The sequence below is a fragment of the Rhineura floridana genome, chromosome 5 (assembly GCF_030035675.1).
Source record: "Rhineura floridana isolate rRhiFlo1 chromosome 5, rRhiFlo1.hap2, whole genome shotgun sequence".
Classification (NCBI taxonomy): Eukaryota; Metazoa; Chordata; class Lepidosauria; order Squamata; family Rhineuridae; genus Rhineura; species Rhineura floridana.
The window spans coordinates 102,002,385-102,130,511 of NC_084484.1; the positions used below are offsets into that span (position 1 = coordinate 102,002,385).

General features: G+C 42.3%; 2 protein-coding genes across 7 annotated transcripts; one reads left to right on the forward strand and one right to left on the reverse strand.

Moving 5' to 3' along the window:
- Window positions 1–1,740: 1,740 nt before the first annotated feature.
- On the forward strand, window positions 1,741–70,712 carry GART (phosphoribosylglycinamide formyltransferase, phosphoribosylglycinamide synthetase, phosphoribosylaminoimidazole synthetase). Of its 3 annotated transcripts, none has more exons than XM_061627772.1 (22): window positions 1,741–1,836; window positions 20,233–20,381; window positions 31,309–31,404; window positions 32,233–32,407; window positions 32,546–32,657; window positions 34,610–34,678; window positions 35,550–35,675; window positions 36,909–36,996; window positions 38,477–38,562; window positions 40,211–40,379; window positions 42,050–42,281; window positions 45,462–45,556; window positions 46,405–46,514; window positions 48,207–48,405; window positions 49,410–49,661; window positions 50,683–50,835; window positions 58,772–58,975; window positions 60,148–60,276; window positions 64,898–65,028; window positions 66,293–66,434; window positions 68,659–68,774; window positions 69,346–70,712. In XM_061627772.1, exons 2-22 carry the CDS (start codon window positions 20,237–20,239, stop codon window positions 69,541–69,543), a joined length of 3,027 nt encoding a protein of 1,008 aa, XP_061483756.1. In that variant the 5' UTR covers window positions 1,741–1,836; window positions 20,233–20,236; the 3' UTR covers window positions 69,544–70,712. The 3 variants fall into 3 exon arrangements, with proteins under 3 accessions (XP_061483756.1, XP_061483757.1, XP_061483755.1); XM_061627773.1 differs by lacking the exon at window positions 1,741–1,836 and adding an exon at window positions 2,016–2,191; XM_061627771.1 differs by lacking the exon at window positions 1,741–1,836 and adding an exon at window positions 6,991–7,098.
- A 1,710-nt stretch (window positions 70,713–72,422) lies between these two features.
- Window positions 72,423–117,814, reverse strand: LOC133385200 (trifunctional purine biosynthetic protein adenosine-3-like). Of its 4 annotated transcripts, none has more exons than XM_061627753.1 (21): window positions 117,670–117,814; window positions 107,873–107,968; window positions 105,758–105,932; window positions 104,903–105,014; window positions 103,109–103,177; window positions 101,371–101,496; window positions 95,678–95,765; window positions 95,235–95,320; window positions 90,755–90,923; window positions 90,221–90,452; window positions 89,968–90,062; window positions 85,781–85,890; window positions 83,831–84,029; window positions 82,791–83,018; window positions 82,301–82,453; window positions 80,794–80,997; window positions 80,278–80,427; window positions 78,511–78,641; window positions 76,405–76,546; window positions 76,025–76,140; window positions 72,423–75,174 (listed from the first exon to the last, which is right to left on the reverse strand). In XM_061627753.1, the coding sequence occupies exons 1-21, from the start codon at window positions 117,812–117,814 to the stop codon at window positions 74,938–74,940; spliced, it is 3,063 nt and encodes a 1,020-aa protein (XP_061483737.1). In that variant the 3' UTR covers window positions 72,423–74,937. The 4 variants fall into 4 exon arrangements, 3 of the variants coding, with proteins under 3 accessions (XP_061483737.1, XP_061483736.1, XP_061483738.1); XM_061627752.1 differs by having other exon boundaries at window positions 82,767–83,018; XM_061627754.1 differs by lacking the exon at window positions 76,025–76,140 and having other exon boundaries at window positions 75,057–75,174; window positions 82,767–83,018.
- Between the last annotated feature and the right edge of the window lie 10,313 nt (window positions 117,815–128,127).

Consider the following 128,127-nt stretch of genomic DNA (forward strand, 5'->3'; position numbering starts at 1 on the left):
CCTGGAGCTTATGCACACATGTCTATAATACTGCTGAGGGACGGCCCATAGCTCCGTGATAAAAAGTCCTCGCTTTAGGTGCAGAAGGTCCCAGGTTCAATCCCTGAAGCAGACATTACTGTTACAATGACTGAGGTAGATGGAACTAATTCCCTATGTTCCTGTGGAAGTGTCATGCTTTGTTACTTGGAAGGGGTGCAGTCCCGACATATAAAGCTGACAACATCTGAAGGGCTATAGATCCCACATCCCTGTATTAGGGGAAATACACAGGAGTATTCATTCCATAGCACAGGGATTTAGAACCAGAATTTTAAACTTCAGCCTAAATGTTAAAAAAAAATCACGCCTGACTTGGGGGTATATTTGGACCCCAATGAGATTTCCAATGGAAGGATGGGGACACTTTGTACCCCAGAGACACCCCTCCTTTTTGTCACCAGAAGTGTACTAGACATTACCAAAGCCCTTTGAGCCAAAAAAAACACTTATTCAGAGAAGGTAGAATTTTTCTGAGCAGTAACCGCTGACCCCTTTCCCATGCATCTTGAGTAAGCAGGGATATTTTGCTTCCAGCACGAAAATGGTAAGTGATAACTGGCTGAAATTTGGGGACATTGTTTAGGTTAAAATTTGTGACAATGTCCCTGTAGGTCTACTTCTGTGTAAATTACACAGTGAAAGAGCTGAAATAGACCCCACAAGTTAGGATGAAGGTTAAGCACAAAGTACATTGGATTTTTTAATCTGAATTCATTATATGGCTGATTTGTCTATTATACATAATGATCCAGATATTATCTTTTTCTTATGTAATCCATTTAGAAGCATATACCAATTAATCAGTATATAAATCTTGTCAAATAAAATAAATAAATTTGGAGCCTTAACCTTTTTGAAGCCTGAATTTTAATATTGGGATATTTCTCAAAATTGTTTAACTTTCATTGTCTCCCTGAACATGCTGTTTGTCTGATTGTTTATCAGTAAATATTCCCTGGGAGGCTTACAAACAAAACAATATTAAAAACACAATATATGATAATTATAATAAACAAAAAAAAACCCAGCAAAAAAAACTTACAAACAGAAGGAGCACACCATGGTTTACTACCCAGATTTAATGTTTTAACAACCCTGTTCTATGCATGGTTGCTCAGAAATCCTTCTGGGTTCAACATGATTTAATTCAAGGCATATTTGTGCCAAGATTCATAAACTCAACTTCAGAATTTGTTTTCAATGTCAGGGATCAGCCCTGGAATTTATAGTGTAAGGTTACAAGAAAATTTCCCTATGCAGATACACTCATGCTGATAAATTGCAAAAGTGTCCTCATGCATCAAGGACAGAAAGGAAGGTTCCAGATCAGAATGGTTGTTTCTAGACAGAGTTGAGCCTCGGGTTTACAGAACTACAGTCTATAATACACTTTGGACCAAATAAATAAATAAATGCGAGATAAACTGGTTGCTTGTATTATGCAACTCATCCTAAATTTAAGTCGTGGAATTCGATCTACTCTTCTGTAGTTTATTAGTAACGTTGGATGTTTGCTATAATAACCAGGATCCATTTATGCAAATCTACTTGTAAACCCAACATCTACGTTTTTTATTTTCAAAACGCTGTTATACAGATCTGGTCAGATTCTCATGATACTATTTAGCCGTATGTATTAAACGAAATCCCTTCCTGTATAACCAAATCCATTCCTTTTCTTCTTTCCTGCAAGGAGTTAAAGAATGCAGGAACTAAAGCGTTCTGGGAGATGTAGTATTTAGCGTATCTTCTGGGAAACGGCATGCCCATTTTTTAAAAGCTGCCTGTCGAAAAGTAAGTTTTTGCTTTCTCTTTAGGGAAAAGAGAATATCGATTAACAACAAGTGAATGTGATTTGCTTCCTTAGAGTATGTTGTAGAGGTGTTGCCCTGATCTCGCAGCGAGAGGAGTTTATTTTTCAGATTTTAGGGACCACGTGTTTTGCCTTGCTGTTTTTCTGAGTTTTTAAATGGCTTTCTTACATTACCTACAAGAACCGCGTTCGGAATAATATTGTGTTTCTCGCGGGGTGCTTCCATTTCAGCTAGATAACTATAAGGCAAGCAAAGATGCCAACAACAGTGAACTGTAACCCCCAAGAATGTTAACATTTGTATGAATGGAGTTTTGCATACTTTTTAAATGTCTGGTGAGTTTTTTTTAAGATTAATGTATTCTGTATATTGTAAAGTTTGCAACGTAAACTTTTTTTAAAAGTTTAATCAGCATTATTTGTAATGCATGTATTATGTGTTCCTCACAGATAGTGAACGGATCCCTTTTTAAAAAAACAAAATGGGGAAATAGTTTACATTGGGGATCAACCATGCTTCCTTGGACATGGAAAAAGTTCTGAGGTGCTATCAAATAAAAATGAGCAATAATAGGATGTGAGCAGCTTAAGTAAAGATGTAACTTAATTCCTAAGTACAATTTTATGGATGTTTCATGCTTTGCAAGGCTGCTGTTATATCTAGTGGGAGGACTTGGAGTGCCAGAGTTCCGAGGTCATACTGGGGTTTAGGCCTGATTTAACAGTGGAGAAAAGAAAATTCTTACAGAACAATCCTATGCATGTTTGCTCCAGGTTGTAATCAGGTTTGTTTGCTTCAGGACTTGCAGCAGCTAAGAGAAAACTCTACTGTAAATAAGAAGTTCCAAGATGCATCTTATAACGGGAATGCCAACATGTTTGTAAGGGGTTTCCCTTGGGCCCTTTGTTCATCCCTCTTTTACTGAGCTTTTGATGAATGTCTTAACAGCCCTGATCAAGAAGTGCTAAATCAGGTTGTTGCACTACAACTGGATGATATTCATAAATTTCAGACATGTTATCCAAAGATGCGATACTAAAATAAGTTTTCACTAGAAGTATCTTTAATTTGTCACCGACTTATTCTGTTCCTTTTCTGGCAGCATTCTTATAATTTTGTTGCAAAGTTGCCACTCCTATTATTTCTCCCTCACTTTCACAGGGGGAGATATCAGTTCCCCAGCCCTGCAAAGATAGACAAGCATTATAAATCTGTTGACATTTCCAGTGTCTCTAGCCATTTCTTACTAAATATGCAGGTGGAAGAACATGTACATATGGATTTGTGCAAGCTGTGGTTCTGAGTAGGGAAGAAGTCTGTGAATGGTTCTGGCAGAGCAATCCAAACCTCTGCCAACTAGCATCAGAGTGTGACAGAGCAGCACAGCCACCATCACAGCTGCAGCCCCGTTGCCCGCGCTGACCAAGGCAAGGTGGGGTGGAGAGGCAAAAGTCTGTTCAAGGTTGCAACAGCCTGGAGGCCCAAATCAGGCTCGATGCCATCAAGGGACAGCAGTGGGATTGGCTCTGGGCCGGCTCAACCCCGCCCCCAGAATGCCCCATTTCAGGTCTTTCTGCAGACTTCTGGTACTTCATAGTAACTATGGTGTTGGGATCATTTACGTTATCAGACATACTTCAAGTTATTTTAAAGGCTGTGGATTTAGGGTACTTTTCTTGGTTCCACTGCTTTTCAACCATATAATTTGCTTAGTAATCCAAACATCAGTTGCATTTGGAGAGATGCATGCAGTATACTTGTTTCTGAATAGCAGTATTTATTTATTTAAACATTCTAAACTACCCTCATCCAGACATCATAGAGCGGTGTGCAATAATAACACTTCAATAAAATAAAAACAAAACCTAATCCTACCATAAAACAACGGAAGCTAAAAACAACTGCTAAAAGCAAACCAGAAGCAAATATAAAATACCCCGCACAAAGAAGAAAATCTTAACTCGGTGCTGAGAATGTTGTAATGTTGATGCCAGTGAAAAATTTCTCAGAGAATGTGTTCCAGAGTCAGGGCAGCACCACATAAAAGGCCTTCGGTGCAAGCATAACACATTTCAGCAAGTGATGGCACTTGGAGAAAGGCCTGAGCTGAAGATCTTAATATACTATCAGAACAACATAAGAACCTGTATTTGGGTTTGAAGCCTTTCAGGGCTTCAAAATTAAGCTCCAGCACCTTGAATTGGACCCAGAAGCTAATAGGCAGTCAGGGTAAATTCTGTAAAAATTGGTGCAATATGACTTGACCTACCCATACCAGACAGAATTCTTGCAGCCAAATTCTGAGCTATTTGAAGCTTCTGTACCATCTTCAAGGGCACCCCCATGCATAATGCATTACAGTTGTCCACCCAAGAGGTTATCAGAGCATGGAGTACTGTAGGTAAGCTAGCCCTATCCAGGAATGGCTGCAGCTGACAAACCACCTTAGCTGCTTACAGGTACTCTGTGCCACTGAGGTCACAAGCCTTCAGCGACAGAACTCAATTACCTCCAGACTGTGCACCAGTTATTTCAGGGGGAGTGTACCAGAACCGCCTCCCTCCTGTTATTACTTATCCCATGGTAAAACAGGAGTATTACACAATCTGGCAGCAGGTTGTGCTGCTGATGTCAAAGAAAGTTTGGGCCATTTGCAAACATTATATTTTTCTTTTATGACCAAAAGGAGTAGAGGAAACCTTTGTGGTTTCTCCAGTGGTGGAGTGGGCAACCACTCCAGCTGACTTGTCTTCTAATTAGACTTATTTCCTTTTTGTCTTTAACACTGAGGACGAGCTTACATACTAGCTTTGTTCAGATGCCATGACCAAACCATAACTTGCCCTTCATGAATGGGCTTCTTGCTCATGTGCTGAGATTCCTTTCTGCACATCCTAATTTGAGGTAAACATAGTATGCTATGATATCTGAACCAGGCAACTTATATTTCCCACAAGCCATGGCTTGCCTCCAAAGAAGAACTGGAAAGCACAGTTAGAACTGGGTTTCCCATACTGCAGCAGAGGCAAACTAGGATCTGTAGTTATTCACATAACAATAACCTATAGTTAGTGCAAACTAGAAATCGAGGAAAACAATCAGTGTATGGAAGAGAAGGATGCACGTGAGTGTGAAGCCCATTCTGAATGGCCAAGCTGTAGTGGTTGTGACATCTGAACCAGACGGTTGTGTGGTCCTGGCTAGAGAATTCTACGGTGCTTAGTTTCTCTTTCCCCACCCACACACTTTTCCTTCATATTAGGTAATAAGAACATAAGAAGAGCCTGCTGGATCAGGCCAGTGGCCCATCTAATCCAAAACCCTGTTCTCACTGTGACCAACCAGATACCTATGGGACGTCCACAAGCAGGACCCAAGAGCAGCAGTGTTCTTCTGCACCTGAGGTTTTCAGCAACTGGTATTCAGAAGCATACTGCCTATACTGCCTCTGACCATGGAGGCATGGATCATAGCCAGCGGTTCCTGGTACTGTTTAGTGCCTCCTTATGGGCCTAGAATAATTATTTGTCTAGTTAGACAGACTGACCCACTAGACACTGATATATGACTGCGAGGTCAAAACACATTATTACCAACTATCTTTGTACAGCTAGAGGGTTGCAAAAACTTTTGACCTCAACCAAGAGTTATTTAAAATGCTACTGATGGTTGATTGTCTCTTTCCTTACCTCTAAAAGTACATATTGCCAAGTGTTTTTTTTTCATATTGTGTGGTTTCAACCAGGGCTGTGGAGTCGGTACGCCAAACCTTCAACTCCGACTCCTCTATTTTTCTACTGTCCGACTCCACCCAAAATTGCTTCCAACTCTACAGCCCTGGAAAGAGCTGTAAATGTCTTTTTAAATTGGAAGCTCTCATAGGAGCATTTTTATCGCTGCCTGAATATGCACTGATCTTGGCATCGCAGCATTTGTCTTCACCTGGGTCCTGTGTCATACACTGACACACAAAATGTTTTCCATCTTGAGTTATGGTGAAATGCTCAACTACAGCTGACTTCATGGGAGCTTCTTTGACATTTTGAATTTATATTTTAAAAAAATTGTCAATCAAAATTTATTTTGAAGTTGGAGTTGGTACATTTCCTCCGACTCCACCCAAAATTGCTTATGACTCCAACTCCACAGCCCTGGTTTCAACTCTGACCCTTATTTGAAGGATTAAGAAAAAAGGATCTGAGCTTCCTCTTCTTTGTTTCTGGTTTCTTCTTCGATACAAAACTAGTAGATTCTTGGAATGCTTCCCGTATCGAAAGTATACTGACCATATTGTTTCATTTGCAATGCAGTGCATAACGTTGGCACATTTAAGAGCAGGATAAAAGCCCTTTCGACTGCAAAAAGTATTCCATGCACAGAGATCCTAGGATGGGCATAAATCCATTTTGATTAGGTGTCTTTCTAAATCACCAGCTCAGCTGTTCAGTTTTATGTAGATAACTTGTTTTAGTGAGGATATAATATTATGGATACCTTTAGTAATTTTCAATACAAATGTTGTTGTTATGTGTCTTCAAGTCAATTACGACTTATGGCGACCCTATGAATCAGTGACCTCCAACAGTATCTGTCATGAACCATCCTGTTCAGATCTTCTAAGTTCAGGTCTGTGGCTTCCATTATGGAATCAATCCATCTCTTGTTTGGCCTTCCTCTTTTTCTACTCCCTTCTGTTTTTCCCAGCAATATTGTATTTTCTCATGAATCATGTCTTCTCATGATGTGTCCAAAGTATGATAACCTCAGTTTCATCATTTTAGCTTCTAGTGACAGTTCTGGTTTCATTTGCCTAAAACAATTTAAAACTTTTTTAAAAAGACATTTTGGGAGGTATATCCCTGCTTTTCAAAAATTGCTTGCCAAGTGGCATTGGGGGGGCAGTGTTCTTTGAGAGACATAAGCCCAATGGCCTCTTGGACGTGCAGAAGTATTTGCATGTTTCTTTGGATCCCAGTCTTTGTAAGGAAAGGACAGGCAGTTTTTTAAATGTTGGTTTCTTTACTAAAGACCAGGATTTTATCTAGCCTAGAAAATTCATATAAATTAACAGTTGTAACCACCCTCTTTTTCCATGCCAAACAGATCTCTTCTGTTCATTGGTCACTCATATAACCTTGTCAGTAGGGCTTTGATAGGCATACGATTGTAAGCTGCTCTTTCTTTCTTTTTTGCCTGCCTATTAGAAAATCGCTCTGTCCAGATTGCTGCTATCTAGATCACAGTAAGTACATTGGGTGTCATAGTATTAGCCACAAGTTCTAGGGGAGTGACTTCCTTAAAACCAGCCAGTATCTTCTGATACTTTTGCTATTGTATAACAGTCCTAAATGCATTTACCTGGAAATAAATCCCATTGCATTGCTCCAGTGCTAAACATGGATACCAGGATATCTTTTCAACAGAAGTGTCTTGGATTTGGGGCTGAGGATTTAGTGTATATTATTTTGTAGTGATTTTTCATAAATTGTGTTTCAAACATTGGAATGCAAATAATCAATTGAATTTAAATAATCAGTTGTATTATTTATCATATAGAAGTATATAATTTTCACTCTACATCTGCAGATTTCTTATTACATGTTTTAATTGTATACAGTCCACCACCCCCACTCATAAATATCAAACATGTAGCTGTAACTGATATTTAGTACATTTTAGAGTGCATATAGCAAATGCAGCTGGTGTGAACTTTATACAGGCTTCGCTGTATCTCCTAGCTAAAATCTCCATGGGCTTCTGGAGAAAGTGCAGCCTGTGCTATGCTTGTTTGTTCAGAAATAGTACCATCCAGTTCAGTTGGATTTAACTCTTAAGTGTGCATGGACTTGTACACTTAAACACAATCCTTTGCATGTCTACTCAGAAATATGTCCCATGGAGTGCATATAGGGCTGCAGCCTTATATTCTTACTTATCTTACCACACCAGATACCTGATTTTCACTGCCTAATCCATAAACTGGTGTTTTTAAAAAACATCCCTCAAGATTTTTTTATTATTATTATTAATAGCAACTGGAGTGTAGGTATGTTATGAGTAAAAATGGTCAAAGACCCATTTGATGTTTGGAATGCTATGCAGTCTTCCATTTCCTTGGGGGCGGGGGCAGAGCTTGGAAGATTACTTTTAAAAAGTAATAAATTACAGTTACAGCTACGTGGCCCCAAAAGTAGTAATTACTGTTACAATTGCAATTGCTCTGAAAGTAACTGATTACTTTATTTTTCCTTCAAAGTAATCACTACAGTTACATTTCAGTTACTTTAAAAAAACGCCTACAAGGTGCTGGCCTTGGCTGCTGCACATATAAGTAGCCTAAAACAACATTAAAAATAAACAAACACATACAGAGATAGTAGAATAATTATTTTTATTCATAAGATAGCAATGGTGGTCTCTCCACTGGTAAGGGTGGTGGGGAGGGAAGCAGAGGCCACTACTCAGATCTTAGCACATCAAACCAAGTGCAACCCCTCCCACTCAGCCAGCAAGCATAATCTCTCTCACTTAGCCACCTCCCAGACCCTGCCCTGCCACCAACTAAGGGACACTCACTCAAGCAAACATTTTCCCCTGAGATGCAAAAAAGTTAAAATACTGCAAATGCAGCACAGTAGCCAGAGAGGGTGGTGGAGGCCACTTTGTGTGCCAAGTGCAAACACAGTATTCTCTCTCCCTCTCTCTCTCTCACACACACACTCTCACTCACTCACTCATAAGAACATAAGAAGAGCCTGCTGGATCAGGCCAGTGGCCCATCTAGTCCAGCATCCTGTTCTCACAGTGGCCAACCAGGTGCCTGGGGGAAGCCCGCAAGCAGGACCCGAGTGCAGGAACACTCTCCCCTCCTGAGGCTTCCAGCAACTGGTTTTCAGAAGCATGCTGCCTCTGACTAGGGTGGCAGAGCACAGCCATCACAGCTAGTAGCCATTGATAGCCCTGTCCTCCATGAATTTGTCTAATCTTCTTTTAAAGCCATCCAAGCTGGTGGCCATTACTGCATCTTGTGGGAGCAAATTCCATAGTTTAACTATGCGCTGAGTAAAGAAGTACTTCCTTTTGTCTGTCCTGAATCTTCCAACATTCAGTTTCTTTGAATGTCCACGAGTTCTAGTATTATGAGAGAGGGAGAAGAACTTTTCTCTATCCACTTTCTCAATGCCATGCATAATTTTATACACTTCTATCATGTCTCCTCTGACCCGCCTTTTCTCTAAACTAAAAAGCCCCAAATGCTGCAACCTTTCCTCGTAAGGGAGTCGCTCCATCCCCTTGATCATTCTGGTTGCCCTCTTCTGAACCTTTTCCAACTCTATAATATCCTTTTTGAGATGAGGCGACCAGAACTGTACACAGTATTCCAAATGCGGCCGCACCATAGATTTATACAACGGCATTATGATATCGGCTGTTTTATTTTCAATACCTTTCCTAATTATCGCTAGCATGGAATTTGCCTTTTTTACAGCTGCCGCACACTGGGTCGACATTTTCATCGTGCTGTCCACTACAACCCCGAGGTCTCTCTCCTGGTCGGTCACCGCCAGTTCAGACCCCATGAGCGTATATGTGAAATTAAGATTTTTTGCTCCAATATGCATAATTTTACACTTGTTTATATTGAATTGCATTTGCCATTTTTCCGCCCATTCACTCAGTTTGGAGAGGTCTTTTTGGAGCTCTTCGCAATCCCTTTTTGTTTTAACAACCCTGAACAATTTAGTGTCATCAGCAAACTTGGCCACTTCACTGCTCACTCCTAATTCTAGGTCATTAATGAACAAGTTGAAAAGTACAGGTCCCAATACCGATCCTTGAGGGACTCCACTTTCTACAGCCCTCCATTGGGAGAACTGTCTGTTTATTCCTACTCTCTGCTTTCTGCTTCTTAACCAATTTCTTATCCACAAGAGGACCTCTCCTCTTATTCCATGACTGCTAAGCTTCCTCAGAAGCCTTTGGTGAGGTACCTTGTCAAACGCTTTTTGAAAGTCTAAGTACACTATGTCCACTGGATCACCTCTATCTATATGCTTGTTGACACTCTCAAATAATTCTAATAGGTTACTGAGACAGGACTTTCCCTTGCAGAAGCCATGCTGGCTCTGCTTCAGCAAGGCTTGTTCTTCTATGTGCTTAGTTAATCTAGCTTTAATAATACTTTCTACCAGTTTTCCAGGGACAGAAGTTAAGCTAACTGGCCTGTAATTTCTGGGATCCCCTCTGGATCCCTTTTTGAAGATTGGCATTACATTTGCCACTTTCCAGTCCTCAGGCACGGAGGAGGACCCAAGGGACAAGTTACATATTTTAGTTAGCAGATCAGCAATTTCACCTTTGAGTTCTTTGAGAACTCTCGGGTGGATGCCATCCGGGCCCGGTGATTTGTCAGTTTTTATATTGTCCATTAAGCTTAGAACTTCCTCTCTCGTTACCACTATTTGTCTCAGTTCCTCAGAATCCCTTCCTGCAAATGTTAGTTCAGGTTCAGGGATCTCCCCTATCTGTGAAGACAGATGCAAAGAATTCATTTAGCTTCTCTGCAATCTCCTTATCGTTCTTTAGTACACCTTTGACTCCCTTATCATCCAAGGGTCCAATTGTCTCCCTAGATGGTCTCCTGCTTTGAATGTATTTATAGAATTTTTTGTTGTTGGTTTTTATGTTCTTAGCAATGTGCTCCTCAAATTCTTTTTTAGCATCGCTTATTGTCTTCTTGCATTTCTTTTGCCAGAGTTTGTGTTCTTTTTTATTTTCTTCATTCGGACAAGACTTCCATTTTCTGAAGGAAGACTTTTTGCCTCTAAGAGCTTCCTTGACTTTGCTCGTTAACCATGCTGGCATCTTCTTGGCCCTGGCGGTACCTTTTCTGATCTGCGGTATGCACTCCAGTTGAGCTTCAAATATAGTGTTTTTAAACAACTTCCAAGCATTTTCGAGTGATGTGACCCTCTGGACTTTGTTTTTCAGCTTTCTTTTTACCAATCCCCTCATTTTTGTGAAGTTTCCTCTTTTGAAGTCAAATGTGACCGTGTTGGATTGGTCGTCATCTTTCACCTCCACAGTTCTTTATCTCCATTCTGCTGCTGCCTCCTTCTCCTCCTTTATCCATGTTCTTGACCTCTGGATCCTTTTCCCCTCCACTCCATTCTTCACCACCACTAACTGTTTTTGTTTTTTTAAAATTTTCCACTCCACCCCGTCTCACTCTCCGCCTCCTCCCTCATCGCCTCCTACCCACCCACAGAGCATGAGGAAAGAGAGGCACTGCACAGAAGCCCAGTTTGAGGCACATGATTTTCATCCACAAATCAGAGGAGCAGAAGACTTCCCCTGCTCCCCCCCAAGTAATGCCCAAAAGTAATTCTGGAACCATTACAATTACTCCACAAAAGTAGTAAAATTACTCCTAGTTCTATTACAATAAAAATGTAAAGGAATTACCCACTCGTTACTCAAAAAAGTAATGAATTACAAGTAATTCGTTACTTGTAACTAGTTACTTCCAAGCTCTGGGCAGGGGGGAATCAGTTGGCTTTGATTTAAGACGTTTTATTGTAGTCCACGATGTGCAGCTCAATCTTATGTATGCTTAATTGGAAGTAAGTCCTGCTTTGTTCAATGAAACTTCCTACCAAATAAGTATGCACAAGCAGCCTAAAATACTAGAATACTGTTTGACAAGAAAATGTCACCCTCAAGTTTTTTTAAAAAACAGAATCACCATGGAATTTCTTGAAAGACTGTATATAGGGCAGACTTCCTATCTGCTTTATATATTTATATATTTATTATTTTATTTATATCCCGCCCTTCCTCCCAGCAGGAGCCCAGGGCAGCAAACAAAAGCACTAAAAACTTTAAACCATCATAAAAACAAACTTTAAAACACATTAAAACAAAACATATTTAAAAACATTTCTTAAAAAAAGCTTTCAAGACATTTTCTAAGATGAAAAACATTTTAAATAAGGTTTAAGAGCGTATTTCGAATTTACCATTCTTGGGCAAGATCATTGAGCGAGTGGTAGCAAATCAGCTGTCAGCACACTTGGAGGAAACGGATTATTTGGATCCATACCAGTCGGGTTTCAGGACTGGACATGGTACTGAAACAGCCTTGGTCGCTTTGGTTGATGATATGAGGAGGGCTATGGATAGGGGAGAATTCACCTTCCTTGTCCTCCTGGATCTCTCAGCGGCTTTTGATACCGTTGACCACGGTATCCTGTTAGATCGCCTGGGAGGGTTGGGAATAGGAGGCACTGTTGTACAGTGGTTCTGTTCCTTTCTCTCTGACAGGCATCAACAGGTAGCATTGGGGGATGAGATTTCAGACCTTTGGCCTCTCACTTGTGGAGTGCCACAGGGTTCTATTCTCTCTCCCATACTATTTAACATCTATTTAAAACCGCTGGGTGGCATCATCAGGAGATTTGGGCTGCGGTGTCACCAATATGCTGATGACACGCAGCTCTATCTCTCGTTTAAATCTTCACCGGAGTTGGCTGTGGAGACCTTGTCCAAGTGCCTGGAATCCGTGAGTGGATGGATGGGAAGAAACAGGCTGAAGCTCAATCCTGATAAAACCGAGGTACTGCTTGTGGGTGACAGGGGAAAGTTGGGTATTGTTGACCTGGAACTCAATGGGGTAAGATTGCCCCTGAAGGATCAGGTCCGCAGCCTCGGGGTTATTCTTGATTCCAAGCTGTCCATGGAGGCTCAGATTTCGGCAGTGAGCCGGGCAGCTTGGTATCAGCTACACCTGATACGGAGGCTGCAACCCTACCTCCCTGCTCATCAGCTCCCACTGGTAGTGCATGCCCTGGTCACCTCTCGACTGGACTACTGCAATGCGCTCTGCGTGGGGCTACCCTTGAAAACGACCCGGAAACTACAGCTGATACAAAATGCGGCGGCCCGTCTGCTTACAGATAGCCGCCGCCGTGATCACATTACACCGCTGTTAGTTCATCTACACTGGCTTCCAGTTGCTTTCCGGGCCCAATTCAAGGTGTTGGTATTAACCTTTAAAGCCCTATACGGTCTCGGCCCAGTTTACCTGAAGGAGCACCTCCAGTACCACCAACCTAGCCGCCTGACTAGATCAGCCACACAGGGCCTTCTCTCAGTACCACCAACGAAAACAGCTAGGTTGGTGGGAACTAGGGAGAGGGCATTTTCAGTGGCGGCCCCCACTCTCTGGAACTCCCTCCCGTTCGATCTTCGACATGCCCCTTCCCTGGATGCATTTCGCCGAGCATTAAAAACCTGGCTCTTTGGACAGGCCTTCGGGACCTCCGGGGTGGGCTAAGCTTCTTATCACTATTACTGAATGCCCGTTGTTTACATACTGTTTTATGCTGTAATTTAATCCTTTATTGTCGACTGTATTGTATTGCTATGTATTTTAAATTGTATTTTAAATTGTAATTTACTGGAATTTAATTGTGTACGTCACCTAGAGTGGCTTTGGCCAGATAGGCAACACAAAAATTAAATTATTATTATTATTATTATTATTATTATTATTAAAAAGCAATTCCAACACAGATGCAGACTGGGATACTTCTCAACTTAAAAGGCTTGTTGAAAGAGGAAGGTCTTCAATAGGCATCAAAAAGATAACAGAGATGGTGCCTGTCTCCTGATTCAGATGTTATGGAGAAATAGAGCTGGGTATCGTCAGCATACTGCTGACACCTCACCCCAGATCTCCTGATGACCGCTCCCAAGGGCTTCATATAGCTATTAAACAGCATGGGGGACAAGATGGTACCCTTCGGCACCCCACAGCACAACTGCCGGGGGGCCAAAAGACAGTCACCCAATGCTATTCTCTGAGAGCGACCCTAGAGACAGGATTGGAACTTGGAACCAATGTAAAGCAGTGCCTCCAATACCCATCTCACCAAGTCGGCCCAGAAGGATACCATGGTCAATGGTATCAAAAGCTGCTGAGAGATCAAGTAAGAATAACAGGGTCTCACTCCCCCTGCCCTTCTCTTGACCTCTTCTTTTAAAAAGAAGAGTTGGACACACTTTTGTAGAACCTAAAGAGTACCTGAAATAGCTCTTTACGCAAACCAAGCTTGAATACCTGAATGGGGTCTGACTAGTGTGGGCACTTGTACTACTTTACAGAAGACAGTCCTCTGTTGGAAGGGCTGTCAGAGGTCAATCGTCTGCTTGAAGTTGTCATCTGTTTGAAGGGCTGCACAGTTCTAAGTTTGGTCTAAAGATCAGATACCATCTTATCTGGAGGTTCGTTCTGTACAATATAGGAAACGGACCTTTTGTGTGGCAGCACCTACCCTATAGAATTCCCTCCCTTTGAATATTAGGCAGGTGCCATCTCTGCTATCTTTTCAGCGCCTTTTGAAGACTTTTCTTTTTCAACAAGCCTTTTAAGTTGAGAGCTATCCCAGTCTGTGTCTGTGTCAGAATTGCTTAATTTTTTAATAATGTTTTTAACCCTTTTTAAACAGTTTTTTAAATGTTTTTAACGCTGTTTTGTCTTAATGTATTTTAAGATTTGTTTTTATGATGTTTTAAAGTGTTTTTAGTGCCTTGTTTGCCGCCCTGGGCTCCTGCTGGGAGGAAGGGTGGGATACAAATTAAATAAATAATAATAACAATAAATAAAGGGAGGGCAGGAGCCTTGAAGTTGCCCAGCAACAGTTATCATCTGCACAGCAGACTGAGCAAGTAGACAGATCACCTGAGCACAGACTATGGGGACATATATTTCTATTTCAGTTATAATAATTATTTTAAAATTTGTATCTAAATATGTAAATTAGGGTATGTACATTTTATGCAAATCTGTACCCTCTTTAGCCCTCTGTTTTGTTGATGAGTAAGTGCCCACTGACAAGTTGGGAAGTCAGATATGTCTCCACTTGTATGGAAAGTGGATCAGGATTAGAAAATAAACTTTATTGAAGATGAGCCTTGACAACTCTAATGCTATTCACTAATAGGCAAACCCTTCAGTTTAAGAATGTACCCATAGCCAACAGATATTTCTATCAAACTTTAAAAAGCAGGGAAATTGGGCAGCTATAGTGAATGCACCAGGGGAGCAGGAGACCTGACTTTGCAATTTTAGTAAAGTTTCCTATAGGAAATCATTTTCTTTTGTTTCTATTTCTGTGAATATGTGAAGTACAGCAACACTTTGCAAAATTTTCACTACAAAAATAATTGTGGAGTAATGGCACTGACACCTTCTGCAGAACAGTCTCCAGTGGACATGAGGAATGTCTCAGGCTGTGAGCACACTAGTCGCCTACAGCGAAGTGTTTCCATTGGCCACACCTGGAAAGGGATCGGGTTGATCTGTTGATCAGTTGCAAAATCTGTTTGAAGCAAATTTTTAAAAACATACGCAAGATGATCCCACCAGTATTACAATAAAAAGGGGTAGGGTTTGACTAAGGTTATGTGCCCCCATTTTCAGAAAAGAAAGGTGGAGATGCTCTGAAACCAGCAGAACAGTAAGTGTCTCTACCTTCAGTTTGCACAAGTTAAACAGTGGAAGATGAAATATATTCTAGCAAATTTCTAGGTGTGCTCTCGGTTTTTAATTGACCATGCCCACCCTTGGTTTAAGCACAGCAGGCTGAACACATGAATCGGGCAGGCCAAATTTGTTTTTTCCAACAGCTAGATTAATTGCTTAAGTAGCAACCTATTGTAATCAGTTCGACTGTACATCAAAACTGCAGTTTCAGATTAAATTGTTAATAGAATACCTCCAGTGTGAAACACAAAAGACTGTTTTCACCATCATATGACACTGACCAATAAAAAGGCTTTGAGAATAATAAAAATACTTTTGACACAGATTTCAAGGATGAATAATGTGTGAAATATGCTCAGAGGCACATGTTTCCAAATTCTTCCAAGCTACACAGGAAGTGGATTGGACTGTGAAAGACCAACCCAAATTGTTTGCATTTTTACAAATGTGTAGGGCAGTACAATATCTCAGAAAGGAGGTCAGGTTTTCTACTCCACTGGTGCAATCAGTATAGCTGCCAATTTCCCTGCTTTTTAAAGTTTGATAGAAATATCTGTTGGCTATATATACATTCTTGAACTACTAGGGTTTTTTGCCTATTAGTGAATTTTTCTGCTTTTTAATCCAGGAGGTAAGAAATGGGATCCTGTACAAGAGGAATGGTTTTATTATTTCCATTATGGATCAGAATGGTTTCATTATTTCCATGCCTATTGAGTTCAATGGGATTTGCTCCCCTGCATTCATGCTTAGGATAGGTGAAACTGACCAGGGAGGAGGAGGGAAGCAGGGACAGCAGGGGGAAGGAGAGGGAGAAGAGAGGAGGTGGAGAGAAAGGGAGGAGAAGGAGGGGAAGTGGGAGCAGGTGGGGGGAGGAGAGGGGGAAGGCGGGTTTGATTATTTGCATGTTCATTGAATTCAGTGGGATTTACTCCTGTGCAATCATGCTTGGGATAAGTGAAACTGACCTGGGGGGGGGAAGGGGGAGGAAGGAAGGGAGAGGGGAGAGGAGGGGGGAGGAGGGGGGACGAGAGGAGAGGAGTGGGGGAGGTAAGGGAGGAGATTGGGAGGGTGGGCACTGGGCAGAGACAAAGTCCCTTTTCTTTCCAAAGGAAAGCATTGTTAACAGTATTGTTATTTTTCTGGCTTTCCCCCACCTTTTTATTCTACAGCAGACACCTGTAGTCTCCCATGCAAATGTAAACTAAAGCTGACCCTGATTAGCCAAGCTAAACAGCTGTTAGTCTGGTTTTTAGAGCACTGACAGTTTGTCCTTACTAAGCATGCCTGCACATATGTCATCAGTATTGAATGTATGCACATTTTACATTAGCCCTATTCTCATGTTTACCTGGGAGGAGGAGGAGGAGGAGAGAGGGAGGACAAGGGGGAGGAGGAGGTATGGGAGCAGGGGGAAGGGGAGAACTGGTTTGATCATTTGCATGCTTATTGGGTTCAATGGGATTTACTCCTGCACAGTCATGCTTAGGATAGGTGAAACTGGCCTGGGGGAGGGGAGAAAAGGGGGAAGAAGAAAGGGGAGGAGGAGGAGGGGTGGAAGGATGGGGTAGAGAGAGAAGTGGAGAGAAGAGGAGGAGGGAGAAAGGAGTAAGGAGGAGGGGGAGGGAGCGGAGGAAATTGGGTGAGTAGGCACTGGGCAGAGGGAAAGCCCCCACCCAAATTGAAACCAAAGCTGACCCTGCCAGACGGCTGTTAGTCTGCTGTTAAGAACACTCACAGTTGGTTCTTACTGAGCATGCCCACACTATCATAGATTTCAACATTAATTTTCTTAAGTTAATTAAAAATCAGCCATGAATTTTTTAAATGTTTATACTGCAGAAAATGAGGGTCCAAGTCAGTAAAATGGGGTTAAGTCAGTAATAGGATTACAGGTACTCTGTGAACATGGCTGATTTTAAATTAATTTCAACAAAATATGTGACCACGGACAGAAAAAAATCGACAGGTCTGGATTTTTTAATTCTTGTTTTAGACTTTAAACTGTGGATTGTCTCTTGAGTGTTTTGTGCATTGCCATGAAAACCTAGAGGGCTGTTAAATAAGCATTTCTGAATTCAGGACTATATGTTTTGTAAGATTTTATTTTGAAATGAGCTTATGGAAAGCAGCAGAATGGCATGGGGGTATTTTCAATTTAACATGGTGGAATGTGAAAAATCCATGCTGGCTATAGTATACAGCCACTCTTGTGGCTTTATAATTATGCATAACAGTTCTGATTTTTGGGCTTCTCCAGTTGGAATGCACCAGAAGCATTTGGCAGGATTTATTATTTATCTGTGCCTGACATTGGGAGGAATTGTACACATTGACTAGAGTGGGGTTAATGATCAGCCACTCTTAAGGATGACACTGTAGAGGGTTGGGAAAGGGTAAATGCCATGTTTGCAAATATTGCAACAGAGGGACTTCTTGTTTAAGTGAAATTCTTAACTAGTTAGGAAGCTATTCTCCCAGGACCTAGGCAAAGGTTTTCATAGCAAAGACAGTCTATCAACCAGGCATTTAAAAATGTGTGTGTGTATATAGTGCATATTTCAGCAGCAAAAATAACTTCAGCCAACCAACCTATTGTTGTTTGCAAATATTTTTGAATGTAATATGGAGTATATAAAAAGATTTCTCTGTTGTGGCTCCATAAAAATATATTGTTATACAATTCTGTTTTCTCTTTAGGATTGGTTAATACTGCTAGTAGCGCTTGACGTTCCTCTTTAATCCTGCATTAGTGGATGCCTTGATTACCAATGACAATTTATTTGTCATGCTTTTTGGTGCTATCAATAGTTTTTTTATGTCTTGACATTTATTTTGTTGCCTTTTTAAGGTATTTGTGTCCAAAATTATTCAGGTCAGGGGTGTCACTTAAAAGACCCCCCCATCTCTGTTTCTAGCTGCACGTTGTTATTCCTCAGAGTACTCATAGCTCCCAAGAGCACCAGATTTCCTCTGCCAGTACATTTGCACTGTGCCTGTTATGTGGCTTTTGCTGTTAGCCTCCACTTGGGGTCAAAAAATGGGTCAAAAATGAGTGGCAAGAGCCAGTGTGGTGTAGTGGTTAAGCTGTTGGACTATGACCTGGGAGACCAGGGTTCGAATCCCCACATAACCATGAAGTTCACTGGGTCACCTTGGGCCAGTCACTGCCTCTCAGCCTCATCAAAACCCTATTCATAGGGTCGCCATAAGTCAGAATCGACTTGAAGGCAGTATATTTACATTTATTTAGAGTGGTGAACCATAGGAAACAACCCCTGCTTTGACTCTATGTACAGTCTCACATGTGGCCTTGTATTTTATTCCCCCTCCCCTTGACCCACTTGCTAGAGAAGGTATCCAATCCCCTTTCATTCCCTCATTTTATCCAATCCTTTTTCATTCCCTTGTTTTGCCCAATTCCCTTGCATTCTCTCATTTTGCCCCCTTCTCATTGGTCATTTTTTCAATTCCCCTAGACACACTTTTGGATCCTCTACAAGTCTATTTAAGACCAGTTTTAGCCTCTCCTTGCTCTGTCTCTCTGGTGTGCACTCTGGTGGTTCCTCTCCAGATCATTCTCAAGGAACATCTTTAAACTCACCACTGGACTTCAGACTTAAGGCTTGGCAAAGGGTCTATGCCTGACATCCTGCTCTCCTAATAAAGATCTGAAATCACTCCTGAGCTCAACTCCTGGGTCTCAAGCACCTTCATCCCCTAGACACACACACACACACACAGAGATTCAGGAATTTAGCCAGCTCTAGGAGAGGTAACTTTGCAACAATCTCTACTCACTGCCGTTCCCCATTTTAGTGTAGCAACTATTATCTCTCAGTCTAGAAGTGTAGTTTTATTAGAATATTGTTTTATGTGTGCCCAGTACTGTCAATGTATGCTGCTGTGCATTGTTGTTAAAATTATCTTTATCTTTTTATAATGAATTCCATTTTCTATGTGTTCTTGTGGGGCTGCACCTTTTCTAGCTTGGGAGGGTTCAGATACACACACCAGGCCGTGCTCAGTTTTGGACTCCAGCTAAAGATCCCTTTGGGGTATATGTTTTAGGGGTTACAAGGGTGGCGGGTCCACACCAGTGTCCCAATACACATGGCTATCAGACCCTGTGTGTTAATACTCCAACCTCCCTCCCTCCCTCCCCATTCTCCTCTCCCTTCCAGTAGGTAGAAGCAACTCAGCTTTCGAGAGGTCAGGTGGGCATTGCCATCCCACCACACTGTGCACTACTCTCCAACCTCCCCTTACACCAGCTGTGGAGGGCCTCCCACAGGCCACTGCTGACTGAGCCACACAAGCATCACTGCATTGGTCACCTGCCTCCATCACTATCCCCACAGGAAAATAGCACATCACACTGTTAATATTTGTGGCTGTGACCATAGCCTTGCATCACAATTTCTTATTTCAGTATGTGCTTATTCTTACCATATGAAATAAGAATATTCTTATTTCAGTACCTAAAGAATTATGAAAAATGTTATCAGTTGGGGCAACTATATTTTTTGCATTGCCGTGATGTGAGCCACACATATTTTTAAAAATGTGAAATTGTTCTTCCAGAAAAAATTGTGATATTTGCTACATTGATTGCTAGTGGCCTGTGAGGAAAGCCATACCAATATAATTTATGCTTTGGCTCTTTATACCAGCAGTATCAGTTAGCAGAAGGCAAAGAAATAGAAATAAGCAAACCAAGTTTCTTGCAACACCACTGTGACACAGAAAGCAATATGACATGTTATGCTACTATAGGTATTGCTAAGTGTATTATTTGATATTTTGCATGTTCTGCTTCTATCTGCATAGAGTGATGGCTGACCGCGTGCTTGTGATTGGCAGCGGAGGCAGGGAACATGCTCTGGCTTGGAAATTGGCACAGTCTCCACATGTGAAACAGGTACTGGTTGCTCCAGGAAATGCCGGTACAGCTAATGATGGGAAAATCTCTAATTCAGGTAATATAAGAAAATGTGAAATAAGTTGAGATGCATGGCACCGAGGGATTAATCTTTCAGTATTTCCTACAGATAAATTGTGAATTTCCTACCTCTCCAGTCCCATCTTTCAGACTCTTACTGAGTTTACTGGAACAAACAAAAATAAAAATTACTCTCACTGTTTATTCTATTTGGTGTCAGAATCCCTGAAGTTGTCTCCCTGTTTTTTGTGTGTGCATCTCTTACATAATCTCCTTTGTAACTTTACGTTTTTATTTCTCTGTGTTTTAAAGCACATGATTTCATGAATATATTTTAACTATCATATAAATATAGCATTTATTATATTTAATGGGCATAACCATTCTGTTCATATTCATATGGAGGCTACAACATGCCATTATCTTCTGTGCACATCTGATGCTGAATGGGGATACAAATCCCATTGAAAGCAATCCTGTGTGGATGGATGACATCCATATTTGGAAGCAGATTGAAATGTACTTTTCTGATTTATGGTGAGGGGGATATAATTTTTGGCTGGCCACAAGGCAGAAATGTGTGATTGCCTTGACCTATTTTCTCACAGTGGGTTTTCACTCAGATCTTGTGCTTCCCAAATGCAGCATGAGGTTGAGGATAATCCCCAGCTCATCTCACTAGTTCAAAGCCTGGAAAAAAGGCCTATGTCTCCTCTGCAGCTCGGACCTAGATGGGGGACAGACGGACAGGAATCATCCCTGCAGTCGCACTGCATCTCGAAGTCACTTGAAGGGCCTTAGAAGCCCAGCACAATTGTGCCAATGATCTCTGCCGACCCCCTCCGACTCTAATATGGAGAAAAGGGCTTGGGGCTTGTTTTTGCTTTGCACTTCCAAGCATTCCAAGGCTCTTGGAAGAGCAGCAGCTAAACTACCTGCAGGCTTTCCTTCTAATCTTGGAGTTGGGGAGGGGGCCAGGATTATCCCCACAACTGTGCTGCACTTTGGATGCACACTTTGGGTTTTGGATGCCTACTACAAGACCCTCATCCACCCTTTTCCAGCTCTCCGTTGGGAGGAATGCATAGGCTTGTCACAGTTGCTACTGGGCAGCATAACACTGACTGTTGGTGAGCATGGGGAATGACATTGTCAGCCCCTATTTCTGCTTGCTGCTCCCATCCATGGAAGAAGATTCAGATGTGGAAGATGTCCATCTCATAAGCCAAAAGTTAAATCTGCAATTCGGCATATAAAACAAAAAGTGGTCATATATACACCTAGGATCTGGATGCTCCCATATTTCTTTATACTCAAGGTGGCTTACCTGGTTCTTCACCAATCCATTCTATCTTCACAACAACCCTGTAAGGTAGGTTAGGCTAAGAGGCAGTGACAGGCCCAAGGCCACCCAGTGCGGCTCGTGGCTGAGTGGGGATTTGAACCCTGGTCTCCCAGGACATAGTCCAACACTCTAATCACTTTGTCACACTGGCTCTCCTATGTATTAAGATCAGTGGAGGAGGCCCTCCTGGCCCCATGTAACTGACATGGCTTATGCAGTAACAGAGAAAGGGCGTTCTCAGCTATGGTGCCTGGGATATGGAACACTCTCCCTTCTGCAATATTGCTAGGACGTAGGATATGACTCTATGGACTTTCAGCACCAGCTAAAGACTAACTTTTTTGCCCAGGCTTTTGCTGGTTATTAGAATCTGGGTCCGGTACTGTTATGGTGCTATTGATCTTGTTTTCCTCCTGTCTGATGAGTTTTATTATGTTGATGTTTTTAAGCTTTATTGTATCCTACCTCAGGATCAACAAAGGGGAGGCAAAAAATATTTATATAAATATGAACACATAAAATATGTAACTTCAGCCCACAGCTGCTGAGATGCCAAAATTCTTTTTCTCCTTTTAAAAGGTTTGCTATATCAGAAGAACCAATATGCTCTGTTTAGTTATCCTTTTTGTGAAGAGTGAAAGAGATACCCCAGGGCATTCGCATGGCGATCATATGGCCTGCTCAGATCCAGAGCATGAAACAAGTATCTTTGTCTATGTATTTATTGAATTATTTAGTTTCGTTTCCCAGAAACCTTGTCTTTCACATGACAGGACCAATATTATAGTCAAGATTATTGCGTTTTCATTTATATTTAAAAGTGTTACATTTTCCTATTGTTATTTTCAATGAAAACAAAAGTTTTATATGAGAAAAAAGCATGTTAAAATAATAGTATTAAAAAAGAAAGCTCACCTCTTGAATATGTAAAGCTTAGGAGAACATGATCTGTGTACATAACAACCTGATCTGAATATATTGCTTGGAACCAGGTTTTATTGGTGTAAATTTAACTTGCTTGTGCATTGGTGTGTGTCAAATATATTTTTTAAATTACATTTTAAATTTCCTGTATTTATACAGTGGTGGCACATGATTGAAGTTCAAATATAAAGTACATTAATATGTGCTCTTCCAAATTCTGCTCCACCTCATTTTAAGTATGCCACATCTCCAGCAGACAGCTCATAAGTTGTTTCTAAGTAACCATCGGATAATGCACATCTTTACAAGACAGACCTGCTCAATAGGAGCAGCCAAAGACACATTCATATTCTAAGAACTGCAGTTCAGGGTAAATGTAATGTATTGGGTTCATGTAGATGTAACATGAAGCCATGGTAAGGCATTGCAGGAAGAAGGCCCTAGGAGCTTTGAGTTCTCATAATGATTAGTCACGTGAGCCTGGTTTGTAGCAAAACATAGCTTGCCATTTCATTTGAACAGGCTAATAATGGTTGTACTAATTGTAGTGAAAGCGGGGAACCCTTCCCCGTCTGCTCTCACTGTCCCGCGAGTCACTCCCCAGCCTTGGGCAATTGATCCCAGCAAATCCTGGTTTGCCAAGGTTGTGCACGCTCACACCAACCCTGCAAGGTAGTAACTGCCACCACCCCACCCTTCAACTGGTTAGCTACTCTGGGGCGAAGGGAACCCCAGAGCCCAATTTAATACCAGAGCCTCTCAGGGTAAGAGTCTAGCTTTACTCCTTGCCCCTTCTGAAGTCTCAGGTAAAAACGTTTTTCTGTTACACGGTAGTTGTAGTTGAATGGCAAGGAATGAATTTAAGAACTGACCCCTCTCTCTGGAATGAACACACGTTGGTTAAAGTAATTAAAGTTTATTAAAAAGAAAAATAAGAGAAGCATAAAAATATTACAAAGAACAAAGAGGTGGACAAAAGTAAGTTTTAGCAGCAAATTGAATCCTGTTACCGTATGCCCAAATGGGTAAAGTTTGGTAAGAAAAACAGTAAAGTAAGTTTTTGGCACAAATCAAAATAACAAAGCATTCTGGCCTAAGCTATACTTACAGACCATAGGGTCTCTAGCTGGATAGCCTTCTCCCCTCAGGGAATTGCGAGTCAGGATGACAAATGGAGCCACAACAGAGCATCACCAAAGAGACAAGGTGGTGCTCCGAAGTGAGACACTTAACCCAGAGTTCTGAGCCTCTTCTTATGGATGAAATCTCCCTCCCAGCCAGAGACAGTTAACCAATTAACATTTTCATCAAAGGGATGAAAAAACTATGTTCTCACAGCACCTGGCGCCTCCTCTTGGTTTCCCATAACAAAGCAAGGAGTTTTACGGCCTCCAGGCCCCTTCTGCTGATAAGAAGGTGCGAAGCTAACTGTAAGCTGATACAGCTGCATTGTAAAATCACCAAGTCACAGTGATGAAGGGAAATCAAATGTTTAACTGCTTGCTAGCAAGTTAACAAAAAAGATGTCAAGGGGAAAAAATCCCCACAAGGCTTTGGGGTTTAGCCATTTTAAATGCAGGCCAGGGCAAGGCTGGCAAGCTGGCATGACACTAATCAGCAAAACAGAACTCCAAGCCAGAGTTTGATTGTCCTTTTTGACAGAAAAGATCACAATCCTGGTGTATTATATTTGTTTATTTAAAACTTTTCTATACAGCCCTTTATTTCATCTATACAGCCCTTTATTTCAATGTTTCCAAGGTGGTTCACATTAACTATTAAAAACACAATCAAAATGGCAAAAGGCAGAGCTGAAAACAATCACAGCAGGGGAAAATGTACATCATTTTATTTATGTTTTCAGGTAACTAGAAACTATGGTTTTCCTGTTCAGACAAAAAACAAACTATGGTTTGCTGCAGACCAAGGCCAGAAGTTTCTAATTGCTTCAGGGAGGCCTAAGGTTTATTCTTGTAACACCAAACCGCAGTTTGGTGTTCCAGCTGAACAGCCCAACTCTGTGAGCAGTATTGTCATTTTTTTAAAATGGTTAAAGCTCCAAAAGGAGGTTAGCATTGCTTGTGAAGATCCTCTTAGGAGTGCTTTGAACATTATGGTCCTGTTGATCGGGCGGGCAGCATCAAGCATGGAGGCCAAATAAAGACCTCCAGGCCCCTCTCTCAGGTCTCTGGGACTCTCTCCAGGCCACACCCCTTCCCACGACCCCCTTCTTGAGTGCTTTTGCCTGGCTGGAAAGAGTCACATTTGATTTTCTACCCGCTTTTTGCCTCTGGCCACAACCACCACTAGTATGCAGACCCCAGAAGGTTGCCCATGAGGGACTCTTACCCTCATGCTGTGAAGGGTTTCCCACCATGCCAACAGATGTGTGCATTGTAACTTACATTGTGTGCACTGTAACTTGTGCTGGTGATGTAAGATCCAAACTGGTTGGGATCACTCATTTCCCTTCACTGTTACAATACTCACAGCTGCTCTTTCAGATGTTACACTAGAAGTGTGAAAAGACATGTAGGCTGCTAATGCAGTCTGTGTGTCCATTGAACAACTAAAGCTAATCCAATTTTTCTGGAGAAATAGGGATTCACTGAGTGTCTACAAATTTAATTCCAGGAGTAAGTGTCCAACTCCTCTGGTAAACTGGATCCCTAGCAGTGCCTGGCTTCTCTCCCTGAAGTGCTCCCATTGCTGCTGACTTAGGGGCAGAGGAGTAATAACATGAATCTTTCCATTGTTTCTTATCTTCTCCATATCCACCACAGATATGAGAACTTTTCTTCCAAATTCAAAAGTCTCGGGAGGGGCTCGATGGTAACCACAAATAACGCTCTCTGGTAAGCTAGGTTAATGTTGATGGGCCTTAGGTCTTGCTGTGTCTAGTGGTGTGCTGGAGCCGGCTCGTACCGGCTCGCGAGAGCCGATTGTTAAATTTTCAGCAATTTTGCGAGCTGGTTGTTAAACACAGCCAGCCCCGGAGGCAGATGACGGGCCGGCAAGAAGAGCTGCCCCTGCCCCTGTGTGTAGGGTGGTGGTTGCGATCTCTCTTCCTAAGGCGTCTCCCCCATTTTGCTTTGCAGCAGGAGGCGGCAGCGGCAGGGAGGTGCAGGTGAGAGCTTAGCTGAAGCGCGCCGCCTCTTCGCCCGGCCCCCTCGTGGGCAGCCTCGCTTGCAGGGATGGAGAGAGCGGCCCTGCCACCCCCTCACAGAAGCCGTTGCTGCCCCCGGGGGTGTAGAGCGCCTTTTGACAAAGGGGGGCTGTGGAGCATGCCATTCCCCATTGCTTGGCTGCGGTAGTCTGGGTGGGACTTCCATTTGCCTCCCCCCACTTGAGGGCCCACCTGTGGGGGGGGCTTAGGCAATTTCCTGGGTGGGGGTGCCTCCTTTTTCTCCCCTCCCTGGGCAAAATCTGACCGGTGGTGGATAAGAGCTCTGCCCTGCATCACCCCAGGGTCATTGAAGGGCAGTGGGGGGGCTTTCACCAGGGCCCGCTTTCTTTAAGCCTGGGAGAAACGACTGGTGGGTAGAGTGCTTAGGGTTAGGAAGGAAGGAAATGTTGTCAAGTAGATTTCCAAGTTTACTTGCTTTCTTTGCCATACAACTGACAGTGCATCTCAGTGCATGTCTACTCAGAAGTAAGCCCCATTGAGTTCGACGGGACTTACTTCCAGGTAAATGTGTGCAGGACTGCAGCCAGGTAAGAGGGCTAATCCCACCCCAAATATGGGGCCTGTTGAAACTACAATTGTGTGTGTGTATTGCAGAGCAGAACTGTTGTGTTCTAAAAAAAAAAGGCATTCTTAAAGATTTTGCTCAGGCTCATGCGTTAAATCTTGTCTATTTAAAAAGACTTCTCAGTGTCCTTAAGAATATGAGAATGTCTGTAGCTCCTTTCCTCTCCTCTCTAATCCTTCATTTCCCATTGCCTACGTTTTTAGAGTACCTAAGCATTGAAAATAAGCCCGTTATTTTTTCTTTAATTGCATGTTTCCTAAAGCTGCTTGCATACTTTTGCGTTATAATTTTTTTAAAAAGAAATAGATCTCTTCCCCACCTTTTGCTGCAGTTAAAAAACAACACATTTGACTTCTTTTCCCCCCTCCTCAATTTTTCCCCACAGAAGGTAGTCTCTGCCCCCCTGCAGAACTGCAGGTTGCTTTATAAAGTATCACACACCCCTTTTAATTGAAATACACAGCAACTCCATTAGTAGAATTAATTTGAATAGCTGGCACTAAACACGCAAGATGGGGGAGTTGAGAGAGCTGGTAGGTAAGGTTTGACTGGCGCGTGCGCACAAACACACGCACACACCAGCATAAGGAATTGGCCCACAAAATATTTGGGGGGTTGAATGAAACACTGACATCCATAAAAATATAATATAAATATGACATGCATAAAAATGTAAAATGTATCTGCAGTTACCGTGTGGAGGGAGGGGGGAAATAATGTTCCACCCAAAGAAAATGTAAAGGGCCACAGAAGTAAAGTAATAGCTTTGAGAAGACAACTGTTGCCAAGGTAGAAAAGGAAAGGGAGAGACAGAAAGAAGAGTGAGGGGTGGTGACATTCAGGATATTTTAAAACGCCCTTGGATTAACTGGAATGACATTCTAATCCCAGCTGGACTTCAGTAAAGCTGCAATCTTGGTGGGTTATGAAAGGATATTTTCTGTTACCCGCTTTTTTCACTGTCCAACTTTCACACCCATACATAGAGATCGGGAATACCATGGTCTGAATGATCCTGACTTTAGTGTTCAGTGATACATCTTTGCATTTGAGGACCTTTTCTAGTTCTCTCACAGCTGCCCTCCCAAGTCCTAGCCGCCTTCTGCTGTCTTGACTATTGTCTCCATTTTGGTTAATGACTGTGCCAAGGTACTGATAATCCTTGACAAGTTCAAAGTCCTCATTGTCAACTTTAAAGCTACATAAATCTTCTGTTGTCATTTCTTTCTTCTTTTTGACATTCAGCTGTAGTCCTGCTTTTGTGCTTTCCTCTTTCACTTTCATCAGCATTCGTTTCAAATCATTACTGGTTTCTGCTAAGAGTATGGTATCGTCTGCATATCTTAAATTATTGATGTTTGTCCCTCCAATTTTCACACCTCCTTCATCTTGGTCCAATTCTGCTTTCCGTATGATATGTTCTGCGTATAGATTAAATACATAGGGTGATAAAATACACCCCTGTCTCACACCCTTTCCGATGGGGAACCAATCGGTTTCTCCATATTCTGTCCTTACAGTAGCCTCTTGTCCAGAGTATAGGTTGAGCATCAGGACAATCAGATGCTGTGGCACCCCTATTTCTTTTAAAGCATTCCATCATTTTTCATGATCTACACAGTCAAAGGCTTTGCTGTAATCTATAAAGCACAGGGTGATTTTCTTCTGAAATTCCTTGGTCCATTCCATTATCCAATGTATGTTTGCGATATGATCTCTGGTGCCTTTTCCCTTTCTAAATCCAGCTTGGATGTCTGGCATTTCTCGCTCCATATATGGTAAGAGCCTTTGTTGTAGAATCTTGAGCATTCCTTTACTTGCATGGGATATTAAGGCCATAGTTCGATAATAACTGCATTCCATGGGATCCCCTTTCTTTGGAATTGGGATGTATATGGAACGCTTCCAGTCTGTGGGCCATTGTTTAGTTTTCCGTATTTGTTGACAGATTTTTGTCAAAATTTGGACAGATTCAATCTCAGTAGCATGTAGCAACTCTATTGGTATACCATCTGTTCTTGGTGATTTGTTTCTTCCAAGTATTTTAAGAGCAGCTTTCTGGTTCTTCAACATACTGTTCCTCCATGAATGAATCTGTCATCCTGTCATCTCTTTTATAGAGTTCTTCAGTGTATTTCTTCCATCTTCCTTTTATTTCATCTCAGTCAGTGTGTTCCCCTGTTGATTATTCAACATCCCTACTCTTGGTTTAAATTTTCCTTTCATTTCTCTGATCTTTTGGAATAGGGCTCTTGTTCTACCCTTTTTGTTGTCCTCTTCTATTTCTATACAGTAACTATTGTAATAGTTCTCTTTGTCCCTATGTACTAGTCGCTGTATTGTTGCATTTAGGGTTCTGACCACGTTTCTATCTCCTTTTGCTTTAGCTTTCCTTCTCTGTTTAAACACTTTAAGAGTTTCTTCAGTCATCCATTGAGGTCTTTCTCTCTTTTTAACTAGAGGTATTGTCTTTTTGCATTCTTCCCTTCGTAACATCTCTGACTTCATTCCAGAGTTCTTCTGGTTCTCTGTCAACTAAATTTAAAGCCTCAAATCTGTTCCTTATTTGATCTTTATATTCTTCTGGGATGTTATTTAAATTGTATTTTGGCATTATGATTGCTTTGTTGTTCTACTTTAGCTTTACTCTGATTTTCGATACGACCAGTTCATGATCTGTAACGCAGTCTGCTCCTGGTCTTGTTTTCGCAGAAAGTATGAAACTTCTCCATCTTCTGCTATGAATTATATAATAAATTTGATTCCTAAATTGACCATTTGGTGATGTCCATGTGTACAGTCGTCTTTTCAGTTGCTCAAAAAAAGTTCACAAGAAACAAATTATTGGCTTCATAGAATTCAATAAGTCTTTCTCCTGCTTCATTTCTCTTTCCGAAGCCCCATTTCCCCACGATTCCTAATTCTTCTCTGTTCCCTGCTTTTGCATTCCAACCCCCCACCCCTATTTCACTCATAAATTAGCACCCTTGAGTGTGGTCTTTCCAAAGCACAGAAAGCTACATTTGTGCACTTGAAGTTGCTTGTTTCTCCTTTTTGAAGCTTTCCAGTTTTAAATGCACTTTTCAATCTGTTTTTAAATACTTCTCTTGGGGGTTTTGTTACAATTTGTATTCACAGAGACATGGATCCAAAAAACTGGGGGGCTAGCTCCATGTTCCCCATTGCCTCAGTCCTGCCGCAGACACCAACTCCCCATCTGGCACAATAAAAGAATTTGGAAACTGAAGGGAGTTTGGGAAGCAGTTTGTAATATCGGGTGTAATTGCAACCATAGGTTGGCTACGGATACGAGAGTTTGGCAAAAATCAACTAAAGCATTCTGTGAGAATCAATTGGCTATATGGAATCTACAATAAAGAGTATTGTATATTTTATTATTATTTGTAAATTGTGTGCTACACATCCTTTATATCAGTAAAATTTATAAGAAACTTATGTATGTATATATATTGCATGCATTGTTTTTCAGAGAGCCAGTTGTTAAACATTTACCAACACCACTGTCTAAGGTGTACATTTTTGACCATGGCCTGCCCATCTACTCTGAAGCAGGAGAGACAGCAGATTAATTAGGAATAAATAAAGTGGTAACATGGTCCCTAGAGGCATTTCCATAAATAAAGCCCAGTCCTTCTTTCATTGCAAACTATACTCTAAATTTCACCTTTGTGGAATAATTAAATCGTAGAAGACAAAAATTTTCTTAATCTATTGGCTTTAAAAGAGGATTGGATATGGAGGATAAGGCTATCTGTGGCTACCAACCATGATGGCTATGCTCTACCTCTGTAGTCAGAGGCTGTATGCCCCTGAATATCAGTTCCTGGGAACTGCAGGAGGGGCGAGTGCTGTTGTGCTCAGGTCCTGCTTGCAGGCTTCCCCTGGGCATCTGGTTGGCTACTGTGAGAACAGGATGCTGAACTAGGTGGACCTCTGGCCTGATCCAGCAGGCTCTGTTTATGTCTGATTCTTTTAGAAACAGAAAAAACTCCTTTATGTCCAGTTTTTTCAAGTGTTAATCCAGCGTTAGCCAATGTGAAAAGAGACAAACAAAATTTATCACAATGCAAGTTCTTCTGTCATCCTGAAATGCCACGCATCTCCTTTATCAGTGTCTACCCCCTCTACTATGCAAGAGTTATGAAACCGATATCAGGAATAACATCACGGAGGGAATGAAGGCTTCAGGTTAAATATGCCTGGCCAATGAAAATATATTGCTTCATGTTTGCCAAGAGGTGAACAGTTTCTGCCTCTATAACACCCCTTGCAGCTGCCCAGTACTTGTCATGCAAAATGAGGGGGTAGAAAAAGTCCTGGCCAATTGATTCACATGACTCAGTTCACTTCAGACTTTGGACTTATTTATTCTTGATAAAAGTCAGACAGTAAAATTGCTATTCTGTATTTTTTTCTTATCGTGCTGCTTGGTTTCTACCATCCCTTGCAGGCAAATGTTGCTGTTAGTGTTTGTGTCTGATGCTGCTTATTAAAATCAATGTACCACCCAAAAAAAACTCCTTACAAAAACTAGGGCCGACTTTGTCAACTTTATTCACAAGAAAGTACTCCCTTTCTCCATGATGATTGTCCCAGAATTATTGTAGCATCAAGGCTTAATATTAATCAATGGCTTAATGTTAGTCAGTGACTTAAAACCCATAGGTTCCCGTTAAGACATGTGGCTTTCTGGGTGTGACTTGAACCATTCCCATTTAAAAATGGAGCATTGTAAAATGGAGCTGGTGGTTTCAAATCCTTGTTCAGCTATGAACCTCACTGTGTGACTTTGGACCATATCACTATCTCTCAGTCTAACCTACCTCAATGGCATGCCTTGAAAGTTATGTGCAGCTCTGAGCTGTATGGAGGAAGGGTAAAAATGAATATTGCAGCTAACTGTTCTTTTTATCTATTGATAGCTATCTCAATCAGTGATTACACTGCTCTTGCCAAATATTGCAAAGACCAGAAGATTGGACTTGTGGTGGTTGGTCCAGAAGTCCCTCTTGCTGCTGGTATGTCTAAAAAAAATTATGAGAAAATATTTTGTTTGCAAATTCTTGTCTGCTGCTTAATTTATTAGCTTATGACTTCTGTATGCCAGTAACCAAGTGTCCAAAAAAGCACATATATGCTAATGGAGAACATTTATCAGATTATAATAATGAAGGAAACAGAGCACTGCAATTATAAGTTGAAAAGTACCTTTTGGCCTTTATGATTGGCTAACAGTTGAGAGATCTGGACTACCTCAGTTTTGGTCATGGTGTGATCCTTTACCTTACATAGTTCTTTGTCCCTCCTCAGGACTTCCATTCCATCTGTCTCCACTTTTGAAAGTGCTACTCCAGATAATAGCAAACTGATTTGGTTACTAACTTCTCAAATTTCTCTAGTTGCTAGTATCACCAACAGTCATAGCTCTCCACCATTTTTGTAAATTACATCCCAGGTTGTTGTTTTTTAAAAAAAGATGTCTGAATTATGAATTATAAGTAGAACCTACAACAAAATGTTGCAGCATGTAGTGATTTTGCCTCTTCCATCATTCCCCATTCTATTCTATTCTGTTTTCCCTCCCCACTAACTGGCAGCCAATATTCCATGGCCACCGAGTATGCTCAGTCTTCATTGATCTGTTTCTGCAGGGAGTTGCTCCATTAGTGTTTTTTCCTAAAGTTTTTTTTTTGTACTCCTGCAAACCTTGAGGTTTCCCCAAGACTGGGAATACCTCCCTCTTGCACGTGAATTGCATACTCAGAGAACAGTGTTAGAAAATAAGATTTATTTCAGTTAACTCTTTTTTGATGACCCATATAACTTTGGGATATGTTTGTTGCTAGGAATTGTTGATGACTTGACAGCTGCTGGCGTGAGATGTTTTGGTCCTACGGCAAAGGCAGCTCAAGTAGAGTCCAGTAAGAGCTTTTCCAAAGCCTTTCTAGACCGTCATGGCATCCCAACTGCAAGATGGAAAGCTTTCACTAATGCAGAAGAGGCTTGTGCCTTTATTACTAGGTATGACATCTTTCAGAAGTGGAATATTTTTTTTCTAATTTTGTTGCATCTCCTTGCATTTGGAAATGTGTATATAGAGTTTGGAATTTATATGGAATTCTACTTACTTGCTTACCTCTTCTTCCTCCTCCCCCCCAGTGCACCTTTCCCTGCCCTAGTAGTAAAGGCAAGTGGTCTGGCTGCTGGAAAAGGTGTAGTTGTGGCCACTAGCAAAGAAGATGCATGCAAAGCTGTACGTGAAATAATGCAAGTAAGTTGAGAATGTACAAGCGGTAAAAATGGTTTTTTAACCTGTATTTAAAGTAACTGTGGCCAGAAATACATTAATATATTTAAAGAAATGGGACATCTATACTTCAAATGAAAATGATCTTCAAATTGGATTTAAATGTCATGTCTTCTCCACATTGCATGAGGAACAGAAGTTTCTGGGAGCTGAAGTCTTTGGAGATTTAGGGCCTGTCCAAACGACTATATAATCTACAATGTAATTGCTTTGTGTAGTGATTAATTCTCCGTGGTCCATACAACGTTGCAAGGTGTTGCAGATTTTCATGCTCACAAATCCACATTTGTGATTCCTTGAAAAAAACGATTTGGTTTCCTAAAGTGGAAATCAATCGCATTACCTTCATAGAGCTCGGACACAATGCCACGGACTTTACTTAAATGGGCAGTCCATGGGTGTTTCCCTGTCATTTTCCAAGCCCCTTCTCTCCTTCCCAGCCAATAGTGCATTCGCAAAGCTGCACATGCACGTTGAAATGCAGATTCAGCACAACACGGGGGGGGTAGCACATGTCATATTTTGCTGACCAATTGGCTCATATGGGCAGAGTGACAGGCGGAGCATTGGGAAAAACCAACATGAATGTATTTCATGTCTGGTCGCAAAAACTGCAGATTTGTTAATATTGAAAACAGCGAACAAACAGCCAAGGTGGGGACTCTCCGATTACAAAGTGAATATGGAAAATGTGGATTGTCGATGTAAGTTTGGACAGGCCCTTAGCTGATTCTTTTGCTGAGAAACAGGCTTGAAACTAGTAGTCTTAGTTTTGTACTGTTTGCACATGGTAAATACACTACTTATAGTACCTGACTGATGCAACATATATCTCAGTCTAGCAAAGATATCTTTTTCAAAACGTGACTATTCCTGTTTGAAGTGATATTTTTGGAGGGCATGTTCTGTCTGTACACATACTGTCTTGCACAAGATTTGGGATCTTCTAACTTTATCATTTCTTAATAATGACAAATTAGGGAAATTGAGCTGAATGCTTAATTTGGGACTGTAGGCCTTCCTTGGTTCTGTATATCCAGCTTGTGTTTACAACTCTCCCTATACCCAAATATATTAAGTTATAATACCATGAAGCACATGTTGTATATGCTTAAATTCTTACCAAATATTGTGATGTCTGTCACAGTACAGCTCTCTTTCCTGGCACAGACACTACTTGGCAGTCTAAATAAAAATAACTCCTTAAAGAGTTTAAATTAATAATTTACTTATTAATACAAATAATTGTTTTTTATCATTAATTTTACACCTAAAATTGTTTTCAAGGAGCCTAGCATTGAGCCAAACCAGGCTGCAATCCTAGAGTACAGAATAAATCTCACCAAATACACTGGACTTGCTTCTTTTTTGCAATGTTTAGGATGGCAATCATTTAGACTGCAATCCTATGTATGCTTAGCTATTGAACACAGGGAGACTTACCACTGAGTAAACATGAATAGCATTGCGTTGTAATGATGTGTAGAACTATGGTTTAAGGAAAGGTTGAGTTGCCTGTGGTCTCCGGTTGTTGCTGGACTACTGCTCCCATCGTCTGTGACCATTGATCTTGCTGACTGGGGCTAATGGGAGTTGAGGCCCAACAATATCTGGAGAGCCACAGGCTATCCACCCATAGTTTAAGGGGTGTCTGTTCTATTTTTCAGAACTCAAAACAATTGCTCTTATCTGAATGAGTTCTAACTTGGAACTTGAAATGTATGACATTTAAAAATAGAAACACTTTGAGAAAGGAAAAGAAATAGCCTCTACTATTGCTGGGTTTCTGAAGAAGCTGACTGACAACATATTTAAAAGCATTTGTTCTTGTCTTCTGCACTGGATCAGGCAGATTCCGTGTGTTACTAAATCTACAGATAGGTTAAGATATGTATGTATATCTACTTTTTATGCAGGATAAAACCTTTGGAACAGCTGGTGAAACTGTTGTTGTTGAGGAGCTTCTTGAAGGAGAAGAGGTTTCTGTAAGTATATAAGATATTGTTGCTGGGATCCAATGCAGGAACTCTCTAGTATAACTTTTCTTTCATTCATTCAAGTTCCTTCCATTCACGGAGCAACTATGTTAGATCCCACCTCATATGTATCACACAGTGCACTGAACAGGCCCAGTTGGTTAATCACTTTTATGGCTTACAGTTTTCAGTGGAAGAATTAAGCAGATGTTATAGAACGATGAGACTTAAATGTGCTTAACTTTGCCATGGAATGCCTATTTTGTATATTAGGTACAAGTCTTGCTGTCTTAGAAGGTCTTAGAAGGTCTTAGAAACTGCTAATTAGGAAATGCTATGATGGTACTGTTTTAAGCTCTACCTGTATGAGTTGCCAGAACAAGTATTCTGTTCATCTAATCAAAATACTATGTTGCTTTATAGACCACGCTTTCAAAATGGCTTCCTTTCGAATGATTCTCAGTATTCCCCTGGCTCTTGCTAGGTATGATTGAGCAGTGAAATCAACAGATTTCAAGGGGTCTACTCTGAGTATGACTAATGTTGGATTTCACCAAATGTCTTCAGCAAAATATTATGAATTATGTTGATACCTTATGTAATTTGTGTGGCTTCTAATTTGTATAACAGGTCCCTGCTCTATTTCCAAAGATTATTTTTGTTTAGAGGAATGGTGATGAAATAAAAGTGAAATACCTTTGCATATTGTTTAGATGAATGCCAGTCAAGTAAAAGTAGAATATCTCTGTATATTGGGCTGTCTCTCATCGTGAACAGGGTATTATTCCTAATTAGGAACTCACTCATAATCAGCTTTATAAACCTGGACACTATTAACTATTGTTATAAACTGTCCATAATTGACCTGCTTTTCTTATAGTGCTTATGCTTCACGGATGGTGTCACTATTGCCCCAATGCCACCTGCCCAGGATCACAAACGGTTACTGGACGGAGATCAGGGCCCAAACACAGGAGGCATGGGGGCATATTCCCCAGCACCTCAGGTAAAATGCATGTTTTACAGTGCTTCTTTGTCAAAGCTTATTGCTGAAGAGTACCTGTCATCAGAACTGGGCAATGCAAAAACAGGTTCTTACCAGGAGAAATTAATAAAGCACGACACCTAGGATTGGTTAAAGTCTCTACCCTCTTCTTATACTTCTCTTATCTACGTTTGCTCTGTGATGGCCTTTAAGAAGAATAAAGGGCATAAAACAGTAAGTGTGATCTTACGCATTTAGATTGGTGATAGTCAACCCATTTGAAGGTTTGTCACCTCCCACCTTACCTCTTAGTGTGGGATAATTGCCAGATGTGATGAGAGAATGATCCATGTTAACAGAACGCATGATGACAAATGGTGGTGGTGGTGATTATTAGCTTATGGAGTGACTATATTCACCAGCCTTTGTACAAAAATTAGAATAAGACATCAGTTCTGACCTTGGGATTACACTCTAAAAAAAAAAAGACGTGCTCGGGGGGGTAGAAAGAAAGAGAGAAAGGAAGAACTCTGCTGGATCAGCCAAAAGCGTATCTAGTCCAGCATCCTGTTTCCCACAGTGGCCAACCATATAGCTATGGGAAGGCCAGAAGCAATAGCATTCTCCTGCTCTTCTGTGCTGGCAGATGGTACTGAGGGACATTCTGCCTCTGATCTTGGAGGCAGCATATACCCGTCATGACTAGTAGCTACTGCTAAATTTATTCTCCATAAATTTGTCTGTGCCAGAGCAAAACAAATTAACTTATTAACAGGCATTTTCATCGGACTGGGGCAGGGGCTGAATTTTTCTTTCTGGGATGGAGGCAAGGCAACTCCACAGTAGCCTTTGGTCATCTGGGCAGTGGCAGGAGCCACAGTGCCTTTCCCTTTGCTTCTGCAGTAACAGGGTGTATGGGTGGGTGTTATTTAGTACAAATTATATCCTGCTTGTCATCATCTAGTTCTCAGATGGACTTACAATGATAAAAATATACAATATACAAAATTTAAAACAAATTAAATGTAAAAAAAAATTGAAGAAATTTAAAATCTCAAGAACTTAAACAAGAACATGAGAGAATTTTTAATTCAAATATGGTATGTTCTCTGCCACTGAACTATGGCCCCTTCCATGAACAGTTTCCTCCCATAATGATGCCCAGTAATTCTTTGAAATAATGCAGCATGGGAAAGCAGTGGCACTGTAATATTTTACATGCTTACAAGTGCTTCTTTTGTTACATTTTATTAGCTATCCAAGGATTTGCTTCTGAAAATAAGAAATTCTATTCTCCAGAAAACAATTGATGGTATAAGAAAAGAGGGCATTCCTTATATCGGTAAGTGGGAGATTTGTTATTTATTATGATTAAACCAGAACTGTCACTAGAAGCTAAAATGATGAAACTGAGGTTATCATACTTTGGACACATCATGAGAAGCCATGATTCGCTAGAAAAGACAATAATGCTGGGAAAACCAGAAGGGAGTAGAAAAAGAGGAAGGCCAAATCCATCTCTTGTTTGGCCTTCCTCTTTTTCTACTCCCTTCTGTTTTTCCCAGCATTATTGTCTTTTCTAGTGAATCATGTCTTCTCATTATGTGTCCAAAATATGATAACCTCAGTTTCATCATTTTAGCTTCTAGTGACAGTTCTGGTTTAATTTGTTCTAACACCCAATTATTTGTCTTTTTTGCAGTCCATGGTATGCGCAAAGCATATATATATATATATATATATAAAAGCACTTAAGGTTTTCTAGATGCTGTACACACAGACACATAGCTTGTGTCCACTAGCATGCATTCTAAAAAAAATGGAATACAAAAGGAAAAAGGGACGGTGAAAGAATAGGAAAACAAGCAAATTCAGTCACCAATTCTTCTTAAAGTTGCACAAATGTTTACTGCCCAGGAGGACTTGACCACTAAGGAAGACAGTTCTGTGGGGAGGAGCCAAACAACGCTTGATGCCAGCCAGGCCTATCCCACCCCTCCCTCTGCCGCAGCTGACATCATGATGTCTAAAACATAAAAAATTTCCTTTCCATTGCCCTACCCCATCATGTGTAATGGTTTCAAAAAGCTACAATAGTAGTTGCTGTGGCACCATCAGTTCTTGTCATTGCATGCAAGTTTCAGACTTTTCAGTTCTCTGGTCTTTGGGTCTCTCTTGGTGCAGACTGTCTGTGACAAACCTTTGCTCAAATATCTTTCCTAGACTAGAAAAGTGGGGAAAGCACATTCTTTTCTCTCTTGGAGAAGATACCTTTGAAGGGGAGGGAAGCAGGAGTTCATTTCAGTCCCATCTTTGCATTATCTGCTCAGCAGGAACAACAAGGATAAGAATCAATTAATAAACTGTTCTGCTTAGATACCCTGAAGGGTAATAGATTTAACCTGCCTTTTTCTCCCTAGTTAACTCCATCTACCATTGCTCTGTATCATCTTAAAAAGAAAAGAAAGCATATGGCCATGCCAACTGATTACACAATGTGTTTCTAATAGCACCCCACCCTCCCCAAAATACAGATAATATCCAGTATTAGTCATGCTCAAGGTGGACCCATTTAAATCAATGGACTTAAGTCTGTTGCTTTCAATGGACTTAATCTGAATATTTGCCATGTGAGTAAAAATGTGTTATTTGCAAATGACTGCAGTCTCAAAATGCAGCTGATTGTGGACAGTGTTCCACATACCTCTTTTATAGTTGTCTCTAGATAGTGGAAATAATAGTCATAATTTTAAATTAATGCAATGTTCTTTTAAAATGTAACAGTCATGTACGTCCTCAGTATCTTATGCGTCTTCAATTAGGTGTGCTGTATGCTGGAATAATGCTAACCAAAGATGGACCTAAAGTCTTAGAATTCAACTGTAGATTTGGTGACCCTGAATGTCAGGTGAGTGATACTGTATATTTAGGGTTGCAATCCTATGTCCATTTACCCTGGAGAAAACCCCACAGAACTTAGTGGGATTGACTTCTGAATGTGTAGGATTGCACTGTAACTCTTTTTTTCTTTTCCCTATACCTGTATGCATTGGATTATGTTGGACTAATTTAGTTCTCCCTCAGAATGCATGGGCAGATTTATTTTAAAATTTATTTTAAAACTCTCGCTAAATACTGATGTTACTGTGCACTTACCAATATTGGAACAGTGTAAGCACTTGGAAGACATAAGAACTGTGGATGTTTAACAGAATCCTCCTCTGCTGGATTCCATCCTCCATATTGCACTGGAAACATTTTCTGGAGTGGAACAGATTGGTGTTGGAAACTATGGTTTGTCTGGATTTGTATTTCCAGAATGCATGCTTAGATGATGATGATGATGGTTAGAATTATTGGTATTGCTATTACTGTTGTTATTATTATTTGTTGTTACTACTATTTGAAAAGTTAAAATAAAATTTGTTTTCTGATCTGACTTTAGAATATTGTTTGCAGGAAAGCTATTGTGATTCTATAGGAAGATCCCCCTTTTTTAAAAGAAAAAGATTCAAAATCCTGAGTTTTGGTATTTTAAACAGTAGCTGTGGAAGACGTACTTATCTGATGGCACATGGAAGCAGTAGTTTCTTCACAGAGAGCGCATTTCTTCTTTTCCTTGTTAACATACCTTTTTTTCTTTATATGCTGACACCCAGGATTTTAATTGATTTTCTTCATAAAATTCCTGCTGCTGGGCAATTGGAGATTTTTTTTTCCAGAAGCAACCCAAAGTCCTAACTTTTTTTTTCTGCACCACAACTGTCTTTGAATGATGAGTTATTCCTTGTGCACTTGAACTGAACCCCACCCTTGTTTGTGGGATGAACCAAGGGCTCACTTATCTTGCTAGCTGGACTGTCAGCAGGTCTCATTGTCACAGCCATCAATCCTGCCATGCACATCTGTTGCTCTGGTTTAGTGACTGGAGGACGGCAGCTGCTACTCCCAGGGAAGCAGATTTGCCCTTTGGCTCTCTAACTGACAGGAACGTGAGAAAAAGCTGACATATGGAGAATAGTATACTGCACTACAATTTGAGCCAAAAGTGTGAAAATGCAAGTAGTACAAATCTAAATGTTATCTTCTGGATGATTAAATAATGATTGCATCATTTTTATCCATTTTGAGTGTAAACATTAGCTCAAATGTAATGTGTACCCTACTGTAAGCATTGATAGCTAACCAAATTCCAGTGCTAGCAATCGCTGTCATAGCCACGATTTTGAATCTCAATTAGCAACATTTCTTTATGGGAAAGCACTACAGTCTGATCCTGCAATCTTCAACACTATACTGCACTATATTGTATATTTAATGTATTGTTAAAGTTCAGAATAGCCATGTGTCTAAGGCTACGCCAACTAATTCTACATGTTTTAATAGAATTTGCTTCCTCGTTAATGTGCTTAGGATCTCATGCATAATGTAATATGCATTGAAATGCATCTTTAAGTCTCCTGTATTTCACTGGGAGTTAATTCTCTAGCTTTATTACACTTTTTAAAAATTAAACATCAGGAAGATGTGTCTAACTCTTATCTGTCTTTGCATAGGTAATTCTCCCTCTACTTAAGAGTGACCTTTATGAAGTTATTCAAGCAACCATGGATAGAAAGTTGTCTTGCCACATGCCTGTTTGGTTAGAAGACTGTGCAGCTGTGACTGTAGTCATGGCTAGTGAAGGCTATCCAGGAAGCTATGCTAAGGGTTTGGAAATAACAGGTAGGCCACTGACACATAGATTCTAAACATGTACAACATGATATGCTCCCACTGTCACATGATTGACCAGAGACTGTGTAGTTCTCTTGTGAGTTGGCTAGCTGAAATAACAAGAGGCTTAGGTTTTAACCAACTAAAGGCCTGCTTTTGATCCCTAAAGTGATAGGTTCTGCTTTGTGTCATATTATACATTGGACTCACAGCTTTCATTTCTGCAAGAGAAGACTGAATTGATAACCCCACTGCCAGATAATGGCTGCATATTTAAGAAATAGAAAATTCCTTCTGCATAAATTACTAAGAAGCAATTCTCATGAAATTCACTGGGGCTTATTACCTACTAAAAGTGTTTTGGGTTGCAGCATTGCTGAGCAATACTGTACATGTCTACTCTGAAGTAAGTCCTGTTCAGTGGGGCTTCCTCCAGCCTATAGGGCAGCAGCCTTGGAGACTTCGCATTTCCACTTCCCGTCTCCATATCTACAGTTTGACAGAAGAAGAAAAGCTTCTTGCTAGTACTCTCAGTCTAAAGGCTGGATTGTACTACGTATTATTCTTTTATTTTAATACTACATTTTAATTTTCCCCTTCCTCCAAGGACCACATAGCAGCATTCGTGTTTCTTTTCCATCCCTCCTTTTATCCTTGCAACAAGCCTGTGAGGTAGGTTAGGCTGAGAGGCAGTGACAGGCCTAAGATCACCCAATGCCTTTGTGGCTGAGCAGGAATTTGAATCCAGATCTCTCCATTTCTAGTCTGACACTCTGTCCACCTCACTGCACTTGTCTCTCCTACAGACAGGTCTTTTGGGGCTCTTTCTGTGTCATTTCCCATTGCAAAAAGTATGGCCATGTGAATGTCTTTATGGCATAGCTTGGTGAGCTGCACCTTATCAAAAGGCAAGAAGCAACAGATAGGCTGGCCATTGGGAGATATGCTTTTGCCCAGCCCTGTAGTGAACCAAATGTGTAGAACAAGATAAGGTGGAAGAGAGTGAGGAAGTCTACATGTGGGTGGGCGCTTTTGTTTGTGTCCTCTTTTTTGTGTGTGCAAATGCCAGCAAGTGGACTAAGACATACATTCATCCCACATTATTCAGAGAAAGCAATGAATTTTACATGCTTAAGTGGTTTTACACATGTTTTTATTTTATTTTTAATTGTATTGTTTTGTCACTGATGTGTTTGCCGCCCTGGGCTGCTTTAAGAGGAAGGGTGGGATAAACAAATTAAATAAGAGTCCAATGAGATTCATCCATACCCTTCCACCATAGTTTCTGTGTGGCTTTCTGTAGGCAATCAAGTCACAGAATGACTTGGGGATGTGATTTCATAGATCAGGGTTGTCTATCGTCTGGCCCTCCAGATGTTGTTGGACTCCAATTCCCATCACCTTCAGCCAGCATTGCCACTGATGAGGGACAATGGGAGCTGTAATCCAGGAATTTTAGGAAGCCCACTTATAAGCTACCCTTGTCATAGAGCTTTCAGACTGATCAGTTCTTAGTCATTCACCCCTTTTTTTCATAAACTTTTTTATTTGTTAATGGTTCCGTTTAGTACCATTTTGTTTTCTTGTTAAGTATATTTATAATTTCCTGTTTACAAAATAGATATATGGCAAGTTTTCAGCAAACTTTTTTTAAAAAATACTGTTTTGTCGTCCTATAGGATTTCCTCAGGCTAAACAGCTAGGTTTGCAGGTGTTCCATGCAGGCACAGCCATGAAGGATGGCAAAGTGGTGACCAATGGTGGCAGAGTCCTTACTGTGACAGCTATCAAGAAGGACCTCATCACTGCACTGGAAGAAGCCAACAGAGGAGTTGGGATCATTCGGTTCAAAGGGGCCATTTATAGAAAGGACATTGGTTATCGGGCTATAGCCTTCCTTAAAGAATCCAGGTATCTATCTGAAGGCAAAGCTGAAGACTGATAGTAAGAATATGTGCCAAATAGAAGGCATAATTCATGCAAATCATTACATAATTATTGCATGATTTAGTAAAACTCTGTATCCATGTATTTCACAATATCCTCATATAACAATTCTTAACGTGTATGCTTGTGTATTATCTCAACAACAGAGATCTAGGATTACATACGATTGGGTTATGAATCAGTATTTCTTTACTAAAGACTTAAAACATTGATGAACAAGCATGAGATAGTTTATACTTTCTTTTTCCTAGTTGCTATTTATACCACAGTGTTAAACCAGTTTATTTGTCCTATATTTGAGAAGGTTAGGACTCTCAAAGAGAATTCTTCGTGACCTCTTGGAACTACATTGTCTATGATTCATTGGAAAGGGCACTTTAAAATGGGTTTTCCTTTGTGCTGTAGATGTGTTAGTGAGGGGAGACCTAGTGGGTAAGAATGAAAACAGCAGCGTGCACCTACATAAACTTGATACACCCAAAATGCTTAAGAGTGGACACGTTGACTTCACTTCATTTCAAAATTTTATGAGTTAAATCCATTTTTGAGGGAAATAAAAGTTAAGGATGGAAGCAGCTCTTATACTTGGGCTTTAGAGCAGAGACAGGGAAGCTGTGGCCCTCCATGTATTGTTGGACTACAACTCCAATCATTTCCATCCCTGTCCTAGTATACGTGAAAATCTTCCAATACAGACACTTGAGGTACCTATGGAGGCTACTCCTATAAGCATCAAGCAGAGGGAAGACATTTATACCAGTATAATAACTGCATCAATTGCTATCTTGCACTAACATAGCTACCCCACCAAAATTAGTCTAACCTTTAACCCAAATGTTTCTGTCAGTAGAAGACCTGGAAGCAGATAAGTTCTTGCTGTTTTTTTGCAGATGCCTCTTGGGCCCCTTTCACACTGCACTTTATTCCGTTATTCTGACGATTTATTTCCTGTTAATTTGCGTATAAAATTTGAGCTTTCACACGACATAACGGGTAGCTCCGGAATTCTGGTGGAATGTATTGGAAGTTTAGCGCTAATTTCCATAATAAATGATACCTGAAAATTTCTGATAGCAGGCTGGGAAACCGGAAGATTGTGGGAGTTTTGCACTAGCTGCCGCTGCTCACATGACAGCCATCCCAGCATGCAGTGCATTCCTGCCCTTACCAACAGCCCTCCCAGCATGCAGTGCATTCCTGTGCTTACCAACAGCGCTCCCAGCATGCAGCCTTCATGCGCTGCTGCTCTGCCACTGCCGCGCCTCCCAGCCAATCCCAGGTGCTCCTGAGAGAGCAGCCTGTGCTGCTGCTGCTTGTGCTCAACTAGAGCCTCTGCTTCTGCGCTGTCGTGCCTCTCAGCTGATCGCAATTGCGCCTCTTTCAAAACCCCACACACACACCAAAAGAACAGGCCTCAAACCAGCTCATCTGGTGTCGCGTGAGGCCGAATGAAGGGGGGGGGGGAGAAAAACTTTGCTCTGTGTGTGAAAGACTGTTGCGTAAAATGCCGGTATAACAGGTACTGCAGTGTGAAAGGGATTTTTGAAATATGGAACGAAGCGCTACCTTTTTAATCTGGTAAACTAGCGCTATTAGCCCCATGTGTGAAAGCAGGCTTGATCTAGTCAAGAGCTTCTTGTGACCAGTGGCACCAACTATAAACTATTAAAGAAATACTCCCTTTTGATAATACAGCCTTCTATAATATATGAAATAGACCATATAAAGCTGAAATAATACGGTATCAAGTATTCATATACTGTAATGTTAGTCTTTTGTATATACAATAAAGTTACTAAAATGACACAGTATCTAGTTTTATTACTCTGGAATGTATAGTATTTGATAATTAACGGTAAATGGTATGAATCTTTGTAGTGTACTCTATCCAATGAGGTGAAATATATTTTCAAAATAGACTAGATAAGATTTGGTCAAATGTAAGTAGTCTTATTTCTATGGAAGTTCTAAGCCCAAGTTTATGGCTCATGTATTTGAGTTTATATCTGGAAATTAAATTGACAAAAATCAGTGTACTCAAATACATTTTGGCTTAGTTGCAGTATTTATGTACCCTGATGAAGATGATGTATAGCTGTAAACAGGTATTATAAGTTATATACAAGATACTAGAACATTATTCAGTATTTGCTTCTGGGCAGGGGTGGGGAACATATTACTCTCCAGATGTTGTTAAACTCCAGTTCCCATCAGTTCTAACCAGCATAACCAATGAGCAGGGATGATTGGAGTTGTAGTTCAGCAACATCTGGAAGGTCACAGGACCTGTTCTAGGGCCTCAGCCAAAGGCTAAGAGAGGTCATGAGGCCCAAACTTCCGTAGAATTCACTTTGGTTTGGGCTATTGCATAAAACAACTCAATCCTCAGATAAAGGTCATCTCCATTTATGAAGCTACTTGATGATTTGTCTCAGATGAAATATTCTTCAGACATAGGTAACATATGTGCTTTAAAGCTCGAAGTATTTAGTAGAAAAACATCCCCAGATGTGTATATGCAGTTACATTTATTGATCTGCTCGTTACATTGTAAATCCCTTTTGATTTGCTTGCAGCTGCCCAGAAAATGTATTCTTGTTTGAAAAAGTCAGCATGATCCATTTGACAGAAGCTGGACTTTGACCTGGCAGTTGTGGGTTCAAATGTCAACTAAGGCTGCAATCCTAATCCCCTGGGAGTGAGCCCATTACATTCAGTAGGACTCACTTCTGAGTAGACATATTAGGATTGCACTATAAACTACTGATACATCAGCATCTTAAGGACATCTCCCTCTCCAAATTAGGACACATTTTATGTGTCGTTTCCTATGCTTTTGATAGCACGTAGTCACTGTAATGCACAGCTGAGAATGTGAAAATTGGACTAGCCCAAGTTGAGACACCACACATGCCAGGAACACATGAATTGTAAGCATTGGTATAGAGCTACTGAGCTCCGTAGTCAGACCTTTCAGAACACATTCTCTTAGTTCAGGTCTCTTGCCCATACTTCTTGAAGTCACAGGAGCAGGGCCATAAGATTCCAGTTAATTCTTACAACCCTACACTAACACTGGAAAATACTACTGCAGGTGGATCATATGTATGAGTTGATTGACAACTGGCTGTTCTGCCCTTTTAGAGGCCTGACTTATAAAGACAGTGGGGTAGATATTGCAGCTGGTAACACCTTGGTTCAGCAAATTAAACCTTTGGCAGCAGACACATCTAGGCCAGGTAAGAGCAAATTTATACATTATAATTAAAATGTTCGTAGAATAAATTCATGAACAACTGATTTGTTGACACCTATACACCTTACTATTTTGTAAAAATACACAACTATTGGGTTCTCAATGCAAGACATGTAAGACAAGGTTAAGTATCCAGCTTAGCCAGATTTCGGAACACAATTGTGCTACAAATTGGATTTACAGAATATATTTTAGAAAATAATTTCATTTGGCATATCTGTAATCCTGGATAGCAGTCCTTTTACTGATTTCAGCATCTAGATTTCTTAACAAGAAGATTAAATTGATGGTTGAAAGAGCAGTGTCTGAGTTCTGTTGACTTCAGTGAGCTTTTCTTCCAGGTAGGTAAACACACTAGGGAGGAAGTCCTATTGAACACAGTAGGACTTGCTTCCAAGTAAAAGTGCATTGGATAGCACTGTAGAGCAAGTTAAAAGTGGTGTAAAAAGAGACATTGAATCATGGGGGGATCCCTCACCTTAGCTGTTAGTTCCACCTGATTGGCTGTAGAAGAATGAACATGTAGAAGAATGTTTTTATCTGCAGTTGTGTTTAGATTGGTTTTTTTAGGATGCCTCTTAAAAAAAATGTTTTGTTGATGTGTTTGCTGCTCTGGGCTCCTTTGGGAGGAAGGGAAGAATATAAATTATTAGTATTAGTATTTACACAGCAGGGAGCTCCATGGTAGGAAAATACTTTGTCCATTTTACCAGCCCAATTTCCTCTGCAGTGTTACTTCCAGATCTGAAGAAGAGGAAAACAAATAATTCTCTAGCAGTCCCAAACATACCTCTATCATGTTAACAAGTCCATTTTTTTTCTGATTGGTAGGCTGTAATGCTGAGCTTGGAGGGTTTGCTGGCCTCTTTGACTTGAAAGCAGCTGGATATAGAGATCCAATTTTGGTATCTGGAACTGATGGTGTTGGAACAAAGCTCAAGGTAATGGGAGGGATGGTATTTAATACATTTTTGCAGATTTTAGCTTGACAACTGACATCTTACATAGTAACTGAATGCTTGGTTCTTTATAAAATTTGCCGTTGCAGTTTGCGCAGAGACCATGGCTCAGTGATAGAGCATACAGAAGGTCCCAGATTCAGTCCCTGACATCTCCATTTTAAAGGATCATGTAGCATGTAGAAGGTAGACTTCTTACTGTCTGAGACCCTCTGGATAGCCGCTGCCAGTCCAAGTATAAAATACTGGGCTAGAGACACAAATATTGTGACCTGGTGTAAGGCAGCACAAGAAAATCATTTCTGGATTGACAGTTCTCCCCCTAAAAATGATCTCAAGTAATATGTTATCTTTTTCTGCTCTTCCTTGTGTCCAGAGAGAGCGAAAGAGAGCAAGCTTCATCATGTTGCTATATCCTTGGGTTTCTATCATGAAAAGAAAAGCGGGGTATAAATAATAAATAAATAAAATAATAAAGAAATGTTACTGGTTACTTCCCCTGCCCCCCAGTATATATTCCATTTTTAAAAAATATCTGCTGGGCCCCCTTGGTGTTTGGCTTTCTTGGACCAAGGGCTTGGGGTCAGCTCCCCTCCGGGCAGCGTGCACTTCTTTCCCTTATTCTTGAAATTTGCATTGCCGCCACCACTTCCTTCAGTTACTTGTTCAACTTCGTTAAACGTACTAATGCCAGTTCTACCCCCAAACCCTGTCTCCCTGCTCCATTTCCTAGCTGCTGTCTACTCAGTGTGCCTTGCACTTCTTATCATTGTTCCCTCACTGGTTCCATTTGTTCCATTGTTGCTTATCCTAACCTCCAGTGGTGACACATGATTACGGTGCAGTTCATGCCGCGAAAAACTTTGGGTTGTATCCAGCATTATGTGAGAGGAAGGCCACCCCTGCAACCAATTTTTCCCTTCCCCTCCTATCCCACCCTGCAGCCCCATGTAAACCCCCCCCCCGAAAGCCTCTCCAGAGGATCAGGGGACCTACCAAACATTGTGGGCTATGTCACCCGGGGCTGCAGTGGGAGGCAGAGAATTGCCCAAAATCAGGTGGAGAAACCAGTGAACTACAAGATTCCTCTGCTTGGTTTGAGGCAATTCCCCCTCCCACTTGCAACCTTATCAGGCTTTTCAAGGAGTGCAGGGGGGAGGAGGAATAGAAATGTCAGTTGTGTGAGCTTCCCTTCCACTCATACAACACTGGATGCAATCCTTTGAGAACAGTTTGAGAACCTTGCAAGGATGGTAAATAGAAGGATACTGCTCTGTGAGGCCTGGCAACTAAAGAATGTCCATTATACTTTGGAGAAAGTAACCAAGGGCACAATCTACCATCAATGTCTCTTTCCTAAGCCCATTTAACATAAATGGGAGTTGCACAAGAGCACCTCAGTGTCTCCGGTGTTTTGTTACCTGCCTGCCTTCCATGACAGATAAATATGGAATCTTTCAGATATTGGACATACTCCCAGTTCCAGTTGCTGGGAATCACAGGTGGTGAGAGTGCTGTTGCACTCAGGTCCTATTTGTGGGTTTCCCATAGGCATCTGGTTGGTCACTGTGAAAACACTGTAGACTAAATGGGTCTTTGGCCTGACCCAGCAGGGCTCTTAATGTTCTTAAGTCTTGTAAAGTTCTGATGTGATTTCTCTAATTCTCATTACAGATTGCACAGCTATGCAACAAGCACAACACAATAGGTCAAGACTTGGTCGCCATGTGTGTCAATGATATCCTAGCTCAGGGAGCTGAGCCCCTCTTTTTCCTTGACTATTTTGCCTGTGGAAAACTCGACATTGGGATGGCTCAGGCAATCATAGCTGGAATAGCTGAAGCTTGTAAACTGGCAGGATGTGCACTCCTTGGTATGGATGATCAAACATTCCTTCTAGTCATACATTTCTCAGGTTCTCCCGTTCAGCTAAAAGCAAACCTAATGTCATTGAAGATGATTCATGTGTTGTGCCTGACTAGTATGAATCCAAAGATAAATTTGCATGTTGAATTTCCAGTGCATTGTCACAGTGTGCACTGTGTTATGAGTGGGGAAAATTGAAAAAGGGAATTTTCTGAAGAGATAAAGAGATGATGGGCTGGACTAGTTCCCTGTCCTTTTCCCCTGACATGTTAGTTTTCTGTGTGCAGGATGCTTGCGTACACATGAATCTCCCCACACACAGAGACATACACATTAGCAGTCTGAAGTGGTACTGCCCTGGGCTCCTTCTCAAAGGAAGGGCGGGATATAATTTTAATCAATCAATAAAATATAAATAAATGGCAAGAATCATGTGATTCTCCTGCTTATGTAACTTGGCACTTAGAGGATGACCTTTTCCTTTTAAAAGGAAACTGCCGTTCAGATTGTTCCTTTTGGAACTCTTTTGTTCTTTGCTTAATTGCCCCCCCCCCGGTCATTAAATAATTTCTCCTCTTTATTAGAATTGGCAGAATTCTAGAAAAATAAAATTAAAATGGGACAAATTGGATCATTTTTTCTTGGCATGATCCACAACATGGGAAGGGCCGTAGCTCAGTGGTACAGCATCTGCTTTCCATGCAGAAAGTCCCAGGTTCAATCCCCAGCATCTCCACATAGGGCTAAGAATGACCCCTTCCTAGCAGCACTCCTGGCTTTTATCGGTCAGTGTGGACCAATCCTGAGCTCAATGGACCAGTGGTCTAAGGCAGCTTCCTGTGTTCCTATGTGCTATTCCTTAGAGAGCCAAAACAATCTAATAATGTGACATGCTGTGTTTGCTATACTTCAATGTAGATAAGAATCTGGGAAATAAAGAGTTCCTGTAATGGTCACTAGTGCTTTCGTCTAATACCCACAATGCCTTTCCCTATCTCCCTTCTGCTTCAGGAGGAGAAACTGCTGAAATGCCTGGCATGTATCCACCGGGAGAGTATGACCTAGCGGGTTTTGCCGTTGGTGCTGTGGAGCGGGGCCAGATGCTTCCCATGTTAGACAGGGTTGTGGATGGAGATGCGATTATTGGAATAGCGTCCTCTGGCATTCACAGCAATGGATTTAGCCTTGTGAGAAAGATTGTGGAAAAGTCCTCTTTAGATTTTTCCTCACCTTCGGTGGGTGGTTCCAGTAACCAGACGTTAGGTAAGTTCTATAAGTACAATATTTTCCTCTTCTGAATACAACACAAGGAACAATTTCTGGGTCATCATCTGTTCAGTTATTGGAACATTTTCTTTTGGGTCGTTTCATCAAAGGATTCATATTGGGTTTGGGAATGTTGGGCCCAGGGGCCAAATACAGGCCTCTATCCAGTTCTAGGGAATCTCCTGAGGCCCCTTCTCATGCCACACTCCTGACTGACTCATCCCCACCCACCTCCTGAGTGTGTTTTTAACTGGTTGGAATATGTCCTTGAACTCTGGTAGTGCTTGTTACTTGCCTGGATGGAGAGGTGAGGGTGTGTATGTAAAGAACCTCTCAATTTTGCGTGGCATGAATGTAGCCTACAGTAGAAAGGCAAGAATCGCATCCGATGATCCAGCCACTTTTTGCCTCTGGCCACACCCACCACTGGCATTGCCCTCAGATGGTTGCCTATGAAAGAATTTGGCCCTCAGGTGGAAAAAGGTTTCCCATCCCTGATTTATATCAAAGGCCAACTAATGAAGAAAGATAAGTATATGCATTTCTTCCATTTCTGTGCATACCTATGTGATATTTGTACTTCATTAGCCCCCTTCAGGTGTTAATCATGCAAAAGGGGTCCATGTTTCCCTTGGTCCTCCCCTGACTTCCATGTATTAGGCCTTCCCCCTGCAATGTCCATGCCTATGTGCATAGACCTCCCATGCAAGTCAGAGCCCCAGTCATGCAAGGTTCTGGCTCCTGTGGAAGCCTATGCATATCAGAGTTCTATGTGTGTAGACTTTTCCTACCCTTCCCCCACTTCAGACACCCACACATTGAGTGCAAGCACCCAGACTGAGGCAGGGCAGAGAAAGCCATGCAATGTCTGAAGCAGGGCCAGCAGCACAATGCAATTAATGCAGAGAATCTTTCATGCAATTAACAGATGAAGCAATGTTTATGTTGGGCCTCCTTGTGCATTTTTTTGTTTGATCATTCTTTTGTGTAATAATTCTTTAATTGTTTATGTCCCCAGGAGAACAATTGCTTACACCCACTAAAATCTATAGCAAGAGTCTATTGCCAGTTCTTCGTTCAGGTTACGTGAAGGCATGTGCCCATATCACTGGAGGAGGGCTGCTCGAAAACATTCCTCGTGTACTCCCAGAATCATTTGGTGTTGTTTTAGGTAAGAAAGTCCTGGTCATGGTAAACTGCTAGGCAAAACTTGCAAGCGTGACAGATTTCTTCTTTTTAGGTGTCATTTGCCTTTCTTTAACTCTGTTTCTCTTCTCCCCTCCTCACCCCATTTATTGAAATCCTAATTTTACCACAAAGTAGACATATATTAGATATTTTTAAAAGGTAGCTTTGCACATGCCCTAATGAAGAATACAATGAGATTCATCCATATCCTTTCATCAAAGTTTCTATGTGGCTTCCTGTGGGCTCTCAGGGTTGTGTACACACTCCCATGTACTCTGTATCCAGTGCGTTCCTACCACTGGTTTTGGAAGTGGTGTACACATGACATTAGCCACAATCCATATCCATCGTATTGTTTCTTATGCAATACTGCATTTTAATGCATTTTCCCCAAACCAGCTTCAATCCGAATTGCATTTTAAGTCAGTAAAGCATACACAGAGTCACAGTACAGTAGCAAGTGTGAAGATGTGATTCATAGCACAGGTGGTTTACTATTGCCATCCTCTGAGTCTGGATGCATCTTAGTCTGGTGATTCAAATGCAAAGATGTGTCACTGAGCCCTAAAGTCAGGATCATTCAGACCATGGTATTCCCGATCTCTATGTATGGATGTGAAAGTTGGACAATGAAAAAAGCGGATAAGAGAAAAATTAGCTCATTTGAAATGTGGTGTTGGAGGAGAGCTTTGTGCATACCATGGACCGCGAAAAAGACAAATAATTGAGTGTTAGAACAAATTAAACCAGAACTGTCATTAGAAGCTAAAATGATGAAGCTGAGGTTATCATACTTTGGACACATAATGAGAATACCTGATTCACTAGAAAAGACAATAACGCTGGGATAAACAGAAGGAGTAGAAAAAGAGGAAGACCAAACAAGAGATGGATTGATTCCATAAAGGAAGCCTCAGACCTGAACTTACAAGCTCTGAACAGTGTGGTTTATAACAGATGCTACTAGAGGTCGCTGATTCATAGGGTCGCATAAGTCATAATCAACTTGAAGGCACATAACAACAACAATAGACATACTGGAAGCAGGTACCATCTTAGAAGAGGAATCTCTTCCTTTGCAAGATGCTGCCTGCTATCTGTACTTTTTTAAAATTATTTTTACTTCAAAAATCAGACAGAGGAAATACAAATAAATATAAATTCTCCTGTGCATGGAAAAGCTGATCTCAGGTGTGTGGGTAGCTAGCTCCACCTAGCGGTTGAAGGCAGAAAAGTGCTAAAGAGTTGTTTGGGGTTTTTTTACAAGGACTTCCTGCTCTGTGCAGCTCCTTATTTCAGTTTCTCTTCTGCCTTCCACCAAGAACGGTTGATCTAGCTCCTCTGTGCGTTCAGGCCTGTATAGTTTGGTGTTTTTTTTCCTATTGTGTGTCTGTACTTTTTCCTTCCTTTACTGTTTTCCTACATGTGTCTTGTTTAAAAAAGGGGGGGTTGTCATTTGACGTTTCTCCCCCCCTCAGACTGTGTGGCAGCGCTTAACCAACCGCAAAGCAGCCGCCCCACCACTTTGGCTGCGAGACCACTGTCTTCTTTGTTGGACTCTGCCCCCCCCAGCCTCATTTCTCAGGTGCATCTGTGCCTGCCTACCAGCAATCACTTGACCAGCCTCCTCCTTTCACGGCATGAGTGGGGACACCTCTTGCAGCATGCTCCTCAGGATGCCGAGTGCCTGCCACCCACTCCTCCATCCTCTCACCCGCGGAAGGCCTCAGTGGGATGCTGCAGCCACAGGGGAAGCATATTTGCCCCCCCCCCGCAGCTTGTCAGCACCTGGCCCAGCTATTATCACAGCCCTTAGCCCCCATAAGACCCACAGCGTGGTTTGCACCCATGGAGAAGGCAACACGCAAATCGGACTACCCACCAAAGAAACCTAAGTCACTTCAGCCTCACACTACAATGGAAGTCGTCCCTCCACCATTATCCAATCAGACCCTAGGGCCTTTAGGTTCTATTGAATCCCAGGTGGAGGTAGCCATAACCTGCCCCTCTTCCAGCAGGCACGAGGTGGCTGAGGCGTGTACTGTCACAGGCAGGATGGCTCCACAACGACTGGCACCTAAGAGAAGTAGGGGAACCAGTCACAACAGGCAACGGCCTGGTGATGCACAGGGGGCTGCACCAAAGGAGGCTCATAGCAACAAGTGCAGGTCACAGAGGGACCTGGAATCCCTGTCTGAGGAGGAAGGCACCCAATTCCAGCCCACCCTGGAGGCAATTTTTTCTACATCATCTTCTCCTGAGGCGTGTGAAGGCTTCCTCGAGACAGCTACGTCTCATCAAGTGTTACAGGAGAAGAGGAGTGAAGCATCCTTCGTTTCACCCTCTTCACGTCAGGAACTCCATGTTCAGGGGGTGGTGCACAACCCACACTCTTCTCATGCTCAACCTCTACAGTTTCAGTTATCACCGCACATGCTGCAACAATTAAAGGAACAGCTGAGAGATTCTCTCCTAATGGATCTAGCCATAGATCTTTCCACATCAGCGGCTGAGGCTCGACACCCCACACAGGACACACCAGCCACAGCACCCACTCTGCCACCTTCAGGAGCGCAAGTGGCACAGGGCCTCACTACACTCCGCTCTTCTTCAAATGCCCCCCAACCACCAGGCAGGGCATCACAGGACCCTTATGCCGTCTCACAGGGCAGACATCCTCAACTTCAGGAGGAGGCAACGGTGGACCCAGACAACGAGCTGATTGTCCTCGATGAGGAAGAATGGAGTGGAGATTCGGAGTCAGGGGAAGTAGTGACCAATAGGATTTTCCAGGAGGCTCATTTCCTTCCACTCCTGTGCAAGGCAATGGACACTCTAAATTCTCTGGAAGATCCTCCAGCTCCCTCAGCATCTAGAAGTCAAGGGTACTGAAACTTCCATCACTGTTGCCTAAAGTGATCAAGTCTGAATTTGATGCCCCACTGCAGTTCAAGAAATCGGTTGCAACTGCCAACAAATGCTATACATTGGAACAACACATCATGGACCAATTCAAGGTTCCTCTTTTCAACATCCCCATAGTCAATTTACTAAATCTGTCCTTGAACCCAGAAGACTCGGATGCCCTCCTCAAGGATCTGTCAGAGCGTAAGCTGGATCTAGGCCTTAGAGGATTCATGAGGCCAGTGCGCTCTCCATCAGAGCAGCAGCAGCCTCCTCGGTCTTTGCAAGAGCATCCCTACTATGGCTAGAGGACCTATTGGATGGCCCGCAGCAGGATCCGGCTCAAATCCGAAAGTCTCTTCTGAAAATCTCGAGAGCAATGACTTTACGGCAGATACATCCATGGATGCCATACAGTTTTCGGCAAGGTCATTAGCAGTGAGTGTTTTCACTTGAAGGACTCTATGGTTATGCCATTGGGAGGCCGATACTGCAGCCTGCTCTAATCTCACATCTGAGCCCTATGTGGGTGGCAAACTATTTGGCAACGATGCCCTAGCTACAGTTTTGGAGTCGAAGGAAAAGAAGAAAGCTATGCCTTCTGCGAAAAAACGAGACGACAAAAGATTCTTCCGTAGACCTTTCCATCCTTATTTGCCCTCCCAGTCCTTTCGAGGCTCCAGGGCATTCAGAAGAGCAAAGGAGTCCCATACCAGCCTTCCCTTCTGGAATAGGCAACGTACCCTGTCTAAAAGCCAACAACCTTTCCCCAGTAGATTGGGTTTTAGATCCCAGTCCTGGGGAATAAGCATCAATTCTGATGCCAGGTTCCCTCAGGTGGAAGGACACCTTCAACACTTTGCCCACCGCTGGAGGGACGCGTCTTCGGACCAATGGGTACTGCACACCCTCAGCTACGGACAGGCTAGAATTCTCTCCCTCGAACCAAGTTTATCCCCTCCCCCTCTCAATGTCTCTGGACAAGCGGAAAAGGACTCTTCAAGCGATTGCCCACCTTCTGCAGATTGCGGCAATAGAGCCCGTTCCAACAGGCGAGAGGTTTTCAGGAATCTACTCAGTATTCTTCACCATTGCAAAAAAAGATGGATCTTTCAGGACAGTACTCGATTTGAAGAACTTAAATCAGTTCATAAAATGCTGCAGGTTCCGCATGGAAACTTTACTGTCCATCAAGGAGACATTGAGAAAGGGAGACTTCCTCTCATCTGTCGATCTGAAGGAGGCCTATCTGCATGTCCCTGGTTTTCAGCCTCACAGACTTTACCTCCAGTTTGCGGTGGGAAGGATCAGTTTCAGTACAGGGCCATGCCCTTGGGTCTGGTGTATGCCCCCAGAGTATTCACGAAGATCGTGGTTGCTGTGGTGGCACACCTCAGGACACAGGGGGTCCATACCTTTCCTTACCTGGACGACTTTCTGTTCCGGTCTCCATCGCTCCACAGGGCTTGGAAAGATCTGCACATCATCCTAGCATGCCTCAAGGATCACAGCTTCCTTGTCAACCAAACCAAGAGCCAGCTTTGTCCAGCCCACCGCATAATACATTTGGGGGCCACCATAGACTCGCAGTAGGGACTCATAATGTTAGCTCAAGACAGAGTAGACAAGATAATTACAGCTGTCACACAGCTCCTATCTTTGTCTTCAGGGGATCTTATGCATCTGGCAGGTATCTTGGGGTTGATGGTCTCAACCTATCAGATTACACCATGGACACGTCACCACTCTGGACCGCTCCAGTGGGTGCTACTGCCTTTTCAAAGTGAGATTGCGACCACTGGAAGGTAGCACTTTCATTAGTGGTCTGTCGCTCCCTGCTATGGTGGGCGCACAAACCCAATCTACTGCCGTTCCAGGACCCTCCATGGACCCTGATCACCTCAGATGCCAGCCTGACAGGCTGGGGAGCCATTTGCGATACAAGGGACTTGGTCACCACAGGAGTCAGTACTTCCAATCAATCTTCTGGAGCTTCATGCAATTTGGCTAGCCCTGAGGCACTTTGCGGAGATCAAACGGTTGAGGGCAGTGCTGGTCAGGACAGACAACGTATTGGCCAAATCACATTTGAATCATCAGGGAGGCACACGCTCCCCACAACTACAGAAGGAAGCTGCCCTGCTGTTCCAGTGGGCGGAAACACACGTGGACTCTATCCTCGCAGAATACCTCAAGGGGGAGGACAACCGCCATGCGGATTGGCTCAGCAGACAGAAGGTGCATCAGGGAGAATGGAAGTTTCACCGATTGGCCTTTCAGGAAATAGTGGGACGCTTCGGCAGAGTTGAGGGGGACCTATTTGCCACACACCTCAACTGCGAGGTGAAAAGATTTTTCTCCAAATACGTGATACCAGAGGCAGAAGGCATAGATGCTCTGATGTCCCAGTGGTCCCAAGGACAACTGTACACCTTCCCACCTCATCCGATCATTCCCAGGGTACTTCAAAAGATCTGAGGGCAAGAGTTCTACTCATCGCTCCTTGGTGGCCAAGGAGACCCTGGTTCCCAGAACTCATCGATCTGTCGATCAATCCTCTGTGGCAAATTCCCCTCAGGGAAGACCTATTGTCACAGGGACAGCTTCTTCACCCAGACCCGGGATGGCTGGTGCTTCATGTCTGGAGTTTGAGAGGCAACACCTCTTAAAATGAGGCATTCCAGCTCAAATGGTGGAAACTATGATGGCCTCAATTAGAATATATGAGACTACATGTAAGGCCTTCTCGACATGGTCACAAAAGAAGGGTTTAATTCCAAGGAAAGCAGGTATAAACTACATTCTCTGCTTCCTACAGGATGGCTTGTCCTTGGGTCTTAGGCCAAACACTCTCAGATGCCAGGCTTCAGAAGCTCTTTTGGAGGTTCTGTCTACATCTCCGGAGAAACCACTGGGATCTCATCCATTACTCAGGCATTTTCTATGTGGGGCAATGGCATCAGCACCTCCCACGACCCATCATTACCCAACTTGGGATCTACACAAAGTGTTTACGGCCCTACAAAAGCCCCCTTTTGAACCCCTGAGTCAAATTTCCCTACGTCTCCTATCCTTTAAGGTCTTGTTCCTTGTGGCCATTACTTCGGCCTGGAGAGTGTCTGAGTTGAATGCTCTGCCTGTTGACAAGAATTTCTGTGTGTTTCATAAGGACAGAGTAGTCCTATGTACTGTCCCTTCTTTTCGTCCTAAAGTACTGTCTACCTTCCACTGTCAGCAAGAGCTGGTACTTGCTTCTTTTTGTTCTAATCCCATTCACCCCACAGAGAAAGCGTGGCATTCACTGGATGTGCAAAGAGCCCTGAAAGTGTATATCTCTAAAACAAAACATCTCCATCAGACAGATTATTTGTCTCCTTCCACCCAGCGTCTTTAGGGAAGAAAGTGCGTTCACGCTCACTAGGTGGATCAAGGCATGTATCACACTGCCCTACACCTCTCTAAAGTTAGCCCAACCGGCCAGGATAGTGGCCCACTCAACTAGGGCAGCAGCCACATCGGCAGCATTCTCATGCCACGCATCTATCACAGAGATTTGTAGAGCAGCTACATGGGCCTCACCTAATATGTTTATTAAACACTATAAGATTAACACATATGCATCAGCAGAAGCAGCTTTTGGGAGGAGAGTGCTACAGCATGTTCTCCCAGATCACTTAATGTAATCAGCCCACCGATGTTCCCACCCTACAATGGTCAGCTTTGGTATGCCCCACCTGAGATCAGCTTTTCCATGCACGGAAGAAAAGACATGTGGTCTTACCATAAAACGGTTTTCTCTGTGCATGTCAAAAGCTGATCTCAGGGCCACTCCCTAAAAGAGCTGGGCTGCCAGCACTGTCTTTTTCATCTTAGGCCTACAGCAGAGAGCGTATGAGTGCTGTTGTCTCCTGTTTCGTGTCGATGGTTCCTATTGTTTCTCTTTGTTCTTTCCTCCTGTTGGTTGGTTTGTTATCAAAAACTGAAATAAGGAGCTGTGCAGAGCAGGAAGTCCTTGTAAAAAAAAAACTCTTTAGCACTTTTCTGCCTTCACCCGCTAGGTGGAGCTAGCTACCCACACACCTGAGATCAGCTTTTGACATGCACAGAGAAAAACGTTTTACGGTAAGACCAAATGTCTTTTTCATCATCCAGTTATATGTTTCATCTATTGCTTTGAACATTTGCTTTAACATATAATAAAGTGCCTTTTTCATATTACTTGTGTTTGCTCATCTTGAGGGGAAAAAGCTTTCAATCATTCTCTATACAACTTAGAAGGAAAAAGAAAATCTTTGTTTGAATAAATTACCTCCAATAACTTCCTCATATTTTTGTATTGCCAATACCAACAATCCAGTGCCCTCCCTACTACATCCATAGATCTTTTGCTGCTGGTCAGCTTGCACAAAAGACTTTGATTTGTTGAACAACTCTGCTTACGGAAGAAGAAAGATGGCACGTTTTGGTGATTTCCCCTTTTCCCTGTATCCCCCCTCCCCATATACCACCTTCCATGCTGTTCTGGAGGGCCCCACTCCCACTCTCTGGAGCTAATTTTCAGAGGTCCCGGGGACTTCAGTGAAAGGGGGTACTGGTGAAAATGGCCTCTTCCGTTAATGGAGGTGTCCACTAGATCAAAAGCTTTTCTGCAGGGGCAGCTGTGAATTTCACCTGTACTCTTTTTGTTTTCTGTCCTTCTCAATGTCGAAAAACTTAACTGTAGGTTTCATGGGTAATTTGTATCTCATGATCTCTGATATATATATATTTATTCCTTGGGGATGCTTTTTAGTCGATTTGAAAAGGATTTGGATCAACTGATTCAAAAATTAATTAATTAATTAAAACAAATTAACCAATTTGTTAAATATGTTTATCTCAATTGCCAGTACTAACCTTTGGATCTGATACTATTACTGGGCTTACCACTTTTATGTTTGTGTAGTTCATTCAAAATTGTTTGCTTAATTTCTCTGTAATACTTGTTGATACAATACTATTCTGGCTATTTTCAGATGCCTTAAGCTGGAAGATACCCAACATCTTTTCTTGGCTTCAGAAAGAGGGAAATCTATCAGAAGAGGAAATGGCTCGAACATTTAACTGTGGGATTGGTTCAGTCCTGGTTGTGCAGAAGGAGCTGGCTGGGCAGATTCTGAAGGATGTCCAGAGGCATGAAGATGCGTGGTTGATTGGAAAAGTTATCCGCCGTCAAGCAGGTCACTTTCCGGAGCCTCAGCTTTCTGGGGATCACTAAAAATAATCCAATCTTGCAAAAGTAGTGATGGTGCTATAGCTATGTTAAGATAGCATCCCCGGATCTTGTAATTGCCAAATGCAGCAGAAAGGCTGTAAATTTCCTTGTTTTTGTCAACCTCATTTATGTCATATATTCATTTGAATTCTCTCTAATCCTATATAAATCATATTTAAAAGGATGGGATTTAACATAGGTTGAGGGATTCTGGATACACACTGGGATGAAATTCAGACTTGCTGTAAGCAGAGTTCTGTTCACGCAACACTCTTTAGAAGGGTAGTAAATAGGGACATAAGAGTCCGCCTTATACCGAGCCAGAACTTTGGTTCGTCTAACTCAGTTTTGTCTACACTGATTGGCAGCAGCTCTCCAGAATTTCGGACAAGGGACATTCCCAGCTATACGTGGAGATGCCGGGGGTTGACCATTGGACCTTCTGCATGCAAAGCAGATGGTTTACCACTGAGCTATAGCCCTTCCCTTAAGATCCCCCCATCCACTGCAGCCCTCTGTGCCTCCTGAAAAGCTCCTCCAGAGAGGTTAGGAACCCTCCAGAACAGCATGGGAGCTGGCACGGGTGCGGCTGCAGGAAAAAGGGGAATCAGCAAAAATCGTCTCCCTTTGCCTCCAGCACAGAGCCTTCACTGGATCAGTCTGTTCCACAAACTGAAAGGCAACTTTGGATACAACCTTAGTTTTATGATAGCAGGTTCACATGGAATACTTTGCCTAGAAAGGTGGGAGAATTGCCTTACTTGGACGTTTTAAAGAAGTACTTGGATAGGTGTCTGTCACAGATGCTTTAGATTAGATACGAGGAACCTTCAGCCTTCCATATGTTGCTGAAGTACTACTACTATCATCTCTGGCCATGCTTGCTTGGGTTGATGGGAGTTGCAGTTCAGCAACGTCTGGAGGGCCATAGGTTTCTCACACCTGCTTTAGATGTAAACACCCTAATGCAGGGCACGGAGTTAACTAAATTACCTTTTATCCCCTTCCAGTTCTGTGAAACAAATCTCCAAATGTTTTGGATGCTGCACTAGATAAACAAGGTAGTTGGAAAAATCAGTCTGCGCTATTATTTTAATTCTGTTTCTTTACAACTAATGTTTCTTCTCTGAATTGAAGGGTCTGCCCATGTGGAAGTCAGTAACTTACTTCAAGCTTTACAAACGAATAAGTTACAGACCTTGCACAGCCAACAAAGCAAAATCAAACCAAGCAAGGCAAGGGTCGCTGTCCTCATCTCTGGAACAGGTGAGACGTCTCCATTCTCTATTGCAAGAAATGAATGCCATCTTTGAGGGCATAGACTGGGTCTTTAAAGACCACTTTTAAGGTAGTTTCGTCATACCAGACTGTAAAGATATCGCCTGATTCGTGAGATAATCATGGTTGTTCATAAAATAAACCTGGGAGTGTTTATCTAGGTGCTTGCTGCTCACTCCTTTGGGTTGCTGTCCCTCGAGACAGCTGAAGTCCCTGGTAAGTGCTGCAAGGACTGGGACCCCCTGCCTGACCCTGGTTCCAGAGAGAAGCTGCAGTCAATCTTGCAGCCTCTTGCATCAGCTGCTGGCTGGGTGTGGAGGCATAAAAGCCCAGCTGCCCTTGGGCGGTGGGTCTGCCGACAGCGGGGTCACTATCAAAGGGGTTGGCCCCTTGGGGAGCCCCTTAGGGACTCGCGAGGGCGCTACCCCCCTTCTATTACCTTTTTTTTTTCTTTTTTCTTTGTAATTTGTTTCCTGTTAAACTAATCTAGAGGAGATTGGTGGTGGGGAGGGCATGTGGTGCATGTGTAGTTCCTGCACGGGGTAAGAGTCTGTGCAATGAACTGAATGAGAGGAGAAAGTCACCAGATGCCTTCAGAGTGAGAGTCTGTAACTGGCAGAAGGCTGGCCCTCCCTGGGTGTGAGACAGGAGGGGGAGTAGAGGGCCCTGTGTGAAAAAGTTTGAATGGGTATGACTGTTCCCAATTCTCGCAGAAGCCTACTGGAATAATTGGCTCTGACAGGTTTTGTTGGTGGGCTCGTGTTGGGTCCATATTAGATGTTCAGGAAGAGTCTTAGTACGGAGGAACATGGGTGATGCCACCCCAATTTCAGTGATTACGGGTAGAGGGGATGTGGTGAATTACCACAGAAGATGAGGGCAAGGCTGTCTGCGCCTTGTTATTTGCTGCCACTCCTCCCATGGATGGGTTCCTTGTTGTTCACTGGCCTGTGTGTGTTGTTGTTTAACACCAGATCGGTACACAATAAGACCACTGTCATCCATGATTTGATTGTGGATGAAGGTGCCAATTTGGTGTGCATTACTGAGACCTGGGTGCGTGAGCTGGGAGGAGTTGATCTGACCCAGCATTGCCCATCTGGATATTCGGTGAAATACTAGCAAAGGCTGCAGGGATGGGAGGGAGGAGTGGCTGTGGTCTACAGAACTTCCATCTCTGTCACCAGGAAACCATTCTGTCTTGGAGCTGGTTGTGAGGGCCTGCACGTGGTGTCAGGCCGAGGAGACAGTAAACTAGGTTTGCTGCTGGTGTACCGTCCACCCTGCTGCCCGGCAGCTTCTCTGACCAAGCTGGTGGTGGCCGTCTCAGCTGTGGTGTTGAAGGAACCCAGAACAATAGTGCTGGGTGATTTCAATGTCCATGCTGAGGCTGCCTCTAGTGTTCCGGCTTGGGACTTCATGGCCTCCATGACGACCATGGGGCTATCTCAAGTTGTCAACGGCCCAACACATAGGGCAGGGCACACCCTTGACTTGGTTTTTGCTCCAGATGGAGGAAGGGGTGGTCTGGGGATGGGGGGGTGGATGTCACCCCATTGTCATGGTCAGATCACTTCCTATTGAAGTTTAGACTTATGGCTCCAATCCTTCCCTGCAAGCGTGATGGACAGATTAAGATGGTGCACCCCTGGAGCCTAATGGAATCCACAGGATTCCTGAATGCCCTGGGGGAGTTCCCAGGAGATAGAGCAGGTGGCCCTGTTGAAGTCCTTATCATGCTGTGGAACAGCAAGGCGTGTTGGGCTCTTGACATGGTTGCCCCTGAGCACACTCTCCGGCATTGTGGAGCCCAGTTTGCACCTTGGTACACCCGTGAGCTAAGGGCAGTGAAACAGGCTGGACAACGGCTAGAGTGCAAGTGCGAAAGACGTGCTGTGAGGCTGATTGGGCATGAGTAAAACATCATAACTGTGCCTACTGTGTGGCGGTGAGGGCGGCGAAGAAGGCCCACTTTTCTGCCTCCATTGCATCCTCAAGTAGCCGTCTGGTGGAGCTTTTCTGTATTGTCAGGGGTCTGTTGACATCAACTCCAGGAGGCCCACTGTGAATTGTTTGCAAGGCACTTTGCTGGTAAAGTTGCTCACCTCCGTAGCAGTCTTGATGCCCCATCCACATCTACTGTAGTCCCCAATGAGGTGTCCAGTGCAACGTCTGCTGCAACTTCTTGGGAACAGTTTCAGTTGATGCGGCCTGATGACGTAGACAAGATGGTTGCAATGATGCAGCCAGCAATGTGTCTTCTCGACCCTTGCCCTTCTTGGCCTATTAAAGCTTGCCAAGGGGATTTGACTGAGTGGATCCAAGGTGCGGTCAATGCATAATTGTGGGAGTGGTTCCAGCCACCTTGAAAGAGACTGTGATTCGACCACTCCTGAAAAAGCCCACCCTGGACCCATTGGTTTGTGACAACTACCAACCGGTTGAAAATACCCCCTTTTTAGGGAAGGTGATTGAGAGGGTTTTGGTGCAGCAGCTGCAAGTACTCTTGGACGAAACAGATTATCTTGACCCATCCCAGTCTGGGTTCAGGCCTGGTTATGGGACTGAATCGGTCTTGGTCGCCCTGATGGATGACCTTTATCGGGAGAAGGACAGAGGGAGTGCGACCCTGTTATTCTTACTTGATCTTTCAGCGGCTTTTGATACCATTGACCATGATATCCTTCTGGACCAACTTGGTGAGATGGGTATTGGAGGCACTGTTTTACAGTGGTTCCAATCCTATCTTCATGGTCATTTTCAGAGGATAGCATTGGGTGACTGTCTTTTGGCCCCCCGGCAGTTGTGCTGTGGGGTGCCGAAGGGTACCATCTTGTCCCCCATGCTGTTTAATAGCTATATGAAGCCCTTGGGAGCGGTCATCAGGAGCTTTGGGGCGAGGTATCAGCAGTATGCTGATGATACCCAGCTCTATTTCTCTGTAACATCTGAATCGGGAGAGGCTGTGCAAGCCCTTGACCGCTGCCTGGACTCGGTGGTGGGCTGGATGAGGGCCAATAAACTGAGCCTGAATCCTAGCAAGACAGAGGCACTGTGAATTACTGGTTCCCAAGTTTGGATAATTGGTCAGTTGCCTGATTTGGATGGGGTCGTATTCCCTCTGAAAGAGCAGGTTCGTAGTCTGGGGGTGCTCCTGGATCCATCTTTGTCACTAGAGGGCCAGGTGACCTCCGTGGCTAGGAGTGCCTTTTACCAGCTTCAGCTGGTAAGACAGCTGCGGCTGTTTCTGGACCGGGATAGCCTGACCACTGTTTTCCACGTACTGGTAACCTCCAGGCTGGATTACTATAATGTGCTCTATGTGGGGCTGCCCTTGAGGTTGGTCCAGAAGCTGCAGCTGGTGCAAAATGCGGCGGCAAGACTGCTCACTGGGGCAGGGGATCGCCAACATGTCGCCCCCCTGCTGCAAGAATTGCACTGGCTGCCCATTTATCACTGGGCCAAGTTCAAGGTTCTAGTTTTGGTGTACAAAGCCCTATACAGCTTGGGACCAGGATACCTGAAAGACCGTCTTACTCCTTATATACCCAGTCGATCACTGCACTCTGCAGGTGAGGGCCTCCTGCAGATACCATCTTATCAGGAGGTCTGTTCCGCACAACATAGGAAACGGTCCTTCAGTGTGGCAGCACCTACGCTGTGGAATTCTGTTCCCTTAAATATTAGGCAGGCGTCATCTCTGTTATCTTTTCGGCGCCTTTTGAATACTTTCCTCTTTGAACAAGCCCTTTAAGTTGAGACCTATCCCAGTCTGCGTGTGTGTTGGAATTGCTTTTTAATATGTTTTTTTAAAAAACAATGTGTTTTTTACCCCACTTTAAAAGATGTCTTAAAAGTTTTTTTCAAAAAATGCTTGTAAAGTTTTGTTTCAGTGTATTTAAGGTCTGTTTTTATGATGTCTTGATGTGTTTTTAGCGCTTCTGTTTGCTGCCCTGGGCTCCTGCTGGGAGGAAGGGCAGGATATAAATCAAATAATAAAAAAATAAAATAAATAAAATAGTGCAGATCAAGCCCAAAAGAAAGTTTTCCTGTGTCCATTGATTTTCACAAGTGACTAGCTTCTAGTGATTAATCATCTTTCCGTCTAAACCCAGAATGCGAAGTGCTGTCTTTTGCAAACAAAAGCAGGATTTTATGGGTCAGGATTTTAGGGGGGGGGGGAATGCCTTTTTAAAACTATTGTAATCTTAAATAAATGCAGCAGAATATAGCAGGTTAAAGTGGCAGGGGCTTTTTTTGCAGATATTTGTGAAATCTTTATGCGTTGATGTGGAACCGAAGTGAAAGGAACCATTAGTGCAAAGACATTTGAGTGACATGCACTTGGATTAGGAAAAACCCCTCGAAATCGTAACTGTTTGGGGCAGGGGGAAATGCACTTATAATGATAAACTCATGCATTGGAAAAAGAAAATACTGAATGATTTGGTTTAAATGTTTCAATGCTACAAAAGTTTATTTTGCCATCAATCTAGACTGTAGTTTTATAATTGAATCAAGTTGCTATTTTGCTGCTTTTAAAAATGTTTTCAGAACATTTAAGTCCATCATTAAATAAATTTTCACTTTATTGTCTCGGATTCTTCAGGTACAAATTTGGAAGCATTAATAACCAGCACAAAGAAGCTAACTAGTTATGCACAAATAGTACTTGTCATTTCTAACAAAGCTGGTGTAGAAGGGCTAAAAAAAGCTGAAAGAGCTGGCATTCCTACAAAAGTAAGTAAACATGCAGCAGTTTGTCAAACTTAACTCAATGGTTAGTGATGCATAAAACAAAAAATACCACTCATATATTCAGGAGTCCCTAATCATACATGTGGTGTAAATAGAAAACTCTCTTCTGATCTTCTTTCTTCCATCAGGTGCCAATAAAACTTTAGGTCAGTTGGGGCATCACACCAAATTATGGTTTGGCATCATGTCTAAATTGACCGACCATGGTTTCAAATTGGTTGGCAAACCAACATCAGAAACTGGTTTAAAATGAATTTGCAGGCTGAGGCTTGTGCTTACTGTGGTTTGATATGTTGTCTGAATTGATAAAGTACAGTTAACAGCCATTACATCACCTCTGGCATCCTCTGCACTACAGAAACAGAAATGTTGAGCAGACGGAAAGTGCAAACAGATACAGTAGCTCTAGATCAAGTCTGTTTAATTTGGAAGCCCTGCTTTGATTCTTAACAAAAGTAATACTAACCATGGTTTGATGTGGTGTCCGAACTGAGTCTCCCTCATCGTGGGTAAACTTTTTACAACCTAGTTACTCTCAGTTGATATTTAGAAATTATGACTTGTTGGACATAGTTCAGAGAAGGTTAGGTTTGCCAAAATCCCATGGGACTTAAGAATGCCTAACCCTCTCTAGATTGTTGCTGTGATGTCTATCAAAGGTAAATTAGTTACTTTTTAAAAGGTTTACTAAGTCAGGTTTTAAATTCCATGAAAGGCTTTAAATTCCATAAAACAATGTAAGGCTTTTGAACAGGGTAGCCAACACGGGGCCCTTCAGATGATGTTGGATTACAGCTTCCCTCATCCTTGAAGGTTGGCCATGCTGGCTGAGGCTGATGGAAGTTTGAGTCCAACAATCTTTTCATCCCTTGGAAACTATCTAGGAGATCTAAGGTTTGATTAAAACTTAGTATTTTTGCACAAAAGAACTATTCACTGATAGTTCAGTTCTCTCCTCAGTGCTGTGAACTTGGTGGTCTTCGGCAAGCCAGTCTGTCTCAGCTGCAATCTCCCATCTGCAGTATGGGAGTATTAATACTGCTGTACCTTACAGGCTTGTAGTAAGGATTCTTGAGAAAAACATATGTGAAACATTTTGAACATGTTAAAGACAGGCTACCATTGTGGTATGAAGGAGTTTAGGTACCTGTGTCTAACTGTTCAAAGTGTTCAGCATTACGTTCAACATTAATGATGGAAACAAGAAATGAATCCCATAACAGCACATTCGTTTACTCTGTTTTAGGTCATTGACCACAAGCTGTACAGTAGTCGTACGGAGTTTGACAGTGCAGTTGATAAAGTCCTTGAAGAATTCTCTGTTGAACTGGTCTGTCTTGCGGGATTTATGCGGATCTTATCTGGTTCTTTTGTCAGAAAGTGGAACGGTAAATGCATCTGGATATACTGCACATGAACTAGAAATCCCATGCAATTAAGTGCCCTTTGCAAGTTTTTCTTTAAGAACAAAACCAAAAGAGAACAAGGTGACATGCAAGTTTTGAGCCTGAACTTTTCTTTAAATACAATTCCCTACTGATGTCACTGAAGACCAGTTAATATTTTTTACTGTAATGGCTTTCCTTAGACTTCCAAGGTCAGTGTCTGCATGGTTCATCTGCTGTGCAGATGCTCACTGTGTAAAGTCAGGTCTGCATGACTGTTCATGTCCACTTCTGCTGGGATGCTGTGTGTCAGGTGTTATGACTCACATCTCACACGCAGACTAAGGAAACATTCTTCTGTCTGCCTTCTGCTATTTTTCTTTATTTTTTATGAATTCTACTTTTGGGGAAATAAAACTATGGTGAGAATCTGCATTGGTGCATAAGTATGAATCGAAGAGAGAAGAACAGTTATTGCAGGTGGGATCAGAGAGAACTTTATCCCCCTGTTCCACCAAGAAATATGTAGCACACTGTGACAATATCTATTCCCAGTTCTGCTAGTGCAAAATAACAGTGGGTGGGTGTGCTTTTGTGCACAAAATGATGTGCACAAAAATACGTGCTAATCTGCAATAAATATAAATTGCAGACAAAGCCTAGTTTCACTTAAGAGTGAAAGGATCATTCTTTATGAGTATCCCACATCCCATTTGATGTGCATTTATTCACCCAGATATGGCTTGATACAGCATGCTTTCTCTAAAAAGAGAAAGTTTTGTGATGGGGCTTGTTTTTCTCACAACAGCAAACTCACCCTATGCCTTACGGCATACTGCTTTTGAAACTGAAGGGTGTTTCAAAGGAAGTCTGGGAGATGCCGTTTGGAGGTAGGCAGGGCTGGCTCCAGGCATGCCGGGGCCCTTGGCGCCCCCCACCTGTCTCCTGTCTTTTACCATTGCCCTTAACGAAGATTGCAGCCGCATTTTCCCTAAGGGGATGACGCCTCTGTCGCCATCTTTGTTGATGGCTTCAGTACCTTAGGGAAACCATGGCCGTCATCTTCGTTAAGGGCAATGGTAAAAGACAGGAGACAGGTAGGTGTGGGGGAGCATGGATCGCAGAAGGGGACCGGAGGGGCGGCTGAGGGGCCCTCGGACCAGTGCCCCACCTGGCCACCCTATAGAACCGGCCCTGGAGGTAGGTAACTGCTCCCATATCTCAGTGATTTGCTTTGTATGCAGGGAGTCCCAGGTTCAAGTCCTAGCATCTCCAAATTAAAAAAGAAAGAGGATGAGGGAGTAGGTAATGAGAATGACTGGTAGCAGCTCTCTAGAGTGTCAGGCAGAGGTCAAAGTGGACACTATTGGGCTAGATGGACCAGTCGTTTGCCCTAATATATGGCAGCTTTCCTTGTTCCTATGATCAAAGGGGGGAAAGTCAAGCATTCTAGTGGACTAGAGCCTAAGCAACTTTTTGGATCTTGATCCAAATATTCAAGCATGCGTTGCATGGCAAATGTGATGAATAAGTACTGGTGGCATGCTACTGGCACAGATTAAAAGCATGTATTGGCAGTGTACTTACTTTTTAAGAAGAAGGAGTATTATATGAAATTGTTTAGAATTAACCCTAAACAAGCCTTTCCTAACCAAATGCCCTTTGGATGTTTTGCCCTACAGTTCCCATCAGCCCCAGCCAGCACAGCCAATGATTAGGGATGATGGATGTTATAGTCCAAAACATCTGGAGGGCACCAGGTTAGGAAAAGTTGCCCTAAATCATTGTTTGTGCTAGTCATAGTTTAGACTCCAGACCATGATTTGTGTTACAGATAAATCATGATTTAAGTGGTTACTCTCTTTTTTCTGCTTTCCCTAATAATTCCCAAATGCTATCTCAAACAGTGGCTTCTGAGGGTGGAGAAAGTTCCAAATGATGGTTTGTTAGTTCAGATGTAACATCAAATCAGTTTACAAATAAGCTTCAAACTGTGGTTTCAGTTTCTGGTTTGGTGGCCAGTTGGGAGCCATGGTTTGTTTGATAGCATTGGCTCAATTATCATAGTTTCTCATCTATTTCGGATCACCATCAGTTCATTCAAGGTGAACATAAAATACTGCTTCATTTTACATATTTTGTTGTGATGAATGTGGCAGTTTCTTGTATAGCCGTTGTAATATTAAGAGTGAGAACTAAAAACATGTATTTTGTTTTTTATTTCTAGGGAAAATATTGAATATTCACCCTTCTTTGCTGCCTTCATTTAAGGGAGCAAATGCCCATAAACTGGTACTGGAGGCTGGAGTCAGAGTCACTGGCTGCACCGTGCACTTTGTTGCTGTATGTTCTCCTTTTTTGCTACTCTGTTAAGAATAAGCTCAGTTTCAATTGATTGTTAGATTGCTTCTCAGCTCACAATTAAGGCAGAGAGATTAATGTATCCGGCTCATCAGTTGGGCACATAGTGCAGTACGTGGACAGCTGCTGCACATCAGGCCCACTTCACTATAGCCTAAAGTCAATCACTTTATATTTTTGTGAATCCAAACTGTGTCAGCAGCGGGCCAGGTCAAAGATAACTTGAGAAATATATGCAGCTGGTGGACACATTTACTTGACAGTGTAAAAAGAATTCATTATTCTTAAATGTAATAGTATTTTATTGTGGGTTTTACAGGTTTCTTTGGAAGTCTCTTCTACTGCCAGTTAGACTGCGTAGCATTCATACTTGTAGCCGGTTCTTAAAATAAGAATTAAGTAAGCCAATCTCAATATACCTTGCACTGTTGAAGATAATTTCTAAAGGGGAAAGAGTGCAATAAGAGGTCATGAAAGCAAACTAATCCTGTGTTCTAGAACTCATAATCTTTACTCTCTCCCTATTATCTAAGTTTTTGACCTTTCTTTGTAGGAAGAAGTTGATGCTGGAGCAATAATTTTTCAAGAATCCATTCCAGTAAAGATTGGAGACACAGAAAAGACCTTATCCGAAAGAGTGAAAGAGGCAGAGCATAGAGCCTTCCCTGCTGCTGTGCAGCTGGTGGCCAGTGGAGCAGTGTGGCTAGATGGAGATGGGAAGTTATGCTGGGATTTGGAAAGACACAACTGAATGTAGAGGGCAAGAAAACAGCAATAACTGCAATGCATATTTCTGTTTAATTCTGTAGCATAGGGCAGCAGGGTTTTAAAGACTTGATCAAGCCAAGATGAGAAAGCCAAACAGCCAAATTATAGGAGAATGAATTTGCTATCTCAAATATTCAAATAAATCACCACACTCTGGCTTCTTACAATGGAATTGTAAGTGCAAGCCTTTTGTGTGATTAACGTAAGTTCACACACACAGCATCATAAAAGGTGTACTGAATTGCCCCAAACCTCTGTGCACTACCATTTCACTCAAATAGCTTACCATGTAGTATATACAGTACATGTTGTGATTATGTTCGAAGGGGTCAGCTACATGGGAGAGTCCATGTTTAAATTAGGCCTTATACTTGGTGCCTTCACAAACAGGCTGAGTGTTCTGCCAGGCAAAGTATCTCAATAAAACTATCCATGATGCAGCACCTTGGACAGCTCCTTTAAAAGTTCAGACTAAAATCCAGAGCAGATTCCACTGCCCCACTGAAACTGTATCTGTAGATACAATAATAAGCATTTTAACAGCACCCTCAAAGCGCTGTTTCTTTATGAATATCAAGGTAATTTGGAATCACGTCCATTTTCTTGGTCATAGTGCTTAGGAAATATTTCCTTGTACTTGGTCATCCCTATGTAATACTTCAAAGAAACACATGGTATTAACATTGAATACCCGGGCTATATTGAGCAAATCACATATAATCACCCCCTACCCCATGCACCTATTTTTCTAAATATATTATACAGTGAAACATTTTAATATTATAGTAAAACTTAACTCATTACATAGTGGAAGCAGGTGATAACATTTTCTTCAGTATGTTTTTATCATGGCTAACAAGCACAATTAGGATGAATCACAATTAACCAAACTCCTGGCTGAAGGTAAAAGAAAGGAGGGACCTACATATTACATGTCCCTTAGGGCAAAAAATCATGATGGTCTATTAAAGGGAAGAAATCTATATTTCCATTGTAATTTACCAAAATAATCAGTGTTCAAATGCTAAGCTTCCACAGGAATTGGACTACAGCCACAGTACCATTACATTCCACTTATCTCTGTTTTGTATTCAAATGTTCTGTGATCTCAAATCCCATTCTAATAAAACTTTTAACTGATTTAAGAAATTATATATGCGTTTTTTAATTCCTGGATGATAAAAGATCTCCTTATAGCCACTAAAGGTGCATTGCATTATCTGCCTGTTTCTAAGCAAGACAAGCTGATGGAGTTTTTTAAAAAGCCCTTTGGAGCCTAAACAAGCCAGTGGTGTTCTGTTTTTAGTGATTAGGCCATATAAGGTGACAAGCTCATCTGCTGCATCTGGAGTTTAGCTTTGGTGTGTCATATTGTTATCAATAGTGACATCATAGGTACACTAAACTCTGGTTAGCCCCTACCCAGAGCACCATGTTCCACCTGATAGCTAGCCAAAGCTCACCCATTTGTTTTAAAAGGGAGAGCAGCTTTATGCACACACCTTTTTGTTCATGCACTCCTGCCCCATGTAAACTGTACAAATCAGTCCTCCTGAGAGGAGAGATGGCTATGCATACCCAAACCACTGTGCTTGCAAAATGGCTCTTGCAAGGCAATTTAATTCACTGAGTTTGTACATGGCAAAAAATAAGTTTCTTAATATATACCATCTTAGAGTTTCCTAAATTTGATTGTAGTGTACTCTGTGAGAATAGAGGTGAAGATTATTTGAAGTGAAAATTCTCAAAGCTAAATGCACAAAGTGGGGAAATCTTCAGGCAGGACTCATGGTGTGCCAGATATATACCATATACTGACTAAATAACTAGTTTTCTGAGGAAAGTTATTTAAAAAGTGATTCAGATCTGCTCTGATGATTATAAACTAGAACTTCTGGGAGTCTAATATCTTTAGGATATAAATCCAGCTGCAAACCTGAAGAGAAAATAATGTCCATTGCCTTTATAAGATACGAACTCACACACAGTGGCTGATATTAATGAATAGAACCAGGGCTGTGTTTTTATTAGATCCTGCCTACATTAATATGGAACAAGCTATATAACATTCAATACAGTTTTGACATGCAACTGAGTTAGGACACAGCAGACAATGGAATCATGTTTCCACACATGCTGTTGATATACAGTCACTGCCTAACTTAGCAATCTTGCTGGAAGAATATAAAAGAGCAAAATAAAAATGATCTACTATTGGTTTTAAACGAATTCACATAACTGCTTGCTGAAGATTTCCAAGGGTGGTGGATTATAGTTGCAGAGCTAGAAGTAATGCTTTTCTTTTTCTCTACGTCCATGGAAGCACATTCACTAAAGCACAAGAATACTTACCAAATGTAAGCCTAAAAGAATAAATACCTAAGCATATAGAACATAATGGAATAGTCAGGGAAGGGAACCTGTGATCCAACAACTCCAGCTCCCATCAGCCCCAGCCAGCATGATCCATGGTCAGGGATGGTGGAAGTTGTAGTCCAGCAATATTTGGAGGTCCATACGTACCCCATTCCTTGAATAGATCTTGTCTACTACATCTAACTAGGGATGGGATCCATTGGCCAATGCCAGTTCAAAAGCATTCCACGCAGGCTGGCATCAATTTGAGTTCGTTCTGTATCCACTAGCCACTACTTTTACTGATTCATGGGTTTAATTCAAAAAATATTGATATTTTGAAGGAAATACTGATACTTTGTATAAAATATCAATATTTTAAAAAGAAATATCGATAAATTACTTACCATCATTAAAAAGTCCATTTCCAAAAATAGCAGTGGAAATTCACTACATTAAAATCTGATCCTAAGTGATCGAGAATAAACTGATTAATGGAAAACCCACATTCACCTATATTGCCTTGCTCACTGCTTATGGCCAGAGGGTATGAACTCTATCCAGCTCCTCCAATGTGAGCTCCAAAACTTTGTTTATAGGGTCAGTCCTAAGACATAGAGGCAATGAGCTTAGGCGTTAATTTTAACTCACTTCTACCTCCAATTTAACCATCTGGTCAGAAAACCTAGCCCAATGTAAAACTTCAGTTCCGCAGAGCAATTCTATGCATTTTTATTCAGAAGTTAGTTCCACCAAGTTCATTGGGTGCAAGTTCTTACGAATATGTGTATTCTAGAATTGAGATACTACATTTTCATTTGAAGTTGCAAACTGCATTTAATGTGGCAGTATCTCAATCCTACTTTAAGACAAAAATGCCTCATAAACAGCAAACTCCTTTCTCCATTAAATGGCTATGAAACAGCTCAGCCAGTTTGCATCCAATAAATGTCACCTGAAAGCTTGTGATGCACTGTTCACTTAACAAAAGTTTATCATAGATCTTAGAATTCAAATATGAGCGCTCAGTTGCCTGGCACATCCTTCTGTGAAACCAGATCTGCTAATGCAGAAAGGCATTGACCTCTGCCTAACACAGGGCCATTGGGACACATCAGTCATTGCTGCCGGATGGTAATCACAGCCCAGAAACACACTAGTATGTTTTAGATACAATATAAATTTATCAAAAGGCTGAGGACACCCTTCTATTAATATGGATAATAAGGAGTTTCAGGTAATTATGGGCTGGATGTTGGTGGGGTACTACTGTATATAAGAGAAGCTGGAATTCGGTATTTAAGACTTGTAGCAGGAAACTGTTTTGAAAAGAGATTTTTAAAATGACTACTCAACGGCTCAAAGCTATTTTAGAAAGCACCCTTTTTATATTTAATAAATTTAATATTTAATATTTAATATCTGATTTTCCTCCAGCATGGAGGACACATAGATCCTTAATCATAACCCCTTCTTCACAGCCACTAAAGGGATGAGGAATGGGGAACTGAACAATAAACACTGGACAGACTTCAGTCTCTTCTATTTACATGTGTTCACTCATGTACATCCTGCTGTTACTTGCCAGTAATGCAGCTTCTGTCTCTGAACGGATCAGCTCCTGTCCATACACAGGTGCCCAGCGCTGGGGGAACAAGAAGGCAGTTTCGTAAAAAGAGAGTGTGAGAACCTGCTACATCCCATTCAACATTATGGTATTGTGGCCTGTGTGATGTTCCTGTATTAATGTATATATGGTAAGTGCTGTTTGTATAGAAGATACATGGTAAGTGGAATGAAAGAGGAGGGGGGAGTAAATGAGCAGTAGAATGCTGGATGATTGGCTGAGTGTTTGGATGGCTGAGAGTATAAATGGAAGGATGGCAGTTGAATCTGGGTGGACGTTAGTGGGTTGTTTTGGTGGAGTTTGGAGGTGGGTGTGAGTTGGTATATGTCAGGAGAGTGTGGAGAAAGAGGGAGGTGGAGTTCGGATTAGTAATAAGTCAAATATCACAGTAATAGATGAAACCATAAGCTTGTAGATCATTATCAAAGTTATCTTGTTATTAATGTTATTTAATAAATACTATTTTGGTTTACCGAAGGCCTGATCCTTGGCTGGGGGTTTCACAGACCAGAAGGGAGGGTAAGGTAATAACCAAGGCTGAAGGGAAACAGTAAGAAATGGTGGCAGCGGTGAAGAGGAGAAGATAACATTATAAGTATCCAGAGCAACCCCGAGTTATGAGTTATCTGCATTGATACAAGGGGGTTGGGAACAGCATAGGCACACAGTCACGAATGTAACCGGATGGAGAGACTCAGGCAAGGTCTCTGGGAACATTGGTTGTAGAACGTGACTGGTGGTGCTGCCTAGCAGGGGGATCTATTGAGATCTGTGCTAGAGCGGAGAGAGAAACCATAAAAAAGGACAGTCCGGACTGGTGGAGTCCCTGGTGGTGCCTAGTGAAAGGCAGTAGCCACGAGCAGGTAGGAACCTGACAGGGAGAGCCAGGGAAGGGCGTCACAGCCTGCTTTGTTGTCACCGTCCCCTTCCCCTGTGATGTTCTGTCCCCTGGCTGCGGTCACAAAGGGTACCAGATTACATGAGCCTGGCATGGTTTGCCCAGGGGCAGAACAAATAAAATTGTGGAATGATTTTATCAGCTCAGCATGCAATCGCTTATGTTTCTCCTTCTTCCCTGCAGTCAACAGACCCCTGCTACTACCTCAGCTCCCCCTTATTTGCTCCTTCTTGCTGTGGCTGGTGACACAAGACCCACACAGCTTTTGTAATACCAATATGTAGGCCATATTGTGTCCACAAAGCATACTTTCCACACTTGAAGAACTAACATTGGTCCTAATGCTCTGATTTTAGCAAAGGAAATTAATGGCTAAGGCTGTGCATGAGCACTTGAACAAGAGGAAATTGACAGTTCAAGGTCAGAATTCAGTTTCAGCCCTAATTATAGGTATTGTCACCATTCCTTGCTGAATTGTAGCTGCTTGTTCAGAGGGTTTAAGAGGAGGGACAGTCCTGCCTTTCCTTTCGATGGAGCAGCTCCTGACTTTCTCGTTTCCAGTAGGTTTTGCCATCCTTTCCTAGTTGCACTATTCCGCTGGCAACCAGCTGCAGAGCAATGGGAAATACTCGGCCCTCTGCTTCTTTGACCTTTTCTGACAAAGTCTCTTCTGTGTCTTCTGCCTTCACAGAGGCAGGCTCTTGTAAAATGACTGCTTCAAGACTGGTATCTTCCTGAGAGAGAAAAAGAAATATTCTGTTAAGAACGGTGGCTGACTACATGAAAAGTAACAGAAGCAAAAAGGGCAGAGCAGCTTCACTGAAATTTAGCTAGGAAAAGATTAGCAGAGATTTAAGTAGTAACATAAAGGACAGTTAAATTCAAAAAGGCAAAAAGACTGCACCTGTGATTTGGAGCACAAGGCCTAAGCTACATGCAACATTAATTGTATGATTAGCAATCACTTTGTTTGTTGTTAGAAAACACACACACCAGGCACACCAAGAGGGAGAAGGTATTGTCATGAAGAGCACAATGTATGGGAAGGGTAGGCTCAGCCCTTCTCTCCCAAGCCACTATTTCTGGTGAAATTCACATTCACACCCCAAAAGGAAGAAAGCTCTGGTGCCAATATTGGATTTGTCCTGCAGAAGGACTGTGATTTCAGAGATTGTAGTAGGATTTTCACAACAATTTCACCACACACACATCCCTACCTGGTATTTGATCTTTTAAAAAACCCACATCATTATTTACCTCATCGTTAAAGTCACTTGTAGGGAGATCTCTGAGACGTCAATGAGACGGTTCCTTTGTACAAAGCAAATTACAGGAACAGCAATATTCCATAGTCCCAGTTTCTTTAAAAAAGCATGTAATAAGGCCTGATAGTTGCACCTTTTCTAGTTATAAATGTAGTTACTCTGAATAATATCTAGATCAGGGATAGGGAACTTGTGGTCCTCCTGAAGTTGGTGGACTACACCTCCCATCACTCCTTTGTCTGGTTCCCCATCTCTGAGCTAGATAATGCATACTGTCTGTGATCAGACACACAGAAAATATTAACAGAAAATTACTTACAAGTACAAAATGGATTGTACAGCCAGCAATTTTGTCTGCAGACGAGTGTGCCTGCTTGTGGGCATTTCCTCCTCTAGTTAACGGTGACAGTGATGGATAAGTGCTCAAAATTTTCCCTATAATTAATAAAATCCCTGTTCAGACATATCAAAAAGCATGAACATGGACATGCAAATGGAAACTATGGCCACACATGCAGATCACTAATTGAAAAATCACTGCTTCGACTGAGTACATGAACCCAATCTGGAAATTTATATGATTCTGGTTTGCCAATAGAAGGCACTGCCTCATACATGCTGTATATTCAGCAGCTGTAGTCCCTTCCAAGTACTTTTTAAAAATTACTTATTACAACAGTAGTACATCCAGTTGCTTACCATTCCATTTTCTAAGGAAGTTACTGGTCAAAACTCTCATAAATCCTGCCAGACAAATCAGTTCAACCGAGAATTCTTCAAGGACTCTGTCAACTGTGCCTTCATATTCTGATCGGCTCCCAAACAGTTTATGGTCAATTACCTACAAAAATTAAGGGAAATGTTGGAGGGGAGAAGAAGAATCTTCCAATCACTACACAAATAAAAAACAAGAACAGCAGCAACCATTTGGTGAACAGAAAATTAACATAGTTTTGATAGCAAACCATGTCAATATTTTAAAGCATATGCAACTCTTTCAGTGCTCAGATATAAACGACTGGAAGCCATTTATTGGGATGTCCAACCTCTGCTAGCAAGAACACTATAGGGTTCCAATGTATGTCAGTGCAGAGCACATAGAGACACACAGTACAGTCTCAGAGTTTCTGCAACATATAGGCCCTTCTCTCGCGCTCTCGCTCAGCTGGGCATTTCATTAGTTGGGATTCTCTATTTTTAGGATCCTAAGGTAAGAGCATAATTTTGACCATATTCACGAACTGGCAATCTGGTCACTAACTGAAGTTGAAACAACAACACATCCAAGAAGAGCACTTCTGATATCGGGCCACTGAAGCCCAACAGCACAGGTCTTAACAGTAATGGTAGCCATCAAGCCCCCCCCTTCTCTCTCTTTCTCACACACACACCACTCAAACTCTCCAGGTATGGGGATGTATGTGTGACTATCACAATAACATGGGCATGGCCAGTTGTGTGGGTTTTTCATACCTGATTAGCATCCCTCCAAGAGAGAAGACATCCACTGAACAGGAAAGAACAGTACCAGATCCGGGGGGGGGGGGGCTTGGGAAAGATTCTCTTAATGAGTTCAAGCTATGACGACACCCAGAAGAGGAGGCCAAGGGTTCCTTTGGGAGGAAGGGCGGGATATAAATGTCATAAAAATAAATAAAGGTGAATAGAGCATGTTGCTTCTTCTCTTCACTCATTATGTTTGGAGAAGGCAGATTGACAAGCAACAACAGCAGGGAGGGAGAACTCCAGGGTTCCCAGTGGCCATGTTGCTGGATTGTAGGTCTTGGAGGTACCAAGGAAATAGACACAGGCCTTAGGAAAGAGACGCACACTCAATCATAGCTGCAACATTCACTCCCCTTAGCAATGTGGATCACACTATGGAGAAGTAATTCACACACGTGTGGGTTTGTGTGTATTGGGCCTGAGTAAGCTGCCAGCACAGGCTGACTCAGAAATAGGATAATAACAGATACCTTAATTTGCAACTGAGATACCTACAATACAGGCGATGGGGGTTAATCCGTTACAGCAGCTTCCATTAAACTGATTGATGGATTTTCTCTTCTGCCTTTCTGCTCATGAAGCATTCAAGGCAGCTAACATAACATTAAAAAGTACATAATACAAATCATTAAACACATCAACATTATAAAAACCAGGTTTAAAAAAATGAACTTAGGGGACCCAGAAGGTAATAAAAAATAAAATTAAACTAGAATTAGGCAAGCCAAAAAGATCTCCTACACAAACCAAATCAAAACATTTTCAACAGCTGGTTAGGAAACAATATAAAAGGATCTCCCAGGCTGGACATTCCATAGTTTGGGGGACACAACAGAAAAGCCATCTTGCACATCCTTACCACTCCAAGGTATTTTTTGTATGAAACAACTTGGTTCTCCATCATTTATGGCCCATTATTATGCTAATAAAAACACTGAGATAACTCAGCTGACTGGATTGCTGTATGTAGTTCTGCTTCCTGCAAGGTTAGGGTGTATTATACCCATTTTGTAGGGGTTAAGTCCATTCTCAATGTTGAATCTGGAGCCCTGTAGCTTCTTTACTCTAACTGGAAGGTTCTCAAGTCATTTTAGTCACCAGAGAAGAGGGCCACAGGTGGTTTTTACTTTTACTTGTTAACACCATTGTCTCATGTTTAATTATTATCTAAATATGAGGCCGGGGCAGCAGTATTAATGCAACTGGCAGAGAAATGTTCTAGGTAAAGATGTTTTCTAGCATCATTACAGCACAGGCAATGATTTTTTGGAAATGAATTTAACATAATGTTCTTCTTACTCTGGTAGGGATGCCAGCCAGGGTTGCATTCTTCAGTTCTTCCACCCCAGACCTATTGGCGATAACAAGGACGACTTGTGCACAGCTTGCTGGCTCTTTTGCATACGCAAGAAGTGCTGTTAGGCTTGTACCTCAAATTAAAAGAGTAAGACAGTCTCTAGTATACATAGCAAACCAGGGATACAGAAAATTACAGCTCAGCAATAAGCACTCAAAATATCCTGGCTTACTAACAAACCTATGCTCTCTGTCAACCTTATACATAGTTTGCTGCTAAATCCTAGCTCTAAAGTTGTTCAATGCTAAGGAATTGCTAAGAAGGTGGGGCTGAAAATGACTTTTTTCCTTTTCTTTCCAAAAGGAAACAGCTAGTTTTTGCTGACATGAAAACTGACCAGCCTCAGTCATGGCAGAGGAGGCAGCAGTGGCAAAGCCACTTTCTTTTCCTTTCCTTTATCAATATTTTATTTCAAATTATCAACATTTCCTCTCAAAATATTCAAAATGAAATGTTAACTGTCACACAACCTTTCCTTAATGCCATATTTTAAAATTGTTGTAACCCGCCCTGGGACCGCTGGGTGAAGGGCAGATAGATGATGATGAAGATGAAGATAAAGGACAAGATACATTGGCCAGTGCCAGTTCGAGTACATTCTTTGTCCACTTGATAATATTGATATTAATATCAATATTTTTGGGGAGGGAAAAAACCAGACTGGTAAAAGCTCTAGATAGAGGACAAAACTACTGTATCTCAAATCGATAGAGTTTATCAAAGTTTATGGAATGCTTTTGAAGCGGCACTGGCCAATGGCTCCCATCCCCAATCATCATCATCATCATCATTATATATTACCCAGCCTTCATCCAGAGGTCCCAGGGCAGGTTACAATGTTAAAATATGGTATTAACGGTAGAAAAGGCTCTGTGTTGTATTCAGATAGAAAACAGAGGCCTGTATATCCCTCACTTTATTCTACAAAGTTTCTGTGTCACCTAATATATTGAAATTAACCATAACATAGTAAAAATAAATAACAGCTTTCTGATCTTTAATTAACAGTTATCTGACTTTCTATCTACTTCTAATTAACATCTTCATAAACCACCAAAAAGCATTCTCCCCCATTCACTTTCCTATTAAGTCCATAATGTACAAGCAATTCCATCCATCTCTACTCAGAAGTAAATCCCATTGAGTCCCAGGTAAGCAAGTATGGGACTGCAACCTTAGGAAAGCTTCTTGAAACATGTTTTTCCCTTTTTTAAATAACACGGTATTAATATTTCATCTCTTCTTGTAAATTGCCCTTGTGACTAAAGCTTGCTTGCATATTTTGCTTATCTAATAGAGTCAAAGACAGAAGAGCTTTCCCCTTCATAGTGTCTTACCAGTTTGCCCCAATATAGCTTGCTTAGAAGTTCCATCCATAAGGCATGAGGGTGCTACATAGCCATGTTGTTGAGATTACGAGTATGGATACTAAACACAATCTTATAGTGAATTTGGACAACATGGTGTGATGCACAATTTGGATAACAGGAGTTCTACTGTACTTCAAATCTGATCAAAACTATCATTTGTAGAACGACTATCTGCACATTAGCACCAATCATTTCCAAGAATATTCAGTGGGTCTTATAAGGAGCCTTCAGTCAGATGTAGTTCACACAAGCAACTCTGCCATAACATATGAAAGCATACAGGCCCTTATAAAATCTTCACTGCATGATTTTAGAGTGTTATAAGAACTGCAAGCTCACCCATTCCCGAGATAAGAACAGCTACTTTCACTTTGTTTTTTCTGCATATGGTCTGGGGCCGGCTGTCTACATTGGAAAGAATATTCAGAAATGGATATTTGTTTTGCAGCAACACTTCAAGAAGATTCTTGATCTCTACATGAGGATAACCTAAAGAAAGGAAAGATGGTTCAGCCCACATGCTTAAAATATAGTAGCTAAAAACATACACATTCGGAAATCAGCTAAACAGCTGAAGGGATAGGTTTGCTTAAAATATCCAGTTGAAAGCGCTTCCTCTTTACCCCTATTATTTAAGTGATATAGTTGTAGAAACTTAATACAAGTAGTTTAAAGCAAATTACAGTGTGATCCTATGTCTACACAGATGTAAGCTCCATTATATTCAATGGCCCTTACTCCCAGATAGGTGGGTATAGGATTGAAGCCTTAGAATATTTTAAATGCTTTTGCTGGGTTTGGTAAGAAAATAAAGCTGGGGTGTGTTTTTTTGGTCTACGTAGGAAATTAGATAACCTGCAAGATGGTAGATGACTTTCCCAATCAACCATGCATCCTCGTATTTCTGGAGATCTTTCAAAATCTGTCCAGCAACCTCCTTTTGTACTACCAGCATAGCACCAATCCCACAGTTGAACGTTTGAGTCATCTCCTCTTCTGAAAGGCCTCCCTCTTCTTGGAGCCAAGAAAATATTGGTGGAATCTTCCAGTTATGTGCATCTAAAAAATAATTGCATTTGTAAAGGACAGTACCATTCTTGTACAGCCAATATTAATTCTGTCTCTATTAAAGTCATGGCACTGGTTCATCTTTTCAGTTTCATCTCTCATTAGCAATACAAGGTAGAGTCCAGAAAAAGGTAGGCACTCATAACTCACATTGAAATTATCTATGTGAAGGACACACAGAGGCTGAACATGTGAGTGAGAGGAGGAAACTCCATTCAGAGGGATGTTGTGGACTTTCCTATCAAATGCAGGGGCAAGGTAGTGCTCTCTCTAGCAATGAGTTTCATGATACAATTCTCAAGAGACTTATTGTCACTGGAACTCCAAGCCCACCTGTCAGCAAAGATCTCTTGAGTCTCATAGGAAGGAGAGGATTCTGTTCCTCCAACATCAAAGGAGGCAGTAATTGAAATAGCCACCTGCTGCACAGAGTCCTAGAGAGGAGGGGCCCCAGGGCACAGTGAGGCCTCCAGACTCTGTTCCTGAGGAAGTAGCTCTGCCCCTCTCTTAAACGTGGGTGCATCCTCCCACAGAAGGACCTGCAGCCAAGGAGAACTCTCTAAGCCCAAGGTCTGTAGGAGGCCTTTCACCTGTGGCAGAGCACACACCAACGTAACGTGCAACCTTTTGTGATTAGACAAGGCTCCTTTAAGAAGGTGGGGCTTGACAGGGATGTTTAAAACAAGAGAGTAGGCAATGTGGTGCCCTCCAGATATTGTTGAACTCTGGTCAAGTAAGCCAATATGGTCAAAGTTCAGGGATGATGGGAGGTGGAGTCCAACAACATCTGGAGGCACCATATTGGCTACCCTTGATTTAAGCCATCAGTTGGTTGCAGACCACACTGAATCAACACACCATCTTGCTTGTCAGTAAAATTTGGCTCTGACCTGACCTTAAATCCAGATCCCACAGTGAGCTATCCCCGGTCTTAGTCCTTGGCTTACTTAATAGTCATGCCTAGCCGGAATGCCTCTGTGGGCTTCATTCTGGAACAGAAGACTTAGATGGAGTTCTGAGTCAATTGCCCCAAATAAAAAATGCTGGGTTCCAGCAAGAAAGGCAGTGATACACACACGTGCATGCAACTGATGATTGCTGTGCAGAGGAACAGAAGGAAAATATATTCCTTCCTGCTTGCCTTCCATTTGGAAAGACTAGGCCAGACATCTTTCAGATATTTACCTGAAGATCTGGGGTGGGGTTTAGTTTCCAACATGCCATTATTAATGTCAAGCTAAACATAATCATGTCTAACTACATATAAATAAAACAATAAGAAAAAGGCACTTACCCAAAACTACACTAAATTGTTCAGGAAGGACTGGAGAAAAACTTCCCAGCAATCCCCCTTCTGTGACATGGATGTAGGCTTTTACATTTCTTGAACGGAGTACAGGCATCAGGGTTTTGCTATAGATTTTGGATGGGGTTAGCAACTGGTCTCCTGTGAATGAATGAGGAAACTGAATTTCATAGCAAGCAGGACAATATTCCTTCCTACTTATAAGATCTTCTTTGTGTCTTTCTGTGACAGAAAAAGCAGTACAGGAGGACAACAAGCATGTATCTGAAGACACTTTGGAAACAGATGCAGTAAAAATCATGACTGAGAACTAACAAATCCAAAAGGGTGCAATGAATTTAAAATCAGGTAATTATATACAACATTGATTTTTTTAAAAAAAAATCAGTAATAACCATGTGGTATTTATTTACAAGAAAGGTTTAGAGTAAGAAATTGGCAGAACCTGATATACCTAAAGTCTGGGGACTACATTTACCAGGAACAGATGAGAAATAGTGAAGGGATGATGTTAAAAGAATCTTCCTCACAAGGCTAAATCCCTGATTGTGAAGGCCAGAAGACGCTATTCCAATTAGAATATCCCCACTGACAATTCTCTGCTGCTGGGGAAGCTTAATTCCTTGTTCCACAGCACCAACCACGAAGCCAACAAGATTGTACTCTCCAGGTGAAAATGTGCCAGACGTTTCACTGGTCTCTCTTCCTAGGAAAGAAAGGAGAGAGGCCAACAATAGTAAATAGCAATAAGTTCCATGGAACTTGCTTTCCTCATCAGTTGCACAGACAGAAAACATCCTTAGTTCAGTTATGAAGGAACACTGTCCACATATCTTAATCAGTCTAGCTATACTAGGGATAATTTTCAAATTTAATACTAAGTCTGATATTAGGGGGGTGAAAGAAAGACGCTCATAAAGGCCAGCAGAAGTACTTTTTATGGGGGGAGGAGGAGTGTCTCCAAAGTCTGCACACATGCCACACAATAGATCCTGCAAGACAGAGAGGCACCACCACTATAAACATTCCAAAGACCCTACAGCTGGCCTGTGCCACCCCATATTGATTCTGTCATCCACACATCTTACAACTGGCATGAAAAAAGATACTTTCCCCAGCTCCTCCACCAATTCTAGTCTGATGTCATAAATTTATACCATGACAGGAGGGCCATGCAGTCTAAGATGGCTCCAGACTGTACAACACCAGCATGTTACTGGGATTGGTAGTTTGAAGGGACAGCTGCCCGAATCCAGAGTTGGATACATAATGACAGTAACACAAGGTTATTCTCCCCACAGCAAACCCATCTACCCCCATCCAAAATAACACAAATTTGATAATGCCAGCCCAAACCTGCACAATGCTTTTCCAGATTTTTGTGTGCAACTTTTTCTTCATCTGGAAGAGCCTCTTAGATTTAAACACTGCAAATTTGTGCTGCCACCACCACTAAAACATTATAGCTCCTAGGACACAAAGAAGAAGTTTCAGAACTGAGAAAACAAATGGTTATACCCAGGAGAGCACATCCTGCTAGTTTACAAGCTTCGTCTATCCCGTCCGTAATTGCCTGAACCACTCCAACATCCAATTTTCCACAGACAAAATGGTCAAGGAAGAAGAGGGGCTCAGCCCCCTGAACCAGGATGTCATTGACACACATGGCAACCAAGTCCTGACCAATTGTGTCATGCTTATTGCACAGCTGGGCAATCTGTAATAAATAAGTGAATCAGTCTAAAATATTAATGTGAATGCATTACTCGTGTATAAATTATGACTTTGGCTCCAGACTGATACTGCTTAAAGACTCAAGTTATGTTCTTTTTCTAAATGAGCAACTGATGCCAAGAAAAATGCAGGAGCTTATGCCAGGAAAAACTGAGCTAGAGTACTAAAGGGCAACCGCCATGCAAGGAACAACAAGGCAAAGAGAAACAAGCACAACTCCAGTGTTCTATGTAGGAGCCACAGTCTGGTCAGTCACTCAGGACAAGAAAATGATTGCCAGAAGAAGACTTTAGAGAGGTCATGGCACAGGCAACAGAGAACCAATCAACAGGTGGTCTATGAAGTTTGGGAACAGAAGTGGTTGGCACAAATACAAAGTAATGCTGATGCCATGTGCTGTCACATGGAACTGGGATACGGAATCTTTTTTAGCCTGAGGGCAACATTTCTTCATGGGCAACCTTCTGAGGCCCACATGCCAGAGGCAAAAGTGGGTGGGGCAACAGGTGCGACTCTTACTTTTGTACAGTAAAAGTTGGAGGCATCTACATATACCCACACCTATCCTTGGGAAGGGGTGTGGCCTGGGAAGAATCCAAAGGTCCAGATATAGAGACCTAGAAGGCCACATTCAGCCCCCTAGCGAGAGGTTCTCCACCCCTGACATAGCAGCTTTGCAGCTGTTCCAGAAGAGCAATAGCACTTCTCAAAATTACTGAGTCAGAACTCCTTACACATTTCAGCAGTTATATTTTTTGTAAAGAGGAACATTCACAGGCCAAATGTTAAACACAGATATTCCAGAGTTTTGTAAGAGCACAGCTTAAGTGATTTTATAGAATATCTTGTGACCCAACAAGTTGAATACAGACTACAAAAAATATATCATGGCCTGTCCAGAGGTTGGAAACCTGCCCTGTTTTTGGATGATTTTTTTAAAAATTTCAAGGTTTTACAAACAAATCAAAGAGATTTTTTTAAAAAGAAAAAATAAATAAAAAGATGTTACTATATTATCTAACCATATAAAATAGATATACAGTTTCACAGGCCTATCACATGTAAAGGAAATTAATGAAACTCCGATAAAACCACAATACAAACAGGATCAAAGTTACAACAAAACAGAAAAAAACTGTAAACATAAAAAGGCAAGAACCTTCCATTTTAAGAGTTAAAAACTTTATGAAATACAACGAAAGAGTCAACAGTAAATTGTATGTAAATACCTTACAAAATGAAAAATGCTCTTAACCTGTCAGTATTGTGTATATGGAATGGATTTTACAGAGCTAAAGTTGAGAAAAGGCAAGCATTTTTTTAAAAATCTCCGTAAGATCTACATACGTTAGACTCACTGCTCCCTTAATTTGTGAAGATATTTTGTTTAGGACCATCATCTGCCAAAACCTATCAAACGAGCTTTGAATAAAGAGCAGGTAAGCAGCCAAAGAAGGAAAAAAGGTTTTTTTAAAAATGGAGATCACTATATAAGATAGATGGGATGGATTCAGCTTAGTACATTGCAAGTTCTATAGTCCTGGCCTAGAAAGCTCTAATTTGTATAATTATATTAATTTCCAATATTTTTAAGCGTAGGTCACTTTTGTATTTATGAAAAAGTCATTCCATCCTGACTTGGCCACTGTAAGCTTGTGGTCTCTCATCAAAAGGTTACGCATCACAAGAGGCACGGCACAGTACAAGCTTAAGCATGGACATGCCTCGGTTTACCTTCATTTTTGTTCCAATACTTTTAGTTTTGGATACTAGAATAGGTTCATTATAACCAGATGCTCTCAAGTCAAAGAAGGCAGGAATGCCCCCCTGATGCCCACGGCTGCCTGCAAGATAGTAAAAAACATTGTGGCAAACAGCATTGCTACTGAAAACTTAAAACGTTATTACTAATCTCCCTTGCAAATCCTCATGTTCACAGTAGATCATTCACACAAGAGTGGGTGAGATGTTGCATATATGAGTGCTTGTTTGTTTTACATTCTAGTTGTACAGGACATCAGTAAGAAACAGCAGATGTTAGCACTACTGCAAACAGAAGTGAAAGCAGAGCAGTAGATTTCAAATTCAGCCAAATGTGCAACATCATAGTCAGACAGCTGTTTGCACATTCTATTCAGCTATTACAATATGTGAACCTAGAACAAAAGAGGTATATTGACATTTCCATAGATAAAACCTTGCTGGCACTGACTTCCTGCTATGCTGACTTATGACAAATCAGGTGTAGACAACAGAGCTGTATACAAAATACAGAAATTGTCTGTAATATTCCAAATTTCCATTTTGAATCTGAAGATAATACAAAGATGACTTTATTGTGCACATGAAGTGGTTGCTCATAAATACGACTGCAACCCAATTAAATATTTTTTAATTTATCTATCATATTTATTTCAGACAATTACTTGATTAATCAATGGTTACTGGTCACGATCACTATATATTACACTCAGTATCAGAGCTAGTGTGCCTATGAATTGCTTTGGAACGTGGGGAAGGAAGAAGGCTATGTTGGCAAGTAAAGGGTTCCTGAGAGTATTTTTTCCATGGCAGAGTTACAAGGCCAAGAAGCGCAGAGTCCGTGCAGAGCTCAAGGACAAGTAACCAAGGCAACCAGCTGGCCTTATCTATAAGACTTGGCAGATCTGGCCAGTTGGTGTGGGGGCAAAAGAAAGGAGAAAAGCGTTTGTATAGAGAGAGAGATTGTACTGTATTCTAAAAACCTCTAATGTCAGTAAAGTGACTCTTAAAACCTAATGACTTGTCTGGCTGAGTGATTCAACTGGGATCTAGCCTGTCACTATTCTGTTCTGCATTCTGGGCATCTGTCTGTGCCCGATCCAACATCCAACAAATGGTAGCAGAGCATGGTTTCGATGCACAGACGGATGTCCGAAGAAAAGACAAAAGAGAAGTAAAGAGGACAGGCGTGTGAAGAGCAATAGACGGCGAAACCGAAAGCTGAGCTGAAAACTGTGAGAGAACCGTGGGATAACTGACTGAAGGACGGAGGTGAGAAGCTCTAATTACAAAGGCGGTGAACTGTGAAAAGTGAAAGTATGTCTGTTACGTTATCGGCCGGGATTCCCCTGGAAAGGCTGACAGAGAAAAATTATGGCACTTGGAAGCAGAGAATGCAGGCGCTGCTAGTGAAAGAAGGAGTTTGGAATGTAATCGCAGAAGACCCACCCGCCGTGGTGCCAATACCAGCGGATTGGAGAAGGCTGGATGAAAGGGCAAAGGTGTTAATTGTTCTTGCTATTGATGATTCTCAACTACTGCACGTGCGTGACGCAGTAACAGCAAAGGAAACCTGGGAAACTTTGAAAAATATTCATGTGAAAAAGACTGCTAGTAGTAAAATATATCTTGCAAGAAGATTATATCAGATGCGCTTATCTGAGGAAACAACAATGTCAGAGCACTTATTAGAGATGAATAGACTATTTGCTGACTTAGCAGAACGTGACGTGGAACATTCTCAAATGCAAAAAGTCTATATCGTGTTATCTCTTGATTCAAGTTATGACACTCTTGTGAGTTCGATGGAAGCGATGAATGACGCAAACCTGACCATGGATTATATTGAAGGAAAACTTTTACAAGAATTTCAAAGAAGACAAGAAATGGCAAAGCAAGAAAAGACTGAGACTAAACACGTGGAAAAGCATAACAACAAAGCAGCAGAGGAGAGACTGTATGGACATAAGTCATGTTATTTTTGTGGTTCCAGACAACATCTTCAAAGGAATTGTGAAGCAAGAAGAAGAGAAAGAGGAAGAATACCATGTGTACAGGTGATCTATGCTAGTAAGAATAAGCAATGTATTAAAAATGAGCAGGGAAATAAATATGGTGATTTATGGGCTCTAGACAGTGGGGCTACAAATAGCATAATCAAAGATAAATCAATGTTTCATACATATTGTGACGTAGAGGATTATGTGATAATGGCTGATGGATCTAAGAAACTTATCAAAGGAAGGGGTACAGTGAAATTAGCAGTTTTTAATACTATTATAACAGACATGCTGTTTATTCCAGACATTGAATGTAACATAATGTCAGTTTCTAAACTTAATGGAATGGGGTTCAATGTGTTGTTTCAAAGGGGCTCATGTCTAGTCATGAAAGGGAACAAAATATTCATGAAAGGGATAGTAAAGAACTCACTGTTCTACTTACACTTGAAACAAACAAATCATGTGCTCATGTGTGCCAATGAGAAACCCCACAATAATTGTGTACATTTATGGCACAGAAAATTGGGACATATAGGATATCAAAATGTGGTGAAAGCAACTGAAAATAGTCAAGATATGACATTAAGAAACTGTGGAAAAAATGTAGCCTGCAATGTGTGTCAACAAACCAAAGCAATTGTGGCAGCAAGAAACACTGAAGCCAAGTCTAGTACAAATGCACCCACAGTACATGACAGAGAAACAGGGGTAAAAGAAAAAGACACTGAATACCTTGGTAAAAGTGACAAGCGAATGTTGAGACGTTCTGGAAGGGCAAATTTGGGTGTGCTGCCTGACAGATTTAGGAATGCCACAGTAAAGGGGATTGAAGCACAAACACACAGGGTAATGGATCCTGACACATTATACTTGGAGTGTGTAAAACCCAAAGAGATAAACTGATGATGTTTGTAAAACCTCTGTAAAATAAAGGAACAAAGAAATGTAGATGTACACTGAACTGAACATGTAAACTGAAAAAAAATGTATCATGTGGAAGAAAATGATATAAGTAAATGCAAAGAAATGTAAATGTAAATGACATGAAAAGAAGTGAAAATGTGGATACTGTAACATAATCTGAAATGTATTGTTGAAATGTGATATAATGTGTGAAATGCTAAGCAAGAAGGCTATGGAAAAAATAGGTGGGGGAATGGTGGCAAGTAAAGGGTTCCTGAGAGTATTTTTTCCATGGCAGAGTTACAAGGCCAAGAAGCGCAGAGTCCGTGCAGAGCTCAAGGACAAGTAACCAAGGCAACCAGCTGGCCTTATCTATAAGACTTGGCAGATCTGGCCAGTTGGTATGGGGGCAAAAGAAAGGAGAAAAGCGTTTGTATAGAGAGAGAGCTTGTACTGTATTCTAAAAACCTCTAATGTCAGTAAAGTGACTCTTAAAACCTAATGACTTGTCTGGCTGAGTGATTCAACTGGGATCTAGCCTGTCACTATTCTGTTCTGCATTCTGGGCATCTGTCTGTGCCCGATCCAACATCCAACAGGCTATTGGTCATGCTCTGCTAGCGTTATTTCCACAGACATATAGTTTGCCCTTGTGAACCAAATGCTAGTGTAGATGGCCCTTTAGTCTGATCCAGCAGGGCTCTTCTTATGTTCTTACTCTATCAGTTAAGTTTGCAGGTAGGTAAAAACAACATTACAAAAGCAAGAAGCATATTTTCTTTGCTTTTAGATTATGCACACGTGTGTCAGCAGGCATAATCCTAGAAGAGGCTCTATCTTCTATACAAGAGAAAAGCGAGAAAGGTTCTTGTAAGATGGTGTTTGCCATGTGTAATTTATATAAGGACATGATCAAAAAGATACATAAAAATATAGATATGTGCTGCCCAATCAGTCAGGGGCATCTTTTTAGCCAATTAAACGTTTTTAATCAGTTAATCTACTAAGGTTTAGTCAGCTGAGTATTGCAGCCCTAAACATGCATGATTAACCTGCTGTTCTTTGTTCAAGAGGAAACAGTCAATAATGCAAAGATCAAAAGCTTCTCAGGATAAGGAAGGACAGTGAAGTAAGTTTTTGCCAGAAGCTGGTTAGTACACACATTTAATTGTCTAGCGCACATTAATGAAATTTAAAAAAATTGAAGTATTCTTGAAAATCCTTTGGGAATTCATGAATTCATCTGATCCTTACCTAATTTGGAACCACTTGCAGCTACTAGTTTAGATGGGCAAACCAAGACACTGCAAGCAATAGGATCTGCAATTCTGACTTCATATGATGGGCTCCTAAAAGAGAAATACAATAATTGTTGTTAAAATTTTGATTTGATTTGATTTGAAATTTAAATGAAAGTTCTTAAAGATGGCGGTTGTAAGAAAATCCTCGGCAAAATGATAAATGTTGGGTTAGCACACATTATCTGCCAGTGCCTATGTTTACATACACAGACTGTCCAAGGAACCTCATAGCTCGATAACCAACGTCTTTTCTGTAAGTTGCACCCTGGAAATAAATGGCTGCTAGTCCTTTGTAGGCATCTTCAAGTGCTGACATGAGATCCTGCTTGATGGCTGTTACTGTAAGGACTCTGCCACCATTAACCAGCACTTTGTCATCTTTTTTGATGGTAGCTCCATGGAAGACTTCCAGGCTTAGCTCCTTTGCCTGAAGAAGCCCTACAAAAATTGAAAGGAAAATTGGCTCCATTATTATTTTCAGAACATATTTCAACAGGTGTAGGCAGTTGCATTGCCAATTTCATGATATCTCAAAATTTCATTAGAAAAAAAATGAATTTTCCTCTAGGTTTTGCTGTTGAAACATTTAACAAGAGGCACATGTAGTAAATAATTTAAAGTACTAGAGGATTAGCTGAAAGAGCTGTTATTCCTTAACAAGGAACAATGATTGTCAGCAAATATCAAATGAAATTATTTGTTTTGCCTTGCAATCAAATTGATTAGAATAATAGAACTACCTGTGATCTCCTTGCCCTTATTATAGCAGTTTGGATAACCTTCACTTGCCATGACAACTGACACAGCAGCACAATTCTCTGACCAAGCCAACATGGAATTGCAGAGCCTACCATCAATAGCAGCTTGGATCACTTCATAAAGATCATTTTTAAGAAGCCGAAAAACTACCTGCAAAAGTGGACATAGGCGACAAATGTGGATATAAATGTTTCAAATGCATTAACTATAGTATTTCTTAATTCAAACTATTGTTTTTTGCATTTTTCTGTTTCCCAAAGTGGAAATTAATTTACAGTGCTTACAAGACAGAAAGTAACAATAAAACACCTTCTAGATGACCTGTTTATTGACCATTCACCTTGATTTGTTTGCCCAAAGTTTGCAGGAATCATTCTGATTTGATTGTGAGGAGGTTGTATTATGTTGCATCAAGCTATCACTATCCCACACTTTCCAGTGCATTTTCCCATCACCTTTCTTATTTCAAAAAGTCTGATTTTGGGGAGGAGTTTGTTGCACCAGAGCATCAAACCAACTTTAATTGTGCAACCAAAGTTTGCCAGTATGTGACTAAAAAGAGCAATAGTCTTGAAGTGCCTTGTGTTACAGAAGTTTAGAATTTTTTCATAATGCCTTCCTATCTCAGAATTCCTCCTATAGGATGCACCCCTTAACGTGGTGACAGGGTTTGAGAGTGTCAAAGAAGCTGAGAGCAACGCCGTCAGGAGTCTAGACCAAGAGGCTAGACTCCTGGCAGGGTCACCCAAGGCAGAATGGTCAAAGCAGAGACACCAGACTAAGAGGCATCCAAACTCAGAGGAAGGCAATGGTAAACCATCTCCGAATAATTTTTACCCTGAAAACCCTATGAATAGACTATCCAAAATGCAACATGAGATAGTGCTGGAAGATGAGACTCCCAGGTCAGATGGCAGTCAATTTGCTACTGAGGAAGAATGGACAAGTATGAGTACTGCTGTGACTAATGATGCCACTGGGTCAAAGCCTACCGGAAGCCCAGATGTTGATGTGCACAGAGGCGAAAGGAGAATCTGGAGTTGTACAATGCACACAAGAGGAACATGGAATATGAGAAGCATGAACCAGGGAAAGTTAGACATTGTCAAGCAAGAAATGGAATACATTAACATTATAATACTTGGCATGAGTGAATTAAAATGGACAGGAATTGGACATTTTCCATCAGACAACTACAAAATATTTTATGCAGCAAATGAGACATTAAGAAGAAACTGGGTTGCTTTAATAGTATTATGGGTTTGGGATGGATGGATGGAGATGGATGATTTATATGAGTCCCCTTCTAGCCTCTGATTTGGAACCCTGCGCCTGGGGGTGAGAAACCCTTTTGTTAATCTAATAGAGTGGCCAGGTGAGTTAATGGGCCTATCAAGTGCCCATTAACTGACAAATGAGCCAGGGAGATCCTATAGTTACTGAAACTCTTCAGGAGCCCCCACCCATCCACCCAGGCCAAGGTGAGGCTTGTGTATTTGACTGGAGTCTGAGGAAAAGTTAGGAACTGGAGGCAGGCAGAGAGGCTGGCTCTCTGCACCATGGCTTTAGGGTGCCTCCTGTAAGCTTGATGGAAAAGCTGGATATTGGACTGCTGATGCTTTGAACCCCTCCATCTTAAGCTCAGGTTGGAATGTGTGTAAATAAATAAACCATATTTCATAAAGACCCCACAGTCTCTCTGCTGGCCTTCTTTCGAAAAAAACCAAAGCCCTGGGTAAGCACAAGGACCCCATGAAATCTCTCACCGCTTGGAGTTTGAGATGGCACGCAACAATACTGAGAAGTGATGTAGCAAAAGCAATTAGGAGCTATAAGGCAAGATCTGAGCGAGTTATATCAATGAGATTTAACAGGAAACCTATTAACATAACCATCATACAAGTCTATGCTCCAACGGCAAGCACAGAAGAAGAGGAATTGGAGAGATTTTATGCAGAAGTACAGGAAGAAATTGATCACACATCAAAACAAGAAGTTCTGATAATCAGGGGGAACTGGAATACAAAAGTAGGGAACACAGAAGAACTAGAAACTGTGGGGAAACGGGGCTTAGGAGATAGAAATGAAGTAGGAGAAAGACTTATTGAATTCTGTGAAGCCAATAATTTGTTTCTTGCAAACACATTTTTTGAGCAACCAAAAAAATGACTGTACACGTGGACATCACCAAATGGTCCATATAGGAATCAAATTGATTATATGATTGGTAGCAGAAGATGGAGAAGTTTCATACTTTCTGCGAAAACAAGACCAGGAGCAGATTGAGGTACAGATCATGAACTGGTCATATCGAAAAATCAGAGTAAAGCTAAAGAACAACAACAAAGCAATCATAATGCCAAAATACAATTTAAATAACATCCCAGAAGAATATAAAGATCAAATAAGGAACAGATTTGAGGCTTTAAATTTAGTTGATAGAGAACCAGAAGAACTATGGATTGAAGTCAGAGGCATTATCAGGGAAGAATGCAAAAAGACAATACCTCTCGTCAAAAAGAGAAAAAGACCTCAATGGATGACTGAAGAAACTCTGAAAATGGCTAAAGACAGAAGGAAAGCAAAAGCAGGAGGAGACAGAAATACGGTCAGAACCCTGAATGCAATAATACAGCAACTAGTACGTAGCAACAAAGAGAACTATAGCAATAGTTACTGTATAGAAATAGAAGAGGACAACAAAAAAGGTAGAACAGCCGCCCTATTCCAAAAGATTAGAGGAACTAAAGGGAAATTTAAGCGAAGAGTAGGGATGTTGAATAATCAACAGGGGAACACACTGACCGAGATGAAATAAAAGGAAGATGGAAGAAATACACTGAAGAACTCTATAGAAGAGATGCAAGGATGACAGATTCATTCATGGAGGAAAAGTGTGATGAACCACCAGAAATTTTAGAATGTGAGGTGAACGCTGCTCTTAAAATATTCGGAAGAAACAAATCACCAGGAACAGATGGCATACCAATAGAGTTGCTAGAAGTTACTGAGACTGAATCTGTCCAAATTTTGTCAAAAATGTGTCAACAAATATGGAAAACAAAACAATGGCCCACAGACTGGAAGCATTCAATATACATCCCAAATCCAAAGAAAGGGGATCCCAGGGAATGTAGTAATTATAGAACTATTGCCTTAATATCCCATGCGAGTAAAGGTTTGCTCAAGATTCTACAACAAACTTACCATATATGGAGTGAGAAATACATTGGATAATGGAACAAACCAAAGAATTTCAGAAGAAAATCACCCTGTGCTTTATAGATTACAGCAAAGCTTTTGACTGTGTAGATCATGAAAAACTATGGAATGCTTTAAAAGAAATTCAGGTGCCACAGCATCTAATTGTCCTGATGCACAACCTATACTCTAGACAAGAGGCTACTGTAAAGACAGAATATGGAGAAACCAATTGGTTCCCCATCGGAAAGGCATTAATTGAAGGCATCCTACTAAAGGCAATGGGACTTACATCTGAGTAGACACGTATAGGAGCGTGCTATATAGCATTTTACATGCATCACCTCACAGTAATCCTTATTTTAAACCTGTAGGGTAGGCCAAGATTATTGTCTCCATCTTGCAGACTGCAGGTGGAGAGATAGCAGCTTGCTTAATACTATGAAGTGAATTCATGGCAGAAGGAAACGTTGAACCAGTGACTTCATGGTTCATAGGTCTGACACGAATGGAACTTTCCTTCTATTGTGAACAGCAGGTGTGGGCCCCCGACACCAATCACAACGGCATTGGTAGCAAAAAGATGAAGCCCTTCTCCCCCTTGCTATTGTCCCAATCTGGATAGCCTCCTCACCTTGCCCACTATTTGTTTAATTAATGTAAGCTACTTGAATGTCAGTTACATCTGCACCTTACATTAAAATCACTATTATATCAAAGCATCCTGGGAACTGCAGTTTATTAAAGATGGCGAGGGTTGTTAGGAGACTCTCATCCCCCTCACTGAACTACAGTTCCCAGAGTTAACAATGAAGAGGGATTCATTGTTAAACCACTCTGGGAATTGTAGCACGGTGAGGAGAATAGGGGGTCTCCAAACAACTCTCAGCATCGTTAACAAGCTCCAGTTCCCAGGATTCTTTGGGAGAACCCAGGACTGTTAAAGTGGTATGATAATGCTTTAAAGGTAATGTGCAGATGTGGCCGACATCTAGTTTGGCTCTAAGTTCTCATCAGACATGAGCTGGCAATCAGCACCTGAGGGTTAAAGACGTTTCACTGCCATTGAGAAACTCCCCAAGGAGAAACTAGGAACTACAATGATTCAGTCTACCAACTGTGCTACAATGACTTCTCCTTGGTTCTCACAATGCCAGTGCATCACTGCAAGCTGTAATACAACAGAAATTACATCCAGTCCAAAACATGAATTAGCTGTGTTGGCAGTTCGTAGAATTAGGCAATATATCTCTGCCTTACCTGACATTGAAGGTCACCAAAACAGCAATCAAAGCTTAAGACTTTCACACCATCTTTGGTAAGCATTAATTCTATTTGTAGCACACCTGAAAGAAATCAGAGTATTATAAACATTAATTCAAAATATACATTTTAAAATATCTTGAAGTAGAATACAACTAGACTAAAGTATAAGATGAAGTGAAGCATTTTAAAAAATCTGTAAGTTATCACTGATGCAAGATCAAGTTTTCCATCCATAAAATAACTCCTCTGGAAGGTGTCATACGAGTTATCTCATAATAAACTTTTATGTGAAGACTAGATCGACAGTTTTCAGTATGCTGAATATCCAAAACATAAAGCAATCCAGAAACACTACACAGAGTAGTATCATATGTGAGGATAATCTACAGTCTGAAAAGTAATTCCTAAGGAATTCATTTATGAATGTAACCTCTTACCTACATATGATATGCCTTCTTGCTTCATGCTGTTGAGAATGTGTTGAAGAAGGGTGCCTTTAATTTTTTCTAGAAGAACTTCAGAAATCTAAGAAGCAACAGGAAAGGGACACATGTATAAATCAAAATATAGTGACATACTTTCAAAAAAGTAACTGAACAGAATGCTAGAGTAGTATTTCCATTACAAAATTGCCATTTGCAATGAAGCAATTGTGTAGTTATGATATAATTAAGATGTTACTTATTAGAATGATCACACCATTTTTTTAAAATACAGCAATAATATTTTATACAGTCAACAGTGGATTATTCTTTTGCTAAAGGTTGATAGTCGGCCAATGCACCATTATCGCTACCACAACAATATAATTTTTATAACTGAGGAAGACCTGCCCTGGGAGTGAGTATCTGGCAGCTGGGTGCTTGCTACTAGCTGCTTTGGGCTGCTGTCTGTCCAGACAGCTGAGGTCCCTGGTAAGTGCTGCAAGGACTGGGACCCCCTGCCTGGCCCATGCTTCAGAGAGAGGCTGCAGTTAATCTCGCAGCCCCTTGCAACAGCTGCTGGCTGGGCCAGGAGGCATAAAAGCCCAGCTGCCCTTGGGGAGCCCCTTAGGGAGTCCTGAGGGCGAGGGCGCTACCCCCTTTCTATTACTTTTTCTTGTTGTTGTTGTTGATTTGTTTTCTGTTAAACCAGTCTAGAGGAGATTTGTGGTGGGGAGGGCATGTGGCGCATGTGTAGTTCCTGCACAGGGTGGGAGCCTGTGCAGTGAACTGAATGAGAGGAGAAAGTCGCCAGATGCCTTCAGAGTGAGAGTCTGTAATTGGGAGAAAGCTGGCCCTCCCTGGGTGTGAGATAAGAGGGGGAGTAGATGGGCCCTTTATGAAAAAGTTTGAATGGGTGTGACTGTTCCCAATCCTTGGCAGAAGCCTACTGGGATAATTCGGTCCGGCAGGCTTTGTTGGTGGGCTCGTGTTGGGCCCATATTAGGTGTTTAGGAGGAGTCTTAGTACGGATGAACATGGGTGATGCCACTCCAGTTTCAGTGATTACAGGTAGAGGGAAATATAGCCATGGGGAGGTGGTGAATTACCTGAGAAGGTGAAGGCAAGGCTATCTGCACCTTGTTCCTTGCTGCCACTCATGGTTTGGTTCCTCGTTGCTCATCTGCTGTGCCCACTGGCCTGTGTGTGTTGTTGTTTAACACCAGATCAGTACATAATAAGACCATTCTCATCCATGACTTGATTGTGGATGAAGGTGCCAATTTGGTGTAAATTACCAAGACCTGGGTGGGTGAGCTTGGAGAGGTTGATCTGACCCAGCTTTGCCCACCGGGATACTCACTGCAGCTCCAGCACAGGCTGCAGGGACGGAAGGGAGGAGTTGCTGTGGTCTACAGAACTTCCATCTCTGTCACCAGGAAACCACTCTGTCTTGGAGCTGGTTGTGAGGGCCTGCACCTGGTGTTGGGCCAAAGAGACGGTAAACTAGGGTTGCTGCTGGTGTACCGTCCACCCTGCTGCCCGGCAGCTTCTCTGACCAAGCTGGTGGAGGTCATCTCAGCTGTGGCGTTGGAGGAGCCCAGAACGATAGTGCTGGGTGATTTCAATGTCCATGTTGAGGCTGCCTCTAGTGTTCCGGCTCAGGACTTCATGGCCTCCATGACGACCATGGGGCTGTCTCAAGTTCTTACTGGCCCAACACATAGGGCAGGGCACACCCTCGACTTGGTTTTTGCTCCAGATGGAGGAAGGGGTGGTCTGGAGATAGCAGGGGTGGATGTCACCCCATTGTCATGGTCAGATCACTTCCTGGTGCAGTTTAGACTTATGGCTCCAATCCTTCCTTGCAGGGCTGGTGGACAGATTAAGATGGTCCGCCACCGGAGCCTAATGGAATCCACAGGATTCCTGAATGCCCTGGGGGAGTTCCCAGGAGATAGAGCAGGTGACCCTGTTGAAGCCCTTGGCACGCTATGGAACAGCGAGGCACGTCGGGCTCTCGACACGGTTGCCCCCGAGCGCCCTCTCCGGCATTGTGGAGCCCAGCTTGCACCTTGGTACACCAGTGAGCTAAGGGCAATGAAACAGGCTGGACGACGGCTAGAGCGCAAGTGACAAAAGATGTGCTATGAGGCTGATTGGGCATGAGTAAGACATCATAACTGTGCCTACTGTGTGGTGGTGAGGGCGGCGAAGAAGGCCCACTTCTCTGCCTCCATCGCATCCTCAAGTAGCCGTCCGGTGGAGCTTTTTCCGTATTGTCAGGGGTCTGTTGACATCAGCTCCAGGAAATGGAGTCTTAGACCCTACGGAGGCCCACTGTGAATTGTTTACAAGGCACTTTGAGGGTACAGTTGCTTGCCTCCGTAGCAGTCTTGATGCCCCATCCACATCTACTGTAGTCCCCAATGAGGTGTCCAGTGCAACGTCTGCTGCAACTTCTTGGGAACGGTTTCAGTTGATGCGGGCTGATGACATGGACAAGGTGGTTGCGATGATGCGGCCAGCAACGTGTCCTCTTGACCCTTGCCCTTCTTGGCTTATTAAAGCTTGCCGAGGTGGTCTGACCAAGTGGATCCAGGGTATGGTCAACGCATCATTGCAAGAGGGAGTGGTTCCAGCCACTTTGAAAGAGGTGGTGATTCGACCACTCCTGAAAAAGCCCACCCTGGACCCATTGGTTTGTGACAACTACCGACCGGTTGAAAATACCCCCTTTTTAGGGAAGGTGATTGAGAGGGTTGTGGCGCAGCAACTGCAAGTACTCTTGGGCGAAACAGATTATCTTGACCCGTTCCAGTCTGGGTTCAGGCCTGGTTATGGGACTGAATCGGCCTTGGTCACCCTGATGGATGACCTCTATCGGGAGAAGGACAGGGGGAGTGCGACCCTGTTGTTCTTACTTGATCTCTCAGCGACTTTTGATACCATTGACCATGATATCCTTCTGGGGTGACTTGGTGAGATGGGTATTGGAGGCACTGTTTTACAGTGGTTCTGATCTTATCTCCAGGGTCGTTCTCAGAGAATAGCATTGGGTGACTGTCTTTCGACTGTCTTGTCCCCCATGCTGTTTAACATCTATATGAAGCCCTTGGGAGCGGTCATCAGGAGCTTTGGGGCGAGGTGTCAGCAGTATGCTGATGATACCCAGCTCTGTTTCTCTGTAACATCTGAATCGGGAGAGGCTGTGCAAGCCCTTGACCGCTGCCTGGACTCGGTGGTGGGCTGGATGAGGGCCAATAAACTGAGCCTGAATCCTAGCAAGACAGAGGCACTGTGAATTACTGGTTCCCAAGTTTGGATAATTGGTCAGTTGCCTGATTTGGATGGGGTCGTACTCCCTCTGAAAGAGCAGGTTCGTAGTCTGGGGGTGCTCCTGGATCCATCTTTGTCACTAGAGGGCCAGGTGACCTCCGTGGCTAGGACTGCCTTTTACCAGCTTCGGCTGGTGAGACAGCTGCGGCTGTTTCTGGACCGGGATAGCCTGACCACTGATGTCCACGCACTGGTAACCTCTAGGCTGGATTACTATAATGTGCTCTACGTGGGGCTGCCCTTGAGGTTGGTCCAGAAGCTGCAGCTGGTGCAAAATGCGGTGGCGAGACTGCTCACTGGGGCAGGGTATCGCCAACACATCACCCTGCTGCTGCAAGAATTGCACTGGCTGCCCATTTGCTACTGGGCCAAGTTCAAGGTTCTAGTTTTGGCATACAAAGCCCTATACAGCTCGGGACCAGGATACCTGAAAGACTGTCTTACCCCTTATATGCCCAGTCGATCACTGCGCTCTGCAGGTGAGGGCCTCCTGCAGATACCATCTTATCAGGAGGTTCGTTCTGCACAATATAGGAAATGGACCTTTAGTGTGGTAGGACCTACCCTGTGGAATTACCTCCCTTTGAATATTAGACAGGCGCCATCTCTGCTATCTTTTCTGCACCTTTTGGAGACTTTCCTCTTTCAGCAAGCCTTTTAAGTTGAGACCTATCCCAGTCTGCATCTGTGTCAGAATTGTTTAATGTTTTTTAATAATGTTTTTAACCCTTTTTTAAGGTTGTTCTTTTTAAAATGTTTTAATGCTGTTTTGTTTTAATGTGTTTTAAGATCTGTTTTTATGAAGTTTTAAAGTGTTTTAGTGCTTTGTTTGCCGCCCTGGGCTCCTGCTGGGAGGAAGGGCAGGATACAAATTAAATAACTAAATAATAAATAAATAAATAATAAGGTTGCAGAACTCGCTAATTCCACCTCCCTGCCTGGCAAGGCAAAAGTGTCCCTACACTTGTATGTGAGACTGGCACAGGGCTGACTTGGTGCCAATGGTTCCGATTGGCCTGAAAAGCCCATAGGGTGCTGCACAAACCCTTACGTGTCAATAGCTGCTACTACTCCTGTGCCAGGAATGGCTCAGTGCCATCAAAAGGCAAACAGTTGTTTATTATTTGTTATATTTATTAGCTGATTTTTTAAAACTGAAAACTCAAAGCAACTTACAACATTAAAAACAGATATAAAAACAAGAATAAAAGCATCCTAAAATACTCAGACTACATTAAAAAATCCAACTTCTCCCCACCTGACTAAAACTAAACAGAGACTCTACAGTTGTGACTCTAGTGATGCCTCAATTGATGCACAGGGTGTGTAGGGAAGGGTCATGGCTCAGCAGCTGAACACATGCTTTGCATACAAAAGGTTCCAGGTTCAGTTCCCAGAATCTCCCGGTAGGGCTGGGAAAGACTCCTGTCTACATGAAATAGTGGCTCCTTATAAGGCAGCTTCCTATGTTTCTGAGAACATTCGAGCAAAAACCTAAACATTAACTTTCTGCATCATTCTGTAGTTTGCATCATCTATGAGTATTGCTCATTTCTTGCGATAATGTATTCTTAATTACAAGGTGTTTTCAGTAGTGGTTCCTTGTTTGTGGAATGCTCTCCCTGGTAAGGTGCATCTGTCTCCCTCATTATTGACATTGACTTTCAGGAGGAATTTAAAAACTCTCCTGTGCACCCAGGCATTTGATGGCTGAAAGATAGTGTTCCTGGCAATCCTGAAATCACTGCCCAAGATAATGCTTTACACTGTTTTTAGAATACTTTTTAAAGGTTTTTTTTTACTACTGATGTCTTTGCCACCCCAGGCTCCTTCGGGAGGAAGGGCAGGAATTATATAAATTGAATAAAGAAAGAAATCTGCTAGTCATGTGGAAAGACAAAGAACTATGCAGGACATCAAAGCCTTGCACTTTGTCCTTACAAAGTCTGCTCACAGCCATCTGCTGAAAGCTTCCCACTTACTATCAAGTTTACACCAGCAGTCTTTGGAACCAGAAAAGGAACACAGAGATCATCAGGTGGCTAAATTGCCGCCCTGGGCTCCTGCCGGGAGAAAGCGCAGGATATAAATCAAATAATAAATAAATAAATAAAATTTCACATTTATGTGCCTGTGCAGTTGACTGTGGAACACAACCCACCCTTGTCTACACAACACTAGCATTCTAGAACCTCGCTAATATGTTTTCTATTATTATCTTCAACATCTTTTAAAGTCAACAGTCATCATAGGTTACCAGAAAGACTTGAAAATGTCACTAAAGTAATCAAGCAGAAAACAGACTACATGATTTCCGGGAAAAAGCCACATGAAGTCCTAAACAGACAGTGAACAAAACTTGTTGGCACCTGAGGTACAGGACCATAAGCTCCCATTCCATCAGTGCTTGGACCCTGGTCTTCATCCACTAGTCGCTTCTGGACCTGGACTGGTGGCATGACAGCAAATGTGACTCCATCCACAAAGCATACACACTGTGAGGAAAATGCAAGAAATTGAACAACAAATGTAATGCACTAAAATCACATGTGTTATATATTCACTTCAATTACCAATAAGTATAGGTTTCCAGCCCTTGCAGTTCTGCATTTAATAGCAGTGCTGAAATTACCAGGATACGGCTTTTCATCACAGGGAGGCAAACATTTTCACCTGCTAACGATTGCAGCTCATATTGCTGTTAAGGTCTTGGCTTCAGGGACCATGTGAAAAGGTGGCTGCTGTTATTTGTGTCGGTGCGTGCGTATAGATATCATACAAGTAAGAAATTCTGGTGTCGAATAGATCCAGTGAATAAGCCAGGCCAGGCAAGTTTCTTGTAAGAGTCTTTACTGAAAAAATACAAAACACAGTTCTCTCACTCCAAACGACTTTCCCCCACACCAGAGCTTCTGCGAGAGCAGCTTCTTATCTACCAGGTTGCCCTTGCCAACCACCTGCTGGCCTTGAGGAACCTGGCAACCCCTCTTGCTCTGTTTAACCCGTTTATTGCAGGTTTCCTTCTCTCACTGAAAACCCTGTCTGTGAGTCTCATAACTTGCTTTACTAAACAACAATTTGCTCCCTGCTTGTTAGCCGGGGCTGGCCCAATCATTAAGCAGAGCGAGGCAGGTGCCTCTGAGAGTAGATGCTGGGTTGGGAATGGTGAGTGGTAACAAAGGATAAAGCTGCACAGCTTCTGAGTTAGCCGGCTGATCTCAGACATGGTGGAGAATGCTGTTCTGCTGCCAGCGCTGAAGAAAGATTCAGATGTCAGCGTGGCTGGCTTCTATATGTGAAACTCAGAGGGGGAACCATCTTGCCCTTCACCTCAGGCAGCAAAATGTCTTGTTGTGACACACCTGTTAACTCCTTCTTTCCCACATTCCCTAAGCCCTTACCAAGTCTCTTTTCTTTTATTTGGGATCTTTGTGTGGAAAAGTGCATACAACAGTTCCTACCAACTGATTGAGAACGAGGGAAAGCAAACATATCCAGATATGTTTCTGTACCTTTCCCTCCTGCCGAAGCTGCTGACCCTGAGAACCCTGCCTCTATTCTGCTCTGAAAATAGTTAGTTAAAAAGACCCCTTAGTTTCCTAATTATTATTAGAAATAATAATTGCTGTATATCATGGTGTAGCATACTAAAAAATTATTAAACAATGCATAGTAAAATCCCTATATTTGCTGACAGTTCTTGTCAGACAGGAGCTGTCAAATCAGCACCTGAGAGGTCAAATGCATTTATTCAGCGGGTTTTGTGGTTCCCCTGAAATTTTTCCACCCCTTCTTCCAAGGATCTCGGGGGACCCTATTTTATCTACACAACAATTCTGTGAGGTGTGTTATGCTAAGAGACAGTGGCTAGCCCAGTAAGCGTCACGGCAGAGTAGAGATTTGAATCCAGATCTTTACAGTCCAACACATTATCTACTACACCACACTGGGAATTAGTAATAAATAATACTGATGTTTTGCCAACATTGTGTTCAGTGCTAAGTGAACTGTGTTGTTCTTGTTGTTTATAGTTAAAATTTGTGGGCTATGAAAAAACAATCCAAGCAGATAAAGACAAGTCTGACCATGTTATTTAATAAAACTTACAGAAAACTCTTCCCCTTTAAGAAGTTCTTCAATGATAACTGTGTCTCGGGTATCTCCAGAAATGTTGCTCTGCATTATAAATATGACATTCACTGGTCAGATTCTTTTCTTTCCATCTTTCCTTTTTAATGAGAAGCTACATTTTAGATAATTTCCAATATAGTAACTGTTTTTTCTTTACATGTAAAGCCTCATATAGTCCACATTCTACTCAGGCAGAGTTCATGTTAAATTTTTATGAGATGTGATTTGCAGGTTAAATCACATAAGAAGATTTTGTTCATCAGAATACTTTAAAATATTTTAATACATAATGAAGCAATATATTTTTTATAAAAATACATTAAAACATACAAATTTATATAATTTACTAATTACACACTATATTATTTTCCTACCAACACATTTTAATTGAACCACAGTGCAAGCCTACACACATTCACTAAGAAGTAAGCCCCACTGTGTTCAGTGGGATTTACTGCCTAGCAAGTATGTTTAGGATTGCAATCCAAGCAGATTAAAACTGACCCAGTAGATTAAAACCAACCAATATAAATTTTAATAAAAGTCATACCCATAGCATGTATATTTATCACGTTTCCACCTATTCACCACCATTGTGTGCTTTTAATGTGTTCTGCAAGGCTGTTAGCTTAAGCATCTGAAATTGATCCCAAATGTTATTAATCAATTCTATTCTACTAGGTCTTTGATTACTCTTCCATAATTTTGAAAACAAAATTCTTGTATCTGCAATTATATATAAAGCTGGCTATTGTTTATCTGGCAGAACAACCACTTTTTACATAATTCAATAAACATTAGAATGGTTCAGGCTTTAATTTTCCAATGTATGTCATAATAGGTTATCTTAGTCCTACATGGCTGTGGAAAGCATTTGGTGACAAAATAGGTTGTGAGCATTGTGGAGATACGAATGCAGGAGGAGGCACCTCAGTACTTGACTGGGAGATGATCTATGCAACCAGAAGCAGCACACGATACAACCCTCCCTGGAGAGTTGTACCACCTCACAATGTCTGTCAGGGAGTACATGTTTGAATATTCCCCATATAAAAATAAAAATCCTTGCACACATGCACACACAAAATATCAGGAAAGCTTAGTTAGAATCTTTCTCCCTGACATGCTAGCTTTCTACAGGCAACAAGTATTTCATGTGGGGGTAGATTTAAACATGAGATGTCCTCTCCTTCATGGGCTTCTGAATCATGGGCAAGCAACCTGGTGCCTTCCAGATGCTCTGGACTACAACTCCCATCAGCCCTAGCAAGTATGGTCAATGGTCAGATATTATGGGAGCTGCAGTCCAGAACATCTGAAGAGACCTGGTTGTCTTCTGCTGGTGTGGATTGATTGAATTGACTAATGCTGTTGGACAAACATTTAGCTTCAATACATCAGGGTGGCAGAGTGATCTGTACTCTTTATGGGTGGAAATCAGTCTTTTTCAGCTTTCATAAATCTTAATTTCAAAATAGTTTTAAAATTAAAATATTCTGCCTTTTGTTCCTAAAAAGAATACTCAAGGCACTAAAACCAGAACAACTCAGAATGAATGTTAGTATTAGCTGAAATTCAGCTATGAAATTCAACTCAGTACAGAAAACATGGTGCACATCATAGAACTGAATATATTTCATAACTGATTTTGGTCACTGATTCACTTTGATAGTCAGCCATCTAACTCCTGAGTTTAAGACTTACCCTTATGTAATATCGTGATAAGCCAAAATAAAGCACACAATAGCTTAACACAGAGATATAAATCACCTGTAAAATTTCTTGCGTTGCCGTGCAGGCTTCCTCTCTGTTGTATGCAAGAATTAATTCTTTTCTAGGACCACAGCCACTAGGCTTTACCACCAATGCAGGAAAATCTGCACTTTAAATTAAGATGTAGCATGTTAGAAGAAAATCCACACATTTATATGCCATGATCAAAACTCTCCACTTTAAAACAACAGCAACAGTACGCAGACTGGAATGCTACAATGCAGCATTAGCTACATTTTAAAACAGAAGTCAGGCTATAGACAGGTGCTCATTTGAAGACAAATTGTTTGACTGAACTCGCATTTCTCATACAGCTTTTCTCCCACGCTATTTTTTCAGACTAATTTTTCACAAGATGTATGTTAAACCTTTAACATACTATTTTCTTTGTTCAGCTGTTTTACAGTATTTTAGAGAACAATTTTCACGCTGTTTTTACACACTTCATGCCTGCAATTTTGGCACATACATGCACATTATGCCTATTGGGGTCTGTTTTAGCTACCTGGAGATCATCTCAGATTCTTATCTCTATTTTTTATAGCCCTGGAATCATGGGCCAGGACATAGAAGGCTAGATCCCCCTGCCAGTCAAGGAAAAAAATAAAATAAAATGATGTTGTAGTCAAGGTTGATAGATAAAAGAGAGGCAGAGATGCAGTTCATTTTCTAGGACCCAGCTGCTGACTATAGAGCCTTGCTGGCTATGATCTGGGACCAGAGCTTAGCTGTAGAGGAAGCAGGTGAGCCAAGGACACCTAATGCGTAGAGACAAAGAGGGAGTTTCTATTCACAAAATTCCTGTATGATCAAATCTAATGAGCACAAGCTAATAGAGAAATTAACACTTACCTGTTAATAAAGGCACAAGCTTCTTGAGGATTTGAGAATTCATCCCACCTTGCTGTTGGAATTCCATGTTGGTCAAGAAAGACCTTAGCAAACCTTCGGCTTGTTCCCAGCTGTGCTGCCTTGGCTGTAGGGCCAAAACATCTAACTCCAGCAGCTACCAAGTCATCAACAACGCCTAACAACAAAATACTGAAAGGCTCAGATAAAACTTGAAATGTAATATAAATGTTTTATTTCTACTCCTTCCCCATCTCAAAAAGGTATAATAGAGTAAAAGAGCAACTAAATTTATCAGCAGGCATATCATCAGTATGAAGGAAGTTTGAAGAGATTGAGGCCTTTTAGTTCAGAAACAAGAAATGATGCCATTTATCATGGCCCTTTGCTCTCTTTTAAAAGGTCTGTCTGTTCCTAGCTTCATAATTAACTTGTCAAACACATAGCCAAAATATGTTTTAATGGCTAATAAAACAGATGGCTTGTAAAACTAACTGGACAAATTCATGGAAGATCAGCCTATCAATGAACATTAACCATAATATCTAAGAATGGTATTCAGAGTAAAGAAGCATACCTCTAGATACCAGATGTCGGGAACCAACAGAATGACTTATCTCTGTTATGATCTGCTTGTGAATTTCTCAGACAGATCTGAGAAAACTATCATCATCATTTATAAACCCACCCTTCACCAGAGGGTGCCAGGGTGGATTATACATATCAAATACTAAAACTTCAAACATTAAATCTAAAATCACAGTTGCACATTAACAAGGTGCAACTAGGAACTCAGACACAATAAAACAGTAAATGCAAATACAAGATAGCAGCTAAAACTTAACAAAATACATGAGCAGTAAGAGATAAATGGTACATGACTGGCATATAACTCAACCTCTCCCAAAGGCCTGAACAAAAAGGAGTGTTTCTTTTCACCCACCAACAAAAGTTTAAAATTGTCAGCACCAGACACACCTCAGAGAGGATGTCCTTCCAGAGATGAGGTGCCACAACTGATAAGGCCTATATACTTCACTTGGCTGTGAAACCACAGAAGCGCCTCTCCTGTTGATAAAAAGCGCAGGCAGGTTGATAAATGGAATGGGGCTCCTTCAGATATCTGAGGCCCAAATGTGGGGATTTATATGTCAATATGAATTGAGCTCGGGAACCTACAGGCAATCAGTGCAGGTGCCTCAAGTTTGGTGTTGCATGGGTCCAGCTTGTTAGACTAGTTAACCTTCTGGTAGTTGCATTATGCATGAATTGCAGCTTCCGAACCATCTTCAAGATCAGCCCAATGTGGAGCACATTACAATAATCCAGTTGGAGGTTACCAGAGTATGAATCACTATGTCAAGGCAATCTCTGTCCAGGAATAGCCATAGCTGATGGACCAGCTACAACTGATAAGAAGCACTCCTTGCCACTGATGCCATTTGGGTTTCCAATGACAAAGATGGATCTAGGAGTACTCCCATACTACACACCTGCTGTTTCAATTGCAACTCCATCCAGAACAGGCCATCTGTCCAATTACCAAACCAGATAACGTCTAACCCTCAGCAACTCAGTGTTCAGCTGCAGTTTATTAACCCATGTCTGGGTTAACCATTGGCACTGCAACAGTCCCAGCACTGCCTCACCTGATTCAAATGATTTGGAGAAGAAAGCAAGCTGGGTGTCATCCACATATTTGTGACACCATGGTTCAAATCCCTTGATCACATCTCCCAGCTGCTTCATACAGACATTAAATAGCAGCTACAATGATCTTTACCCTGGTCTAGCAAGACAGTTTTTAATGTAATGTTCCAAAATGTTATAGGCATATATTCATACCAGGGACTGATGGCTTCTGTCTAGCTTCCTGTAGGGTATCAGTAGGAATTGCCCTGTCCAGAGTTTCAAAACAGCAAACAATTAGGCTGTTGGTTAGTTGCAAAAACTCAACATTTTGCTCTCCATTTGACCACATGCTGGGTTGCTAACCAAGACTGGGCATTTGGGATTGTATCAAAAGTAGCACTGGTAAAGGGTGGGTTTATAAGTAAATCATTCTGTTAATTTTTAATCTAGAGTCCTTTTCTAAGAAGAGAGTTGTTCTAAACTTACCTGCGGCAAGAAGAGCTTCTGGTCCAGCAATCACAAATCCAATGTTATGATCTTTGCAGAATTGGGCAAGGATAGTATGGTTGCTAATTAAAACAGCTGAAATGGATAATAAACAATAACAAACACCAGGATCCTAAATATCTATAAAAGAAAACTATGTGGCCCCAGAGAAGGCAGAGATAAATAAAATTTATTTCTAAACTTTAAGTAAAGATATGGTCTAACATATACATCTGAAACAAAGAATTCAACTGAATTCCACAAGAAATTAACTTAAGCCACAATCCAATACACACTTACCTGGGAGTAAGTCCCATTGAACCCAATGGAGCTTACTTCTGAGTAAATATGTATTGGATTGCAGCCTTAGGCACAGAACAATCCTGTGCATATCTGCTCCTGAACAATGTGGAATGGGCATGGGGGGCAGCTGAGCAGCAGAAATGGATTGAAACCTCCGATAGAAAACCTCTGCCTGATTTGGAACAATTCCCCCCTCTCCCATTAGACCTCCTTGTTCCATCCCATATTATTCATGAGGGAGCCCTGGTCTTCCAGGGAGACTTTGGAAGGGTACAGGTGGCTTCAGTGCACTGAAGGGGACAGAAAACATTCATCCCATGAACTTCCATAAGTTAAACTTTGGTTAGGATCCAGTGTACACAACTTGTAAGGAAAAAATAATTGGAAACCACTATGCCACATTTTAATGTTAACTTTGCCATGAAAAAAATTGAAGTTGCCAGGAATAGACGAGAAAGTAAATTGCATTTTCCTCTGTCACCCTCCTTTCTCTGAGCCCAACATTGCCAACATTGCAGTTGATATCATATGACCAAGTTCTTGATAGAGATGTAAACTAAAACTCTCAGAAGACAAAACAAACAATAATAATTAGTAATTCCACTGTATAAATATTAATAAACTGTAAGGAACATAGGACAAATAGCAAGACAGACATACCTCATGGCCATGGGACATACATAAACCAGCACAACAAGCACAGAGATCTAACGATGATTACAAAATAGGGTTAACCAAGTTTTGAGTTTCTGGAAGGCAGTTTGTTATTGAGGCACTATTCCAGGGGCTGTACACGTATTTCATTGCACATCATAACTCCTTTGTAGATGGGCCAAGGTCTATATTAAAGTCATCACTACTTAAGTAGTTATGGCACAACATGCTGCTTAGGAAGTTTAAGTCACTATTTACAAAACAATTACTGTGCAAAAGAGAAGCAATACTGAAGTGTTAAGTATGGAGAGCTTTTTATTTCCTATGTTAATTTCCACATTTTGAAATAAAAATTCCACTTTTTCAAACTACAATCATAGCATTATAGAATCATTGAATAGTATAGTTAGAAGATGCCTATAAGGCCATCAAGTCCAACCCCCTGCGCAATGCAGGAATCCAAATCAAAGCATTCCCGACAGATGGCTGTCCAGCTGCCTCTTGAATGCCTCCAGTGTTGGAGAGCCCACTACCTCTCTAGGTAATTGGTTCCATTGTCGTATGGCTCTAACAGTTAGGAAGTTTTTCCTGATGTCCAGTCAAAATCTGGCTTCCTGCAACTTGAGCCCATTATTACGTGTCCTGCACTCTGGGACGACCGAGAAGAGATCCCGGCCCTCCTCTATGTGACAACCTTTCATGTACTTGAAGAGTGCTATCATATCTCCCGTCAGTCTTCTCTTCTTCAGGCTAAACATGCCCAGTTCTTTCAGTCTCTCCTCATAGGGCTTTGTTTCCGGTCCCCTGATCACTCTTGTTGCCCTCCTCTGAACCTGTTCCAGTTTGACTGCATCCTTCTTGAAGTGTGGAGACCAGAACTGGATGCAGTATTCAAGATGAAGCCTAACCAGTGATGAATAGACGGGAAATAATACTTCACATGATTTGGAAACTATACTTCTGTTAATGCAGCCTAATATAGCATTTGCCTTTTTTGCAGCCACATCACACTGTTGGCTCATATTCAGCTTGTGATCAACAACAATTCCAAGATCCTTCTCACATGTCGTATTGCTGAGCCAAGTATCCCCCATCTTATAACTGTGCATTTGGTTTCTTTTTCCTAAGTGCAGAACTTTGCATTTATCCCTGTTGAATTTCATTCTGTTGTTTTCAGCCCAATGCTCCAGCCTATCAAGGTCCCTTTGAATTTTGTTTCTGTCTTCCACAGTATTAGCTATGCCCCCCCAACTTTGTATCATCTGCAAATTTGATAAGCATGCTCTGTACCTCCTCATCCAAGTCATTAATAAAAATGTTGAAGAGCACTGGGCCCAGGACCGAGCCCTGTGGTACCCCACTCGTTCCTTTGCTCAGTTTGAGAAGGAACTGTTGATAAGCACTCTTTGAGTACGATTCAGGAGCCAACTGTGGATCCACCTGATAGTTGTTCCATCCAACCCACATTTAGCTAGCTTGCTAATCAGAATATCATGGGGTGCTTTGTCAAAAGCTTTGCTGAAGTCGAGGTATATTATGTCCACAGCATTCCCACAGTCTACAAGGGAGGTTACCCGGTCAAAAAACGAGATAAGATTGGTTTGGCAGGATTTGTTCTTCATAAATCCATGTTGGCTCCTAGTAATCACTGCATTGTTTTCAAGGCGCTTACAGATTGACTGCTTTATAATCCGCTCCAGAGTTTTTCCAGAGATTGATGTTAGGCTGACTGGTCTGTAGTTCCCTGGTTCCTCCTTTTTGCCCTTTTTGAAGATAGGGACAACATTAGCTCTCCTCAAGTCATCCGGCACTTCACCAGTCCTCCACGATTTCGCAAAGAATAGACAGCGGTTCTGAGAGTTCTTCAGCCAGTTCCTTCAATACTCTAGGATGCAGTTTATCGGGCCCTGCCAATTTGAACTTGTTCAAAGTGATTAGGTATTTCTTGACCATTTGTCTATCAATCTCAAGATCCAATCCTGCCCCTTCTACTTCATGTTTCCCGGGAGGGTCACAGACCCGGGAGAAGACTGAGCCAAAGTAGGAATTGAGGACTTCTGCCTTTACTTGGTCATCTGTTATCATTTTGCCGTCCTCATTGAGTAGCTGTGCCACCGTTTCTTTTCTCTGTCTTTTACTATGGACATACCTGAAGAAAGCTTTTTTGTTGCTTTTAGCATCCCTCACTAACCTCAGCTCATTCTCAGCTTTAGCGTTCCTGACACCATCCCTGCCATTCCGTGATACCTGCCTGTACTCTTCCCTTGTGGCCTGGCCTTCTTTCCACTTCCTTTATGTGTTCCTTTTTGTTTTCAGGTCATCTCTAAGCTTTTTGTGAAGCCACATTGGCTTCTTCTATTGTTTCCCCCCCTTTTTTCCTTGTTGGAATTGCTTGCCATTGTGCATTTAGAATTTCCTTTTTTAGAAACTCCCACCCATCTTGGACTCCTTTTCTCATAGGGTGGCTTCCCATGGAACCGTACTTACAATTGTTCTGAGTTTGTTGTGAGACAGTCAACTCAGAAGGAACAGGAAAGGGGGAAGCATGAGTTTCAAGCACCTCCGCAGTCAGAAGGAGCAGAGTTGGAGATTGTTGTGTCTGAGCAGGATAGAGGAGGAGGGGAACAGCCTGCTTTTCAGCCAGTTCCCATGAGTAACGTTCTTGCAGAGGAGCAGAGTGCGCCGCCCCCAGTCGATGCACAGGATCAGCGGGAGGAAGCTTCAGAGTTAGAACCAGCTCCTCCTTTCCCAAGTAGTTCCCATGAGGAATCCAGTGTGGCGCCGCCCGCTGACCTCAAGCCTATTGCTCGAGAGCAATTGTCTTCTGATGAGCAGTTGGAGGTGCGCCCCCTCTCCCCCCGTTCCCGCCGCCGCGAGAAGCGGACAGGGCAGAGACAGGAATTATGAAGGAGTCAGAGATTACGTTCAAAGACATTTCCTTTATAAGCCAGCCGTCGGCAGTGGGAGGTCGTTGCGTCAACTTCCTTCACACGTTGCAGAGCATGTCTGAAGTATAGTTAGGGACTTTAGTGAGTTAGTGTAGGTTTTCCTATGAAGCGCAATGCTTTTGATGTATCTATTACTCTAATAAAACGAGATTTACTCGCACACACGCACCCGCCTCATTCTTTCGGCTCTGGACGGGACAGATTGACACAACCGCCATCCCTACTCAAAGCTGTTCCCATGGCAGATGACATGGACCAGAACGGAGCAAGAGGGGGAGTACCTATCACCATGGAAACCTTGTATGCCGAGATCCAGAACCTCCGAGTCACTACACAAGCCCTACAAGCTGAGAACCAAAACCTCAGAACCGCAACACAAGCCTTACAGGTGGATAACCAGAATCTCTGTGCCTTGGTTGCTCAAGTCCATTCTGCGCCTCCCGGGGCAGCAGTCCCTGTGAAATCTCCAGTGGAGCTCCCCGTGCGATACGGGGGCCAGAGTGAACAGTTTGCCACGTTCCTAGCCCAATGTGAGTTGTACATTCAAGTGCGCAGAGCTGAGTTTCCAACGGATGATTCGAAGGTGGCGTTCATCATCAGTTTATTGGAAGGGGAAGCGGCAAAATGGGCCACCCCATATTTGATTCGCAACGACCAGATATTGCGCCAGTTTGACGCTTTCAAGAATGCGATGGGGGACATGTTCCGAGACCCTCAGAGGAAGGAGACGGTGGCTCGCCAGTTAGGAACCCTGAGACAAGGGAAAGGGTCTGTAGGACAATATACGAATGCTTTTCGAGTTTTGTCTCAGGAGACGGAGTACAATGACCCAGCCTTGATGTACTTCTACAGAAATGGACTGAGTTCCGAAGTGTTGGATGAACTGGCGCGTGCCACCACCCCCCGACTCACTGAGGGGTTTGATTCAACTGAGTTTACAGATAGACAGCCGCTTAGAAGGAAGAAAGTTGGAGCGAAGAATGGAGCCGTCTCGAAGTCAGGTTGCTGCTCCGCTGCCTTGCGCGTGCCCCGTGCCCACGCCTGGCATCCCTACTGTCATGGGAGAGGAGCCCATGCAGATTGGGGGGGCTAGACCGCGATTGACAGAGGAGGAGAGGGAAAGACGCCGAAGGGAAGGACTGTGTCTCTATTGCGGAAAGTTGGGGCACCTCGCCAGAAATTGTGCAGCCAAACCTGGAAAACCCCAGCCGCTGGAAAACTTCAAATCCCAGCTCTCGTAGAGGCTAGAGAGTTGGGGGGAGCTACAAACACTGAGCCTCCGTTACGACCCCTTCCCTCCCAAGGGGCCCTTCTGTTACCCATTTGCATCACTCTACCCTCAGGCACGAGTATCTCTGCCAAGGCGATGATCGACAGCGGAGCATCCTCCTGTTTCATAGATCGAGATTTGGCACTACACCATGATATTCCCACAAGGGAACTGGATCACCCGTTGGCGGTAGAAACTATAGATGGCCGGCCCCTGAAGTCTGGAGGGGTGACTCGGGTGACTGAGGCAGTGGAGGTGAAGGTGTCTGGGGATCGAGAAGATCTGTCGTTCTATGTGGCGTCCTTGCCGTGTTTTCCGGTGGTGCTGGGTATGCCGTGGCTGGTTAGGCACAACCCCACAATCTTTTGGGATGAAGCTGTGGTGGTTTTCACCTCCAAGTACTGCCATCAACATTGCCAGCCTGAAGGGGAGCCACAAGTGTTGGCTGGGACCTCACCCTCAGGGGAGATAACCTTACCCGCCAAGTATGACAGTTTTTGAGACGTCTTCGATAAAAAGGAAGCGGAGCAACTCCCTCCACACCGGCCCTATGATTGTGCCATCCATTTAGTGCCTGGAGCACGCATCCCCGCCGGGCGGATTTATTCTCTATCTGAACCGGAGTTGGCAGCGTTAAGAGAGTTTCTGGACGCTAATTTGAAGAAAGGCTTCATTCGCCCTTCACAGTCCCCAGCTGGTGCACCCCTGCTGTTTGTGAAGAAAAAGGGGGGGAACTCCGTCCCTGTAATGATTATCGAGCCTTAAACCAGCTCACCATCCCTAATAGCTACCCGTTGCTGCTCATTAGAGAAATGTTGGAGAGGTTGCGCTCCGCCAAAATTTTCACGAAATGACTTGAGAGGAGCTTACAACTTGGTGAGGATTAAGGTGGGTCATGAATGGAAAACAGCTTTTAAGACCCGTTACGGTCAATTTGAGTATTTAGTAATGCCCTATGGACTGTCAGGAGCGCCAGGAGTCTTCCAAAATTTCATGAATGACATATTCCGAGACTTTGTGGACCGTTTCATGATAGTTTATCTGGATGATATTTTGATTTACTCGAATACCCTTGAAGAACACGACTCACATGTGCACGCAGTGCTACAGAAGTTACGAGAACACCGCCTTTACGCGAAGCTGGAGAAGTGTGGGTTTGACCTAACAATGTTGGACTTTCTGGGATATAGGATCTCTCCAGCAGGAATAGAAATGGACCCCGAAAAAGTTTGTTGTGTGCTCACATGGCAACCCCCCAAGACCAAGAAGGACTTGCAACGCTTCTTGGGCTTTGCAAATTACTACCGTCGTTTCATAGCCAGCTACTCCCATCAGACCACACCGCTCACGGATTGCCTGAAGGGCTCAGGGCCTTTCCAATGGACAGAAGCTGCACAAGAGGCTTTTGAATGCCTGAAGAGACGATTTGCTACTGAACCCATACTACAGCATGCTGACCCGGCACTCCCTTTCGTGGTTGAATCTGATGCATCAGACGTAGCTCTCGGAGCGGTTTTGTTACAGCCGAGTCAAAAAGGGGGAGAACTGATGCCTTGTGCCTACTTTTCCCGAAAGTTAACAGACTCTGAACAAAATTACACTGTGTGGGAAAAGGAGTTGTTAGCCATTAGAGATGCCTTTGAAGCCTGGAGACACCATCTGGAGGGAGCGCAGCACGAAATTGAGGTGCGCACAGACCATTGTAATCTGGAGAGTCTTCATACCGCCCGAAAACCTTTACAGTACATAATCCCTCCTGAACAGGCAGTAGCAGGAGCCTGCCAAGACTCTTGGGAGGCTGAAGTGCGGGAAGCGCAGCAACAGGACCCTTTCGCGCAAGAGCAGCGGGTCGGAGAGAGCACGTTACCCCAGGCAGAACAGAAAGACCTTATATGGAAGGATGGCATACTGCACCACCAGGAAGCTGTTTATGTGCCCCCCGGGGAACTGCGAGTGAGGGTATTACGCCAGTGCCATGACGCCTGCACGGCAGGCCACTTTGGAGTTTTTAAAACCATTCAAGCTGTCGCTCTGGAGTTCTGGTGGCCCAAGGTGAAGAAGGACATGGAGCATTATGTTCGCTCTTGCCCCACTTGCATGAGGGCGAAACATGCCACTGGGAAGCCGCCGGGGTTACTGGAACCCCTCCCTTCCCCCGGGGGACCTTGGCGAATGATTACTATGGATTTTATAACAGACCTTCCACCCTCACAGGGGAAAACCACAGTGTTGATGGTCGTTGATGCCTTTTCAAAAATGGCACACTTCATTCCATGCGCGGGGCTCCCAAGTGCTCAAGACATGGCCAAATTGTACATGCAACATGTGTATCGGCTGCACGGTCTGCCAGACAGCCTGGTTTCGGATCGGGGCACACAATTCACCTCACATTTCTGGCAAGCGCTGTGGAAGTTACTGCAAAGTGAGCTGAGAATGTCCTCTGCCCATCATCCCCAAACAGACGGGCAGTCCCAGAGGGTTAACGCAGTGTTGCAACAATATCTACGTTGTTTTGTGGGGTATCAGCAGGACAACTGGATGTCTTACCTACATTTAGCAGAATTTGCCTACAATAATGCTGTGCATTCGCACACACTGCAGACTCCTTTCTTCGCCAATTTTGGATATCACCCCCGAGCCTTCCCTGCCCCAAAAGACAGTTGTTCAGTCCCTGCCGCTGAGGATTACTTGCAGGAATTGCACGCGATGCAACAGATACTTCAAGAACAACTAGAACAGGCCAAGGTGGATTACAAACGCACAGCGGATCAGCATCGGAGGGAAGGAGACCTCATACGAGTGGGAGATCAGGTTTGGATCTCTACACGTTTTCTAGCTATGCCTGGTCGGTGTCGTAAACTGCAGGATCGGCGTGTAGGACCCTTTGAGGTGGAGGCCCAGATTAACCCCGTGGTCTACAGACTGAAATTGCCATCCACATTTAAAATGCACCCAATCTTTCACAGGGCATTGTTGACAAAGGATGCTGGCCCCGATCCTCACCGCCCGCGGGTGGAGCCCACGCCGCCGTTATTGGTAGAGGGGGAGGAGGAATACAAAGTAGAACAGATTTTGGACTCACGAAAACGCCGAGGGCGTCTTCAGTACCTGATTCAGTGGAAGGGGTATGATCCAACTGAACGTTCCTGGGAATCAGAGGAGAATGTGCACGCTCTGGTTTTGGTGAGAGAATTCCACAAGGCTTATCCAGAGGAACCCAGACCTCAGGGGTGGGAAGGGTTAAAGCATGGAGGGGGGGATGATGTTGTGAGACAGTCAACTCAGAAGGAACAGGAAAGGGGGAGGCATGAGTTTCAAGCACCTCCGCAGTCAGGAGCAGAGTTGGAGATTGTTGTGTCTGAGCAGGATAGAGGAGGAGGGGAACAGCCTGCTTTTCAGCCAGTTCCCATGAGTAACGTTCTTGTAGAGGAGCAGAGCGCGCCGCCCCCAGTCGATGCACAGGATCAGCGGGAGGAAGCTTCAGAGTTAGAACCAGCTCCTCCTTTCCCAAGCAATTCCCATGAGGAATCCAGTGTGGCACTGCCCGCTGACCTCGAGCCTGTTGCTCGAGAGCAATTGTCTTCCGATGAGCAGTTGGAGGTGCGCCCCCTTTCCCCCTGTTCCCGCCGCCGCGAGAAACGGACAGGGCAGAGACAGGAATTATGAAGGAGTCAGAGATTACGTTCAAAGACATTTCCTTTATAAGCCAGCCGTCGGCAGTGGGGGGTCGTTGCGTCAACTTCCTTCACACGTTGCAGAGCATGTCTAAAGTATAGTTAGGGACTTTAGTGAGTTAGTTAGGTTTTCCTATGAAGCGCGATGCTTTTGATGTATCTATTACTCTAATAAAATGAGATTTACTCGCACACACGCACCCGCCTCATTCTTTCGGCTCTGGACGGGACAGAGTTTATTAAAATCAGCTTTCCTGAAGTCCAGGGTGCACGTATGGCTACTCTCAGTTTTTGCTTCTGTTAAAATCAAGAATTCAAGTATGGTGTGGTCACTTTCCCCCAGAGTTCCCGTAACTGCCACTTCATCCACCAAATCATCTCTATTGGTTAGAATCAAGTCCAGGATAGCTGATCCTCTGGTTGCTTCCTCCACTTTCTGTAGGAGGAAGTTATCTCCAACACAAGTCAGAAACTTCTTGGAGGGGCCGTGTTTGGCAGAATTTGTCTCCCAAGAGATATCGGGATAATTGAATTCCCCCATTACTACTACATCATGCCTCCTCGAAACATTGGCACTACACCACATTTAACATTTTATAGAGTTTAATGATGAGACAAAACTCCTTAGTAGGTCACACCTGGCTCATGGGCTACCAGTTAGTCATCCCTGATCTGCAGAATTTGAAATGCAACACAGACTCAATGAGCATCTTATGCTTTTATCTTCCAGCCTTTGTATCTTTTTATGTACCTTCTGCTCAATTCACATAAAAAGACAGACATGTCTGAATCAAATGTGCTCCCCCAAAGCATTTACATTTGTGCAATACATTGTACACTGTTTTGGGAAGGTGGCATGGCTATGTGTCTCCACTGTATAATTATTCAAATACATTAAACTATTTTTAGCATACACTGTCAACAAATACTATAAGCTGAACTTTTTACCTGAATTAGAGATTTTGCCATTATCAGCTGTTCCTGCATTTCCTGGAGCAACCAGTATCTGTTTCACATGTGGAGACTGTGCCAATTTCCAAGCTAGAGCATGCTCTCTGCCTCCACTGCCAATCACAAGCACTCGGTCAGCCATCTGGAGGTCTAATGTAAGAATTGCCTTGTCATTTATAGGACCAATGCCTCAGTCATGAGCATAAGGAAAACCTTATCATGAAACATAATGAAAACCAATTATGAAACTTGTTTCTAAATTAAGGTAAATTTAGATGCTTGGCAGAGCTTCCTCACACGTTACATATTACCTTTTAAAACAGCACCATATTAATGGCGAGCATCCTCTAAAATGGAAGCATTTGAAGAAGCTACAGGTATTTTAAGCCACTTGCCCACTTGGCAAGGAGTAAGTAAAATATTTGAAATGTCTTTAAGGCTCCCATTCTAAACTTGCTTATTTAGGAGTAAGATCCATTGAAATAAATGGAACTTATTACTGAATAGATATGTATACGAGTGCACTGTAAGCGGCTGCATATAGGTGCCTAATGCTTGTGATGCAGAGCTTGGAAGTAACTTGTTATTTTTAACGAGTTACTTGTAATTTGTTACAATTTTAAATAACGAGTGGGTAATTCCATTACATTTGGCAAGTAACGGAACGACTAGTAATTTCCCTACTTTTCAGCTGCAACTTTAACGTTTCCATGTTAGGTTGCACGTTACTTGGGGGCGGGAACAAGGGGAAGACAGCTCCTGGCTGTGATTGGTTAACACAAGACATGTGCCTCACACTGATTGGACCTCTGCACAGACTCTCTCTTCCCTCGTGATCTGTGTTAGGATGCACGAGGGAAGAGGTGAATAGGCAGGGCCTGCTCGCGTCTGAGAGGACAAAATGGACGCCGGAGGAAAAAGCCAGGGCAAGGACAACGGAGGAGAAAAGGCAGCAGTAGAATGGCGAAGAGCTGTGGAGGTGAGTGACGATGATTTGTGTGTGTGTGTGTGTGTGTGCCCCCCGTGGCACCGTTCTGCCCCCCTGCCCCCTCCCCGTGGCACCGTTCTGCCCCCCCACTGCCTCTCCTTGCCTCTGCCGCCCCCTCCATCAATCACAAGGCACTTCCGAAACTTCAGCCCTACTTCTCTTCCTTCCCCCCCTTTTTGAACTCTCCCCCTTGTTCCCATGCATACATACCTGTGTGCTGTATTTATCCAGACAGAGCACTCCTGCCTTTTAAAATGCCGGCTAGCTTTTTATTGTATATTTATTTGAACTCCATCTTTCTTTTTATTTGTATTTTTGTCCTGTTTAATCACAAGACTGAATTGTATGTGGGACAAAAACTGTTTCAGTAATAATAATAATAATAAAAATAAAAAATCATTAGGCGTATAATAAATGGCTTAAGGCTGATTTTTTTGTTCTTGGCAGAGATGAGGTGAGAAGTAGGGTCCTTGCAGCTCCTCCTCTCAGTCCCCCAGCTCTCAAACTCATGTTCTGTGAGAAAGAGAGAGATTCCCAGTCCCAGAGAGAGATAGACTGTTGACAATCTCTGCTAATATCTATACAAATGTACATAACATGCATCACCTGAACTCACATGATCTAGAGTTACCTTAGATCTTGCAAGATTTGCAAATGAGAAGCAATAGGGTTTTATATTAGTTCTGATTGTCTATTGGGCTATCATAGGTTATATGTTTTTTTTCATTTTCTATGGCAAAAACTCCAACTTCAGTGGAATTTATGTGATGTGTTCTAATCATTTGAATTTGGCTAATGAATGCTTTATTCTTTCATCAGAACTTTAGCAGTAGTACTAAAATATTAATAACAAAGAAAAGGGAAAGAAAAAATACTTTACATACATCATTCAGCTGTATTGCTAATTATAGATATAGATATAAAAGATAAACGGCATTTTGTCAAAAGTATTTTTATCTACATTTTATACCTCATCCTTGGTTTTCCAAGCTTGGCATGGAATGCTTCTCATACAGAATTAATCTGAAATGCTGCATATTTATTATCATAATCATCGTATTCAAAATAAAAAATATATGAACCGCCTTCAAGTTGATTCCAACTTATGGTGACCCTATGAATAGGGTTTACATGAGGCTGAGAGGCAGTGACTGGCCCAAGGTCACCCAGTGAGCTTCATGGCTATGTGGGGATTTGAACCCTAGTCTCATTTTGTTCTCACAACAACCCTGTGAGATAGTAGGTTAGACTGGCCCAGGCAGGGTTATTCAGTGAGCAAAAATGATGCAAATAGGATCTCTTTTAATTGTGCTATCGACCTGCTTACTTCCACTCTGACTGGGGGATCTTACTGGGGGATCTTGCAGCATGGGGAAGAGATGGGGGCACATCACAGCTGAAGTTCACCCATATAGGAGCATTATCTCTTGTTTATTACAGAGACGCCTGTTGCAGGTTTTGCTGCTGAGAGCAGCAGTCAGTTAGTGCGGCCACTTGAGTCACAGCTTGTTGATCCTGAGGAGGCAAAACTAGAAAGTGAGGTTCAGAAAGGAGGCCCTGTGCATGAGGAGGAGGAGGGCATGAAGCAGTGCCAGTTGCCCACAGCCACATCTGCAGAACAGCAAGTACCATGGTTTGGCTTTGAGAAAGCTTGTACATTTGTGAGCCAGAGTGGGAAAAATGTTGTTGTACGATGCAGTTACTGCCTTCCAAGGATCAAAAATCTGAGATCAGCTGTTTCCTCCTCATCCAATGTGAAGAAACATTTTGAGGTAAGCCTTTGTCATGCTGGTCCTCAAAGAGTGTCCATTGTCTATATATGTTTAAATTGTTAAGTTCCTCTTCCATTTTTTCTTGGATTCATGCTTTGTTCTTCTTCCTCAGAGGGCACACCCTGAGAAGCTGAGAGCAATTGAAGAAGCAGTAAAGGCAAGGAGACGTGGCCTTCCTGAACCAATGCATGACACCCCTCCTCCCAAAATGCTGAAGCAGCAGCAGACAACCCTTGAGAGGTGGGGATCTGGCAGGGAGCCTGTCACCCAGAGCAATCTCGACAGGAGAATCATTGATTTCATTGTAGAGGAGACATTACCACTTCAGACTGTGGACAAACCATCATTCATTAATCTGGTTCGCATTGGACTCCCCAAAGATCTCACCATCATATGTGCCAAGACTCTGAGAGACAGAATTGAGAAGAGAGCATGCCACATGAGAGAAACTCTTGGAAACCGAATGGGTGCTGTGGCATATATAGCAACCACTGCAGATTGTTGGACCAATGGCAAGAAGAGTTACTTTGGGGTAACAGCCCACTGGATCAACCCAACTACCCTGAAACGTGAGGTCGGGGCCTTGGCTTGTAAGCGTCTGAAGGGGCGCCATACATACGATGTCCTTTCAAAAGCACTGCATGATGTACATGTGCAGTACAGGATCCACAACAAAGTTATGTGCACTACTACAGACAATGGCTCCAACTTTGTGAAAGCGTTCAGAGTTTTCATGGCCAAAGAACCAGTGGAAGCTGCAGGCACCAGTGACGATGATGGTGATAACCAGGAGGAGGAGGAGGCTGAGGTGGAGTTTGTGCCTATCTGTGAGATCCTGGACACAGGACCTGAGGCAGAGGAAGAAGCTGCAGACTCAGGAGAGGATTTTGTTTTACCACCACACCAGAGATGTGCTAGCCACACCCTCAACCTTGTGGCAACACAAGACATAGAGGCCATGCTTTCTGACTCCTCCAAAAGTAGTCTTCTTGGTCCTTTCAAGAAACAGTTTCGTTCCTTGATGGGAAAGTGCAGCAAGTTGTGATCCAAGCAGAACTAGTCAGCCCAGATTGCTGAGTATATCCATGCACAATGTGGTGTGTATCTGAAGGTACCGAATAAGACCAGGTGGAATTCCACCTTTGATGCGTTGAAGCAACTACATGAGCTCCTGTCAACTGTGCCACTAAAAATGCATGCCATAATGGACCGCTGCTCCTTGTCCAGGATCACAGCTGCTGAGATTGAAGTGGTACAGGAATACACAGAGATTATGGAGCCACTAGCCCAGTCCCTAGATATCCTGCAACGGGAGAACGGCATGTTCATGGGGTATTTGCTACCAACGCTCTGCAATCTGGACCGCAAGTTAGAAGGACTGGAAAACAAACCTGAGAGGTACACATACTGTTTTCAGCTGCTGAGAGGTGTGTGCGAAGCCCTAAGAAAGCGGTTTGCAGCTATCTGGGAGGACAAGAGGCTTCTTCTGGCAGCCTGCCTACACCCTCGCTTCAAACTAGATTGGCTGGAATCGTGTCAGGCCACCACCCATACCAACAAGTAAGAACATTAAGGAAGCCCTTTGGGTGGATTACTCCAAGGGAAATGTTGTCTCAAGGGAGGCATCAGAGGGCTTAAGGTGGTAGGCAGGGGCTGGTCCTTTTCTTCCTGGGGCTCCTCATCACAACCTTGGGTTGCTGCAGGTAATCCTTAAGGGTCTGCTGTGCTGCCCCATGAGTGTGGTGACTTGGTCACCTTCCTACCTTCCATGTCATCATCCACAGGCTCAGGCTGGACCCTGAACCAGGGGACATGACAAGCATCAGGAAATGAAGAGCAGATGATGGTTTCCTAACATATATGGGTTAACATATCCTCTCTCTTTCTTAGATACACAATGGAAGCCTTGTTGAAAGCTGAAATAAAGATGGGTGTACTTAATGAGGACAGTGATCAGTCTTCAGATAAAGACCAGGAAGGAGATGACTTAGCAGATGACTTCTTTAACTTTCTGCCCCAGGGCAAGAAGTCAGCAGTGGACACTGCTGAGGAGGAACTGGTGAGGTACCTGAGGTCTCCCAGCAGGGAAGTGTCATCACTCCATGGCTTTCCACGTGTGCTGCGGTGTTTTTTGCAGCACAACACAGGCATGCCTTCAAGCGCCGCAGTAGAACGCCTGTTCAGTACTGGTGGCAACGTAATGACTGTAAAAAGACATTCCTTGTCTGACATGCTCTTTGAGCATCTTGTTCTTTTGAGACATAACAGAAACATATTATAAAAGCATTTCAAGTGTAAAATTTGATTTCAAGAGTTGGGGTATCTTCATTGCTTGGGGGGATGTGAGATTCTGTTATGCCATTATGTTAATCTTATGGATAAAATTTTTTATTCTACTACCCCCTGTGTGTGTGTGTTTATTTTTAATATTGTTTTAGGCTTCTTAGATGTGCAGCAGCCAAGGCCAGCACCTTGTAGGAGTTTTTAAAAAAAAGTAACTGAAATGTAATTGTAGTGATTACTTTTGAGGAAAAAGTAAAGTAATCAGTTACTTTCAGAGCAATTGTAATTGTGACGGTAATTACTACTTTTTTGGGCCAAGTAATTGTAACTGTAATTTATTACTTTTTAAAAGTAATCTTCCAAGCTCTGTTGTGATGTAATATTCAAAATATGAACCCACTTATCTCACCTCTCTTGAAATATGCAAGTCATAGTCGGCTAGCTTACACCAAGTTGGATCACTGGTGGATCTAGCTCAGTATTGTGTATTCTATACTGACTTGCAGTGGCTTTCCAAGGTTTCTGACGTGACTTTCCCTATCCTACCTAGAGATGCCAGATATAAAGCAAAGCATGTGAGCTATCTGTAATCCTTCCACTGACACTTTTGTAAATATAATTTAGTACATGCATACTAAACTGAGACTGAGAGAGCACAATTGGCCCAAGGTCACCCAGCAAGTTTTGTGGCTGAATGGGGTTTGAACCTGGGTTTTCCATGTTCTAGTCTGACTCTAACCACTACACCACATTGGCTCTCTGAAGTTCTTGCTTTGGTAATTTCATCAGCATTGGCGAAATCAGAAGACGAACAGTTCATGCTTCTGCACACTTGCCTCTCTGACAAATACCCAAACTGGCGCATACACAAAGTATCACAGCTGAAGTGCAAAAAGTGCTGTGGTTATGTGTAAAATGCATCTTGCAAAACATACATCACTACAATGAACAGTTTTGCTGTGTATTGTTTTTCATACAGTATTCTGTATCACAAACTGAAAAACTTTTCAGTAGACTTTTCAAAACAGCAGCAAGAAGAAAAAGAAAAAAGAAAACAACCGGAAAGTTGTTTGGGAAGAACAATACAGTTAACTATCCCAATATTATTTCCTTGAGATGAAATTTTGACTTTATTTCAAGAACATAATACCTCCATTTAGTGCCCTTGTTGTTGATATGAACTGGGAACAAGCTATCATAAATGCCAAGAGGGAAAAAGCAAACACTAATTGAAGATGACCTTTAAGAAATGTGCTGCTGACATTAAAGCAGTTCTTGCCTAGCAAATACATAATTAAAACACTGTGAAATATGTCAAGATTGCCTTTGTAATGAGTTTGCTGAATAATATATAGAAGTCAGGGATTCAAGATATAATGTTCTGAAAAAGACTTAAAGAATGACAAAATAGAAGGTGTCTTAACATCTAGCAAATATAGTATGTAACTCAACCATAGCAATAGAAATAGATACTTATTGTAAGTAGCATGAAATGAATTATGTGATAAATTTAATATCCTCTTAATGTATTTAGAAACTTTAAAAAATCTTTTCATTAAAAACATTAAAAATACACAAATTAATTATGAAGAACTACACAATGCCTAATCCATCATTCACTACAACGAATACCAAAATTAATATTTTTTGCATTTACCTTCACATAAGGTTGCACATTGTCCTATACCCTTTCATTCTAATACATGATAAACAAACGTTATTTCTGAATAAACCTTTCTCCACTTTTAAAGTTTACACTATATTTCCTTGCCAAAGCAAGCAAATTTTAAAGGAAATTTTCTTAATATTATTTTTTATATATTGTAGCCCGTTGCTATAAATGCTTTATAAGCAACAGTATGTGACATATAGATATCTATGCTGGAAACAATAAGATATGGGTAGAGAGAATGCTACCAGAGACCCTACAACCTTTGCAGAAAAATATTAGGGAATTAAAATGTCCTCTCATAGCCTCTCTCACTCACTCTCACTCACTCTCTCTCACACACACGCACAATCTGCAAAAATTGCCATGGGACCCACATGTTGTACACCCTTTTCTTGCCAGGGAAAGTTGATAACAGAAGGTTCCTCAGTCAGCCAGGCTGGTAAGCTGAAAACCAAACAGCTGTAAGGTGGGCGGCGGCGGCGGCAGTGGCAGCGGAGGGGAGAGAATTGGCCTTGGAGGACAACAGGTGTCCTCTCAAAGGTCCTTTAAATTATGAGGAGAAACACCTTTCTTTGTCTGTGGGCATACTAGTTACCTACAGCAAAGTGTTTCCATTGGCCACACCTAGAAGAATGGGTTGATCTGCCAATCAGTTGCAAAATTCACTAATAGGCAAAAAACATTGCAGTTTAAGAATGTACCTATACCCCACAGATATTTCTATCAAACTTTAAAAAGTAGGGAAATTCAGCAGCTATAGTGAATGCACCAGGGGAGCAGGAGACCTGACCTCCTCTCTGAGATATTGGACTGCCCTACAAATCTATCAAAATGCAAACATAATTTGGGTTGATGTTTCACAGTCCAATCCACTTCCTGTGTAGCTTGGAAGAATTTGGTAACATATGTCTCTGAGCATATGGTGAGTGGTGGCAACACCTGCCATCTCCAAAGATGGAGAATTATATTTTTGTATATTTGTTGGTGTTCTTCTTACTTTGCTTCTTTCCTGTGTTACTAATGTTTCTACAGAGAATCTAAACTAGAAAATTTTATTTCCCTCATTATTCATCCTAGAAATCTGTGCCAAATTTATTTTTATTAATTTCAAAGCCTTTTTATTGGTCATTGTCATATGATGCTGAATATAGCCTTTTGTGTTTCAAATTGGAGGTTATGTTCTATTTCTATTTTGGGTGTATTAACAGTTGAATCTGAAACTGCAGTTTGATGTAATATCAGAATGATTACAATTATGTTGCTACTTCAGCAATTACTCTAGCTGTTGGAAAAAAGAGGATGCATGTTTTCAGCCCGCTATGTTTAAACCACTTTATTTAAGGCAAGGTGGGCACGGTCAGTTAAAAACATAAAGCACACCTAGAATTTTGCTGGAATATATTTCACCTCCCACTAGGGTTGCCAGGTTCATGGCCTGAGACTGATCCTGTATCTTTAGGAGAAGAGAAAGTCAGCCAAGTGCTGGTGTTCTTGCAACACTATAATGGGAAAAACCATAAGGTGGGATTCTCCATTCCCCCTGCACAACTTTTAAAGATACAGAAGACCTCTTGGAGGCCGGACCAGGCAACCAAAAGGTCTTCTGTATCTTTAAAAGTTGTGCAGGGGGAAGGGAGAATTACAGCATTGCAAGAACACCTGCACTTGGCTGACTTTCTCTTCTCCTAAAGATACAAGATCAGTCTCAAGCCATTACCTGGCAACCCCACCTCCCACTGTTTTATCTTGTGTAAATTGAGATACTCCTGAGGTCCACTGGAGACTATTCTGCAGAAGTCAGTGCCATTATTCCACAATTATGTTTGGATTTTTTTTAGTGTAAATTTTGCAAAGTGTTGCTGTATTTCACATATTCACAGAAATAGAAAGAAAAGTAAATGATTTCCTATAGGAAACTTCACTAAAATTGCAAAGGAAATCAGACATATTTAAAGTGACCATCTGAACTATATCAACTGTCTTAATAATGTTGTTTCCTTCCTGCTAAAACAGCACATGTCTTCTTTCTATTATTTGGGCTGATTGCAGGTGTTGCCACCACTCACCATATGCTCAGAGGCACATGTTATCAAATTCTTTCAAGCTACACAGCAAGTGGATTGGACTGTGAAAGACCAACCCAAATTGTGTTTGCATTTTGACAAATTGGTAGGGCAGCAATATCTCAGACTGGAGGTCAGGTCTCCTGCTCCCCTGGTGCATTCACTATAGCTGCCCAATTTCCCGCTTTTTAGAGTTTGATATCTGTGGGCTATAGGTACATTCTTAAACCGTGAGGTTTTTTGCCTATTAGTGAATTATCCTGCTTTTTAATCTGGGAGGTAAGAAATGGGATCCTGTGCAAGTTTGCTGAGAATGGATTGATCATTTGCATGCTTATTGAGTTCAGTGGGATTTACTCCCCTGCAATCATGCTTCAGATAGGTGAAACTGACCACAGGGGATGGGGAGGGGAGGAGGAGGGAGGGGAGGAGGAAGGGGAGGGGAGGAGGAGGGAGGGGAGGAGGAGGGAGGGGAGGAGGAGGGAGGGGAGGAGGAGGGAGGGGAGGAGGAGGGGAGAAAAGGCAGAGGGGAGGACTGGGAGGGGAGCAGGCAGGAGGGGAGGGGAGGTCAGGTTTGATCATTTGCATGTTTATTGAGTTCAGTGCAATTTACTCCCATGCAATCATGCTTAGGATAACTGAGGAGGGGACAGAGGGAGGGCTGGAGTGGGCAGGGGAGAAGGAAGAAGGAAGGGGGGAGGAGGGAGAGGAGAGGGGAAGGAGGGGGAAAGCAGGTCTGATAATTTGCATGCTTATTGAGTTCAATGGAATTTACTCCTATGCAATCATGGTTAGGATAGGAAAAACTGACAATGGGGGAGGAGCAGGAGGATGGGGAGGGGGGAGGAGCATATTGGAGGGGGACAAAGGGGGAGGGGAGGGGAGGTTTGATCATTTGCATGCTTATAGAGTTCAATGGTATTTACTTCCATGAAATCATGCTTAAGATAGGTAAAACTGACCATGGGGGGGGAGGAGGAAAGGAAGGGGAAGGAGGAGATTGGAAGGGGAAAGGGATGGGGAGGGGGGCAAAGGAAGGGGGAGGGAAGGGGCAAGAGGGAGGGAATAGGAGGGAGAAGGGAGGGAGGGTTTCATCATTTGCATACTTTTTGAGTTCATTGGGATTTGTTTCTGTGCAATCATGTTTGAAAATGGAAATGGATTGCCTTCAAGTCAACTGGACTTCTGGCAGCCCTTTGAATAGGGTTTTCATGGTAAATGGTATTCAGAGGTGGTTTTACCATTGCCTTCCTCTGAGGCTGAGAGGCAGTGACTGGCCCAAGGTCACCCAGTGAGCTTCATGTCTGTGTGGGGATTTGAAGCCTGGTCCTAGTCCAACACTGACACGGGGGAGGGGCAGGCGGGAGGAGGAGGAAATTGGGTGGGTGGGCACTGGGCAGAGGGGAAGCCCCTTTCCTTCCAAAAGGAAAACATTGTGATCAGTATCATTGCTTTTCAGCGTTTCCCTCACCTTTTAATTCTACAGCAGGCACATGTAGCCTCCAACCCAAATTAAAACCAAAGCTGTCCCTGGCCACATCCACACCAGGCCTTTATTTCACTTTGGACAGTCATGGCTTCTCTCAAAGAATCCTGGGAAGTGTAGATAGTGAAGGGTGCTGAGAGTTGCTAGGAGATGCTCTGTTCCCCTCACAGACCTTCAGTCAGAGTGGCTGA

Coding starts and splice junctions, on each gene's coding strand:
- LOC133385200 (XM_061627752.1), bottom strand. CDS start 117,814: ATGGCTGACCGAGTGCTTGTGATTGGCAGTGGAGGCAGAGAGCATGCT. Junction 107,969..117,669: donor TGGCAAAATCTCTAATTCAG/GTAAAAAGTTCA, acceptor TATCCATTTCAG/CTGTTTTAATTAGCAACCAT. Junction 85,891..89,967: donor TGCAAGTGGTTCCAAATTAG/GTAAGGATCAGA, acceptor ACTATCTTGCAG/GCAGCCGTGGGCATCAGGGG.
- GART (XM_061627772.1), top strand. CDS start 20,237: ATGGCTGACCGCGTGCTTGTGATTGGCAGCGGAGGCAGGGAACATGCT. Junction 38,563..40,210: donor TTGGTGACCCTGAATGTCAG/GTGAGTGATACT, acceptor GTCTTTGCATAG/GTAATTCTCCCTCTACTTAA. Junction 68,775..69,345: donor GCACCGTGCACTTTGTTGCT/GTATGTTCTCCT, acceptor CTTTCTTTGTAG/GAAGAAGTTGATGCTGGAGC.